At 37.8% G+C, this 133,656-nt stretch overlaps 3 protein-coding genes and 1 non-coding gene across 5 annotated transcripts; 2 read left to right on the top strand and 2 right to left on the bottom strand.

The window, feature by feature from the left end:
• Positions 1 to 24,954: 24,954 nt before the first annotated feature.
• Positions 24,955 to 25,117, top strand: LOC118574936. Its single transcript, XR_004943808.1, has one exon. It is a non-coding gene; the product is annotated as a U1 spliceosomal RNA (small nuclear RNA).
• Positions 25,118 to 25,768: 651 nt separating this feature from the next.
• Rab39b (RAB39B, member RAS oncogene family) lies at positions 25,769 to 33,955 on the top strand. Its single transcript, XM_036175160.1, has 2 exons — positions 25,769 to 26,211; positions 29,706 to 33,955. Exons 1-2 carry the CDS (start codon positions 25,997 to 25,999, stop codon positions 30,130 to 30,132), a joined length of 642 nt encoding a protein of 213 aa, XP_036031053.1. The 5' UTR covers positions 25,769 to 25,996; the 3' UTR covers positions 30,133 to 33,955.
• Positions 33,956 to 59,737: 25,782 nt separating this feature from the next.
• On the bottom strand, positions 59,738 to 75,595 carry Vbp1 (VHL binding protein 1). Its single transcript, XM_036175384.1, has 6 exons — positions 75,457 to 75,595; positions 72,374 to 72,498; positions 69,548 to 69,614; positions 67,069 to 67,167; positions 63,406 to 63,544; positions 59,738 to 60,794 (listed from the first exon to the last, which is right to left on the bottom strand). Exons 1-6 carry the CDS (start codon positions 75,544 to 75,546, stop codon positions 60,724 to 60,726), a joined length of 591 nt encoding a protein of 196 aa, XP_036031277.1. The 5' UTR covers positions 75,547 to 75,595; the 3' UTR covers positions 59,738 to 60,723.
• A 7,261-nt stretch (positions 75,596 to 82,856) lies between these two features.
• On the bottom strand, positions 82,857 to 126,956 carry LOC118574319 (phosphatidylinositol-binding clathrin assembly protein-like). Of its 2 annotated transcripts, XM_036175161.1 has the most exons (10): positions 126,808 to 126,956; positions 124,638 to 124,713; positions 123,453 to 123,555; positions 123,201 to 123,294; positions 122,987 to 123,098; positions 122,651 to 122,757; positions 121,984 to 122,025; positions 108,113 to 108,192; positions 95,003 to 95,124; positions 82,857 to 82,993 (listed from the first exon to the last, which is right to left on the bottom strand). In XM_036175161.1, exons 1-10 carry the CDS (start codon positions 126,919 to 126,921, stop codon positions 82,908 to 82,910), a joined length of 936 nt encoding a protein of 311 aa, XP_036031054.1. In that variant the 5' UTR covers positions 126,922 to 126,956; the 3' UTR covers positions 82,857 to 82,907. The 2 variants fall into 2 exon arrangements, with proteins under 2 accessions (XP_036031054.1, XP_036031055.1); XM_036175162.1 differs by lacking the exons at positions 82,857 to 82,993; positions 108,113 to 108,192 and having other exon boundaries at positions 95,048 to 95,124.
• Between the last annotated feature and the right edge of the window lie 6,700 nt (positions 126,957 to 133,656).

The raw sequence follows: 133,656 nt of genomic DNA, 5'->3' as shown, positions 1-133,656 counted from the left end.
GCCTCCAGATCTCTATGGTTGGTGCTGGGATTAAAGGTATGTGTCACCATGGTTGGCTCTGTTCCCTAGTGTGTCTTTGAACACACAGAGACCCTGCCTGTCAAGTGATCGGATTAAGGGCATGTACTACCTCTGCCTGACTTGTGTTAATGGCTTGCTATTTCCTCTGAACTCCAGGCAAACTTTATTTACTAACATACAAATAAATTTCAGCACAAATAAAATAACACATTTCCCCTTTTTTGCCTAATAAAAATAAAAAAGAATAAAAAAGTTATAACTAATACAAGAATAACTATATACAATGAGTACAATAACAATATACAATATATACAAGCAATAAATACATCAACAATGTCTAGTCCATTTGCATTTTACAAATTCAGAGAAAATATTCCATTATTTATCCTATTTTGGTGAGTCCAAAATGTACCTGATTCACTTTCTACCCTAAATTGTATTAGTAATAGAGAACTATCTTATGATTTCTTTCAAATTTATAAACTTTACACTTTCAGTTTCTTTTCTGAAATTTCTTAACAGAAAAACTGTAACTACAGCTATCTAATCTTCAACTTCCTCAGAGATCCAAGAAAAAAATTAATATTACCTAGTAAAACAGGAAGAGCAAACAAGCGGCTTCCAAAAAAAAAAAAATGTGAGTTGACAGAAACAACCAGCTGCCTGGACAGTCACCTGAGGTTTCTCCTCAGCATTGGGGCATCATCTTCAGCCTATAGGCTTAGCATATCTGACAGGCTCTTTTGTGAAGTAGGATGTACACCAGAAGCCATCAGTCCATTGCCTGTTCAGCTGCATTCAAAGAAAAGGAGCACTGTACCTTTTCCAGATTGCAAAGCCACTTCAGTGATGGTGTCATACTGTCCTGGTCTCACAGGATGCCTGTTGCTAAAGCTCCAACCACACTTGTCTTGGCAAGAATCAGTAGTCCTTTGTTTTGTTTCGGGTTTGTCCATTTTGGATAGCATACTGTCAGCAGTTGATGTGAGGGCACTTTGTTGTCTAGTAGCTAACTTTTGCCACAATGAGAGTTAACTCCATATTGAGTTTCTTCAATGCCCATATCTTCTCTGAAGTAGATTGGTGCTGCCAGGAGCCAACATGTCTCATAGTCATAAAAAAAGAAAAAATTCTAAGTTATTATAACGTTTTAAATGCCACATTCTGTAGGTCTCTGAAGGTTTTGGATATGACCTGTCTATCTAATATGTAGATGACTTTCTAAACAGTCTTATTAAATAAGTGACACAGAGCCAAATACAGAGGTGCAAGCTGTAGAGATCAGAGCAATAGCTGCCAAGTAACCTTAGCTTATGACCTTGCTGTAGCTTCCCAAGAGAGCTTCTTCCTGTCTACCCTGCACCTTTATTGCCTTCCTATTCTGCTTTCTTATTGACTCTAAGCCCAGCCACAACACTTCCTCATCACTGCCTGTCTATAGAGACCTCCAGATCTCTATGATGGGTACTGGGATTAAAGGCATGTGTCACCACCGTCTGACTTCTATTTAAGGCTTGCTATGACCTCTGATCTCCAGGCAAACTTTATTTATTAACATACAAATAAAATATCACATTTCAGCACAAATAAAATATCACCACATTTCCCCTTTTTTTCTAATGAAAATAAAAGAAAATTTTAAAAGTTGTAACTTTACTAGGTAGCCTCCCTGGAGTTGTGAGTTGCAGTCTGGCTATCCTTTGCTTTACATGTTCGTCTTTCTGAGTCTATGTTACCCCACTCAGGATGATATTTTCTCATTCCATCCATTTGCCTGCAAATTTCATGATGTCATTGTTTGTCTCTGCTGAGTAGTACTCCATTGTGTATATGTACCACATTTTATTTATCCATTCTTCAGTTGAAGGGCATCTAGTCTGTTTCCACGTTCTGGCTATGACAAATAATGCTGCTATGACCATAGTTGAGCATGTGTCCTTGTGATGTGATTGAGCATTCCTTGGGTATATGCCCAAGAGTGGTATAGCTGGGTCTTGAGGGAGGTTGATTCCCAATTTTCTAAGAAAGCACCATATTGATTTCCAAAGTGGCTGTTCATGTTTTCATTCCCACCAACAGTGTAGAAGTGTTCCCCTTGCTCCACATCCTTAAGAAAGACACTGGGATCACCCAGTGACAGAGAAATGGATGAGAGCTACATGAGCAAACTGAGGGTGGGGAGGGGGTAATGGAGGGCAAGGGTTGGGGGAAAGTGAGCTTAGGGGAGTGGGAGGTCCCAGCTGGATCAGGAACAGAGTGGGAGAACAAGGAAAGAGATACCATGATAAATGAAGACCCCATAGGAATAGGAAGAAGCAGATAGCTAGAGAAATCTCCAGAAATCCACAAAGATACCTCCACTATAGACTATTGGCAATGGCTGAGAGAGTGCCTGAGCTGATCTACTCTGGTGATTAGATGGCCAAACAGCATAACTGTCATGATAGAACTCTCATCCAGTGACTAGTGGAAGCAGATGCAGAGATCCATGGCCAATCCCAGGTGGAGCTCCAGGAGTCCAATTGGCAAGAGAGAGGAGGAATTATATGAGCAAGAGATATTGAGACCATGATTGGAAAAAGCACAGGGACAAATAGCCATACTAGTAGAAACACATGAACTGTGAACCATTAGCTGAGGAGCCCCCATGGAACTGGGCGAGGCCCTATGGATAAGTGAGACAGTTGATTAGCTTGAACAGTTTAGGAGGCCCCAGGCAGTGGGACCAGGGCCTGTCCTTGGTGCATTAGCTGGCTTTTTGGGATCTAGGGCCTATGCTGAGACACTTTGCTCAGCCTTGGTGCAGGGAGGAGGGGACTGGACCTGCCTCAACTGAATCTGCTAGGCTGAGCTGAATCCCCAGGGAAGACCTTGCCTTGGAGAAGGTGAGAATGGGGGGGGGGGGATTGGGAGGGAAGGCTGGGGGATGGAAGGAGGGAGGACAGGGGAATCTGTGGCTGCTATGTACAATTAAATTAATTATAAAATAAAAATATTTATTAAAAAGTTATAACTAATATAAGAAAAACTATATACAATAAGTACAATAACAATATACAATATATACAAGCAATAAATACCTCAACAATGTCTAGTCCATTTGCATTTGACAAACTCAGAGAAATATTCCACTATCTATCTTATTTTAGTAAGTCCAAAATGTACCTGATTCACTTTCTATCCTAATATCTATTATATTACTAAGTGTCTGTTGAGACTAGCAGAAACAAACATTTAGGAAGACTTATGAAATTTTATAGATAATATACCAATAGGCCAATTTACTCCTTTCTTGGGGAATTTTTTTCTAGATGATTTTTCCTTTTTCTTCAGAATTCACATTTGTCTAGTGTTCTTCAGATTCCTTAGCCTTCATTCTCCTGAAAGACATAAACAAAAACCCTTCCCCAAGCCTAACACTGGGAAGGTTCCCTATAGCTAGATTTTTCCTGGTCCTGCCTGGCCCATGGTCAGGACAAATCTCTCTCACCTGCCAGTCCTGCAATCTCTCAGACCCAACCAAGTAAACACAGAGAGACATATTATTTACAAACTGTATGACCATGGCAGGCTTCTTGCTAACTGTTTTTATATCTTAAATCAACACATTTCTATTCATCTATAAGTTGCCAAGTGGCTTGTGGCTTACCAGTACCTTAAAATCTCCTTCTCATTGTGGCAGCTAGCAGTGTCCCCTTGACTCAGCCTTTCTGTTACCAGAATTCTCTTCTCTGCTTGTCCCACCTATACATCCTGCCTGGCTACTGACAAATCAGCATTTTATTTATACAGAGCAATATCCACAACAGTTCCCTACTGGTGAAATTATTAAGGCCACTCCACGTAGTTAAAAGGGAGGTTTATTTTGTGGGGTAACTTACAAATGAAGGGATTGGTTGTAGGGTCTGGTAAAGGTATGGCGCAGTCTGGCGGTGTTCTCTGGAGAACTCTGCTTGGTCTACCTCCTGCATCCAGAGTCCCAGAACCAAGAGAGAGAGCCCTCCTCTCGATCCTGGGTCTTCCGCTTCCTCCTCCGCCCTGCCTTGTGGGCGTGACCATTACCGAAGCCTCAATGGGGGTTGGAACTTCCAGGCCAATGCTGGGATGGCTATCCACTACAGTTCCCCTTTGGCAAGTTATATCTGATTAAATGAAAAGCATTTGTTAGTGGTATAAGTTAGTTTAAATTGGATAGTCATACTGGTTGATGAACTATCACCTCTTCTAATTAAGAGGTCTCTCTTGTTCAAATCAAACCTTTATTAATTTTGATGGTATCCACAGCTTATCTTCTCTTGTATAAACAAAAGCAAAACCCCATTCTCAACATAACACATATCCTGGTTTCCATTCTGAGGTCAGCACATCTTTAAAATATACAGGCTGATTTAATTCTGTAGTTTTTTTTTCTATTATCCAACGTCTCTCTGCAGCTGTTGTTCCTTTCTCATTAGTAATGACAAAATTCAAAGTTAAAAGAGCATTATGTAATCTATTTCTGTTTATTTAGCATACCCTTTAGAGTTTGATTTAATCTTTCTATAACTGCTTGGCCTGTAGGATTAGGTGGTATACCTGTAATATGCTTTATATTGTAATAAGCAAAAAAACTGTTTCATTTTACCAGAGACATGTGCTGGAGCATTGTCAGTTTTAACTTGTGCAGATATACCTATAATGGCCATAACTTCTAGCAAATGCATGATTATTATAGAATCAGCTTTTTCAGAACACAAAGGAGTTGCCCATTGAAATCCTGAATAAGTATCAATGGTATGATGTACATATTTCAATTTTCCAAATTCTGCAAAGTGAATCACATCCATCTGCCAGATTTCATTCCTCTGAGTACCCTTTGGGTTACATCCTGCTGGTAATGGTGTCTGATTGTAGAAGGAACAAGTAGGACATTTCTTTACAATTTCCTTGGCTTGTTGCCAGGTTATGGAAAAATCCTTTTTTAAACCTTTACTATTGACATGATGTTTTTTTTAATGAAATTCTGAGGCCTCCAGCACATTTCCTATTAATAATTTATCAATCTCATCATTACCTTGTGCTAGAGGGCCTGGCAGACCAGTATGGGATAAGATGTGAGTTATATATAAGGGATGCTTCTTATTCCTGATTATATCTCTTTTTTTGAGCTAAGGATCGAACCTAGAGCCTTGTGCTTGCTAAGCAAGCACTCTACCACTGAGCTAAATCCCCAACCCCTGATTATATCTTGTAACTAAATAAAGAGTAAAGTCAATTCTGACTCATCAGGGTTAAATTCTACAGTCTCAATATGTAATACCACTCTTTCAGCATACTGAAAGTCAGTAACTATTTTGAGAGGTTCTGAAAAATCCACTAATACCAACAGAATAGCATACAATTCCGATTATTGAACTGAATTATGAGGATTTTGAACCACTTTATTAAATTTTCTGATTTGTAACCTCCCTTTACTTGTTTGTTTGCATCTGTATAAAATGTATGAGCTCTAAATATGGGTGTTTCCCATACAATATGAGGCAAAATCCAATCAGCTCTCTTTATAAGTTTGATTCTATCGCTTTTGGGATATTTGTTGTTAATTTCTCCCAAAAAATTACTTCAAGCTCTTTGCCAAGTTTCACTTTCTGCCCACAATTTTTCAATGTCCTCCCTAGTTAAAGGTATGACAATTTCTGCTGGGTCTATTCCTGCTAATTGATGAAGTCTCAATTTTCTCTTTAAAATCAAGTCAGATCTTTTCCAAATAATGTTTTAATTTTTTACTCTGTTTATTTGGTAGAAATATCCATTCTAATATAATATCTTCCCTCTGTATTAAAATTCCTGTAGGAGAATGCTGAGAGGATAAAATAACCAAAAAAACAAAAACAAAAACAAAAACAAAACAAAACGCAATCAAGCTTTGGATCCACACAATGTACGTGTCCTTCCTGTACTTTCTTTTCCACCAAGGCCAATTCTTTCTCCTTTCATTTAATTTTTCCATTTTCAGACTGCCTAATATGTTATCAAACAAAGACCAATTTCCCTTCCATTATAAAGATATTTCCCACTTTTTGTTTTGTTTTGTTTTGTTTTTGAGACAGGGTTTCTCTGTGTAGTTTTGCACCTTTCCTGGAACTTGCTTTAGAGACCAGGCTGGCCTGGAACTCACAGAGATCCGCCTGCCTCTGCCTCCCGAGTGCTGAGATTAAAGGCATGTGCCACCACTGCCCGGCATTATATTTCCCACTTTTTAATGTGGGAATTTTTTTTCTTTTTTAACTAGTTTCTCCCTTTAAAATATCTGATATCTTATTTGACTTACCGAGTCTACATAGAACAGAAGAAGTCCAAGGGAATTTCAAAGCAGCTACCTATTGTGGTTGAAGTCTGAGATGAGAATCCAGAGAGGGAGTGGGGAGGGAGGGAGCCTACTATCTACCAAGAGAAGAAAAAAAGCTAAAAGCTAAAGCCCAGCCATGTGCTCTGGCCTAAGCTGTTTTGGGCCTGAGCCAGGGGGTCTGTAAACCCACAAGCAGTCTAGCGGCTTGTAGCTCCAGCCCCTTTAAGTTTCAGCCATGTGAGTTGGAGATCTTGCCACAAATAGTTCCAGCTGCATGTAGCCAGACCACTTGGAGCTGCATGTAGTCCAGATCGCTTGTTGCTCCATCTGAGCCAGGGCCTTTAATCCCTGGCCTGTAAGGCCACCAATGTTTTGTTTTTGTTTTGTTTTGTTTTGTTTTTCAAAGAATTCTTGCCATGTTGGGAAATTGTAGATGAGTTTCTAAACAGTACTATTAAATAAGAAACACAGAGCCAAATACAAAGGTGCAAGCTGTAGAGATCAGAGCAATAGCCACCAACTAACCTTAGCTTACCACCTGACTGTAGCTTCCCAAGAGAGCCTCTTCCTGTCCAACATGTGCCTTTATTGCCTTCCTATTCTGCCTTCTCATTGGCTCTAAGCCCAGCCACATCACCTCCTTATCACTGCCTGTCTCTACATACCTCCATGTCTCTTTGTTTGGTACTAGGATTAAAGGCATATGTCACCATACTTGGCTGTGTCCTTGAACACACAGTGCCATGTGATAGGATTAAGGACATGTGCTACCACCACCTGACTTCTGTTTATGGCTGACTATGACCTCTTATCTCCAAGAAAACTTTATTTATTAACATACAAGTAAAATATTACCTTTCAACACAAATAAAATATCACCACTCTGCCTCTTATCTATATCCTTTTTTTCCCAAACAAGAACCTTAAATCTAATCTCCTTTGTTTAGCCCTTTTCCTGACCATTAACAACAACCACTTGTAACCAACCCTTCTAAACAATGACAACTAACTATCCCAAACCTGAAACTCATTGAAAGACCAAAAACCAGCTGCCCCACCCCACCTCTTGGGAATGTGGGCATCCTGTTCTTAAAATTACTTCCTGCTTTTTGGGGCAAAGACATCTTTAGGGGAAAAGAAAAATTTTGGGTTAATTGTCAAGTCCTGAGAAACTTAGTTGTATCATTTGTCCAGTATCTGCATAATGGGAAAGTACAGGGCTTGTCTCAAGTCCTTGCTCAAGTAGTCTGTGCATCTGGATCATCTCAGCTAGCCATCTCGAAATTGTTCTGAGTAGTTTGTAGTCCAAAGTAGATCTTTCTGTGGTGTTAATCAGCTTAATGGCTTTATCATAGTTCATGTGGAATCATCATTGTGGGATCCCATCATCTTTTTGAAGATTTTGAAGTTTCTCTTAGGCATGGTCATGGTTCCCTGCAGACTTTTATCATGCCTCCGCTGTAGTTTGGAGCAATCACAGTCTGATAAATGTCTGCCTCTCAGAAGCACAAATGGTCTTCCCTAGAATAGAATATCTTCATAGCAACTTCTTTTCCCCACCATTTGTCTTGTCAAACTTCTCCAAATTGATCTTTGCCAATGCTTTCTTGTAACATGATGGTACTGGCAATTGTTCTCTGAACAAACAGTGGTAAACCCTTCATCCTCAGTAGCAGCAGCACCACCACCACCAAAATAATTAGAAACAGCTGGCAACACAGAGCCACCTCCGTGGTCCCACTGCTACTGTTTGTGGTCCAGCCCAGCCCCTGCTGCAGCTTCTCCTCAACAAACCTCTTAAATTGGCCTCAAACTCAGGATCCTCCTGCCTCTAGCTCCTTCAGCAAATCCTACCTTGTGCGCCACCACAACTGGCCTCATGCAACTTGGGCCTGAGCTGGGAATGCAAGGCCACAGGCAAGTAGCTTTTTTGTGAATTCATACCCAACAAGTTGGGCATCAGATGTAACATGAATCTCTGAAGGTCTTATTAATATAAACAAACCCAGCGCTAGGTGTTGGGGAGAACACTAAAAGATCAGAGAAACAGAACAAGCCACAGCTAGCCTCACCTTGCCAACTTCTCAACCAAATTTTTCCTTTGGTGAGTATGTAATATCCTTCCCGATCTCTTTTGATTGATTTTGGTTTAAAGTCTATTTTGTTAGATATTAGAATATTTACACCAGTTTGCTTCTTAGGTCTATTTACTTGGAATATCTTTTTCCAATCCTTTACCCTGAGTTAATGTCTATCCTTGATGTTTAGGTGTGTTTCTTACATGTAGCAGAAGGATGGATCTTGTTTTCACATCCATTCTGTTAGTCTGTGTCTTTGTATTGGGTAATTGAAGCCATTGATATTGAGAGGCATCAGTGAGAAATGATTGTTAATTCCTGTTATTTTGTTGATGTTGGTGTTGTTGGTGATGTATTATAGTAGGACAGGCCCATAGGGTTCAGGAAATTGGCTCAAATCAGTTGCCAAGGAATGTACATAATGTACTTCCTTATGAGCCAACCTGCGATCTGCCTGAGGGCCTAGCAACAGGTGCTGTTAGAGTTCCTGGTCCCTGTCAGAGTTCCTGATCATGCCCAGCCAATGAGGGACAACTGTGCAATTCCACCAGATTATGTCACAGACTGGGGTGCTAGGAGGAGGGTATAAAAAGCCTTTTCCATTATTAAATAAATAAGTTTTCTGTTTGCCTTCAACTGACTCCCGGTGTCTGTGTCATTGATGCCTTCTCACCTTCTCCCCTGAGGGAGCCATTAGGATCTAGCAACAGTGTATGTGTGTGTGTTTCCCTTCTTATGGTTTTGCTGGTGTGAGATTATTATTTCCTGGGTGTAGTTAACCTCCTTGATTTGGAGTTTTTCTTCCAACACATTCTGTAGGACTGGATTTGTAGATAAACAAAATCAAAATATTGTTTAAATTTGACTTTATCATGAAATATCTTATTTTCTCCATCTATGGTGACTGAAAGTTTTGCTGGATATAGTAATCTGGGCTGGCATTTGTGGTCTCTTAGAGTCTACAGGACATCTGTCCAGGCCCTTCTGACTTTTAGAGTCTCCATTGAGAAGTCAGGTGAAATTCTAATAAGTCTGCCTTTATATGTTACTTGGTTTTTTTTCCCTTGTAGCTTGTAATATCCTTTCTTTGTTCTGCTTGTTTAATGTTTTGATTATTATATGGTGAAGGGACTTTCTTTTCTGGTCCAATCTATTTGGCATTCTGTATGCTTCTTGCACCTTTATAGGCATCTCCTTCTTTAGGTTTAGAAATTTTTCTTTTTTTATTTTGTTGAAAAGAAAAATCCCTTTGAGCCAAGATTCTTCTCCTTCCTTTATTCCTGTTATTCTTCCTGGATGTACTGTGTCAGGAATTTTTAGATTTAATATTTTCTTCAACTTGTGCATCCATTTCTTCTATTTATCTTCAATGTCTGAGATTCTCTCTTCTACCTCTTTTATTCTGTTGGTGAAGCTTGCCTCTGTATTTCCTGTTCAATTCTTAAATTTTTCATTTCCAGAGATACCTCAATTTGTGTTTTCTTTTTTGCTTCTATTTCTGCTTTCAGGTCTTAATCAGTTTTATTTGTTTCCTTCAACTGTTTGTTTTTGTTTGTGTTTTCTTGGCTTTCTTCAAGGGATTTATTCATTCCTTCCAAATGTTTACATTTTCCTAGCTTTATTTGAAAGTATTATTCATTTCCTCCAACTATTTCTTTGTGTTTTGCTGGATTTCTTTAAGGGATTTATTTATTCTATCTCTAAGAACCTCTATCATCTTTATATAGTTAGTTTTAAGGTCTTTTTCTTCTGATTCAGCTCTGTTGGAATATTCAGGGTTGTGGTAGGATAGCCAGACTCTGGTGGAGACATACTTTCCCAGCTGTTGTGGGTTGTGTTCTTAAGTGGCATCTAGGCATCTGGGTTTGGGTGAATATAGGTCTAGGTGCTTATTTATGGGGTTGTCTTTGTTAGGTAGGTGTTTTGTTCCTTGGTTTCTGTTTCCTATCTGGACCTACAGAGAGTGTGTTGGCTGTATGTTGCCTGTTTTTCTGGCCTGCTCAGCTGATTGTGTCCATGGGTGATACTTGCTGGTGTTGGAGTCTAGGGAAAGGGGAAGCCAGAGGGTGGTAGTCTGTTGTAGAACTGGGGGTGACCCTGAGTATTGGGGTCTATGGTAACAGAGAGAGTGGAGAAGGTCTGTAGGCAGCCTACCTGGTCTTCTGGTAGGTGAGGCCTTAGAAAAGCCTTTCTGAACAGGACCCTACAGGCATTAAAACCAACTAAAAAGCTTTTGTACAGCAAGAGATACCACAATTTGAGCAAAGGAGCAGCCTACAGAATGGGAAAAATCTTTATCAATTATACATCTAACAATTATATATCTAGAATATACCAAAAACTTAAAAAAAAACTGGACATCAAGAAAACAAAAGTAAAATTTAAAAATAGGATATAAAATTAAACAGAGAGTCCACAGAAGATGAAATAAAAATGTCTGAGAAGGAATTTTAAAATTGCTCAACATCCTTAGCCATCAGGAGAATGAAAATTAAAATTCCTTTGTAATTTCATGTTACCTCAATCAGAATGGCCATGATTAATAAAACAAATGACAGCAGATGTTGGTGAGATTTTGGGGGAAGGGGAATGCATATTCATTGCTTGTGGAAATGAAAACTGGTAAAGCCACTATGGACATCAGTGTGGAGGATTCTCAAAAAATCAAAATAGATCTACCACAAATTCAGCTATACAATTATTGGGCAGGTACCTAAAAGATTTTACAACTTCACACAAAAAAGCAAATCCACTAAAATCAGGAACAAGGCAAGGCTGTCCCCTCTCCCCATACTTATTCAATATAGTACTTGAAGTTCTAGCCAGAGACATAAGACAACATAAGGAGATTAAGGGGATACAAATTGGAAAGGAAGAAGTCAAGCTTTCCCATTTGCAGATGACATGATAGTATACATGAGTGACCCCAAAAATTCAACCAAGGAACTGATACAGCTTATAAACACTTTCAGCAATATAGCAGGATACAAGATCAACTCCAAAAAATCAGTAGCCCTCCTATATACAATAGACAAACAGGCTGAGAAGGAAATCAGAGATACATCACCCTTTACAATAGCCACGAATGATATAAAATACCTTGGGGTTACTCCAACTAAGCATGTGAAGGACATATATGACAAGAACTTTAAGTCCCTGAATAAAGAAATTGAAGAATATGTCATAAAATGGAAAGATCTCCCATGCTCATGGATAGGCAGGATTAACATAGTAAAAATGGCGATCTTACCAAAAGCAATCTACAGATTCAACACAATCCCCATCAAAACCCCAACACAATTCTTCACAGGCCTGGAAACAATAATACTCAACTTCATATGGAAAAACAAAAAACCCAGGATAGCCAAAAGAATCCTGTACAATAAAACAGCCTCTGGAGGCATCACAATCCCTGACCTCCAGCTCTACTACAGAGCTACAGTAATAAAAACAGCTTGGTACTGGCATAAAAACCGACATGTGGACAAATGGAATCAAATTGAAGACCCTGACATTAATCCACACACCTATGAACATATAATTTTTGACAAAGAAGCCAAAAATGTACAACGGAAAAAAGAAAGCATCTTCAACAAATGGTGCTGGCATAACTGGATATCAATGTGTAGAAGGCTGCAAATAGGTCCATATCTGTCACCATGCACAAAACTTAAGTCCAAGTGGATCAAAGAACTCAACATAAACCCAGTTACTCTGATCTTGATAGAAGAGGAAGTAGGAAGTAGTCTTGAACACATTGGCCTTGGAGAGCACTTTCTAAATATAACACCAGTAGCACAGATACTGAGAGAAACAATCAATCAATGGGATCTGTTGAAACTGAGAATCTTTTGTAGAGCAAAGGCCATGGTCAACAAGACAAAGCGACAGCCTACAGAATGGGAAAAGGTCTTCACCAACCCCACATCTGACAGAGGGCTGATATCCAGAAGATATAAAGAACTCAAGAAATTAGACATCAAAATGCCCAACAGTCCAATTAAGAAATGGGCTATAGGACTAAACAGAGAATTCTCAACAGAGGAAGTTCAAATGGCTGAAAGACATTTAAGGAATTGCTCAACATCCCTAATTATCTGGGAAATGCAAATCAAAATGACTCTGAGATACCACCTTACACCTGTCAGAATGGCTAAGATCAAAAACACTGAAGACAGCTTATGCTGGAGAGGATGTGGAGCAAAGGGAACTCTCCTCCACTGCTGGTGGGAATGCAAGCTTATACAGGCACTTTGGAAATCAATATGGCGCTTCCTTAGAAAATTGGGAATCCATCTCCCCCAAGCCCCAGCTGTAGCACTCTTGGGCAAATACCCAAGGAATGCTCAATCATACTACAAGGGCATTTGCTTAGCTATGTTCATATCTGCATTGTTTGTAATAGCCAGAACCTGCAAACAACCTAGATGCCCTTCAACTGAAGAATGGATAAAGAAAATATGGTACATATACACAATGGAGTACTACTCAGCAGAGAAAAACAATGACATCATGAGGTTTGCAGTCAAATGGATAGATCTAGAAAAAATCATCCAGAGCGAGGTAACCCAGACTCAGAAAGACAAACATGGTATGTACTCACTCATAGGAGGACACTAGATGTAAAATAAAGATGACTAGACTGCTACTCACAACTCCAGGGAGGCTACCTAGAAAACAGGACCCTAAGAAAGACACAGGGATTGCCCAATGACAGAGAAATGGATGAGATCTACATGAACAACTTGGATGTGAGTAGGGGTAATAAAGGGCAAGGTTCAAGGGAAAGAGAGCTTAGGGGAGCAGGAGATCCCAGCTGGATCAAGAACAGAAAGGGAGAACAAGGAATAATATACCATGATAAATGAAGACCACATGAGAATAGGAAGAAGCAAAGTGCTAGAGAGGTCCCTAGAAATCCACTGTAGACTACTGGCAATGGTCAAGAGAAAGCCCAAACTGACCAAGTCTGGTGATCTGATGGCCAAACACCCTAACTGCCGTGCTAGAACTCTCATCCAATAACTGATGGAAGTGGATGCATAGATCCTCAGCCAGGCCCCAGGTAGAAGTCCAGGAGTCCAATTGTCGAGAAAGAGGAGGGATTGCATGAGTGAGAATTGTTGAGACCAAGATTGGAAAAAGCACAGGGACAAATAGCCAAACAAATGGAAACACATGAATTATGAACCAAAAGCTGTGGAGCCCCCAACTGGAGCAGGCCCTCTGGATAAGTGAGACAATTGAATAGCTTTTAACTGTCTGGGAGGCACCCAGGCAGTGGGACAGGGACTTGTCCTTAGTGCATGAGCTGGCTGTTTGGAACCTGGGGCTTATCCAGGGACACTTTTCTCAGCCTGGAAGGAGGAGTCTGGACTTGCCTGTACTGAATCTACCAGGTTGAGCTGAATCCCCAGGGGAGTCTTTGCCCTGGAGGAGATGGGAATGGGGGGGGGGGAGACTGGGTTGAAGGTGGGGGTGGGGGCGGGAGGGGGGAGGACAGGGGAACCCATGGCTGATATGTAAAATTAAATTAAATTTAAAAAAAAAGAACTAAAGGAACTGACCATCATGAAAACAAATATCCCAATTAAAAATTGGATATAGAATTAAACAGAGAATTCTCAAAAGATGAAATATAAATGGCTGAGAAACACTTAAAAAGTGTTCAACATCCTCAGCCATCACAAAAATCAAAATTAAAACCACTTTAAAAATTTCATCTTACCCCTGTCAGATTGGCCAAGATCAGTAAAACCAATGACAACACATGATGGCAAGAGTATAGGGGAATGAGATACTTATTCTTTGCTAGTAGGAGTACAAATTGGTACAACCACTATAGAAATCAGTCAAGGGGTTCCTCACAAAGCAGAAAACCCATCTCCAGCAAGATACAGCTACACACTCTTGGGCATATATCGAAACGACTCTACATCTTACTCCAGAGATACTTGCTTACCCATGTTCATTTTTGCTCTATTCATAATAGCCAGAAATGGAAAGCGATATATATGTCACTCATCTTATGAATGGATAATGAAAATGTGGTACATTTACACAATGCAACATTGTGTAGCTGTTACGAACAATAAAACTTGCAGGTAAGTGTATGGGACTAGATACAATCATCCTGAGTGAGGTAACTCAGACCCCAAAAGACAAATATTACATATTTTTATTATATATGGATGTTAGCTTCTTATGATTTAGATATGAACATTTCAATCCAAATAACTGCAGAGGTTAGTCAGCCAGTAAGGGTCTGGGGGCAGTGGGGGAATCTTCCCAATTATGGAAAATAGAATCTAGTGTATATAGAGTTAAAGGGGAAACTACAATGTGAGGATTAAATGGGGAAGGGGTGGGAATGAAGAGTAAAAGAGGGAATATGCAGAGGGATAACTAACACTAAAGGCCTTTTGAAAAGCCATATGGAACTCTTAGAAGCTTCCTGAACTATATACATATATGAAATTAATTTAAATGGAATCAGAATATATGGAATGTAGAGGTCAAAAAGTTCTTGTGTACACAGATAAGCACTGGAGAAGCAAGGAATATTAAACTAGCAGGCATCCTTCAAAGGAAAGAGATATTTAACCTGTACTCCTCCTGGAATGCTGTGTCATGGTATATTGTACATCAAATAAAGCTTGCCTGAAGATCAGAGAACAGAACAAACCACTAGATTAAACATAGAAGCCGGCAGTAGTGGCACACACCTTTAATCCTAGCACTCGGTAGTTAGAGATCTGTCCGGATCTCTGTGAGTTCAAAGTCACCCTGGACTACACAAGATTGACTCAGTCTAGGAGAAAAACAGAGCCAGGCTGTAGTGGCACACACCTTTAATCCCAGCACTTGAGGTCTCATGCCTTTGCTTGGGAAGTACACAGGATTTAATCCCAGGAAGTGATGGCTGGGAAGAGAAAGGTATATAAGGCGTGAGGAGGCAGGAACTAGAGGCTTTTCAGGTTGAGGAGTCCTAGAGGTAAGAAGTGGCTTGTTCCTTTGTCCCTCTGATCTTTCAGCATTTACCCCAATATCAGGCTCCAGGTTTTTTATTAAAAGTCCATTTTAAGATTCATGTTACAATGTTGGGAATGGATGTAGATTACAACCTGGTGATCCCTTGTTGTCTGTTGAACTAGGCTCCACCTGTATCTTACAGAATTTGTTTTACTTCTTCAGACCCTTTCCCCCTAAAACCGTGAGCATTACCTCTAGTCCATAAAACTCATCCTTGTGAGAGATGTCATTTGTACTTTATATCAGCCTAAGTGACTTCTTTGTTATCTTAGGACCAGGCCAAATCCTGACTCCCACAGGGATTATGTTTACCTCAGTCATTCTCCCTACATCCTTATATTGAGCATTGTTTCTAAGTCAACAATAACCCATCTTATGGATGAATCCACATATACTTTGTAAAGAGCTTCAATGTAAACATGTCTTAAGCTTTGTTGTACTCATGGGACTGAGTTAGTTGTTATCTGAAAACTTTTCCTCCCCCAAACTGTGGTATGTTTAAATGTGGCAAAAATAAATGAGCTGATATCTGACTGCAAGAAGTCTTGCCCCACCACCAGTTACCTAAATCAGGTTGAACCAAGTTTCATTCTTCCCTCACTTGGATCATTTTCCCTGCCGGCTGTAAAGCCTGCAGGGACCTCTCACAATGGGGGAGACAATGTCCCAACTAATAAAACCTCCAGTGATATGAATGGGTTACATCTTGTTGAGTTGAGGTCAAAGGGGTCCCATAGGACCCCCAACTATTACAGGCTATGTCCAAGGGTGTTGGTTGCTCTTCCCAACTTGATGGTAATGCCCTATTGTTAAATATGACAACACTTATGTCATCAAACACAGAGAAGTTGAGCTGGCACCTAATTAGAAGCTTCACTTCTACTGATTGGAGTTCATGATGCTGGAATGTACTCTGCATGCTACTAGAGGAGAAAGGTAATCATCAGTATCAATGTTGCAACCTACAGCAGCAACCTGTCTGCAAGGTATACTGGTGTAACAGTGGCACAAATGTTATTTATGGGAGTAACTAACTACTTTTTATTGAATTTAAAGCCCATTCTATGAGATGGAACCCATCCCTAACACTTTTAAAGTGGCCAAGAACCTGAGACCAGATGAGTCATTGGACTAAGGGAAAACCTAGTACTATTAGTCTGATAATGGAATATAGCAATTATTGACCCCTAATGACATATTGCCATGCTCACAGATCTGTACCTCCTTCATTCCACATCAGAGAAGCGTCTTTATGGAGTAGATGGTAATTAATACAGAGCCCCACAACTGGACAATGTAAAGCAAATGAGAGACTTTGGAGTGGTCATTCTAAAATTGGATGCCTTTATCAAACCCTTCCCCTCCAGACTAAGGAATCTATACAGAAGAAAGTGGAAAGACTGTGACAACCAGAGGTGGTGAATGACTCCAAGGAAACACCATCATCCAGCCACAACAGAGCATATTATATGTATATGGTGTTGGCAATTGATACCTGCTGGGAAATAAAAACTAGTTGTCTCCAATGAAATGTCATTGGGTATATCAACCATACTCCAGGGCAGGATCCATGCCAAGGAGAATTTGGCCAAAACAAAATGCACTCCCTGGCTTTTGGTGTGTTTTTATTTTGCTTTGGTATTTTTTGTCTTATTGGGGTTTTTGTTTCTTAGTTTCTTTGTTTAGGGTTTTTGTTTGTTTTGAATTTTTATTTTGTTTTGGAGAGAAAGTGGGGGAGATGCTGAAGTTGGGTGGGTAGGGAAGTTAGGTGGGGAGGATCTGGAGAAGGAAAAAATATGACAAATATATATTGTATAAAATATTAAATAAAAAGTATATTAGGGGTTGGGGATTTAGCTCAATGGTAGAGCGCTTGCCTAGCAAGCACAAGGCCCTGGGTTCGGTCCTCAGCTCTGGCAAAAAAAAAAAAAAAGTATACAAATTTTTTAAAAATCTAGATTACCAGAAACCTTAAAAAAACAAGTGAACAAAAAATCCTGCCAGAATACTAAGAAGTCTAATGTAGAACAGACTCTCCTAAAATCGGCTGCATAAACATGAATAGAACAGTGATAATATCAATAGACATTCTAATTTGGGAAAAGGAAATTTTTGTGGCATCTCACCTTTAGACAAAGAACTATAGACAAGTAATGACTGCTGGAAATGGAAGAACTAGCTTCTCCCAGGACTGAGTCTTCTTGTTTACCCAACATAAAGTGGTTAGACCTGAAATCATAAACACAAACAACAAAAATGGACTAAGCAAGTTGTATTTGCATATATGTGTAATAATAACAAAAGAGGCTACAAATTTGAGAGTGGGGGAGCATGGAAGGAACTCAATGAAAGTATGATGCCTATTCTTGGTGTCAATTTGACTACATCTGGAATTAACTAAAATCTAACCATCTTGGAACACCTGTGAGGGATTTTTTTCTTAATTAAATAACTTGAAATAGGAAGACCCAACTTTAAACTGTATCTTTTGAGGTGGGAAGATCCACATTTAATCTGGGCCACACTTATATAAAGGATATAGAAGAAGGAAACACTTTGTTCTTTTCCTGCTTGCCCTCACTCTAGATGGCAAGTCCATTCATTTACTGGCATTGGAGCCTACTTCTTTAGGATTCTGGTATATACTGAAGGCCAGCTGAGACATCCAGCCTTGTGGACTGAATTTAAAGATTATTCAACATAACTAAATAGGATTCATCCAAGAATGCAAGGATGGTGTTGCAGTAGTGCCCGTGCTACCACCACCCATTCACCATGTCCAAGCAAGGGCTAAGAATTAAAAAACAGAGACAAGAAACAGTGGGTCATTTATGCCAGCAGAATGCTGAATGCCATTTATTGAAAGAGGTAGGAAACCTTAAATACAGACTTACAGCACAATGGGAGAACCCCTGGAGGGCAGATGTTTGCTACTGATGTTTACAATCTTACATCTAAGCTGTTAATGCCCAATATGCAGGATACACAAACAAGGAACTTCCCTTAAGCATTTAGGAGGGTGGAATCTGGCAGGAAATTAGCATAGGGATAATATCAAGGTCAAGACCAGCAAGCAAGGCAACAGTTACCCAAAACAGGGGCCAGGGACCTAGAAGGTCCCCCCTTTATACTAAAAAATGAGCTTCTGACTTAGGTTGTGTGGGATATCAGTAGGTTACCTTACCTGTCATGGAGACACCTGCCCATGCCACACAGGTGCTCTGCCTTAGGTTGGTGATTGCCCCCCAGGCATTACCCATCTCTGAATGCTCTTTATCATACAGGCTCAACAACGTGAGCTGTAGAGTTAACTGCTGCCAAAGATCTCAAAGTGGCACTGGGCTTGCAATCTGTGCAACACAGAAAAGACCAACAGAAGTCCTAACCCACCCATAAGCCAGTAAGGTAAAGGCAACTGAGCCATTCCCTTCCTTAACAAGCCTTATTGCAAATTGGAGTCCTTGTAAGACAGTATCCCAAAAGCAAGTGGAACTTGAGTTTTATAAATTTTATAATTCTCAAAGCCAATCAAGATGTATATAACTGCTGAATTAAATTTATTATGCCCAATAGAATGAAAGATTAATTAACCGTGGTAGCTACTTTTGCTGCCAGGGTCTCCATTGTGCTAGCTGTAGTAACCAATCAAGAAATAGTAGTCCCAGAAACAGTAGCAGCAGTGGCCACCACCGCTATAACAACAATAAGGCACCATTGATGTCAAATTCTCTTCTGGAGCATGTGAGTCATCATCTGTGTCTAACTGCCATGGTCCACTGGCATGGACAGAGCTCCATTTTTCTTGATCCCAGCATGACTTAAGCTGGCAGTTCTGCAAAAGAACAACTAAGAACCATAAAGAAAAACAGACAGCACACAAGGAGCAGAACTAATGGTCTCATAATGGCTACATTCAGGCTCACAAATTTTAAGGTATCTTCAAAGAGGGCTAAATGAGTTTCAGGAGGCCAATAAATGTTGCACAGAGCCACTCCTGAAAAGTAGGTACTACACCAGCTTGAAGAGGACTGCGAAAATGAAAAAGGCTTGGTGGTGGTAATAAATGAAGGTCAGTGACCTTCAAGGTTATCCTTAATCTCCAAGGTGTCTGGGTGACATGTTCTCAAACATACTTGAAAAAGCAGTTACCATACATTACCTTCTGGAGAATCCAACTGCACGGTTACAGTTCCTAGGCTTACATTAATGTTTGCCAAGGCTGGCCATATTGGGCTCTCAATCCCCATTGGCATCAGAAGGGGAGAGTTTTTCACGAAGGCCCAATAGGTCTCTGCCATGTTGGGATTCAGCAGCAGCCACAGGGCACACACAGCACTCAGGAACCCAATGAGGAATCTCATTGTCCTATGGAAAGACAGAAACAGAACCCTGGGCCCCCCACCAACACTGGATCAGGTCCCTTCTAAGTGCCAGTAGAAAGATCCTTCCATTGCACCAGAGGATAATTTGCAACAGGAGCCCTCCAGTGCTTATCTGCAGCAGATACTCCAGCAGAATCCACCAATAAAAAATTTAAAATATATAAAACAAGGGAAAGAATAGAATGTGGAAAGGAGAGATGAGCCCCTAGATCCCCCCTTTTTACTTTAGCAAAATGTGTTTTTAAGGTACGATGGCAGCGTTCTACTATAGCCTGTCCTTGAGGACAGTCTTATTAACAATAGAAAAGTCTTGGCAGAATTTTGAAAATCCCGTACTGCTGTAGGTGAGACCATTATCAGTCTTTATGCATTTTGGCACTCCCATATAAGCAAAAGCATGAAGACAATGATTCTTTACATCCTTAACCTTTTCACCTGAATGGGCAGAGGCAAAAATTAGAGCAGAATATGTATCAATAGACACATGGACATATTGTAATTTTCCAAAGAAAGGCATGTGTATGACGTCCATTTGCCACACATGATTAGGTAAAAGTCCTCGGTGATTAACTCCCAAATGAGGAACAGGCAAAAATTCAGCACAAAGAGGACATGATTTAACTATCTGGATGGCTTGTTCCTGGGTTATGACTGTATGATGATGAAGAGATCCAGCATCAAGATGATAAAGTTGATGCAACTGAGTAGCCTTTCATTCTCTTTACTATGTTACCAGAAACCACCACAGCAAAACCACGTGAAATGCTATTAGTAAGTACCACATGGGCCTGAGAAATAGGAGTCATCTGTACTATCTTGGGAAATATAACAGGGTGCAATTTAAAAAATTGACACACATCATTGGAGGGATAGTAAGTAGCAAACTGGCCCTGCATGGATCATGTCAATATAGTCCAATCATTATCATTAGCTTGCAACCATGCTATTTGAGACTGGGTGTATGGGGTCACCACAATATCTGGCTCCTTACCAAAAGTTTGAACACTGATCTTGATTCCCCTAAATATAATCTGAGCAACAGCCTGAGAACAAGGAGTAATGGTCTTCACTGGAGAAGCTGGGGAATGTACCCATAGAATAAGACCTGTTTGCCAAAACACTCCAGTGGTGAATGAGTAAAACAAAATATCAAATACAATAAGGGAGAAGAAAGATCTATATAATGCTCGTGAGCCTGTTGCACTCGTGGGGCTGTACGCCCTTCAGCTGTTAATTTACATGGAGATAAAGGGTCAAGGTCGCCCTTTAGATGGTCCAATATATACAGATCAAAGAACACAAAAACAACATCCACAGATTGAAATAAAAAACTACATGCTCGCCTCAATTGAAAAGTTACCCAATAAAATTCAACATCTTCTTTATAAAACTGTTGAACAAATTAGGTATACAAGTAATATATTTTAACATGATTAGGGCCATTTTAGAACAAGCCAACAGTTAATATTATATTGAATTGGAAAAAAGTTGAAAGCTTTCTTTATGAGACCTGGAACAAAACAAAAATACCTACTTTCATTTTTATTCAGCATAATACTTGAAGGCCTAGCCAGATCAATCAGGAATAAAGGGGTGTCATCCAAATTGGAAAACAAGTCAAACTGCCCCCTGTTTATAGATCAGCCAAAATTATAAGCAATAAATGAATTAATCAAAGTTGTATGTGGCGCCCGCGCTACCACCTGTTCACCATGTCCGAGCAAGGGGCTGAGGATTAAAAACAAGAGACAAGCCGGGCGGTGGTGGCACATGCCTTTAATCTCGGCACTCGGAAGGCAGAGCCAGGCGGATCTCTGTGAGTTCGAGGCCAGTCTGGGCTACAGAGCGAACGAGATCCAGGAAAGGCACAAAGCTACACAGAGAAACCCTGTCTCAGAAAAACAAACAAACAAAAATAAACCCAGAGACAAGACAGCAAGTCATTTGTCTCAGTAGAATGCCAAATGCCGTTTATTGAAGGAGAGAGGCTTAAATACAAGTTTACAGCACAGTGGGAGAACCCCTGGAGGGCAGAAGTTTGCTACAAATGTTTTACATTCTTGCATCCTAGCTATTTACACCAAAAGCAGGATACACAAACAAGGAACCTCCAGTAAGCTGTTTAGGAGGAAGGAAACCGCCAGGGAATTAGCCTAGGGAGGACATCCGATCAAAGTCAGCAAGCAAGGCAACAGCTACTCAAGGAACAGGTCAGGGTCCAACAGTTGTAGGATATAAAATCAGTATACAAAATGGTAGTTGTGTTATATAGTGTTAGTCACACTTTTCATTGCTTTAACAACTATCTGATAGAGGAAAAAGAGGAGGAAAGATTTAGTTACAGAAGTTTCTCCATTCCATTATGTTGGGGGTAGGGTGGCAGTGCAGAGCAGTTCACATCACATTGAGATGACCGGGAAAATAAGAAAGAAAAGAGATGAGAAGAGAAGAAGAGGAGAAGGGGGGTGGGAGGAGATGGAAGAAGAGATGAAATCTTCTTTCTTTCTTTTTTTTTTTTTAGTTATTTAATGCTTTATTCTAACATTTAACAGCATTCTTGACATGGGAGTGGAAAGTAGATGTAAGGATAAAGATAACAAAAATATAAAAATGGAAGAAAGTCTAAGAAAGGATGATATGAGAATAGTAGGAAAATTATTTTCTTAGTCACAATTGATAGCTTCTTCCAATGGTTTTAAAGGTCAAAATGTGCTAGGGTTGTAGGCTAGTGGTAGAGCGCCTAGGATATGTAAGTCCTTGTATTTGGTAAGTAGCACCACAATCAATAATAAAAATCTCAAGAGAATTAATTTATTTCACAGGGAGGTGATGCAAATATATGTGTTCATTTTTCAAGACCTGATCAAATGAACATTTTTAATTATATCATCTTTCTCAAGTGAAGGCAAATTGAAAGCAATCATTATACACTAGTTTAAATTCATTGATTTCAATATCAAAGTGATATATAATTTGTATGCAGCACTCTAAAACACTACAAAGCCAGCAGTAAAGAACTAATGAAGAAAAGCAAAATGATTCAATGATGGATGGAGCTCTTCAATCATCTCCATCACTCAGATGCTAAAATTCAGTACACAAGAAAAACATAACTTACAGAGGCACCTATAAACCCTGTGACACACAAAGATAGACTAGCCAGACGCTGCAGAAAACGGCTGAACTGAATGAGAGCCAATCAATACATTTGACATTGAGAAACAAGCACTTGAAGCCATCTCATTGAGCTTTCAAAATACTTTGAAAAGACTCAAAGAAGCATTTGGGTGAATTCTTCCCTCTAAAAGAAGGTACAAATTATTAGAGCTCATACTATGTGTGTTGATTCCTAAACAGGAAAAGCTGCAAGCTCTGAAATGCTTTTCTCCTAAACTTCCTCAGAACAGTTTCCATGGGAAACAATAAGGCACAAAGCCCACAAATCTTGAGGCTTCATGGCCCTTCTCTGACCCAGAAAGCTCCCTACCATGCCCTTTCTCTGTGACCTCCTCAGATTTAGCAATTGAGATGAAATTTTCTATTAGAAGACCTTCTGTTTATCAACAACTATTGAGTAGTACTGCCCACATTCAGGGCTGGTTTTTCTCCTAGTTAGCCCTTCCTGAAAATACCCTTCCAACTTACTCTAAAATATGTTTAATTAATCTCCTAGGCAATTCTCAACCCAATCAAATTGACAATCAAAATTAAACAGAAATCAAGAAAGAAATCCTATTTACAATATCTACACAAAGTAAAATACCTAATAACAAATTTAGGTGAAAGAGCTCTAAAGTGAAAACTATAAAACATTAGTGAAAAAGGTTGACACGGGACAAAAAATTGGAAATCCATCTTATCTTCCTGAATTGGAAGAATCAGTATTGTTAAAATGTTTACATTAACCAAAGAGATTTATAGATTGAATGTAATCTTCATCAAAATACTAATGACATTCTAAGTATCTGAAGAGATGACTCAGTGGTTAAGAGTACTAGCTGCAGCCGGGCAGTGGTGGAGCATGCCTTTAATCCCAGCACTCAGGAGGCAGAGCCAGGCGGATGTCTGTGAGTTTGAGGCCAGGCTGGTCTACAAAGCGAGTTCCAGGAAAGGTGCAAAACTACACGGAGAAATCCTGTCTCAACCCCCCCCCCAAAAAAAGAAAAAGAGTACTAGCTGCTCTTCCAAAGGACTTGAATTTCAGTCCCAAGAACCCACATTGGGTGCCTGCTACTCCAGCTCCTAAAGAGCTTCCAGACTCCTTGAGTACCTACACACATGTGCCATTAATTCTCAGAGATACACACATACACATAAAGAAAAAAATTAAAATACCAATGACATTCTTCACAAATTTCAAAAAAATATCTAAATTTTATATGGAACCACAAAAAGAAAAGGACAAACAACTTTTTGCAAAAGAAACAAAGCAGAAAGTGTAATGCTACCTGACTCTGAAAAGCTGTAATGATTAAAACACCATGGTATTGCCTTAAATACAAATACATACAGCAATAGAACAAAAGAAAGCTGAGATGTAAACCCATGCATCTTCCCAATAACTAGTGCTGAAATAGTAGATATTCAAATGCAAAAGAATGAAGCTAGTCTCCAGTTCTTCACACGTTACAGAGATGTATTAAATACTGACATGATGCACCTGAAATTATTAATCTCCTTGAAGAAAATACAAGGAAAATGTTTCAGAACATTGCAGTGAACAATGTTTTTCTTTAAAGCCTCCAAAAGAACAGAAAATAAAAATAAAAACAGACAAATCAGTTATGTAAAATTAAAAAGAGTGTTCATAAGAAAGGAAACATTCAACAGAATGCAAGGACAGCCTGTAAAATAGAAAAACTATTTATAATGCATACATCTGACAAAGAGTTGATATTCAAAACACAGGAGGAGTTTCAAAAACTCAATAGCAAAATAAAAAACTACTCAAAAATAAGCATTAAATCCAACAGATGTGTCTCAAAATTTATGCAAATGGTCATGAAAGGAATATGAAAAATATTCAATATCATTAATCACAAAGAAAATGCAAATCACAACAGAATATCACCTCATCAAGGTAGGAAGCACTATTATCAAAAAGATAAAAGAGATACTTACATGGCAGAGGAGATACCATGATCACTATGGGGGTCTACCCAGATGAGGCTTATCAATTGCACTCAGGATGTGCTGACCCCCTGTGATTTCCTCAAATGCCAGGGAAACTCAACTGCATAATTTGTGGTAATGATTTGCGGTGATGCAAGCACTGAGTTCAAGCTCTTCCTTGGTGGAGAGGGTGGGGGGAAGGTAGAACAAGACTAAAGATAACAAGTGCCTGTGCCAATGTAGAGAAAAGGGAATCCTTGCACACTGTTGGTTACAGTTTAAATTAGGAGAGCTATTAGGGAAAACTGTGGATGGTTTAAAAAAAAAAAAAAAATGAGTTGGAGCCGGGCGGTGGTGGTGCACGCCTTTAATCCCAGCACTCGCGAGGCAGAACCGGGCGGATCTTTGTGAGTTCAGGGCCAGCCTGGTCTACAGAGCGAGATCCAGGACAGGTGCAAAGCTACACAACGAAACCCTGTCTCAAAAAAACAAAACAAAAAAAGAGTTGGAAATGGAGAGATGTCTATGATACTTTGTTATTTGCACGAAAAGTATCAAATTAAAAGTAAATTTTTGTCTGTTTTTTAAGAAAGAAGTAACAATAAATGCACATAAATATGCATCAATTATAATATTTGCATGTTTGAGCATAGAAACATAAATATTTAAATTACGAGGAGAGTGTTTGATGTAATTAAGAAGGGAATACACTAGTCTCCTGTACGTTTTTGTATGCGCTCCTCTTACAAACAGTGTGGTGGAGATAGTGTCGCATCTACGCGAAGAATTACAGTAACCCGGTTTTTTGGTGATGAGTCAGAGTGCGTGGTGCTGATGCTGCTGCCATTTCATCACCTTTGCGAGCACAGCATCCATCCCTCCGCTCCCCTAGCGCCTGGGCCTACCTTGCTTCAGTCTACCAGGCCAGTGATGAGCTCACTCACAGCCTAGCCAGATAAGGGCTGATCGGAGCTAAGGCCTTGGTGGGGCGCCCCCTTCCGCCTCCCCAGGCCCAGGCCGAAGAGTCCTGCCAGGCCACGGCCATGGAGGCCATCTGGCTGTACCAGTTCCGGCTCATTGTCATCGGCGATTCCACGGTGGGCAAGTCCTGCCTGATCCGCCGCTTCACCGAGGGCCGCTTTGCTCAAGTTTCAGACCCCACCGTGGGGGTAGATTTTTTCTCCCGCTTGGTGGAGATCGAGCCAGGAAAACGCATCAAGCTCCAGATCTGGGATACAGCGGGTCAAGAGAGGTTCAGGTGGGAGTGCAGCATGGGCCCGCGCGAGCAGTGGGAGGGTCTTTGGGGCTTATCCAGCCCCTGGGGGAAAAAGGACTTCCTTGGTTCTTTTTCGTGATGCTACCACCGAGGTGACAAACAAGGGTCTGGGGCTTTTGCTCAAGCTCACTTTGAGCTAGCTAGGAGTTCAGTGCAGGAAAAGAATCGCCCAGACAGGGGAAGGCCATTCATTAACACATTGTTTGCACCACAACTCCATCAACTTGCTTTTTTGGTAGCCAATAAATCATCTGGAATTGACTACTATATAATTCCATAGTTTAAAAAAATATTTCCCAGTCATCTTAATGTAACTGGAAGTTATAGGTAGGTAGGTAAGTAGATAAACTAGATTGACTTCTTGCTATATCTCTGTTTATATTTGGAGAGAGAGAGAGAGAGAGAGAGAGAGAGAGAGAGAGAGAGAGGGAGAAATAGAAATATGCCCTAATATAAAGGAACTAGAGACTGATTAATTGATTCTCTCTTGGAACCACCATACATTCAGTTGCCAGAGAGTGGAATTGTTTCTGAGGAAATAGTGTGAGGTTACTCACAAAGAGAATGCCATATAATTTAAATATAAAGAGCCCCTGACCTCTTGGAACTTCAGTACTAGTATGGTCGGAAGAAACACATACAGAGGCAAAAGAGTGTTTTGTTGTTTGTATTTATATGCCACTCCCTACTGTACCACTGGGCACTTATTGGGTAATAAGTGAGTATGTTTATTTTTCTCTCACAAGCCTATGTTCTTCCTTTTAGTATGTATTTGTGATTTTATGTATGGATACAGAGGAGAGAAGTTTAACTGGAGAAGATGAAACTCAAGCAAAGATAGGAAATGCCCAGAGATGGGAAACAGCATGAATAAAAACAGAAGTGACAGAAACAAAATTACATAAAAACTTTGCAGAGAATAGTTTGAACTAAACTATGGTAGAGCAGCAGGAACCAGAACAAAAGGACTCTATATCCCATATTTATGATCTTTTATTCATTCTCCAGTGAACATTAGTTGAGCATAGAAGATACTGACTGGTTAGGTCGTTGAAGAAGGATACAGGTAATAAATACAGATTTAAGTTGCCTCTAATTTCCCACTTGTACAAAGCTTTGGCAAATACTTTATACAAGTTCTCATAAATAAAGAATAGTATCTTGTATGTTTGCTGGGGTCTTTGTTTGAACAGCTTGTTCATACTTACTACTCATTATATATTATGCAGTATTGATTTGTAGGACTTCTTTACATATTAAAAATAATAACCCCAACACCAACAGAAGTGGCACACATTTATAATTGCAGCTCTGAATACTGAAGCAAGAGGATGATGAGTAGTTGAAGGCCAGCCTGGACTTCTGTCTAATAAAAAAATAGCCCTTTTATGTCATATATGTTGTAAAATATTTCCCCAGTTTGTCATTAATCTTTTCATGTTATGATTTCTTTTTAGGCCGGGTGGTGGTAGCACACGCCTTTAATCTCAGCACTCGTGAGGCAGAGGCAGGAGGATCTCTATGAGTTCGAGGCCAGCCTGGTCTCCAAAGCGAGTTCCAGGACAGGCACAAAGCTACACAGAGAAACCCTGTATCAAAACAAAATAAAAAACAACAAAAACAAAAACAAAAAACAAAAAAAAGATTTCTTTTTATTTGGGGAAGGTGTCTAGTTCTATGTAGCTTTATGTTATGCTTAAAATATTTTGACACTTTCTGTGCTAAATACAAACCACTAATGCATAAATATATTCTAGAGGTTTGATAGATTTCTCTCATTAATTTCTCAAATCAACAGTTCCACAAAATAGAACATTTTCTGATATAACTATCATTCTCTTCCATGAATCTTCAAACATAAAGGACTTAGGAATATTTTCATTCCCCAGGGCTAATCTCCCTAGTTCTAGAGAACTTGAACTCATTTGTAAGGCCTACCCAAACCATCCTTTAGCTTGGGCTGCAACTCCCTAGATATTTCACCATTAACACTGGGCCATTTTCCCTTTAATTTTCATTATTTATCATACCCATCTGAGAAGACAGAAATCCTAAAAATAGACATATATTTCAAAAATTGCAGTAGTCTAAAGCAAGTGATTATATGGGCTAATTGTTCTACATCCCTTCATAAGCTCCTATATTCTTAAGCAAAGTACCATAATACATATTTATAATGAGGCTCATAAACTCAAGAAATTAAAATATATGATGTTTCTTCTGTTTGAGTACAATAAATGTACAAGTAGGCTTTAGAAATAACCTAATTACATGAATCAAATTAAATAATATAACTTGATGGGAATGCTTTGACTATCTTGGCAGATTCTCCCAGCTAGTGCTTCCTCAGCCACTCTCTGGATTTTGTCAATGAGTAGAGCTGATAGGCATTTTTCTCCAGAACATTTTAAAATTTACTATTTTATTTTATGTGTATGGGTATTTTGGCTGTATATGTGTCTGTGAATCATGTGAGTGCCTGGTGACCATGGAGGCCAGAAGAGGATGTCAAATCCCCTGGAACTGGAGTTAAAGACAGTTGTGAGCTACCATGTGGGTGATAGAAATCAAGTTCTAATCCTCTAGAAGAGCAGTCAGTGCTCTTAACTACTGAGCCATCTCTTCTGCATTCCTGGCCCAGAACATTGTACCATACCCATTTTCCCATTCCCATGTGGCTTAGGAAATACAAAACAAGATTGTGTTTTCTTTTCACAGAAGTGATTGATGGCCCCTGCTTGAAAAAAAATAGCAATAATAGAATCAAAGAAATGGTAAAATGAAATATTTTGCAAGATATTTTTCTGGGGTTGTCAATTATATTTATAATCTCTTTTTTTTTGGGGGGGGGGTTTCCAGACAGGGTTTCTTTGTAGCTTTGGAGCCTGTCCTGGACTAGCTTTGTAGACCATGCTGGCCTCGAACTCACAGAGATCCACCTGCCTCTGCCTCCCGAGTGCTGGGATTAAAGGCGTGCGCCACCACCGCCTGGCGCTAATCTGTTTTGATTATACTAAAATTATCTTATTCCTGAAAGTTCTTTTAAACTACTAGCACTTGCAATGGATTTGCCATGTCAAAAAAAAAAAAAAACACTTTATTGCCCATTGTTTTGTTTTGCTTTATAGTTACTCTGTAACTCAGATACCTTATTTTTCAGAAAAGGAATTGTATTTTAGTTATTCAGACTTAGAGTGGAAGAGTTAGCTGTGGTGGAAAATATAACTCAATCATCTCCTAGGGGTTCTTTCCATGGCTGGACCAAGGGAAAACACCTGAAAGTTCATGAGCATTCATTTCTAGGAAGGGCCATCTTAACATTTTAGCCAATTGAAAATTTATCATTATTGTTATAGAATGGCATTTATATTTACTGAAGGACTGTCAGTGATGAGGAACACTAGCATACACTGAGTTCGTTGGAGTGAAGGAGTTTGGGCACGAACTTTATTCTTTACTTCTCTCTTGTGTTTTAGATCCATCACTCGCGCCTACTACAGGAATTCAGTAGGTGGTCTTCTCTTATTTGACATTACCAACCGCAGGTCCTTCCAGAATGTCCATGAGTGGTTAGAAGAGACCAAAGTACACGTTCAGCCCTACCAAATTGTATTTGTTCTGGTGGGTCACAAGTGTGACCTGGATACACAGAGGCAAGTGACTCGCCACGAGGCCGAGAAACTGGCTGCTGCATACGGCATGAAGTACATTGAGACGTCAGCCCGAGATGCCATTAATGTGGAGAAAGCCTTCACAGACCTGACAAGAGACATATATGAGCTGGTTAAAAGGGGGGAGATTACAATCCAGGAGGGCTGGGAAGGGGTGAAGAGTGGATTTGTACCAAATGTGGTTCACTCTTCAGAAGAGGTTATCAAATCAGAGAGGAGATGTTTGTGCTAGTCAACCCTTCCATTTTCAAAACATACTCTCCCACTTGAACTTAAAAGTTATCAAAATAAATAGAATCCTTATGTGACTGAAGAGAACTCAACCTTTGGATAACAAGTGAGCCTTCTTCCTAGGGGTGGAGCTCTGACAGGCTCATATGTGGGTAGATAGGGAGCCTGGGTGCTGTGATTGAGGGACTAAATTGGTAACATGGGCTAGATCAGACATTGTTTTGTGTCCCAGGCTCGGCAATGATTGCTTTGTGTGCCCTTTGTGGATCACATATTAAGGGTTTGGGTTTTGGAGGTTAGGTTCCAGGAAAACATACCTACAGAGAAAAAAGTGTTCCTTGATATTTCAACTTTTCAGAAGTGATGACCATAAAGAACATGTAGAAGGAAATCAAGTATCAAATTGGGAATAATTAAGATAACTGAAAAAAAGAGTATGGTATCAATTTATTCAATGATAATACCATGCCAGATGTGTTCTGAGTTTGGTACAAACACACTAATTCACTTCTAACAGTTCAACTGTAAAATGAAAGGCCCATATGAATCAGCTATTTGGTAAGGCCCTTTCAAGGTCAAGCAGTCTAGTAAAAATGCTGTGAATATGAAAAGGGAAGTCATTCATACCTTGTTATTAATCATATTTGAGAAAGTGTACACTCTCATGATAGAGTTACCAACTGTGTGAAAGAAACTGTCCCATGTAAAATGACCATGTGAGGAGAAGAAAGAAACATTGTAACTCAAAGGCCACATTCTTTGTCCTCTAACCATACCTGGCTTTCACTGCATCAGCGAACCACATCTGGAAGTAAGCATACTGCCTGCTTCTTTAGGTACCTGATGGTGACAACATAGAGATTGTCTACAAAAAACCCTTAGTCAAGCCCTTGATCATTGGTTCTGTGCTGAATATTTGCTCAACATGTGGCCCTGGAACCCATAAAAATTTTGCATATTAATTTACCTATTTGATCATCATAATAGGCCTGTGAGATTTTTTTACCCTATTTTACAGAATAAGAAAACAAGAACCAAGTCTACCCGATTCCTAACTTTTTTCACTGGATCATAATGCTGTCACATGAACAAATATTAATTTGCTATTTGGAAGTCATGTGATTATAAATTAATGTTCTCTACATGATAGGATATGTTTTCCTTGTTGTTTTACAGCTCAGCTATAATCCTACAGGAATCTAGGAATGAATCAAAGGTAAAGCCCATTCAGTTATTATTGACAGGAGGGCATTAAATAAGGGATTAACTACACAACTGAAAACACATTAAAACTGTGTGGGTTTCTAAGTGTTTGTCTCATAAACACTATGAACATTTTATTGAAAGGAACCAAATACAACAATGGGGAGTGGGATAGGGATAAAGTACTCACACCACAATGACCTTGGCTACCTGTCTTCTATGTACCTACACTTGGCTCCTGTCTACCTGAGAGAGTCACCTCTTAATTCTCAGGTAAACAGACAGCTAACCACATCAGCAAATTAGAATGGCTGACATGAAAATTTCATTATCTTCTTGAAAAGAAGTGATGCTTTAAATTATTTTTTGGATTGTAGCCAGTTCAGCTAGGCAAAAGCCATACTTTTCACAGTAGGAAAACTATTCCGATTAGAGTCAAGATTCTCATATCCATTGTGGTAGAAAGATTGGCAAATTGTTTTTGCAATATCCTGTTCAAGTACAGTATGAATATGTGTGAATCAAAAAATCTGGGAATTTGTTTCAGATAAAATAAACCAAATAATAAAAATTATAGAAGATCCTTCTGCCACCTTTGCTCCAACTTGGATAAGCAAATCATCTTGGACCACTTCACATCATCACCTGCAGGTGAAGTGATTATTTATTCTATATTCATTTACCCAGTTTAAATTGTCAGCTTCTTAGTTATAGAAAACAAACAACCTTTTTTGTGGGTTAACACAAAATTTCAACAACTATACTCATGTCTAGATGGTTCCAAAGCCAAATTATCCCATGGATAAATAAGAGTTGACTAGATTCTTGTCAACTCAAAAGGGGGGCATAGAAATAAAACATGTCTACAGTTTTCTTGACTAAAATACATAATATACTTTCTCATTCCTGGCTTTTTAATGTGGGTTTCAAAATACCCAGCATAGATGCAGCAGAGGTGGCTGAATTTAAATGCTTAAATAAGTTCTAGAAAAATCTTAAAAATCATTTTAGTAGAATTCAGTGCTGTTGTCACTGCAATAAGTGGGTTTTAGAAAATAAGTGTGAAATAGAATACTGAGGATAAAGCATTAGAAGCTATTTTCCTACATAGGTAAAGAAAAGATTAACTTGTAACAATGATCACAACTGCATGTTGGATTAGATTGTCTTATATTCCAGAACAAAATGTACTGTATACTTTGCCTCACTTTGTTGTGCACTGTAATGAAATGTGAAAAATTCTTTATTTAGCTGTATGTGAATGAAAATGCTTGTATTTAGTAAAATGGTTGATTATGTGACTGTGAGATTCCACATGTGTGTTGTAGCTATTTCTAGAATGTGTCCTTTCATTGTAGCAAACAAGGATACCAGTAAGATACCAATCAGATACTGTAGTGTATACTAATATGATATGACATACTTTGTGTAAACAGAGTCATCAGTATCTGAAAGCCAGAGAGGACACAATTTCTTAAAAGTATATGATTCTCATGTTGAAAACCACAGAAATCTCATTACTTCATTTTCAGCCCAAACCACTATGTAAAAAGTTGAATCTGAAGCCTAAAACTTCAGCATTATGATTTTTAATCAAGAGCTATAATTCTTATACCAGGCAAGTGGTTAATTACAACTATTGTCTTCATTGGAAAGTCTTTTCCAAGCTAAATTTCCTTGTTTTTTTTCTTCAAACACTGTATCATGTGAGAAACATTGCAAGTGTACAGACCAGATTGGAACGTAGTCATATAGCACATTTTCTAAGGTGGATAGTGCATATGTGAGAGAAACACAAGAGAAATCTTTGAATCTACATCTAGGCATACACAGGCTAATCTCAGCACAGCTTTATCATTTTTGCAGTCAACTAAATTAAGTAGGGGAGTGAGAAAAGAAGAAATAAAAAATTAACAATGAAGCAGCATTTCATAGAGTTTTCCACTCTCTTAAAACTTTCTCTAGGCTTAGTCATCTTTTCTTCATTTATATCCCTTGGTAACATCAGCCATTCTGTGGTTTTAAGAACCATATGTGAGCCAGTAAGCCCTTGACTAATATGTCCAGCTCATTTATTACCCATGGACTCCAGACTTTAATAACCAACTAATTACCTGTTGTCTCCATTTGATTGTTCATTAGCACCACAAGTTTTAAATGTCCCAAATCAGGCTCCTGATCCTTCTACTTCAAACCATGACATAACCGTCTCCTGGGTAAATGGTAACTTTCTCCTATGTATTCCTGACAAAAGCTTAGTCATTCTTCTTTCCTTCTCTTTTACTCCACATTTGATCCATCTGAAAATTATGTTGGCATAAGAGTAAAAGAACAATCTGACAACTTTTCAACACTTTTAATGTTAACACACTGATGTCCAATGTTACTTATCGCCTGAGTTATTGTAATAAAACTTGTCTCCCTACAGCTATTCTTGCTACTCCTCCCCTACTACATGTATGTCTGTTATCCACACAGAAGCCCAAGGGAGCCTGATGAAGCATGAGTTGAAAACAGAGACCTACTCATAATTTTCCGGTGGTTATCAATTTCACTCAACTTAAAGCACAAAGTCCTTCCAATATTCTGCAGAAGAACCATTAAAAATGAATTCTATCCCATCATCTCTGCAACCTCATTTCTTACAACTGACCTCTTGTTCATCTCATACCAGTTATAGTTTCCTTTCTTGTTCTTTATTTTAAATTATTTTTTCATTCCTAATTATGTATATACATGTGAATCTATGTGTGGGTATGTGGTTTTTTCCTGAGAAGCCAGAAGAGGTGGATAGATTACTTGGAGCTGGAGTTATGGGCAGTTGTGATCCACATGATATGACGACTGAATTCAGTTCCTCTGCAAGAGCAGTATGTGCTGTTAATTGCTGAGCCCCTCTCCAGCCCCTCCTATTTTGCTCTCCAAACATTCCAAGAGCATTCCCACCTCAGGGCTTTTGTGCTTGCTCTACACTTGTTTATAATTCCTTTCTAAGAAAACTGCATGGATTGCTTTTCACGTCCATCAAGTTATAGGACAAGCAGCTTCCCAAATCTTTGAATAACTTATAGATACTAGGGAACACATCTATCCAGATATCATTGAAGACAGACAGCCCAGAGTCCTGCTCATTAGCCTTGCCTGTGGTACAACAAAGATTCTGTGATACTGAAAAGGAAGAAAAACCTAAAATAGCAGTGACCACTTTGGGAGTCAAACAACCCTTTCACAGGGGTTGCCTAAGATCATTGGAAAACATGTATATCTACATTATGATTCATAATAGCGAAATTACAGTATGACGTAGCAATGAAAATAGCTTTATGCTTGGGGGTCAACCACAGCATGAGGAACTGTATCAAAGAGTCACAGCATTAGGAGGGTTCAGAACCACTGACCTAAAAGGAGATCATGGAAATCCTAGAAAGTAGGTGGTAATGTCATAATGCAGCAGTGGATTTAGAAAAAAAAAAATTAAACAAATTGTACTCATAGGATTTGTGGGTAGAATGAATGGCTTCTGTATTCACTTTGCCTCTCAGGAAATTGTATGGAAAGACAATACACTTCCTTTGCTCTTCAAAATTTCTCCTTCCCGGACAGTCTAATCTGCTCCCATGACTTCAAATACTCTCTGTTTTGCAAAGTAATTTAGCCCATTCTTTTAAGCATCAAGCAAAGGCATAATTTCTTTTCACATTTTAACAAAATTGAAATAAATCTTAGATTTTGTAACATGGCTACAAGGCTCTCCATCATCTGGTATGTCCAGTTGTAAGTTCTATAAAAATAGTAATCTTACTTTCTTCACCAGAATTTCTCCAACCTATAGAGCAGATATATACTTGAATAATTAGTAAGAATTTAAATGGTTTTCTTATCCTATTTTAATCCAATAAGCTTAACTCTTCCAGAAAACACACACATGATCCTGCTCTATAGCCTCTGGAATTATCTGATTATAAGATCTGGTTGTCACTGTCTCCTACAAGGCCTGTTTTAAAATTCTGTTATGACTTTAAGCAATCAAACATAGTGAACTATTAGTGTATCAATATAGGCCTTTTTCTTCCCCCTTTTCTTGGCTGTTGTAGTCAACTGCATTTAATTATCAATTCCTAAAGAAAAATGTTTATTATTTTGTTTATTTCATTTGAGATTTTTTTTAAATTTACTCTTCCAAATGATGTTTAACAAAAGAATAAGAGTATGGAATTTTTTTATTGAGACAAACATAGGTTCAAATTCTGACTCTACCAGAAGTGTAATTCAGTCTCTGAGTCCCACTTTATACATATATAAAATCAAATGATGATATTTAACTCATAAGGTTGTGGTAAGTATGAAATGAGACATTCCATAAAGAAGCACTTGGTCATAATCGTCATTAGATGATAAGCATTATATTTGCACATAAATGATCTCTCACACAAGTGGTATCATGTAACACACTGTTCTGTTTTTTTTTGTTTGTTTGTTTGTTTTCTGGAACTACATGAGGGCAAAAACTATGTCCAGCTTTAATAATTACTATATAATTACAGTCAATCAGTGCAAGTATGTATTTATTGAATGTAATCAAAAGAAGAGGTAGTTAAAACATGGCAGAGCAGAGACTCAAGAAAACTGGGTCCTTGACAAAATAATTTAATCATAGATTTCCCTACACTGGAGCTACCCTGTATTAAGATTCTTTGAAACATTAGATAACAAATCTCTTTTTGGTTTATGCCTTTCACCCACTCTTATAGTTGAAAGTCTCCTAACTGGCACAATAACATTCCACTGCATGAACACATGATATTTTTTAATCAAATCTCATTAAATATATGCACATATATCTTTGTGCATTTGACTATGCCAAGTTAAAATTCCTAGAAATGAAATTTATGATGCTCACTTAAATTTTTTATAATTCATTAAATTATTTTCTAGAAATGTTTTACTTGAACATTCATGAACATTGTATGGTAATATCTATATTAAGTGTTACTATAATATTTAACTCTGAGAGGTTAATAATATATCAACATTTTAGTTTTTAGCGAGAGACATGTGACATAGAGTCTCTCTCTATAGCCCAAGCTGCCCTGAAACTCACTATATAATACAGGCTGACCTCAAACTATGGAAATTCTCCTGCCTCACACCAATATTTTTAAATGTGCATATCTTTGATTATTGGATTTCTGTGCTTGAAGTTAAAAGTAGTTCCAACTAATAAGAGTGCTGACCTTTTTCTTATCAGTAAAACTGCCTTATACACAGAAATTTCTTCTCTGCTTTACATATGTGGCAAAAATTTCTTAATTAAAAAAATCCGGTGTTTGGTAATACAGAAGTCTCTAATACTTATCAATAAAATCTATTATCTGTAAGAAACTGGAAACAACCTTTGTCTCAGAATTGATGAACCAAATAGCTGGAAGACATACTGGGAGTAAGAATTACTTTCCACTGGATAAGAGTTTATATCTTTTAATTTTAATGATTTTTGTAAAGATCTGTTTTTGTTTTTTTAATTGTGTATGTGTGTGTACATGTATGTACATACATACATGTTTGGGCCAGTGCCCATGTAAGCCAAAAAAGGGTGTTGCATACCCTGGAGCTGAAGCTATATGCTGTTGTGAATCACCTGATATGGGTTGGGGAAACTGAACTCCAGTCCTCTGAAAGTGGCAAGTGCTCTTAACCAGTTAGCCATTTCTCTAGCCCCCCTCCCCCACGTGCCTTGATTTTTGTATCATGTAATTTACATAATATTTCTTACACAGTATTTTGTCTTGATATTTTGTAGCAATAATGTTTGGTGCAGATAGGTCTTCTCTGCTTAAAACCTAGGAAACATCTCCATCCCTATAATGGATTTCGGATTTCTTTGGGAAACATCATGTCTGGCCATTGAACTATTTTTCTACTCCTAGGGGAATATTACATCCTTTTAGTTTGAGTAACTCAATCAGATTTTTCAAATTACTTTTTGTCTCCTCAAATTTGTCTTTCTTACTTTTATGCAGGATGTTAGAACTTGAGCATAAATGTGCCAACTTTTCCCTGAGACAGGGTTGGGATTTTTATTGAAACTAATTTCACTCAGTAACAGTGCTAGATGGTTAGGCACACTTATCTTTGAAAACTTTACATAATATGTCATCTAATGTTTTGTGTCTGTTAGTAACTGTTTATTCTTTTCTCATTTTTAGCCATTTTTTGTTTATTCCAAGGTTGTTTTTTTTTAAGTTCTAAATGGATTGTGTCATTATACTGGTTCCAATTGTTCTAACTGATCATTTATAGCATGTAGGAAATTTGTGGATTTGTTTATATTTATAGCTTATAACAAAATCCTTATTAAACTCTCTATTATTTAACTAATTTTTCAATGGTTTTCTTCTACTTTTTAGGCAGACATTATAATCCATACATGTTTTCTTTCTCTAATATCTACATTTCATTTTTTCTTATTTACACTGATTAAAATTGAACTAACATGGTAACAGCAGTGATGGTGGATGTTTTGTCTTTTTTTTCCTGCTTCAAGGATTTTAATCTTGAATTATATTATATATATATATATATATATATATATATATATATATATATATTACCATATTAATATTCTACTAAGTATTTGGAAGAAGACTTTATTTGAGGTTTTCAATTGTCTTTCTGGTATTCATTAAGAGAACCAAATGGCTTTCAACCATTAACCTGTCAATGTAATTATTTCAGTAAAGTTGTTCATATTAAAACACATTTCTTTGTTGGGAAGTGGTCCCAGCACTTGGGAGGCAGAGGCAGGAGGATCTCTGTGGCCAGGAGTTCTAGGCCAGCCTGGTCTACAGAGCAAGTTCCAGGACATCCAAGGCTACACATAGAAACCCTGTCTTGTAAAACCAAAAACCAAACCAAACCAAAACATTTCTTTACATTCTTAGACTAAACACTTCCTACAAAGTCATGATGCATTTTTAAAATACTGCCTGATTTTTATTCACTAATATTTATGATATTTACATTTGTAGTCATGTTTGTGACTGGTTCATAACAGTATTTCCAGTAATGTAGTTCATGGCAACTAAGAGAAATCTTAGGGGAGGCATGCACAAGTAAATAAATTTGGAAAACCATAGTTTAAACAGAGTGAATAGTATTCTGTAGGACCACACTATTTTAGATTGGAGCTCCCCATCTGTGGGCAATTTTATAGAGCATCTCTTCAACCTCTGTGGCAAAAGCTGTATTTTATAGAATATCAGTTTTCAATAATAAGGTAACATTTTGTTTTTCACAAATATTCATTGCTCTTCCCTGGAGTAGGATTACCTCTCCTATGAGGCAGGCTTCAATGTAGGCTTACAATTCCCCAGCTAACTGGTTTTCTAGCAGCAACATGGATTCTGAAGTTAACAAAAGCAAAGACTTGGAGTGGGCATGTGGATTGGGAATGACTACAAAAGCATATGTAGCCTGGCAATGCATATATTCTCATGAGTAAATTTTAGTAATATATATCTTCCTTGAAAACCATCTACTTCAGGTAAATTTTCAAATGTGGTGTACAGTTATACTTTGTGTAATTAAAATAAATTGTATGAGTAGATAGAAATTTCTCTCATTTTCATGTCATTCATTTGTTTTTTTTAATTCAGCATTGTTAAAAGTTTACTTATTTTTAATAATTTCAAAGAACCAGCTCTTGGTCTTAACAGTTTTGCTTTTCCTGAATTATAATTTGTTTTTATGTTACTTACATAAACTCATGTGAATAAGTATTTCTGTGGTTCTTCATATGCCAAGAACTTTTTATTATACTCCATACATTTAAATATATTGTATTCATATTATGTGATTATGATTCTTATTTAAGTCTTCTAGGTCCTTTGTGGGTTATGATTCCAATGCCAGTTAAGCTTTCAAAGCCACTTAGCTCTTCCCTGTGTTGGCTCACCATCAGGTGGCCAGTCTGGGAACTGGGCAGTAGTCTATCTTTTGGTTTAGTTCTTAGAGTCTAGAAATAGTTAAACTTTTATAGTGCAGACAGGAGCCCAAGAGTTCAAAATCAACACTATGGGGTTACTTCCAGACTTTCTCTCCATGTTCCCTTTCCTGGTAGTCTCCATTTTCCTTAGGCTTCCTTTGGGAACTCCAGGAAAAAAAATATCCAGAACTTTAGTTACCTGGTTGTGCCATGCCATGTCAGGTTGCCACATGATAGAAAGACCAAAAGAAAAAGTGGCAATCTCACAGCAAAGTTCCATAGTACTGGGGATTCTCTTGCTCTCTTGTGGTGCTTCACTGATATTTTCTTTTCAGTGTCTCAAATATTTACTCTGTAACAAATCTTTCTCTGTCCCCCTCTCCTAGCCAGCTCCCAAATAACAACACAGAGACTTATTAGTTATGAAAGCTTGGCTATTAGCTTAGGCTTGTCTCAAGAGCTCTTATTATAACTTAGCCCATATTTTTTATTAATCTATGTTCTACCACATGGCTCATGGTTGTTACCTCTTCTCCTGTATGTCTTGCTTGTTCTGTGTCTCCTGGTGTCTCTTCCATGTGCTTAGATTCATCCTACTCTTCCTCTCTTGTCCAGGAAATTCCACCTATATCTCCTGCCTAGCTATTGACAATTCAGATCTTTATAAAACGAATTAGAAAGCACCTTGGAAAAAACACATCTTTACAGTGTAAACAAATATTCTGCAACGTTGCTCCATATATTTTGTCTTCACTCAGTGAAAAAGACACAGTGAAATATCCTCTACATTAAATTTGAGTGACTCCACATTAAAATTGACTCAATTTTTGACAGAGATTAGCAGAAAGGATAGTATTTTTCATATTAAATGATTTATATTCTGAAACTTTTATATTTGTAGATCTAAGTGTAACATATATGAAAGAGAATTTTCATTATTGGAAATTTCACTGTACATTGAACACCAGAATTGCAAGTTGTTTTAATAAAAATGTTTGACTTAAATTTCCTAAAATATTTGATGGAACATTCAGCTATTACTGGAAGAAAATAATACTACATATTTTTATCAATTGTGGTGGTTTGAATAAGAATGGCCCCCATAGACTCATATTTGATTGCTGAAGGAGTGGCATTAGAAGGTATGGCCTTGTTGGAGGAAGTATTTCACTAGGGGTGGGCTTTCAGGTTTCAAATGCCCAAGCCAGGCTCAGTGGCTTGCTCTCTTCCTGCTGTGCACCTATGATCCAGATGTAGAGCTCTCGGCTTCTTCTCCAGCACCATTCCTGCCCACATGCCTCCATGCTTCCTGCCATGATGACAATGGACTAAACCTCTGAACCTGTAAGCCAGAACCAATTACATGTTTTCTTTATAAGGGTTATCAGGGTTATGGTGTCTCATCACAGCAATAGAAACCATAATAAGATAGCATCAAAACTCAAGATCTAAGATTCCAGCCCAAATTTATTCTTCTATCAACCCCATTTTTTGCTGATACATGTTTTATTTAAGAATAATATTTTTAATAAATGGTGCTGAAAGTTGGGTGTAGTGGTACATGCCTTTAATCCCAACACTCAAGAGGCAGAGACAGGTGGAATTTTATTAATTTGAGTCTAGCCTGGTCTAAGGAGAAAATTTCAGGACATCCAGGGCCAAACAGAGACTTTGTGTCACAAACAAACAAAAATAAAAAACAAAACCACAACAAAAATAATGCTGAAAGAATTGAGAATGCTTTTGCAAATAAATGAACTTTGACTTTTACTTCATAGCATACACAGAAATTGAATAAGAACTAAAGAGATAAGATCAAAACTTCTAAAAGAACCTAAATAGAAAGCTTGACATCTTGGGGCATGCCTACAATCTCAGCCCTTGACAGATGGAAGCAGGAAGATCTAGAGTTTAAGGTCAGTCTCAGCTACACAGTGAGTTTAAAGCCAGCCTAGAATATTTGACACTGTCTCAAAAACTGAGGAGTTGGTAGATAGAGGAGAGATAGTAAACCAAATAGGGATCTATAGAGACATTTAGTTTGTTTATTGTGGTTCTGAGAATGAAATCCAGGCCTCATATACACTAGGCAAACAATCTAGCACTAAACTACCTTTCCAGTGAAAAATAGAAATGTAAATAATGTAAATTTAAAAATAGTAATGTAAATGAAAAAAATAGAAATGTAAATAAAAAACATACTAGTTTTTAAAACACTAGTATAACTTAATCAAAATTGAGGGACTGGGATGTGGTTGATATATTGTGCACCCCAATAAACTTATCTGGGGGTCAGAGAACAGAACAGCCATAATATTAAACATTAGGCAGTGGTAGCACATACCTTTAATCCTAGCATTCCAGAGGCAGAGATCCATCCAGATCTCTGTGAGTTCAAAGCCACACTGGAAACAGCCAGGCATGGTGACTCACGTCTTTAATCTCAGGAAGTGATGGCAAGAAGCAGAAACATATATAAGGTGTGAGGATCACAAACTACTCTGGTTAAGCTTTTAGGCTTTGAGCAACAGTTCAGCTGAGATTCATTCTGGATGAGGACTCAGAGGCTTTCAGTCTGAGGAAACAGGATCAGCTGAGGAATTGGCAAGGTCAGGTGGCTGTGGCTTGTTCTGCTTCTCTGATCATTCAGCATTCACCCCAGTACCTGGCTCTGGGTTTGTTTATATTAATAAGAACTTTTAAGATTCATGCTACACTGGGGGAATGGTTTAGTTGATAAAATGCTTGTCTTGAAAGCACTAGAACCTGAGTTCAATCACTAGACCCCAAGGTACTGGGAATAAAAAGACAAACAGATCTCCATGACTCATTGCCCACTCAGCCTAGCCTAATTCATTAACTCTAGGCAATTGCAAGACTTTGTCTCAGAAAAAGCAAGGTTGATAACACCTGAGGAATGACACCTGAAGTTAATCTCCTGGCTTCCACTTGAATACCCACACACATGCATATACACCTGCACAAATGTGTATATATATGTATTACAGATATAAACACCTGCACACACAAAGACAGAAAAAAATGAAAACTGTTTTCAAATGATTATTTAGAAAATGGAAAGGCAAGTCATTGACCTGGAGGAAATATTTGCAATATCTGATTAAAAATTTATAACTAGAATATATAAATGGTTCTCAAAATACAATAATATGAATATAAATAGTCCAAACACTATACATGATAAACATTACTAGGAAAACACAGAAGAAAGATACATTCTTATTTCCTGAATTTCACTAAAAGTAAAATTATCTTTTACAGCTTGGAACTCAAGTGATTTTCTTCGACTAATTTTAAAGAAAAGTTCAATCTACTAGTGTACAACTCAAATATCACCTCTTAGAAAATTTCTCTACCTTATTTAAGATATCTTTGCATTGTGGAGATTGTATACAGGCCATAAACATATATTGTATCAAATGACATTTTATAACTCTATCTATTGTACATTTGATTTTCTTATAAAAACATGAGTTCTGCCAGATATTATGTTGAACATCTTTAATCCCAGCACTTAGGAGGCAGAGCAGGTGAATCTCTGTGAGTTCAAAGCTACAACACAAAGCAAATTCCAGGCTAGGCAGGGCTACATAGTGAGAACCTTTCTCAAAAACTATCAAAACAAACAAACAAACAAAAAACCATACCAAAAGTTCCTTGAAGGTAGAAACTTAGTCTTAATTGGAGGAGGAAACAGAACTGAAACCCTAAAAATGAATTTTATTTCAAGGAGGTACTGACAAAAAAGTGGCAAAATGGAAATAGTTAATTTTGAATTTAATAAAGCTTATTTTTTTTTCCTTAGGGCAGAATGAAGCATGTTTCAGAGAAACTTTCAAACTTCTACACTTAGATTTCTATAGCTTTCAACAGCAATTTCTTAAGTATTTTTTTTATACCCATAGCAACTTCAGTGGCATTTGTCCTCATATACTCTCCATGAGGCAGTCAGACTCACTCCTTTGTAAGTATTGGGGCACAATTTATTAGCGTTTTAATACAATATTTCATTCATGCAAGTAGTATTAGAATACTACTTGCCAAGCATTGTTCTAGGTACTTAGAGATAGGTGAAGAATAGCACAAAAATTTCTGCTCTTGGAACTTAACATTTTAGGGTGAACATATAATTAAAATGAAATGTACAGCATGCTAATATTAGTAAGTAAGCTAATCATGTAGTGTAAGCCAGCGTGGGATACCCAAAACCATGTTGTGGTTTGTTAAGTGATTCTAAAATATGATTGTGTATTATATCCTCTACAACAGCAATAAATCATGGCATACTATTACCCTAAAACTAAGTACTAAGGGGAAAATCAAGCAAAGGAAAGAGCCAATGATATATGTCTATGTTGGGAGAGGAATAGTCTGCCAGTTTACATCTGCTGACCATGTGAAGAATATAGAAGAAATTATATTTGAGAGCTGTAAGTTGAAGAGTAAGCCATGTAGATATCTATGAGTTCCTGTAGACAAACTTTTATGAATAGCAAATAGAAAAGTCCTGTGGTAGGAGGCATATTCCAAGAAAGCAGACTGGTATGTTAAAACCAAGTGATTACAATGTCAAGATATTTTCTCTTAGAGGAAGAAGAGGAATGAAGGTGACAATTTGAGAGAATTTCAGAAGAAAGAATTATTTTATGATATGAAGAATTCATTCACACCTGGGTGAGACTGTGGATGCCAATTCTTCACCAGCAGGCACGTTATAGTGTTATAAAAGCTAGCCAGTAGGAAGAAGCTTTCAAGTCAGTTCCAGATTCAGGTCTCCAATCCATCTTGGATTGGGGAGGAGCTCACAAAGTCTCATCCCCATTCAGGAGCAATTGCAGTTGATGACTCCCAGAGAAGGGAAAGTCAGTTTTCTTCAGAGATGCTGTCCCTCATGGGTTGACCACACTCCAGTGGATGGCCCGACACCTATGCATATATTGGAAGTATTAATTAAAGACTCAGTTTTTAAAAAGAAAAGTACATAAAATTGGGAGAGACACATGTCTCCTGGCTATCTTGGTCTGGAAGGAGTGGAATCAGAAGGAGTAAGGGTGGATTTGATCTAAATACATTGTACAAATATGTGGAATTATCATAGAATAATTTTTTTTATTTTTGAGACTATAATATAATTACATCATTTCCCCTTCCCTTTATTCCCTAAAAACTTTCCATGTACTCCCCTCTTTGCTATTTGTCAAATGTACACACACACACACACACACACACACACACACACACACATACACACACACAAATACAACCTACTCCCTCTGTATAATGTTACTTATATGTATATGTTTTTAGGGCTGACCATTTGGTATTGGATAACCAATTGGTGTGCTCTTCCCTGGAGAAGACTATTTCTCCCACTCTCGGAATTTCTTAGTTGCCTGTAGTTCTTTGGAGTTGAGGCCTCATGAGCTTTCCCCCAACCATGTTAGCATATCAATTGTCTTTGTTCAGGTCATGTTTAGGGAGCCACACATCAAAGACCAAAAAGTGAAACATGAAACACTGAAACTACTAGAAAAAAACATAAGTAGTACTCATATTGATATAGGAAAAGACTTTTTGAATAGGACACCTTTTGTCCAAAACTTAAGGCCAACAATTGACAAATGGTACTTCATAAAATTAAAAGGCTTCCACAGAGTTAAAGAAACAATCAGCTGGGTGAAGAAGTACACCACAGAATGGGAGAGAATCCTCTTTGCCAGCTATACATCTAACAATCAATATGTAGAATAAATGAAGAATCCAAAAAACAATAAAAAAAAAGTGACCCATTAAAAATATTGGCCTGTGATCTGAACAGGGAGTTCTCAAAAGAAAAAAAGGCTAAGAAATATCTCTAAAAAATGTTCAACATCCATAGCAATTAGGAAAATACAAATAAAAAACTGAGTAATCCTAGTACTTAGGAGGCAGGCAGATCCCTGTGACTTTGAGGCCAGCGTGGTCTACAGAGTGAGTTCCAGGACAGCCAGAGCTACATAATGGAGAGACCCTGTCTCAAACAAATAAACAATCATTAAAAACAAGCACAAAAATCTCTGAGATTTGATCTTATGCAGACAGAATGACAAAGATAAATAAAATAACCAATAACAAATGCTAGATTCAAAATGTGGGGAAAAGGGAGCTCTCATTCACTGTTGGTGGGGTTGCACTCTGGTCCAGCTACTTTGAAAATCAGTGTGGAGAATCCTCAAAAAGCTAAAAATAAATCTACCATATGACCTAGTATTAGGCAGGGCTGAGGGAGGAAGCTGCCCAGGCCTTTGGAATCTGCCCCACGTTGGGCGCCAGATATTGGTGAAATTATTAAGGCCACTCCACATAGTTAAAAGGGAGGTTTATTTTGTGGGGTAACTTACAAATGAAGGGATAGGTTGTAGGGTCTGGCAAAGGTATGGCACAGTCTGGCAGTGTTCTCTGGAGACTCCGCTCGGTCTACCTCCAGCATCCAGGGTTCCAGAACCAAGAGAGACCTCTCCTCTTGATCCTGGGTCTTCCGCTTCCTCCCTCAGCTCCGCCTTGTGGGCATGACCATTACTGAAGCCTCAATGGGGGTTGGAACTTCCAGGCCAATGCTGGGATGGCTACCCACTACAACCTAGCTATACCATGCCTTGGAATATGCACAAAGGATTCAACAAGATATTCTGGGGCTGGAGAGATAGCTCAGAGGATAAGAGCACTGGCTGCTCTTCCAGAGGTCCTGAGTTCAATTCCCAGCAACCACATGGTGGCTCACAACCATCTGTAATGAGATCTGGTGCCCTCTTCTGGCCTGCAGTCATATATGCTGTATACATAATAAATAAATAAATCTTAAAAGAAAAGATATTCCAGAGATACTTGTTCATTGCTGCTCTATACATAATAGTTAGGAAATTGAAACAACCTAAATGTCTTTAACCTGATGTTTGGATAATAAAGATGTGGAACATATACACTAGGGAATAACACCATCAGCTTTGAAGAAAAATAAAATTTTCAGGTAAGTGGATGGAACTAGAAAAGATCATGCTGGGGTTGGGGATTTAGCTCAGTGGTAGAGCACTTGCCTAGCAAGTGCAAGGCCCTGGGTTCGATCCTCAGTTCAAAAAAATAAAGATCATGCTGAGTGAAGTAACACCAACACAGAAAGGCAAATGTCATATGTTCTCTCTCATCTGCAGTTCCTAGCTCAAAATCTTCAGATGTAAGTGTAGTTACTACCCCCATTAAAGAAATTTCTGTTTGCAATAGATGAAAACCATAAGCAACCAATATGTGGAACTGTGAAACCCAGTCCCAACTAACACATCAACAACACAACTCTGGCATCTAAGGTCCAGAGATCATTAGAGAAGAAATAAAGATTTTAAGAGCCAGAACAGAAGTTTGCTGTGAGACTGTCTCCTAGAAATGTCAGAAGCTATACCCATGAAGTTTCAAGTAAAATATTTTTAAAGCTATGAAAAATTTAAAAAAGATTAAGAACACAGGGAAAAGACTAAAATTTCTTCTCTATGCTTTAAAACTTTTTGAGAATTTCATACATGAACACTGTATTTACATAATTTTCACTCCTCCCTCTTCCCCTCCAACTCTTCCTAAGTGTCCCTGCCAACTCCCTCAAATTCATGACTTCTTCTAAATTATTATTATACACACAACCCACTGAGTACATTTAGTGTTTTTCTTGCTTCTAGAGACTATCATCTAGATACAATAGGGATGCTGCACCCATGAAATCTCATTAAATGGTTACCTAGACAAAACCAGAACAGTGATACCAGTTGATATGCCAGTGGGGATAGGAGAAATTTCACAAGGCCTTACTTCTATAGTCAATCAATGGCTTCTGAGAAAGAGAGACAGCCTTCTTTGGGGATGAGTCCTGATGGGTTATCCATTTTCTCCCTGTTTTAAAATTTAAAATTACATTTATTTGTGTACACACAAACACACACACCATTTGTGGAGGTCAGATGACAATTTGCAAGAGTAAGTTCTCTCCTTCTACCAGGGTCCCAGAGATTGAACTCAGATTTTCAGGCCTGTCCACAAGTGCCTTTACCCACTGAGCCATCTTGCAGGCCCTCTGTCTATTTAAAACAAGGTTACACTATGTAGACTAGGATCACAGGCAGGTTCCACTATACCCAGATATCTTCTAAGATTGAAAAGACCCCCATCTAGAGAAATAAGAGGAGTACTGTTCTGCTATATAGTTGTATTAGTTGCTTTTCTTTTGCTGTGAAAAACTTCATAACAAAAAGCAAATTATGGAAGAGTTTATTTTGTCTGATGGTTCCAGAGGAGTGAGTCCATCATGAAGGTTGGCAGCATTTGGCTGGAGCAGGAAGTTGAGAGACATCTTCAAGCACAAGCACAAAGCAAAGAAAACAAATTTCGTGGGTTAAGACTTTGAACTCTCAGAGTTTACCTCAGTGATGTGCTTCCTCAAGCAAGGCTACAGGACCTAAAAGTTCTATAACCTACCCAAACAATGTCATCAAGGAACCAAGCAATCAAATATTTGAGCCATTAAGAGATATTTCTCATTCAAATCACCATAATACTACAATTTAACACATGTAAACAGTCTATAAATTATACATCAACTATTATGGGTTAAATTGTGTTGTCATATTATGTTGAAGTCCTAGTCCTTGTAATTATAAATATGATCTTATTGAAAATAATATACATATATGTCATTAGAAATAAGATCACTGCAGGTATAATTAGCTATAATGAGGTTATATGGGTACAAGGTGGGGACTCAGATCCAGTACAATTCAGACCTTCACAAAAAAGGCTAAATACACAAAGGATAAAAAAAATAACAAATTAATGAATACTGATCGAGATCACCTTATCTCTCTCTCTCCTCTCTCTCTCTCTCTCTCTCTCTCTCTCTCTCTCTCTCTCTCACACACACACACACACACACACACACATATACACACACACACACACACACACACACACACACACACACACACACAATGACAAGAGAAAGGGAGCGAGGAAAGGAAGAGACTATAAAACACCCAGAAAGCATTTAACAAAATAGTGGTGGGAGGTCCTTCCCTTTTAATAACTACACTGAATGTAAATGTAAATTACCAAACCAGAGGCCAGGGATGTAGTTCAGTATCTATTTAACATGTAGTTAAGTACCTGCTTAGCATGATGGCAGAAACCCTGGATTATATGGAACATACACACACATATGCATATATACACATACACATTCTCTAATCAAAGCAGTGGCTGAACAAATTTATAAAAAACAAGACCAGGACTGAAGATGAAGGTCAGTAGTAGAGCACTTGCCTAACATGCTTAAGGCCCTGGACTCAATCCCCAAGAACTGCAATAAAAACAACAATAAGATCCATAAATATAAAATATAAGATACTACCTCAAAAGACTCAAGTTTTGTAAATTAAAGCAAAGGTCATTATATAATGAAAAAAGATTGTGTCATCAAGAGATATAGCTGTAAGAGATATAGCTACATATATATGCACTCAAAATCAGAGCACATAAATATACAAAGCAAATATCAACATACAAAATGAGAAAGACTACATAATACATTAATATCAGAGTACTTTGATATCTCAACTTCAAAAATGGACATAATCCAGGCATAAAATTAATAAACATTGAACTTGAGTCATACCTTACATCAAATAATCCCAACAAACATTTACAGAATATCTTATCCAACAGCAACAGAACAGACATGCCTGTGAAGTTCATATGAAATATTCTCAGGCAGGGGGCATCGAGATCATGATGGAAAAACATGCAGAGATGACCAGCCACACTAGTGGAAACCCATAAACTGTGGACTAATAACTGTGGAGCCCCCATAGAACTGGACTAGGCCCTCTGGATACGGGGAACAGTTGTTGAGTTTGAACTGTTTTGGGGGAGGGGCAGGCAGGGGGATCAGGATCTGTCCCTGGTGCATGGGCGGGCTTTTTGGAGCCCAATGCCTAGGGTGTGACACCTTGCACAGCCTTGGTGTAGGCAGGGAGGGGCTTGGACCTGCCTCAGCTGTGTGTGCCAGACTCTCCTGACTCCCCATGGAAGACCTTGACTTGGAAAATGTGGGGATGGGGGATGGGTTGGGGGGAAGGTTGGGGATGGGAAGAAGGAAGAGGGGGGATCTGTGGTTAGTATGTAAAGTGAACAGAAAATTTCATAATTAAAAAAAGAAATATTCTCCAGACCTTATATTAGTCCTGAAACAAATCAACAAATGTAAACACACTGAAATTATATAAACTATCTTTTCTGGCTACAGAGTATTAAAGCTGAAAATGGTAAAAATGAAATTCAGAAAACTAACAAATATGTGTAAATAAACAATATGCTTATAAACAACCAACAAATAAATTAAAAGAGAAAAAATTAAAAGGGACACTTAAAATACCTTGAAATACAATATGCCAAATTTTACAGACTACAGGAAAAATCACGTCTAAGAGGAGGGAGGTTTATAGCAAAAACAAGTGTATTTAAAGACAAAAATGAAAAAAAAAATAAAGACAAAGGTGTCTAATAAATAACCTAATGTCATTATCTAAAGGAAGTTTAAAAAAAAAACAAGAACAAATTAAGCCCAACATTAATACAAAGAAAATATCACACCAGAAATGAATAGTTAGAAAGACACAAATAAATAAAATAAAATGAAAGACTTTACAAATGAAATCAAATAGAAACAACCATAAGATACTAATATGAATAATTACACACAGAGAAAAAGATAAAGAAACCCAGAAACATATGAAATCACAAGAAATAGAAAACATGAGCAGAGTGTGCTTATAGCTACTTGGGAACACTGAAGCAGGAGGATCAAAGGAGCCAAGGAGTTCCAAGACAGTATGTGTGAATATACAGATGGGATAAGGAAGGGGAAGGGACAAGAAAGAGGAGGGAAAGGAGAAAAGGGAAGAGAGAAGAGAAACTGCAAATGGGAAGAAAATAAGAAAGGGAAAGGGGAAAGAAAAACCATAACAGAACAAAAATAAGGAATATTTAATCAGTAAAAAGACATCTCCCACCAAAGACGTCCAGGACCTGAGAACTTCACTGCTGAAATAAAGCAAACATTTAAAAAGGAACTAATATCACCTCAAACTATTCAAAAAATTGACAAGAAATGGATAGTTATCAACTTATTTTTATTAAAAGGCCAGAATTACCCTGATTTTTAAAAGAAAAAATCCAGACAAGACACTGGGGAGACAGTTCAGTCAATAGAGTGCTTAATCAACAAACATGTGGAATTGAGTTCAATTCCCAGAACCCACTTTTGTGGAATATTAGTTAAAGATGTGTTACATTTGTTTATGCTATGGAATATTTGTTCAATGATACAAAGATGTGTTGCATTCTTTTCTATTGCATTTGTTTAACTCTGTAAAGCTGTGTTACTATGCCTGTCTAAAACACCTGATTGGTCTAATAAAGAATGAATGGCAAATGGCAAGGCAGGAGAAAGGATAGGTGGGGCTGGCATGCAGAGAGAATAAATAGAAGGAGAAATCTGGGAAGAAGAGATCAGGGAAGAAGAAAAGGAGAGAGAACACCAGGGGCCAGCCACAACTACACAGCAAGCCATGGAGTAAGAAATAAGAAAGGTATATAGAATGAGAAAGATAAAATCCCAGAAGCAAAATATAGATGAGATGATTTAAGAAAAGCTGGCTAGAAACAAGCTAAGCTACGCCCAGGCATTCATAAGAAAGAATAAGCCTCTGTGTGATTTGAGAGCTGAGTGGCAGGCCCTCAAGAGCCAAAAGAGTAAAAAAAAAAAAAAAAAAACCTGTGGTGGTATTGTGTTCCCAACAATATTGTGCACCCTAATAAACTTATCTGGGGTCAGAGAACAGCCAGCCACTAGAACAGAGCCAGAAATGGTGGCTAGAAAATGGGTCAGAGCAAGCCATAGCAGAAGTTGGGCAGTGGTGGTGCATGTCTTTAATCCCAGCACTTGGGAGGCAGAGCCAGGTGGATCTCTGTGTGTTCAAGACCACTTTAGAAACAGCTAAGCATGGTGACCCACACCTTTAATCCCAGAAACCCAGCCTTTAATCCCAGGGAGTGAGAGCAGAAAGCAGAAAGCAGAAAGGTATGTATATAAAGCGTGAGCACCAGGAACTAAGTTAGTTAAGCGTTTGGCTGGTTTAGTATTCAGGATGAGGACACAGAAGCTTGCAGTCTGAGAAAACAAGACCAGCTGAGGGACTGGTGAAGTGAGGAAACTGTGGCTTGTTCTGCTTCTCTGATCTTCCAGCATTCACCCTAATAACTGGCCTCAGGTTTGATTTTATTAATAAGAACTTTTAAGATTCGTGCTACAAACAACCAACAACCCACTTTAAAAACTGAGTGTAATGGCAAATGTTTGTAATCTTGTCACTGGAGAGGGAGAAACAGGAGGATTCCTCGAGCTCACTGCCTAGGCAGCTTAGTCAAATCAGCAGCCAATCTCCAAGCCAATGAGAAATCCTGTCTGAAAAAGTAAGATGGAAAGTAATTAAGGAACCATACTGGACGCTGACCTCTGGCCTCCACATTCATATGAGCACACATGTAGGAACACACAAAGAAAACATGTGTTACACAAGAAGAAAGTTACAGATCAATAACTTATTTTTTTAATTACAAGTTACAAAATCAATATATAAAAATCAGAGACAAACATGGTGATGATATGTCTATAGGTGAAGCACTTGAGAGGCTGAAGCAGGAAGACTGCCATGAGTTCAAGGCCAGCCTGGACTACCTGTCTCAGAAAAGCAAAACAAAACAACAATAACAAAAAAATTCACCAAAATCAGTACCATTTAGGGGCTGGAGAAGCAGCTCAATAGTTAAAGAATATATACTGTTATTCCAGGGGACTCAAATTCACTTCCCAGCACCCAAATTGGGCATCTCATAACCAACTGTAACTCCAGCTCTAGAGGGATTCAAAACCTCTGCTCTCTGGGGATATCTGCACTCATCATACTCACACCCACAAACATATATTTAATTAAAAATATCAAAAGTAACTTTAAAAAATCAGTACCATTTCCATATGCTAACAATGGATTATCTGAAGAAATCAAGAAAACATCCCATTTGTTACAAAAAAAAATATGAATGAACTTAAGCAAAGAAATGAAAGATAGTACACTTAAAATTATGAAAGAAAAATGCAATCAGTCAATCAATAAAAAGATACCCTGCATTCAAAGAATATGATAAAATATCTAGCCAGGTGGTGGTGGTGGACCCCTTTAATCCCAGTACAAGGCAGAGGCAAGTGGATTTCTGAGTTTGAGGCCAGCCTGGTCTACAGAGTGAGTTCCAAGATAGCCAGGGCTACACAGAGAAACTTTATCTAAAAAAAAATCTACATGATCTTGAGCAATCTACAGATTTAAGCTTGATTTCTATTAGAATTAGAAACAGAAATTCTAAACTTTGTAAAGCACACACACACAAAAACCCTTAAATAGCCTAAGTAATATTAAGCAAAAAACACAACCAGAGGCACTACACTATCTGATATTAAATCAAATACAAAGACACAGTAAACAAAACAGATACTGAATAAAAATAAACACATTGACCAATGGGACAGAATTGATAGTTAATATCCAAAAGACACAAAATCAATATGCCAAAGGGATGGATACCCAATCACCTAAATGAAGAAACACTCTATGCAATGGGAGGTAGATTCATAAACCATACTAATAATTTATAAACCATAATAGAATAATAACCAAAATATATTAAGAAATATAAACAACTTGACAGTTAAAAATTTTAGTTTAGGCAAAGAACCTGAATAGAGATTTCTCAATAGACACATAAATGAACAATAGCATATGATAAAATGATAAACATCTCTAATTAAGGAAATACAAATAAAAACCCTAAGTGTTATTGTCAGAGTAGCTAATTTTTTTTAAAATTTGAAAGATAAATGTTGTAGCATGAATCTTAAAGGTACTTATTAATAAAATCAAACCTGAGGCCAGTTATTGGGGTGAATGCTGGAAGATCAGACAAACAGAACAAGCCACAGCTACCTCACCTCACCAGTTCCTCAGCTGATCCTGTTTCCTCAGACTGGAAGCCTCTGAGTCCTTATCCAAATGAATCTCAGCTGAACTGTTTCTCAAAAGCCTGAATGCTTAACCAGCCAAATGCTTCTAGCTTCTGGTCTTCACGCCTTATATATCTTTCTGCTTCCTGCCATCACTTCCTGGGGTTAAAGGCATGAGTCACCATGCCTGGCTGTTTCCAATGTGGCCTTGAACTCACAGAGATCCAGAGGGATTTCTGCCTCTGGAATGCTGGGATTAAAGGCACGTGTGCCACCATTTTCTAGCCTCTGTATCTAGTGGCTGTTCTGTTCTCTGACCCCAGATAAGTTTATTAGGTGCACAATATTTTGGAGAACACAATACCACCACAAAATGTTCATAGGGATATGGGGAAAACCTCCTTGTGTACTCTTATTGGGAATGTAAATTAGACAACAGCATGGAAGTTTCTCAAACAACTGAAACCATCATATAATCTAGCAATCTTGCTATTGGGTACATTTTCAAAGGATACAAAAATCAGCATGTCAAAGAGATAACTATACTCCTATGTTCCCTGCTGAGAGTATAGTTATTCACAGGAGTGTAGCTCAGTAGAAGAACATTTGTCTGGCCTGCATTAGTCTCTGAATCCCATTCCCATCATCAAACAAAACAAAGAAAGAGGTGAGCCATGGTCCATTAGCACATGTATGAATAAGAAAACTTTAGTACATACGAACATTAGTATACAAGTTGGAGCCACCACCTGGGGCCATGGTGACATCCAAACCCAGGCTACTGCCAAGGACCATGTTTGGGTCTGTGGTCCTACCAGAGTCTGGATCTGTGTTGAAGTCTGTGGCTCATGTTGCCACGGAGGTCAGTGTGGATGCCTGGCATCAGGTAAATCTTCTGAATCCATGTTGGTGGCTGAGAGCCATGCTGCAACAGGGGCCATGCAGATCTCAGTGGTCTGTGCTGCTACCCATGCCATGGTGACATCTGGGCCAGACCTGCAGCTGAAGGCCATGTCTGTGTCTGTGTCCCTATTGCAGCCAGTCTGTGTATTTGTCCAGGGTTCCTGTTACCATCGAAGGCTATGTGGATATCCCAGATCTGGGGCCATACTACTGTCCAAGGGGGCCACGCCAATCTGACTGGCCTGCACTGCCACCTGGGGTAATGGTTATATCCAGACCCAGTTGCTGCTGAGGACCACGTCTGGGTCTGTGATACTACCATAGCCGGGGGCCCATGTTGCCACCAAAGGTTACATGGAAGCCCAGGGCCATGCTACCAGAGCCATCCTGATCTGAGCTGCCTGTGCTTACACCTGAAGCCAGGATGTCACCCTGGCCCAAGCTGCTGCCTAGGGCCATGTCCATGTCTATGGTCCTACTGCACCTGGGGTCTGTGGCCCATGTCAGGGGCCATAGGAACTATGTGTGATGAAATCAAGGGGCTATGCTGAGCCGGCGCTGCCCCTCACTGAACATAGAGCTGGCCCAAACCCTCATGGGAGAGCTACCCACCCTCCTGCATTTGGGAGATATGGCCCCACCCCTCATCATTGGCAAGGGAGAACTGACCCTGATGGCATGGGTGTAGAGAAGTGGGTTTTCGTCCCTCACCTGAGGGGAACAGCTTCAGTGGCCTGAACTGACCAACTCAACTACCACCACCCATGCCCACAGCTGGGCCTGGGGCTGGTCCACCCTCACATCTACTCCATCTAGGACCTGCTGGAGTTCATGAAGAGACTGGCTGGGATGGCCACAGGATATTCCAGTTTTGGTGAGGATCCAGTAATGATGGTGTACCAGAAATCAGAGGTCTTGAACCAGACCAATGATTCATTGCAACTAACATTTGCAAGTAAAGATGACTGGACAAAAGGATATACAAAGTGATACACGGGGCTCCCTATGCTACCAGGACAAATGTGTTGAAGAGGGTTTTTTGTTTTGTTTTTTCATTTTTCTTTTTGTTTGGATTTTTTAAATTTTCTTTTGGGGGGCACTGCATGCATGAAGGGAGGACATAGAGGGACTGGGAGATGGGCAGAACTAGGGTGCATGATGTGAAATTCCCAAAGATTAAATAAAGAAATTATGTCAAATTTAAAAAAAGAATACTAGTTGGTCATTAAAAGGATAAATTTTTGTTGTTTATGGCAACATGCATGGAACTAGAAGACATTCTGTTAAGTGAAATAAGTTAATCACAGAAAGACAAGGACCACATAATCACTCTCAAATGGAATCTTAAAAGGTCCAACTCATAGAAACAGTAAAATGGTGATTAACAGAGGCTAGAGAGTATGGGAATTGAGATGCTGTTGGTTAAAGGTCACACAATTCTAATTAGGAAGAATAAATTTAAGAGTGCCATTGGATAATGTGGTAACAATACTTAATAACACTGTGTGTACTTGAAAATTGTTGAGAACATTTTAAATGTTATTACCTCTAATAAGAAAATGGAAGCATAGGGCTAGTGAGATGGCTCAGTAGATAAAGTGCCACACAAGTCTGATGACCTGAGCTTGGAACCCAAGAACCCATGTAAAACCCAAAGCTGGGCAGAGCAGAACATGTCTGTAATCCCAGTGTACCTCTACTGGGAGATGGGAGGTAGAAACAGAATTTCTGGAAGCTTGGAGGATCAATTAGCCTGGCATAAGCAGTAATGAACAATAAGAGATCCTGTCTTAATGTAGGCAAAACTGACACCCAAATCTGATCTCCACATGCACACCCACATTCACTCAACATGAACAGACACATACTAACAAGAGAATGGGACAGTCAGCTTCTTACCATATGAAATAACCTGAGATGAGCTACATTATACAGGTTTTTCCCCCTTAGTTTTAGAGGCTGAAAGCTCAAATGGTATAATGGAGGCTTAGTAAAAGTCACTTCTGTTTCACTTCACAATGCAAACAGCAATAGCAGGAGCAAACAAGTGGTTACTTCTCAAACCAACAGCAGAGACAAGTAGGTGGGACCAGACATATTTCTTTTAAAACAAACCCCTCCTAAGAAATATCTTCTGAGGACATGCTTCAAGTTCCTCAAAGATCTTCCACTAGGTCTTATTTCACAAAGGTTCCCTGGCACGTTCCAACACTGCCATCTTTTAAGATCAAATCTTCAATCACAATAGAGACCTCATGGTAGAAACATTCAAAGCAAAGCTGTAATAATCACGAAACCTTAATTTGGTGATTCCACAAAGCATATTTTTGTTTCCAGTTGGCTTTGTTTTGAGATCCAGCTGACATTGAATTCATGATTCTCTTGCCTCTACTTCCTGAAACAGGAATGATAAGGCATGCCCAAAATATAGCTTTTTGTTCACTTGTTTGTAGCTCAGGCTGGACTTGTTCTGAGATTACAAGCAGGTACCACTACACCTGGCAGTAATTAATTTCACTTTTTCTTTGTTTTTGTTTTTCAAGACAGGGTTTCTCTGTGTAGCTTTGCGCCTTTCCTGGAACTCACTCTGTAGACCAGGCTGGCCTCGAACTCACAGAGATCTGCCAGCCTCTGCCTCCTGAGTGCTGGGATTAAAGGCATGCACCACCAACGTCGGATAAATTTCACTCTTAAGACATCTCTGAACCACTTCACTGAGAAATTATTGCCTGGCTAGACAGGGTGGAGCACATCTATTATAATTCCAACACTTGAAAAGTAGAGGCAGAGGATCAGAAGTTCAAGCTCATCCTCAGTTGTGTAGTAAGTTTGAAAGCCTGGGACTGTGAGACTCAGCCTAGGGAAAAAAATCATCACAAACAATAGAAAAGGGGGAGAGAGAAGAGAGAGGAGCAGGAGAGGAGAGAAGAGAGGAAGGAAGAAAGGAAAAAAGGAAGGAAGGGAAGGAAGGGAGGGTGGGAGGCAGACAGTCCACCCTCAATTTAGTCTAGCCATGCACCAAAGCTTTGAACTTAATAGAAGGAAAATCAAGAGATTGTTACTCATTGACCCTTGTGGTATTGTGTTCCCCCAAAATATTGTGTGTTCCCCGAAATAAACTTATCTGGGGTCAAAGAACAGCCAGCCACTAGAACAGAGCCAGAAATGGTGGCTAGAAAATGGGTCAGAGCAAGCCATAGCAGAAGTTGGGCAGTGGTGGTGCATGTCTTTAATCCCAGCACTTGGGAGGCAGAGCCAGGTGGATCTCTGTGTGTTCAAGACCACTTTAGAAACAGCTAAGCATGGTGACCCACACCTTTAATCCCAGAAACCCAGCCTTTAATCCCAGGGAGTGAGAGCAGAAAGCAGAAAGCAGAAAGGTATGTATATAAGGCGTGAGCACCAGGAACTAAGTTAAGCATTTGGCTGGTTTAGAGTTCAGGATGACACAGAAGCTTGCAGTCTGAGGAAATAAGACCAGATGAGGGACTGGTGAGGTGAGGAAACTGTGGCTTGTTCTGCTTCTCTGATCTTCCAGCATTCACCCCAATAACTGGCCTCAGGTTTGATTTTATTAATAAGAACCTTTAAGATTCATACTACAGACCCTCTTGCTTTTCTCTATTTTTGCTCTCTAGATTTCAGTTTTAATTTAGGAAATCCAAAATTATTCTAAGATGGTTTATTTAAGAAACTAAAAAATCTCTGTAATATAGTTCCATTTTGGTCACTGTCTACTTTTATCTAACTATCCTTGTGTCTTAGTCTATTTTGTACTATAACAAAAAATGAAGACTAGATGCTTTATAAAGGATAGAAGTTTCTTTAGTTCATAGTTATGTTATGGATGTTTAAAGACATGGTGTCAACTTCTCAGTTCTGTTAATTGGTCCTTTGTATCACAATATGAGCTCAGGCTTGTGTTTTTATGTACTCTTATAAAGCTCAACATAGTTTAGAGATAATCCAAATGTCTAATAATAGAAATGAACTTAGAAGTACTGTGAAACTAATAAAATAATATTAAAGTATTAAGTTGGTCTAGTGTTTCATGCCTATAATCTCAATTCTTGGTAGGTAGAAGAAGGACCTGAAAATTTGAGAACATTGAGACTATCTCAAAAAAAAAAAAAAAAGAGCATGATATAAGCAAATTCCATGTTAAATATAAATGCATTATAAACATACAATTACTTTGTTTTCTATAAATTTATGCATACAAGAAATAGAAGCTGGGCATAGGGATATTGATTAATACGGAAGTGGGTGGACATACCTGTAATCCTAGCTTTTAGGACACTGAGGTAGGAAAAATCATGAGTCTGAGGCCAACTTGGGATACACAGTGAGTTTCAGTCCAGCTTTGGCTACATAGTGATGCCTAATCATAGAAGGGAGATAGGAAGGGAAGATGAAAGGAAGGAGGTTGGTTGGGTAAGGACTGCAAGTGGAACTTAAGCATCTCCACCTCCACTATTTTTCAATGTTTCTCAAATGTTAACACTCATTTTATAATGGAAAATAGTTAAACTGAAGTTTCACATCGTTTCATAGTCAATCTTCTGCCCACATATTCTCACTGAGTATATTGTGATATCACGTTATATCTAGATGGTTATATTATTCTAAAAATGCATATCATTATGAAAGAAATGATTTTATAGAGGTAAGATTAAATATCTTTAATTTACTAGGGACTAACAGTGCTCATTTTTTTTCTTCACATTCTTTATATCAACTACAAATTCATATTTAATCTTTCTAGATATTTAAAACAAAATAGATGTTTACAGAAGAGAAATACCATTCCTGTATTAACAGGGACATCCTGTATCAATATACTTACTGCAGTGTGGGAAAATAGTACTTACAAACTTCAAATTCTAAAATTTAAAAAATTTGTAAATCAAGAAAGTTTGGGAAGAGCTGAGGGAAGGGAAAATTATTATCAAAATATATTATCCAAAAAATTTAATAAAAAACAAAAGTTTTGTATATTTCAAATTAAAATCTCATTTGTTTATCTGTATTCCTTCCAAAGAGATTTTCTATTGCTTCTATAAATACAAAAAGCTCTTAAAATATACTAGTTAGGTACAAGTAAATGAACCTCTTAAAAATGTGAAGAGACTCATATTAACTTTAGGTATCACCTAAACTGTTTTTCTCATGTTAAAACATAAGGTCCAATATCCCAATGTATTAGGATGAGTGTGGTGGGGGGTGGGGTAGAGAAATCAGTACATCATGAGGGCTCTGCCCTTACACTTCAATTGGACTCGCCAGTCTCCAGACCCATACAATATAAATGCCCATTTTACCTGATTTATGGTATTTGCCAGAAACCTATACAGATTAAGACAAAGATTAACATGAAAAAGGTGTCAAGCAACAGTTTTAATATCACTGTTTTAATAACATAAAATACAAGTACAAAACAGCGTACAAGTATACCTTTTCCTACATGGAGATGGAATAACATGCATGTGTTTTTACCAGAATCTGTATCACCAAGTACTTTTGCCACAGAACCAATGGCTTTCCAAAGTTATTATCATTCCTATGTAATTTTATCACAAATAAAAAAGCTTACAACTCTTTTCAAGCAATGCAGATTTCCACTTATGTTAATATTCCTGTTCAAGGTGCTTTGGAGAACTGTTACATAATATAAAATTACCTTAGCTTAAAGTTTTGAATGGGTAGTGCTCTCACATTGATCAAGTCTCCCTTATACTGACATTGCAAAGACACAGTGCACTTATTTGGGCTCAGTTTTATATATGTCAACAGTCCTTAAACTGTGTAGGAAAGTAAATAATCATTTTCTGAAAAGGTTAGAGTATCATAAAAGCTACTAGTTAAGCAGAAATGCATGAAACCCCATTTACAGAACACAACAGCAACAAAGGATGATGTCCTACAAGTACTAAAGAAAAACAAGTTTACAAATATTAAACTGTCTTTCTTGCCTTTACAAGGTTTACTACATCAAGTGAGAGTGACATCAATCAATAAAGAAAAAATTGTGTAAACTGTGCTGGTGCCCAGCGTTCAGCAGCCTCCATAGCATTCCTCACAGTTTTCGGCCGTTTTAGTTAAGAGTTGTCTTATAACAGATAAAATAAAACAAAAGCAGCATTACTTTGTAGGGAAAACATGAAAAAAATACTGTTAACTTCATAAAATATCTGAAAGTAATTTTTGTTTTCATAAATAAATAAAATGGTGTTTTTAAAATTTTAATTATTCTTGCTGTGGAAGAAAAAAACAAAGTTACATCAATCTTTAAGGATAAACACTGGCTTATTTAACATGTTTGGAAACCTGAACCACATTTTCAATTGCTGGTGTTATGATTTGTTCTTGGTAGAATCATCTTTGTTTCTTCTTTTTACATCCCAATTATAAACCCTAGCCATATCTGCAACAATTGTCAAAGAAAATACAAATATAATTCTAAAGATAACAAATCAAATTTCCATACAGTGGAACAGTACATACATAAGTCACACAAATAAAAATACTAGTGGCAACTACTCTTGACAGCCATGTTATTCTATCAATTGCTAAGAAAATTCTGGAATTAACTTCTACAAAAATCAAGACTCCCAATCAATAATTGCTTAGCATATCTAGTCAACTATGGTACTACACTTAATGAATGTGCTAGATACTCCCAACAATTTTTGAGACATCAATTTACAGTATTGTCCAGGTTGTCCTGAAACTCATGGGCTCAAATCAGACTCCAACCCCAAACTCCCATGTATCTAAAACTGTAGTATACACACCACTGTGCCTAACTCATTTTTTTCTATTATTTTCATATCTGTCAAGTTTTAAAACTAATCCTTCATTCACAAAATTTCAAAAATCTGATTCTATATCAAAATGTTAAAATGAGTACAATTACCTAAAATTTTATCTCTTACAGTTCTCTGGGTTTACTAAGTATCTACTGTGTGAACAGGTACTCTACAAAGCCTTGAATAAGCTAGGTGAAGTCCCTTTCCCTAGTGGAGCTTAGATTCATTAATGTCTGTCTACTATTCTAACTTTTCCAGTTTATATAGTATTATATCAATGATAAATAGCACTTCTCTAAGTTTCTAAGATTAAACTTAGATGACTTTCATTACATCTCATTTTCTCTCACAATTAACAGCTTTTCTTTTCCAAAAGGTCTAGCTCTCCTAGGTCCTCAGCATTTCATAGTTGAATCAAGTATTTATATCACTAGCCACATGATGATCCTGGCACCATACCAGAAAAAAAATCTTTGCCTTACCCAAGAACTTACCTACTACATACTACATGTTGGGGGAGACTCAGCTCAGGGTTAAGTCAGGAAAACAAAGTACTATGTACAAAGTGGAAGGAAAAAAAACACTCTGACAGCATTAGAAAATGTTGAGGAATGCTTTGATGCTTAGACTGAAATATGAAGGATAAAGGAATATCTCCAAATTAAAATCATTCCAGGTAGGAGGAACAGATAGATGAAGGAAAGAACAAAAGGAAACACAAAAGGCATGGGACATTTTAGGGGTGAGTAAAACAACTATTTGAAATCTGCACCGTTCTAGAGAAGAAACTGTTAATGGAAGTCATAGCATGTGATGACACTGGCTGAGATATAAAATCAAACTAGTGAGAGACACTTGAGACTGCATAATGTATATATTATACACAACAGCTAATAATTGAAATGTCATAACTAGAGGACTAAAAGACAGATGTGTGACTTGGTAAATTCATGCTGGAGATGTTGTAAAGAACATGCACATTCTGGAGCACCAAAACTACGTAGCATCATAATATGGAAAGCTTCATGGGGAAAAACACTTCCATATAAGCAAGAAAAACTGACATGACTGAATTCCTCCTGGTTGTTAGGAAATAAGTTTGAAGGACAACACTCAGGTATTTTTCTTGAGTGAGTGTGTCAGGAACAGGAAGAAGAGATAAAGCAGCGCGTCCCAGTTAGCTTTAGCTTTAGCTGTCATCTTGATACAGCCTAGAGTCATTGATCAGAATGGCCTGTGACATGTCTGTGTGGGATAGTCTTAATTATCAGTTGATGAAAGAGGATCTAGCCTACTGTAGGTGGCACCATTCCACGGGCATTATAAGAAAGCTAGCTGAGCATGAGTGTTGGAGAGCCAACAAGCAGTGATCCTACATGATTTCTGCTTCAAATTCTTGCTGACTTCCCTCAGTGATGAACTGTGACCTGGAAGTACATACCAAATAAATCCTTTCTTCCCCTAAGTTGCTTTTGGTCAGATTGTTTTATCACAGCAACAGAAAGGAAATGACAAGAGAAGAGAAAAGAACATGTTGCAAGCATTCCTTCCCCTCCAAATTTCCCCTATAAATGCCGTATTGCATCTCAAAATAGCTTAAGTTTACCTCCTAAAAAAGCATTCCCTGACCTAACTTCAGGACACATCTATCATTCCCAAACTTTCAGTTACCTTGAAGCTGAATATACAGACTTATTTACAATTGCTATGTAGTTATCATGAACCTATTTTACATGTACAGTTTTAATAGGGAAAGACTTTGGCACATTTTGCCCCTCCACTGATTTTCATGATTCACAGGGCTTAGCCCTATGAATTGGAGAAATTGCTGACACTTTTTAAAGTCAGTCTTATCTAGTAGCCCAAGATGGCCTCAAATTCATAATTAATATTCTTACCTCTGAAGTGCTGAGATTACAAACATAGATCACTGCACCTAACTTACAGAAGACTTTTAAATATTTGTGAAATTAAACTATTTAACTATAAAGGTATAATAAAATATTTGAAAAGAACTTATTGACCAGTGTGAATCTGTTGTCCACATCTCTGCATTTCAAATTTATTAATTTATCTCTAAACTTTTTGATTCAAATAAGATAGTCATTATCTTATGCAATCCCAACTTCACATTTATTTAGGAATAGTCATTCTTCCCATGAAAGTAATATAGGAATTTTTAAAAATCTTTCTTCTTCTCCCCTTTTTTATTTGTTAAAAGGATACTGACTTCAGTAGTAGTAAATTGATCTCGAAGAAAGTCAAGGTCTTCCTCAAGAGAATCCAGATTCTTTGTGGCAGTTGATAAGTTCTTTTCCAACAATGCCTGAGCTTCATCAATATCATATTCAAGCATTACATTAGCCTGAAGAGAAAAAGTCATGACAATTACTTAATCTCCACATTAGAGCAAGTGTGTGCAAACTGCAGCCCTTGGACCAAACCAGTCCATTGTCTTATACTTTGCTACAGCAGAGCATAAGACAAAGACCAGATAGCCTGAAAAATAGAAAATATTACTATTTGACCCTTTACAGAAAACTTGCTGACCCTTGAGTAGAAATGTAGAAAATGAAGTATCAATACACAAAATCACAACACACATTATGAAATGAAATGGGCAAAAAGTAGTACAGTATGTGTTACCATTTCTGTAAAACGGCAGATGGATATGGTCTTTACCTATGTATGTATAAAATTTTTCTTGAAGGATACCAAGAAATAGACTGTTGATTACTTTAAAGGCAGGTACAGTGTGCTAAGGAGAAGTAGGCTTTTCACAGGAGGTCTTTGCTATAGATTTAATGTTTGTCTCCCAGAATGAAAAGTACCAAATTCATATACTTTGGGGTCTTTGGGAAGCAATCAAATTTAGATGACATCATGAGGGAGGAATTTTCACGATGGCATTAGTAAGCTAGTATACCTTACTGCTTTACTACATGATCTCTTCTACCATATTATGATACAGCCTGTGGCCCTCACCAGATGCATCCTCTTGGACTTCCCAGTTTCCAGATGCATCAAATAGACCTAATTCTGTACAAATTACCCAGACTGTGATAACTGAGTTATAGCAAGAGAAAATAACTAAGATAGTGCTTTTTTACCTTTTAAATTGCATGTAAATATGTTATCTGTCAAACAAGTATTAAAGCTTAGCATAGAAACTCATAATTCTGGAATGCAGGAGACTAAGGAAGAAAGATTCCAAGTACAAGGCCAACCTGTGCTATATAAGAGTTTGTCTCAGGAAAAAAAAAAACAGAAAAATTCACACCTATAATTCTAGTACTCAGGAGGCAGAGGCAAAAAGGGTCAGGAGTTCACGGTTATTCTCAGCTACACAGTTTGTTGCAAGCCTGGGGTACATAACAATCAGTCAAAAAACAAAAACAAAGAAGCAAAAAGCCATAGGCAGAAGTTTCCCTCCTACCTGCCTATTCCCAAATATTTAGCAGCCACTTCCCAAATAACTGACTTGGAGGCTTAATATTACTTATAACTGCTTGGCCAGTAGCTCAGGCTTATTACTGACTAGCTCTTACACTTAAATTAACCCATAATTCTTATCTATGTTTAGCCATGTGGCTTAGTACCTTTTCTCAGTGAGGCATTCTCACCTTGCTTCCTCTGCATCTGGCTGGCAATTCCTGACTCCGCCCTTCCTCTTCCCAGCATTCTTAGTTTGGTTGCCCTTTCTATACTTCCTGCCTGGCTACTGGCCAGCAAGCATTTTATTAAACCAGTTCAAGTGACAAATCTTTACAGTGTACAAGAACATTATCCCACAACAAAAAGCATTAACCCAGCACTTGAGACTCTGAGGTGGGAAGAATAGGACGCCAAGGTTATCCTGGGCCACATAGGAAGACCTTATCTTTAAAAAAACCAACCAACCAACCAAACAACAACAAATAAAATATAGGGACTAGGGATGTAGTTCATTGGTAGAACACTTGCCTAGCTTATGCAAGGCTCTGTATTCTGTAAGAAGATGGGTAGCTGTCATGTACTTATTGAACCTCAAATAACTAAAAAACAGTAAAACAAACAAAAAACCCACAAAAATAACATGAATAGCTGGATGTAATGGTTCATGTCTTTAATATCATTTTAGAGGAAGAGGATGGAGGATCTCTGTGAATTTGAGGTCAGCCTGGTCTATATAGCAAGTTCTAGGACAGTAAGGGCTACAATAGAAAGACCTTTTATAAAAAAACAAAGACATAAAGGAAGCAAACAAGCAAACATTAAAAGCCAGGACACATACATAACTCAAGAACACTGAAAATATAAGTTGGCACAAAAATGTATTCACAATAGCCGAAACAGAGATAAACCAAATATCTATTAGTTGATAATGAATAAAGATGTGGTTTATATACACATACCAGGGTATTTTGGACTATGAAGGAATGAAGCTGATACACAGAGAAAGGAAGTAAATTAGTAGTTGCTACTGTTTCTCAGGCATCTGGTAAAGGTCAAGTGCAGTAGATGCCAGAGGAAAGGAAGTAGCAAAAGGAATATAGAATAAATGTTAATAGAAATGGGTTCTATCCTAGTAAAACTATTTAAGCATGCCTCTTTTGAGACCATGTCTTGGAGATACTGTCCTTTCCTTAAGCATCTTCTCTCTCCAAACACTCCCACTTAGATTTGAAGCATCTCATAAGATGCTTATACTTCATAAACTCTAACTTTGCTTCATGCTGACTTATCCCTGAAGTTATTATATGCAGCATAGTCAAAGATCCACTTTTATCTAGTAGCAGTCACTAAAGGGGAAGAAAGATCCTCAGGCTACTAGCAGCAGTGCTGCAATGTATCTCCCTACCACCACTGACACTAGGACTGAAGAGTTTACTGAGGAATGTAGCACAATAGTATCTTGGAATATCTTTCACTGAAATATGAATGACAGTTGTATACACACCTCTTCTCTACTGTACATTCCAGGACATCACATCAGGAATAATCGGAGCATTATATCATAGAAATCAGCAAATGTTACAAATAAAGGCCTTTCTTCCCTAACTGTTCATCACTTTGTCCCTAAATTGATTGCCATTTGCCAGCATACCAATGAATATAAATATACTTTGAAAACAGGAAAAAGAAATTTGATTGTATTAAAACTACTGTTAATTCCCTGAGGACTCTGTCTCTTAGTATAGGCCTAAGGTCTCCCTAGTTCTTTGCCACCACCCCCTTTAGCTTTTCCTTCTAGGCCACCTCCATTTTATTGTGAGACTCACTGACCACTGACTTCCAAGTCTTCCATGTCTTGCCTTTTTTATGTAAGATCTGGGTATTAAACTCAGGTTTTCATGCTTGTAAAGCAAGTACTTTACCAAATGAGCCATATCTGCTCCCTACTCTCTTCCTTCTGTTGCATTTTGAAAAGACGAAAGACATTAACTAGAGAAGTAGTTGGGCATGGTGGCATGCCTGCAATCTCAGTAGTTGGTAAGCAAAGGCAGGAGGATTTTGAGTCGAAAGACAGTCTGGGCTACATATGAGATCTTGTCTTAAAAAAAACAAAAAAAAACAAAGGTCTGAGGAATGTGGGATCTATGGTAGAGTACTTTCCCATCATACTCAAAGCCCTAAGTTTACCACCCCCCCCCCCCACACACAGAGCAAGAAGAGTAGGTTTGATCAATTTTGTCTTGACTGGAAAAAAAACTTAAAATGTGTGCAATCTTTTAAAAAGACAATCCTAATTCCAGTCAGTTTCTAATAAGGATTATTTGAACTCTACACCTTCATTCTTTCTAAAACCAAAGGGAGATAAAGACATTACACATTAAGAAAAAAATAGTTTTGTTGGTCAGAAAACATTATTTTACAAATATAGTAGCTGTGGCTATAACATTTACTTACCCCCAACCACAGGCACACTTTATCAGTAGGGGGAACCAAAGCTTTGCAGTACAGGTTATCTGCCAGTAAGAATCTGGTCTCCATTGAATTGGTGGACTCCTTTAAAAAAATGACAGTACCACAAACAGGCCAAGTTGATATCAAGGTTATAAAGGAGGGAATCCCAAGACATTTAAAACAGTACCATCATGAAGACTTAGTTGTAAAACAAACAAACAAAAAAAAAAACAAAAAAAATGGCAATAATATAATGAATGGCTAAAATGACTTGACATGGATTCTGATTCAGCTACTTGCTAGCTGTATAGATTTGGCATGTCACTATTTATGTCTCAAGTTCCTCATCCATAAAATAAGGACACAAAAATCCCTGCAGCTATGAAGGTTATGGTAAACCTTCAAGAAACACATCTTAGTTTTAAAGTTAGGCAAGGCCTTAGAGTAAAAAGATGAACAAATGTACTCCAATCAAATGGGATATGGAAGCAAGCAAGTGTCACTATCCTAATATCTGACAAAATAGACTTCAAACTAAAATTAATTAGAAGAGATAAAGAGGACACATCACTCTAATCAAGGGAATAGTTAACCAAGAAGATATTACTATCCTAAACATATGTGCACCACTCTAGGGTGCCCAATTTCACTTTTTAAAAAATCTACTACTGGATTTAAAGATACAGATTAATATCGATCTATTAATAGTAGGTGATCACAATACCCCACTTTCTCCAAAAGACAGGTCATCTGGACAAAAAAAATAAAAAACAGAAACATCAGAATTAATTGACATCATATATCAAATGGACCTAAGAGATATCTACAGAATATTCTACCCAAAGACCAAAGAATATACATTCTACTCAGCAGCATATGGAACCTTTTCTAAAACAGACCACATCTCTGAGACACATTGAAAACAGTTCCATGAGGAACATTTATAGCTCTAAGTGCCTACATTAAAAAAGGGAGCTCATGAAAGTTGGATCAATGGCTATGGAGCCTACATGGGACTGGACTAGGAACTTTGCATGGTGAGACAGTTGTATAGCTTGATCTGCTTGGGAGGCCCCCTGGCGATAGGATCAGAATCCATCTCTGGTGCATGACTGGGCTTTGTGGAGCCCACTACCTCGTGCAGCCTTGAGGAACGGGGCTTGGATGTGCCTCTACTGAATGTACCTCCACATGGGAGACTTTGCCTTCTTGTGGGAGGGAGTAGGGGATGGGTTGGGAGGGGAGGCTGGAGGGACAGGAGGAGGTAAGAGGAGGATCTTTGATTGGTGTGTAAAATGAATGAAAAATTTTTCTTAATAAAAAAAAATCAGAAAAAGCACAAATAAATGGCTTAAGGATGCCAACTTAATAAGTTGGGAAAAGAACAAACCAAATCCAAACCCAACCAACATCAAAAAAATAATGAAAATCAGAGCAGAAATCAACTAAATAGAAACAAAGAAAAAAATAGTTAAAAAAAAAAAATCAACAAATCTAAGATCTGGTTCTTTGAGAAGATAAACATAACTTAGATACTCTTGGCCCAATTAAACAAAAGAGGGATCCAAAATACAGAATCAGAAATGAACAGGGAAACATAACAACAGACACCAAAGAAATGTAGAATATAAAGGAATATTTTAAAAACCTGTACTCCATTAAGCTGGAAAATCTAAAAGAAATGGATGAATAGATTCAGCCAAACCACAAAAATTAAACCAAAAAAAAAATCAATGACATAAACAGACCCCTAAAAAATGAAAAGATGAGCCAGGCGGTGGTGGTGCATGCCTTCAATCCCAGCACTTGGGAGGCAGAGGCAGGCGGATCTCTGTGATTTCAAGGCCAGCCTGGTCTCCAAAGTGAGTTCCAGGAAAGGCACAAAGCTACACAGAGAAACCCTGTCTTGAAAAACCAAAAAGAAAAAAAAAAAGAAAAAGAAAAAAAGAAATGAAAGGATGAAATAAAAGCCTTCCAGCAAAAAAAAGAAGTCCAGGACCAGATGGATTCAAAGAAGACTTATATGAGCCATACAAAGCAAAGAGCTACAGCCAATCCTTCTTAAATTAAATCTTTCTTAAATTAAAGCAAAACAGAAACAGAATGATCACTCCCAAACTCCTTTTATGAAGCCAATATACCAGGATCACACCCATAAAAATAAATAAGTAAATAAAATAAAAGCACCCTTAAATTTTGCTACCTCAGAATAAGACATTTTAAAAGTACCTAACATCATTTCTAATTAAATTTTTATACACAAAAGTAATTTAAGTGAGGAGCTTAGAATTAAACTTGATTTTAGGGGAAGGCTACATCTTTTTGACATAAGTATACTATTTTTAATGTTACTGCATATGCTAAAGAAGGTAGGGTGAATCCTACTGCATAAATTAAGTACCAATAATCAAAGAGTCAAGGAAGTCAGGTCTCTGTCAAAGAATTCTGATTCACTTATACTTGCAAAGAAAAATACACTTACTTTTTTCTTCTGCATGTATTTTAGAATTTCCAAAGTCTGTTTAATTTCAGGAATCTGACCTTTCAGCCTGTGAGGAGGGATAAAAAGGTTAACATAGTATTTTACAGGCAAACATCAGGACCATCTTACTGGCCTTGCAATTTTCAACTGATATGTCCTTTAAAGACTATTTACAAATATAAATTAGATATTTCATAAATTTTATTTAAATATTTTAATATAAGAAAATATTTATGATAAATATTACAAAGTATATTTATAAACCATATAGAGAACTATAGGTAGAAGTTTCTCCAGTCCTGCCTGGGCCCTGCAGTCCTGTGGCCTACTTATAAAACAATCACACAGAGGCTACCAGCCCGCCATCCAGGGAGCAGCATGTAATGACACACAGATAAAGCCACAGAACACATGGCAACGTATAAATTAACAGAAATGGGCTGAGTTTAAGTGTAAGAGCTAGTCAATGGTAAGCCTGAGCTAATGGCCGAGCAGTTTTAATTACTACTAAGCCTCTGTGTGATTATTTTATAAGCAGGCCTAGGCAGGACCAGAGAAACCAGCTACAGAGAACACTAAGAACATAAACATTTGATTAAAATATTTAAGGGACTAAAGAGATTACTCAGTGGTTTAGAACACTGTTCTTTCAGAGGACTCAAGTTCAATCCCCAGCACCCATGTGGTGGCTCACAATCGCATTACAGATCTGATGTCAGTTCTGACCTCCAAAAGCACCAGTCAAATGCAAACCAGATTTATTGATTCTTCATATTATTTTCTTTGTTACTATTTAGTTGATTTCTGCTCTGAAAATTATCATTATTATTTTTGATGTTGATTGGGTTTGGTTTTGGTTTGTTCTTTTTTTCAACTTTTTGAGTTGCAACATTAAGCAACTCTTTCTGATTTTTTTTTAATGTAGATGCACAGACAAGGCAAAACATTCATATGCATAAAATATTTTTAAGTTAAAAAGGTAAGATGTAACACTATGGATATACGTACATAGTGTAAAATCCTTACTTTATATGTCTAGCTCTCTGTTGTTAACATTTCTAGAACAGGCCACATTCTGTAGAAGTTATTCACAGGCTCTGCATTTGATTATAAACTTTAATTTAAAGACTGATTTTATAATTTTTAAAAAAACATGTATCCAAACATATTTAATCCCAATCTGAAAACATCAATCACCTATGTAGTATTATATGGGGCTGTTCCAGGTATACATACTCAGCACAAGTACATTATAATAAGCTAAACATCAGGCAAAGCACAGTGATGTTTTCTCAGTGTATACATTTGTCACACTGGTTTTTAAAATGTACAAAATCATCTAGATGCCCTCTGAATCACCCAGTATGAATTACTACCTATCTTCTCATAGATACAAAGTAGAAAAGGGTGTGGACATATATATGATCTCCAGAGGTAGGAAAGGGCCAAGCTGTGAAGCTGAGACATACAAATACTGATCCCCACTTCATGCAAAGATGAAATGCAATTAAAACTACAGAGATTCCATCTCACCAGAGTCAAAACAGCTATCATCAAAAACAGGCCTGTCATCCCAGCTACTTGGAAGGCAGAGGCAGTAAGACTGAAAGTTCAAGACTTATCAAGACAACTTAAGAACCTTTCAAAATAAAAAAGAAGAAGGGCTAGCAATATAACTCAAGGGTAGAGCACCTGCCTAGTACACATGATGCCTCAGGTTCAATTACCCACTATGGCAGGAAAATAAAGCCAGACCTTATGGTACACACCTGTAACTCCAACACTTGGAAGGTGAAGGCAGAAGGATCATCCTTTGCTCAAGGTCATCCTTTGCTACATAGCACACTTAAGACCAGCCTGTGCTATATGAGATTCTGTCTCAAAACTAATTAATTAATTAGCAGTACTTGCAAGGATATACAGGGAAAAAAAGGTACCTTATAGACTGCTGATAGGAATGTAAATTATAATACCTTTTATCTAAAACAATATGAATGCTCCTCAGAAATATAAAGATGAGGCCAGAGAAAAGGCTCAGCAGGTAGAAGCCCTTGCTGATGAGCAAGCCTAACAACCTAAGTTCAATCCCTAAAACTCACAGAAAAACAGGATACAGTGGCTGGCATCTGTAATCTAAGGATGGCAAAATGAGAACTGCCCAGGAGACAGGAGAACTGCCCAGAAGCTCACACATCGGCTAGCCTGGAGTATACAAATTGGCAGAAATAGCAAGAGACCCTGCCTCAACAAGGTGGCAGAAGAGAACTGACTCTAGAAAGTTGTTCTCTGACCTTCACAAATGCACTATGGCACATGAGAACCTATACTTGCACAACGGCATGTATGAACTTGAACATATACATGTGCACACACAATTGAAAAAAAAAATGGAAATACTACCTGATTCAGCTATATTATTCCTAAGTACATACCCAAAAAGAAATAAAGTAACCATGCAAAAGTTGTGTGCATACTAATATTCACTATGGCACTATTCACAATAACCAAGACTAACAGATGAATGGATAAACAGGTATGTGTGCATGGCACATACATTTATGTGGAAATGGAACATTACACAACAATTAGTAAGAATGAAAAAAATGTCATTTGCAACATCATTAACAGAACTATATAGGTCATCATGTTAAACAAAATATAACAGACTAAAGTAAAAGGAAAGAGTAGTTGGCATCAGGGAAGGTGAATATGACCTAAGCACAGTATTTGCATGTATGAGTATATCAGAATAAAATTCATTAGCTTGTACAACTTATATAATTAATAATTATAATGGTTTTTAAATGTAGAAATTGTTTTGATTACCTCCTTTTTTTTTGAGCAAGGTTGAGTTCCATAAACTTATACTTCTGATATTGTTCATCAAGCTTCTTTAACACTGTATCTGCAGTCTCATTCCCAGGCTGCTTCATGAAAGAATCTACATCTTCCTTTAGTATGAAAAATAATACATATAAAATTTTAAATTCATATCACAAATCTGATTTTCACTTGGTTTATAAAATGAAAAAGAACAAGTTTTTTTCTTCAAAGGCTTGTTTTATTTAATTTTTTGAAAATTTTTTTCATAAAATATATTCTGATAATTTCCCCTCCCCAAGATCCTCCCAATACCCCAACTCCATACCTTTTCTCTCTCTTTAAAATACAGGCGAATACAAAAAAAACAAAAAACAAAAAACAAAAACACCCACAACATAATTTTAAAAACAGAAAAAATACAAGAAACACACACACACACACACAAATCCATAAAAACACAAAATCTGAAATAACATCCAAGCAAAAGGCCAGTAAGAAAAAAAAATGCTCAAACAAAGCAATATAAGACAAGTCTACAAAAATATCATTGAATTCATTTTATGTTGGCCACCTACTGCTGGGCATGGAGCCTACCCTTAAGTGTGTCTAATAAACCCAATGAGACTCCATTAGTGAGAACTAATTTTTCCAAAGACTTGTTTTTAATTAAAAACATAATTATAAAACATTAAAGACAGGTACAGCTAGAGCTCAGTGGTATACCACTTGCCTACCAGACATGAAGCCCTAGGTCATCCCTAGTACTGCCAGAAGAAAAGTTATAGATAAGCTAGATATGATGGTACAGGCCTATAATCCCAGAACTCAGGAAGTAGAAGCACAAAGATCCTAAATTCAAGGACAGCCTCAGACATACAACAAATTTGGGTTATCTTGGGCTATATACTGCCTGTGTCAAAAGAAGACAAAAAATAAGACCATTTGGGGCAGTTTACATATATTACATAGCTAACTTATCTTCTCTTTTTAATTCTGATTTATATATAGGTTGAGATATATGACCTTGCCTGTTTTATACATTTTTCCTGTGCCCCTAGTAGTAAATATGAAAATTACTAGCAATGAAACACACTGCCTATTCATGTGCCCTAGTCACTAAAGAAGTGAGCAAATTGTGTGCCAAATTTGTCATTTTTTCTTACTGCTTTAATTCAATTGAACACGTTTTACTATTCATTATAACTCTGTAAACATTATCATCCCTATATACTCAATGCTAAGCAGTAAATGGGAAGCTGGGGCAGGATTCAAATACTCTGTAATGTAGAATTTCATGTTGTTAAAATATCATACCACTACCATTAGTTTTGGAACATCAAAATAATTATGTATAGATTGGGCTGCTTATTATATCTTATTGGTATATTTAACCATATTTAATCATTTTACTTAACTATAAAATTTCAGAACCAGGTATCACTGTGTCTGTCTTTAATCTCAACTCTTGGAAAGTATGACAAGAGGGTTGTTATGAATTTGAGGCCAGCCTAGTCCACACAGTGAGTTCTAGGCCAACCTGGGCTACAGTGTGGAGCTCTGTCTCAAAAAATAAAGTATATTTTAGGATAAGACTATATAACCCTCAGATAAGGTCTGTATTTATTAATTCAACTTCTGAAGTTACCTCTGATTACTATGTTATATTTAAGACACATGGGAATGTGTGTGTGCACACACAATCTTACGTATAAGGCATTGTGGCAGTATTAGGAGAAATAGCACAAAATAACTACCTCACCTCTAGGTAACAGAGCATGACCAAAGAGGTTCTGAAGCCCACCTGTCTACTCAAATGCAAAATCTGGATACCTCATTTATATCCTGTGTGATCTGGGACAAATTATTCAGGGACTCTGTTTCTTGGTTTCTTCACCTACATCTACAAAATAGGAACAACAGCAACTCTCTCCTAAATTTTGCAAAATCTCTTTTAATTTCTGAACCTTAGAAAATATTCATGTAAAAATCACTTGAAAGATTTTGTTTTGCTTTGTTTTTTGAGAAAGGGTTTCTCCGTGTAGTTTTGGTGCCTGTCCTGTATCTCACTCTGTAGGGCAGGCTGGCCTCGAACTCACAGAGCTGGGATTAAAGGCATGTACCACCACCGCCCAGTGAAAGATATTTTTAAAAGTACAGCACACTGAGAATACCCAAAACAAGTATTACACCAGCAAATTAAAATATACAATATAAAATGTGATTTAAGTTTAAAAAAAAAAAACGGGTCTTTTGAGGAATGTTAGACATAAAACAGAGTATATACTTTTGGTGCAAACCAAAAGGTCAAGGAAAATTCCACTAAGATTTTATAGCAGTGCTTCAACACAAATAAATAAGAAATTATATACAACTTCTACCTTCTCTTTGAATTTGTGTTGGTCTCCCTGTTACATGAAACCTTCCAATTGCATTCCCCACAATTCTCACAACTGCATACAATTTGTTGTTTACCCAAACGGCTTGAATGGTGTAAGTAAAACCAAATGGTTTCAGACACCTAATCACAGCCGGTTACCCACTGCATAAGGTTTCAATTCCTAAAAGCAAGACACACAAGAATTTCACATTCGTGCTAACTTTCTTGGCAGTCTGGTTCCATTCCCATGGAAATGGCCCATTACCCTGCTCGAACTGACTGGGTGCCACTCAGCTGTTCTGACTACTCACTGTACTAAGTGTCCTCCTGCATCATAGTTGTCTTGTGCTCCTTTTTCTTTTTTTCTTTTCCTTTTTTTTTTTTTTTTTTTTTTTTTTGGTAACAATAGATGACAACTGGCAACAACTGGACAGTACCAAAGGACGCCCGCCTAGCATCCGGGTCCTACTCCGCAGTACTCCTCCCAGCTCCCTCTTCTGGGCCCTGGTAGGGTTACCACTCTTCCAAGCCATCCCCCCCGACAGGGTCTGAAAAATCAAGAAGCGGGTTGGGACAACAGGCCGGGCATTCCTTTCCGGGACCTTTTAGCTCAGTCCCCCTCCTCCCCCCACAAACAACCCAGGCCTCTGTGGTGACTGGAAAGCAATCTTCAACTGAGAGCAAGTCGCCAAGGAATAGGGTCTCTTACCACAAACACCGCTTCAGGAATACCTAGGTGGAGCCGCCGCCCGTTTCCAGCAGCAGCTTCTAAGCCACATCCGTCCTTAGCCGCGGCCATCTTAAGAAAGCCCGAGCGCAAATAACTGCCTTCTGAGGCGGCTGCCGTTGGCGTCCGTGATTGGATCGTTTGCACCTTCAGGACCGCCTCTCTTCCTATGAATCTGTGTATTCATTGGTGCTTATGTCTAGATGGTGATTGGCTACACGCGTATGAGTGACAAGTTTGGAAGGGATGTGTGGCTGTGTGGAAAAGCCGGAACTGCTCGAGGACCAATTCCTACTCCTGGGAAAAGGAATGTCAGAGACTTAGGGAATGGGCAAGGCTAAAAGCCCTGGGAATCCAGACAAAGCCAGACCGCACCTCTACCTGCACCTCAAAATGGAGCACAGTCTCCAGAGTGGCTTCCGGGGCGATCCCAATTCCCTTTCGCAGACGATGGACCTGACTCTGAGTATATCCCCTATAATCATAAAAAATACCCCACATTTTACACCAGTCTTTCTCAAAAGACACCTTCATTGAGAATTTCATCACTCTCTGGGTCAAAAGCTTTCAAATGCTTATAATTTACGTGCAAAATCCCAAGAGCTGTGATTAATTTCATAGATCCAAGGACTTCCCCCAGCATTGTCCTCCACAACAATCCCTTAAAAGCAAATGTATTGATAGACCGGGTGTGGTGGCATAAGCACTGCCTGAGACACTATTTGCAAATAAAAGCAAATGTAGCATATAGAAACAAGTAATTATAAATTGGTATTTTTTTAAGGAGTGTGTGTGTATGTGTGTGTGTGTGTGTAAAGTTAGTGCTCTAGACATCCTTAGGGAATGGGTGGGGTTAGAAGTTAGAAGAAGACTGAGGGACAAGTGGTTGAGTTGCTGTGAAGAAATAAAGCAAGACTGAAGAACTTAAGAAAGGTGGTTTTCAAGGTACCGATGGAGTGGTTTTTGTTTGTTATTGCATTGTAAGTATGTACATTCAACACACATGAAATCAGAACAAATAAAGAAAAATTTAGAAGAATGTTTATAGCAGATTGTATATGCATATAAATTTAGTTTAATTTTAAAAATGCTTATAAGGACCAGCAAGATGAATCAATGGATAAAGGCTCATTGTTAAGTTAGAAATCTGAGTTCAATTTCCAGGATCTAAATGGTGGAAGAAGAAAATCTACACTAGCAAGTTGTCTTCAGACCTCCATATCTACTTTCTGGTATGTACCCCTTCTCATGCACCCACCCCCACACAAATATTAAGAGGTAAAATTAACCATCATCTCTATCATTGGCATGTAATTATAGCCATCTGATATTTGACAAAGAAAGATGCCAAAAATACACACTGGAGGAAAGACAGCATCTTCAACAACTGGGAAAACGGGATGTTCACATGTATGTAGCATGAATTGTTAGAAGGTCTTATTAATAAAAACAAACGCAGAGTCAGATATTGGGGCGAATGCTGGAAGAACAGAGAGACAGAACAAGCCACGGCCACCTCACCTTGCCAGTTCCTCAGCTGATCCTGTTTCCTCAAACTGGAAGCCTCTGAGTCCTCATCCAAATAGATCTCAGCTGAACTGCTGCTAAAAGCCAAAAGCATAACGGATTCTAGTTTTTGGCTTTCATGCCTTAAATACCTTTCTGCTTCCTGCCATCACTTCCTGCAGTTAAAGGCATGAGTCACCATGCCTGGCTGTTTCCAGTGTGGCCTTGAACTCACAGAGATCCAGAGGGATTTCTGCCTCTAGAATGCTAGGATTAAAGGTATGTGTGCCACCATTTTCTGGCCTCTAGTCTATCTAGTGGCTGTTCTGTTCTCTGACCCCAGATATGTTTATTAAGGTGCACAATATATAGGGGGACACAATATCACCATATTTCCCCTTTTTTGTCTAAAATTTTAAAAAGTTTATAACTAATACAATAAAAACTATATACACTATATACAATATATACAGTCAAGAATTACATTAACAATGTCTAGTCCATTAACATTTGACAGATTCAGACAAAAACTTCATTAATATATAACAATATCCAGTCCATTAACATTTGACAAATTCAGATAAAAAATATTCATTACTTATCATATTTGAAACAAGTAGTTCCTTTTTAAAAGTAGATTCAATAATCTCCCTTTTTATCTTATCATATCCAAATTCTTTTTTTTTTCTGAGTGGATCAAAAAATCTACTGTTTATCTTATCATTTCTATGTCTTCCCTTTTTTCAGAGTAGATTCAATGATCTACCCTTTTCTATATCTTTTTTTTTCTTTTTTCTTTTTTTAAACAAGAACCCTGTATCTAATCTCCTTTGTTTAGCTTTTTTTGACCATTAACAATTAACAACTTCTAACCAACCATCATAAATAATAACAATTATCCATAAGTCATTGAATGACCAAAAATCACGCACTGTACCTCTTGGGAATGTGGGTGTCATTTTCTTAAAATTACTTCCTGATTTCTGGGAATGAAGACATCTTTAGGGATCCTGAAAACGAATTTTTTGGTTAATTGTTAAGTCCTGGGAGAGGTAGCTGTATCATTTGTTGTCCAGTCTCTGCATAATGGGAAAATGCAGGGCTTGTCTAAAGTCCTTGCTCAAGTTGTCTGTGAATCTGGATCATCTCAGCTGGCAATCTTGAAATTGTCCTGAGCAGTTTGTAGTCCAAAGCTAATCTTCCCATGGTGTTAATCAGCTTAATGGTTTTACCATAGTCCATGTGGAATCATCTTTGTGGGGTCCCATCATCCTTTTGAAGATTTCAAAGTTGCTGTTAGGTGTCATGGTTCCCTGCAGATGTGTGTGTGTGTGTGTGTGTGTGTGTGTGTGTGTGTGTGTGCGCGCGCGCGCGCCCCTTCTCTGTGGTTTGGAGCAATCACAGTCTGATAAATATCTGTCTCTCAGAACCATGAATGTTCTTCCCTAGAAGAGAAAATCTTCACAACAATTTCTCCTCGCCATTTGTCTTGCCAAACTTTTCCAAACTGACCTTTGCCAATGCTTTCCTATAACATGATGGTCCTGGCAATTCTTCTCTGAACAAACCCTTTATTCCAGGTAGCAGCATCACTGCAGTCACCAACACGAAGAGAAGCAGCCAGCAACTTGGAGCAGTAGCCGCTGCCTCCATGGTCCCACCGCCACCATTTGTAGCTCGGCTCCAGCCGAAGCTTGTCCTTAGCAAGGCTCCTAGGCTGGCCTCAAACTTGGGATCCTCCTGTCTTTGTCTCCTTCAGTAAATCCAACCAAGTGTGCTACCACAACCAGCAATGTATAGCTCTGTCTGAGCTGGAGCCTGCAAGGACATAGACAAGTAGCTTTTTCTCAAATTCATACCACAATAATTGGGAGCCAGATGTAGCACGAATTGTTAGAAGGTCTATATTAATAAAAACAAACCTGGAGCCAGGTATTGGAGTGAATGCTGAAAGATCAGAGAAACAGAACAAGCTACAGCCAACCTCGCATGTAGAAGAACGAAACTGGGCTTATAACTATTACCATCCACAAAAATCAGCTTAAAATAGACCAGAGACCTCAATGTGAAACTTAAAACCCTGAAGCTGCTAGAAGAAAACATAGGCACCCCTGCAAGATTTAGGTGTGGAAAGGACATTCTGAATAGGGGTCCATTCATTCAGGAAGTAAGGCCAATAACTGACAAATGGAACCTCATAATTCTAAGAGGCTTCTATATAGCTAAGGAAATAATCAACCTAGTGAAAAGGAAACCCACTGAGTAGGAGAGATTCTTTGCAAGATAGATATTTGATAAAGATTAATATCCAGAATCTATAAGGAACTCAAGAAACCAGGAGTCAAGAAAAAAATTGACCCAATAAATTGGAAGAAATAAAAATAAGATTGTGTTCAGCTTCCTTAGCAATTAGAGAAGGTCCAGCCTCTGATGAACTGAACCTCAAACAGCATTACAAAAGCATATTTATTGATTGTTACACAGTTGTTTTTTGGGGTAAAGTATTTCTTCATACCAAGGTCCTATATAATCTATATGTCTCTCTGAAGGAAAACATCACATGCCCACATGACTTTAGTCCTTTATTGTGTATCATTTGCAGTACACAATAATCCAAAAGCCTCAGGTGTACCAGAGGTGTCTTGTGACCAAAGTCATGTAAAGTCTGCAATGCCACTTCAGAAAAATAATTCTACAAATCACAGAAAACAATCACTGTTTTCCACAATGATTCTTCAAGGTCAAAGTACTTCTAGAAAACAACTATTCACTCTAATGTTTTCCCTGGATAAAGTGAAAACTTAATTCTTACAACAAAAGGAGAACTTTTCATTTACTGTTGATAAGATTGCAAACTGGTGTAGCTGCAGCCACTATGGAAATCAGTATAGAGAATTTTCTAAAAGCTAAAAGTAGATCTACCATATGACCCAGTTATACCATTCCTTGGCACATACCCAAAGGATTTAGGCATCCTCCTCCACAAACACTTGTTCAGACATGTTCATTGCAGACCCATTCACAGTGGATAGGAAATAGAAGCAATCTAAATGTTCATCAGTTGATAAATGAATGAGGTAACCCAGACTCAGAAAGACAAATGTTGAATGTTGTCTTTTATTTGTGAGTCCTAGCTCTGGATCCTTAGATTTGATTATATAACCTGGAATAACAGCAGAAGCCAGGAAAGTAGAGACTATGGAGGAATGAAGAGCTCTAGAGAGAGGAATAGTAGGATACAGGTGCTATAAAGGAGAAGGAAAAAGTAGGGAGGATAACAACTGTAGAAGGGGAGGGAGAATAATACAGAAGAAGAGGGAAGAAGGAGAGCTAAATAACCCTAAAAATGTTGAAAAAAGTCATAGGGAAGCATTGCTTTATAAGTTTACTTTAAAATGAATATAATATAATAAATATAATGTGTGTATACATATACACATGTGTATATGGTTTAAATGAAATTAAGCCACATGGGGTGATAATGCTCCCCCTAGGAGCCATAGACTATCTAACAAATACCCCAGTACCAAATAAGGGAAACATTCTTTCAAGTTATTGGTCTGGGAATCTAAGAGACCCACACAGCAATATAAACCATTGCTAATGCCCTTGGTTGCCTTCCAGAAGTTGAAGGTTAAAACCCTATTGCTGAAGACACCATACACTTCAGACACAGGATGGAGGAATCAAGCTGATACTGACCTGAAACCCCTCCTCCCCAAGCTAGTTCTCATTGTATAAGAAGGTCCTATGCAAATTGCCAAGGGAGAAAAGTAATCAGTAGTTCTACCCAGCTGTTAAGCCTGAAAACCACAATGACTAGTCCAACAAGATATCCCAATGGTGTGATATTGACACGTATATCTTGGGAGTAACCAACAGCTGTCAAATTGGATTTAAGGCCTGCTCAGTACAAGAGTACTATAAACCTACTCAACTACCAATGGCTGGAGAAATCATAGGCCTTGGAGGAGAAATTATTACTACCACTTTCCTAAATCATATGTCCACAAATAAGGGTTAAAAACAATTTCTTCTTCCTTCTCCTTCTCCTTTTCTTGTTCCCTCTCTCCTCCTCCTCCTCCTCCTCCTCCTCCTCCTCCTCCTCCTCCTCCTCCTTCTCCTCCTTCTTCAGCAGAGAGAGATCCACAGCTGATCAATATGCAGAGAATAGGTGATGTGGGTGCATAGCTTCAATTAGTACATCTACAACACAATTCCTGCACTTAAGACTCAGGGAACATAGTAGAAGAGAGAGACAGAAAGACTGTAAGAACAGAGGATCAGAACACCTGCTGCAAGATAGTGAGTTCTAGACATGACAGGGATATGATATCCAAGAAATCTCAATAATGTGGGTGCCTAAACAAGACCTGCATAATGACCACACCAGAGGACATGCCAATGGGAATGAAAGAAATTTCATATGGCCCTGCTACTCAATGTCTGCTGAGGGAGGGAGAATCATCTTTTTCCAGAGCAAGTCCCCTGATAGGATGCCCAATCCTAATTGGTCAGCCCTAAATACATGTAAATATGAACCACATTAAATGGACTCAGTAAGTTATATATGTTTATATAAAATACAGTAATAATTATACAAGAAGAGGCCATGAATTCAAGAGGGAGTGGGAGAAGGAAAGAGTTGGGAGGGAAGAAGGGAGGGGTGGGAAAATAGCAAAAATGAAAATACATGATAAAGTTGAGATGAGATTCGTACAATTTGGGAATCCTTAGTATTTAGTTTATATACGATTTTGATAACTAAAAACAAAACAATGAAAATTAAAACTTTCTCTACCACTAAAAAAAATTTAAATGAGTGTTAACTGAACATAGTGGTATATAGCATCTTATCCCAGAAACTATGGAGAGGCAGGAGAATTCTAAGGAGGCCAGCTTGGATCATAAAGTTCAAAACCAACCTAGACCACAAAGCAAGACACTTTCTCAAAAAAAAAAAAAGAATGTGATTTTATTTTCAGATAAAAAACCGAGTTTATCACCAACATGACTACATTAAATGCACATCTAAGAGTTCTTTCAATTAAGAGATATGATCCTAATACAAAAAGAATGGTTAATAAAGAATTTATAAATGTGTAACTGAATCTAAATAAAAACTACTATTATTAATATTAACACTTACAGTTTTAATTTGCAGGGGCTAAACAAGGAGACATCAGATCATACTATGAAGCACTTAAATATATATCAGGAGTGTGTACTGGAGTAAGTATTCTAAGATTTTTGTATTACTTGGAAGGGAAATTAATATATTACCTTTCTTTTTTGTTGTCAGCCTGTCTTATCAGACCTTTTTGGGGGGGAGTAGGACACTGCCAGATCCCCACAGTAATGACATGGAGACATTTTATTTATTATTAAAGCTTGGCCTTTAGCTTAGGCTTGTTCCCAACCTGCTCTTACAATTTAAATTTACCTGTTTCTATTAATCTACATTTTGCCACATGGCTTTCTACCTGTCCTTCATTCTGTATGTCCAATTTCGTCCATGTCTCCCTGGTAAAATCTCCTGTGCCAGTTTATAACCCAGAGTTCCTATCTCTTCCTGGAAGTCCCACCTAACCTCTCCTGACTAGCTATTGGCCATTCAGCTCTTTATTAAACCAATCAGAATAAAACAGTATCACATTTTCACACAGTGTGATCAAATATCCCACAACATTTTTATAGTATTTCAAAGGCAAATTTTAAAGAAATTATCCAAACAAAAATTACAAGAACTTTTGTATAATTTTACTTGTGCTAAAATACATGCTGCATAGAAAACTATTTTAATAGAAAAAATCAGGATAATTACTGAAACAAAATAGAGTACATAATCTCCAAAATATTGAATTGAATAGCCTCAATATTATTGAATGCCAGGGTTGTGTTTATTGAATTTAGAAGATGAGGATGATTCAGTTCAGTTCAGCCTGTTGAAAGATCATAATTTTTCCACCTGAATCTGAGTTGTTCTGCTTTGTTGCCTCTATTTGAACTGCATCTAAGTAAAAGAAAGCAAAAAAAAATAATCACTTATACCTATATCCTTGGTTATAAAAATAAATTAAGAATATTTTATTTTTCTCATTATCTAATACCTGAAGCTTTGTTAGGCAGATACTCAAGAATCAAAGCTAAAGATTGAAGAAAAACTTTGTTTTCTAGAAAACAGCACTCTGAACCAATATACACTGACTGTGATGTTGAGTTTTTATCCCTTACACATTGATTAGTTGAAATTGTCCTCATCATTCACTACTCACTGTCATGGAACCTGCCATCTTTGAACTGATTATCCCTTCTGAGTTCCTATATATGACTATTGCCTGGCTGTCTATTTTCTAAATCTTACCATTCATCTTTTATCAGTTCTCTGGAAAGGTATCTCTGAAATGTTCATTCTAAATTACCTCCATCACTAATCACAGAATTGTTGAATGAATAAATGAATGGATGAATAAAAGGACCATTGAAAATAGAAGAATCCAGATGAAGTTTAATAACACAAGCTTATAAAGTTCTGGGCTAGGTAAGGACAGTTTTGTAACTTTTTATGATACAGGAAATGATAACATTAGTTTTTTATTTTACAAAAGAGTAATAATACAGAGAAATGTCTACTTTGTAAAAATCCCATTATAACACTAGGTCCTGCGTCCAATGATTTCTCATTTCTATCAAGGCTCTAAGCAACAACAGTTCAAATATACCTGGTAACCTGGGCAGCAAATGGGAAGATTGCTGGTCTTTAAATCATATTTAGTATAAATAATGGATCTAGATGACATTATGGGAGGAGATTCCATGGGAGTTGGAACCTATTAGTAAAAAATAAAAGTGAAAACCTTGTTTTAATTGATTTTCTAATGCCATAGTACCAAGAGGACAGACAAGTGGCTGTTCTAGTGTAAATATTACATATAACTAATGCCAAGGGAAAGAAATGCCAAACACAAGGAAAACAATAAATCTGTAAAGGTACTACTAATGAAAGAGTGTGGGGGGGGGATGACTTAATGAATCATTCTCATAAGCAATAATGAATTAATTACGAAGTAAGGTATATAAAGAATTCGTCACAATAACAAAACTGCCATCTCTAGACTTAAAATATTCATAGAAAAAGAACAGAAATCTATATATTGGTACACATATATCTTTGATGAAATATTTTAGTGTGAGTATAGGACCACTTTTGTAGGGTTAATGTGAAGGTTTGTAAGGTTTATTGATCTAAGTAGTAAGGTAAGGACAGGACAGGCACATCAGGTCAAAGACATTCAAAGCTAAGGTATTTCTTCAATTTTCTGTCATTTTCCCCATGGCTTATTGTGTTCAAGGTTTCAAACATATCCAAAAGATTTAAAAAAGGACATTTAAAGAAGAACAAATATGAAATAGCTATAAAGACCTCTCTCTTTTTCGGTCAGAGGAGGTGAGATAGGTTCTTTCTCCATAATCCAGACTAATCTCAAATTCTTGATTTTCCTGCCTTGGCTTTAAGTGCTGGCATTACAGGCCTGGCATTGTTCTTCATCTTCATCAATAACAATGTTGTAAAGTGTAAGTTCAATAAGCATATGACTAATGAATACATTCCAAATTATAATATATTAAAACAATTGGAAATATTAGTGTTCTGACAGGCTAGAGATAGATAGGGCTCTAATTCAATAAGATGAAGATTGATAATGTTTTTTGCTTTGAAAAAACACACACCTACAATTGGGGCTGAAATGATGGCTCGGCTGTTAAGAGCACTTGCTGCTCTTGAAGAGGACTCACAGTTTGGTTCTCTGTACTCACATGGCTGCTCACAACCACCTATAACTTCAATTCCAGAGAATCTGATGTCCTCTTTTGGCCTTTACAGGCTCCAGGCACACACATGGTGCACATTCATACATGCCGGTAAAATACTCATATACAAAAATAAATCCAATTTTTTTAATTTAAATATTGCTCAGCTTGGCGGTAGTGGTGGACACCTTTAATCCTAGCACTCAGGAAACAGAGGCAGGCAGATGTCTATGAGTTCAAGTCAAGTCTTGTGTACAGAGCAAGTTCCAGGACAGCCAAGGCTACACAGAGAAACCCTGTCTCAAAAAACCTAAATAAGAAAAAAGAAAGGAAGAAAAAAAGGAAGAGAAAAATTAAAAAAACAAAAATAAAAATGCCTACAATATATAAAATATGGTAGAGGTGGTGCAATTAGGTAGTACACTCTGAAATACTACCTGTGGTAACTAGCCTAGTCATATTGGAAGAACCTTTAGTCATTTAGAAGAATAGATAGATAGATAGATAGATAGATAGATAGATAGATAGATAGATAGATAGATAGATAGATAGATGATAGATAGATATGGATCTGAAGCTATCTGTATTTAAAGATGAGATTCTCATTCTGTAGTCTGGCCAATGCTGGAGCTACTTTGTACATGGTTCCCATCAACTTTATTTCCTGCTCACCCTTCTGTGAAATAACTTGGCTTTTTATGTGTCCTTTACAGTTTTCAGTCTGCAAACCATACTTCTGGCCTCAAGTTCTTTTATCCTAACTGATGCCCTTTTTAGTTAATGAAGCCTAATCTTGCATTTCCCACAATCCTTTTGGGATTTTTTTGCCCTGATCAATCATCCTTTCCTGTCAGTGACTTACAAAAGTTTACATCATATTTATCATTTTTGGTATCTTGGAGTATTTCTTCTTCCCCAATATTCTGTACATAGGTACCTGCTGTGAAGTCAGTGCATAAGTGCCTGGAGATTTTACCTTGAAGAAAAGTTCTAATTACTATACATTTTCTACTAATATTTAATAAAAAATATACAGATTGTACTGCAGAACAACATCTCATCCAGTAATTGAGTGTATACACAACATTGGCCTGTAGCAGAATCTTAAAGGGTCTTATGAATAAAAACAAACTCAGAGCCAGTTATGGGGTGAATACTGGAAGATCAGAGAAGCAGAACAAACCACAGCCACCTCACCTGGCCAGTTCCTCAGCTGATCCTGTTTCCTCAGACTGGAAGCCTCTGAGTCCTTATCCAAATGAATTTCTGCTGAACTGCTGCTAAAAGCCTAAAAGCTTAACCAGCCTATAGTTCCTTATCCTAACGCCTTAAATACCTTTCTGCCTCCTGCCATTACTTCCTGGGATTAAAGGCATGGGTCACCATGCTTGGCTGTTTCCAGTGTGGCCTTGAACTCACAGAGATCCAGGCAGATCTCTGCCTCTGGAATGCTAGGATTAAAGGCATGTGCTTCCACTGTCTAACCTCTATGTTTAATATTGTAACTGTTCTGTTCTCTGACCCCAGATAAGTTTATTAGAGTGCACAATATGTTGGGGAACACAATATCACCACAGTGGCCCCACAAGATTATCTCAGTAATGTTAACATAATTCTCTAATTTTGTGTGAGCACACTATGATATTTGCATGACAAAACTGCCTAATGATACATTTCTCAAAATAAATTCCCCACTGTTATGTAAGACATGATTATATTATAAGATACAGAAAATAGTATGCTGCATATTTAGTATTGAGAACAGATTCATACTGAGTTTTTTTACAGTTAGGATAATGATCTTTCCTTGCACATGGCAGATGTAGAATGTTTAAAGGCATCCAATTATTATTAGTACTATCTTGGAAGCCAAAGAAGAGTTCAAAGTAGCTCAAATTTACTGAGGAGTAGGAATTCACTTGGAAAACAAATGAAATATGCAGTTAGCTAAGAAGGAAGAAGCTATGACTCTTCTTTTGGCATCATATGAATAATATAACAAAATTACAGAAATAAAATTTTCAGCCACACCACCTCCAATAAATAAAAATTTTTCAGTGTCCTCTTAAAGTCTTTAGTTATACTATCTTTAGATGCATAATACAATGTAAAAATAAAGATAATATGACTTGCATCACAGCAGATGAAAAGCAAAATAATATGAGCACAACAAGATGCATGGTTCTCAACCTTAACTTAATTAGAATTAACTTTAAAAGAACTAATTAATTCTAGACAATTGCAGTAAAAAGTCTCAATATTTTTCTTAGCTTTTGTCTATTCCTATGTAATATAACATGTGTGTAATGACTTTTTAGCTTTGACATACTCCAGAGTGCCAGGGATTATCCAGATGGTCTTAAATAGGAAGGCAGAAGTATCATTTCTCTGATCCTTCCCAAAGTACTCTTATTCCATGGCTTCTAATTTCACTACTTAAAATTCCTTCATACCAGAAATTTGTTGTGGAATAGAGTATTTTTTTAACTAAGTAAAGCTGTGTTACATTTGTTTGTGTTGCAGAATAATTGTTTAACTATGTAAAGATGAATTGCATTTGTTTAACTATGTAAAGACATGTTGCTTTTGTTTATACTGCATTTTAAACTATGTAAATATGTGTTCCTGTTTTATCCTTCCTGCCTAAGGCACTTGATTGATGTGAATGGTCAATAGGTAGGCAGAGGAGGAATAGGTGGGGCTGGCAGGCAGAGATAAAAGCAGCCAGCCAGGCATAGAGGAAGCAGGAAAGCAGGATGGACAGTATGTAAATGAGATAAATGAGCCTCGGGGCAGCACATGGATTATTTAAGTTAAAAAGAACTAGCTAGAAACAAATATAAGCTAAGGTTGAGCATTCATAATTAATAAATCTCCCTGCCATTATTTGGGGGCTGGTGGTCCAAGAAAGCCTGCTACAGAAATTGTGTGTGTGTGTGTGTGTGTGTGTGTGTGAGTGTGTGTGTGTGTATACCAAACTAAAATTAATGAATAATTTTCATTATTATTGCTAATATTCTATAACTATGACAAGGCATTCATCATTAGGCCTTGCTATTCAAACTGTAACTCATGGGCCATAAGCATCAACATCAGCTTGGCATAAATTTAGAGTCTCAATCTCCATTCCAGATCTACTGCATTTTCACAAGACCTCTAGGTGAATCATATGTAAATAAAAGCTTGACAATAATAAAGAGAGGTAGACAAGAGCCTAAATATTCTTTCAAGGGAGAACTATTTCCATAATATTCCTAGATAATCTTCATTATTATTGTTAGAAAATTCTCATTATCTTTGCTTTTTTTTATTGCTTCCTATGTATATAATCTTCCCTGGGGGCTAAGGTGATAAAATGTAATTTTTAGCAGTGGTGGCGCATGCCTTTAATCCCAGCACTCAGGAGGCAGAGGCAGGCATATCTCTGTGAGTTCGAGGCCAGCCTAGGCTACCAAGTGAGTTCCAGGAAAGGCACAAAGCTACATAGGAAAACCCTGTCTCAAAAAACCAAAAAAAATGTAATTTTTATGCTTCATTTCATAATGGCAGGGAGGACTGTACCACAAAATATCATCTATCATCATCACCACCACTACCACTACCATCCATTGCACTGCTAGCTAATGTTTTTGAGTAGTTATTATAACCTATGTACCATTCTGAGTATCTTACATGTATTACCTATTTAAATGTAGTAGTTTATTTTTGCCAACTTATTTTAAATCATTTTAACAATTATATAAGGTAGGTGATGTTTTAATCTCTATTTTACAGGTAAGAAAACTGAGGCATGGAAAGACCTTATCAAGATCACATACATTAAGAAAGCTTTGTGGGGCTGCAGAGATGGCTCAGAGGTTAAGAGCACTGACTGCTCTTCCCAAGGTCCTGAGTTCAATTCCCAGCAACCACATGGTGGCTCACAACCATCTATAATGAGATCTGGTGCCCTCTTCTGGTGTGCAGACATACATACAAACAGAACACTGTATACATAATAAATAAATAAATAAATCTTTTTTTTTAAAAGAAAGCTTTGTCTTTTTTCAGACTTAGAAAGTCTGAAACCATAGCCTCTCTGACATAAATTCTTTCTGATCTATAGCTTGACAGAAAATACACTAAAATTACTTCCTTTTTAACTTTATGAAAGAATTAATTTTAAACATTCTCACATCAAAAAGAGTATGGTGGTTTGAAAGAAAAGGCCCCCAAAGGGAGTGGCACTATTAGGAGGTGTGGATTTGTTGGAGTAGGTGTGTCTTTATTGGAGGAAGTGTGTTACTGTAGGGGTGAGCTTTGAGGTCTTCTATGCTGAAGCTACTCCCAGTGATACAGTCAACTTCCTGTTGTCTTCTGATCAAGATGTAGGCAGCATCATGCCTGACTACATGCCACCATGCTCCCCACCGTAATAATAGACTTAACCTCTGAAATATAAGTGAACCACCTCAATTAAATGTTTCCTTTATAAGAGTTGCTGTGGTTATGCTGTCTCTTTATAGCAAACTTAGAAACCCTAACTAAGACGAAGAGTAATATGGCTAGGGATGTAGTAGTGATAGAGCATTTGCCTAGCAGGATGAGGTCTTAGGTTCAATTCCCTGTACAAGAAAAATCTGTGGTAAGGTGAAGGGTATGTAAGTTATTTTGATTTATCCTTTCTATAGCATATACATATGTGAAAACCTCACATTGTACTACATAAAATGTGCAATTATGATTTGTCAATTAAATAAATAACTTTGAAAGGATGAAATTTTGACCAATACTACAATATGGGTAAACCTAAAGACATTATGTTGAGTGAAATAAGGCAGAGATAATACATAAACATCATTTTGCAAGACCCAAATATCTGAGAAAGAAAAGATTTCTTTCCCATGATGGGGAGCTATAGCTCTATGAGGGCAAGGACACCAAAATTGTTTTTTTTAAATTCTCCATTTTATTAACACTTGAGACAATTGATATGACTCAATCATACAAGTGGGCAGTAATCTACCTACTAGAGAAGTTAGCTGTTCATGAACTCAGATCAGCAACAACTACTACTTGTGTATGGGTGGGTCTAACCCTAAGCGCAGAAAAAACTCTGATTACTAAACATTCTCCATAACATCTATCAAAAGATATATCAGAAAGTAACAGTCAAATATACATAACACAATTCAAACTTATTTGGCACATAAAGAGCTAAAAAAACTTAATTTGCACAGAAATAGACATTCAACATAGACTAATCATAAAATGGCACACATCATAGAAAGACCTGACAAAGAGAAGAAAGTAACTATCATTAAATTTTTGGGGTTTTTTCAGATAGGTGCTGTAGATATCGCGCTGTATAAATAAAATGCTGATTGGCCAGTAGCCAGGCAGGAAGTATAGGCAGGATAATCAGAGAAGAGAATTCTGGGAACAGGAAGGCTGAGTCAGGAGCCGCTGCCAGCCGCTGCCATGAGTACCAACATGTAAGATACTACTGGTAAGCCATGAGCCATGTGGCAAGGTATAGACTTATAGAAATGGGTTAATTTAAGATGTAAGAACTAGATAGCTAGAAGCCTGCCTGTAGTGGGTAGCCATCCCAGCACTGGCCTGGAAGTACCATTATCAAAGCCTCAATGGGGGTTGGAACTTCCAGGCCAATACTGGGATGACTACCCACTACACCTGCCACAGCCATACAGGTTATAAGTAATATAAGTCTCTGTGTGTTTACTTGGTTGGGTCTGAGCAGCTATGGGACTGGTGGGTGAGAGAGATTTGTCCTGACCGTGGGCCAAGCAGGACCAGGAAAATTATAGCTACAGATAGGGTCTTTTTCTAAAACCCTGGTCTAAAACTCATGTAGTTCTTAGCCTACTTAGTGCTGGAATTACAGGAAGAATCCCCCACACTGACTCATAAGAAGTATTTACTAAGTAATCATGAACACTCATGAATTAAAACATAAACCATCAACAAAGAAATACAAGATACAGAGGAAAAACCAAATGGAAACTAAAGGTGAAAATGAAAATTAACAAAAAAAAACCTCAATGAGGCCATATTCAGCCTCTAGGGATAGCCTGGATCACATAGCATATGATTTGGTTCAGTCTGGTGAGTTCCCTGTACTCTAGCCTGCGTGTATCCTTCTCAATCTCCAGACCTACTCTGGGTGGCACATCATGTATACAGTTTGAGTTTGAGTTTGCCTGACCCTAGCTTGCCAGAATGCCATATCCAACCTCAAGGCTTAACCCAAGCTATACATCCTGTATGTCAGCCCAGTCTAGGGAGTCCACCTAAACCTAGCCAACCTGTGCCATAACCAACCTCCAGGCCTAACCCAGGTCACACATCCTATATACTGGCCCAGCCTCAAGAGTCTATGAACTCTTGAATGTTCATACCATCCCAAAACTTCAGGCATTGTCTTGGTTGCACAGCCCGTACATGAGCCTAACCTGGTGAGTGCTCAAGGCCCCAGCCCACCCACATCATTCTCACTCCCAGGCATAGCTCAGGTAGCATAGCCTGTACACTAGGCCAAGAAGAGCCAGCTGTTTATCCCACTCACATGCTAGGTTTCAAAACACAGTTGTCATTAAGATTTAAAACAAAGGATTGTAGACTTGTGCAGTTCTGATATGGAAAAAGCTCTAGAAAACAAGTTTGTTATATTTGTGACAAACCCTTTTTGCTGCCAAATGTTACCTGAACCATATAAGCATAGTTCAAAAATTCATACTATCATGTTTGTATTTTTGCTTCAGTAATATTAACTTATTTGATTGATATATGCAATTCCATTCCTCCTAAGGTATGATATACCTTGTGTATTTTCTAAAATGTAAAAACATTCTGCCAGTTGTTAACCCATGACTTTTAACTCACCTCATTTCTTTTTATCTCCTACTCAATTCTTTTATGAAATCAATCTACATGCCTTGTATAGTATCACACATTTGTAAATTATCTATTTCAATAAAAATGTTTGGTGATATGTCTAGCCATATGCAGAGCTCCTAGAAAATAGATTCAAATTCCTAATTTATTTTATATTTCTACTATTCAGCACAGTGCCTGAACCTAACAGTTGATTAATAAACAGGGGAAAATAGTGGAAAACTCTGTGATGGGAAGAAATACCCTAAATTTGAATTTTCATGTTTTCACTTATGAAAGTTGAATATGTTTGAAATAAATATGAATGAAATACATAAGAGCTGATTAAAAATAAATTTTCTTTCTATATTACTTCCTTGATATAAGTTTATATCTTTTACATATATATCAAAATTTAAAAGAAATGATATAGCACAAATGTTACCATGCCGGGAACAAGTGTAATGGGCTTAGAATTCTGGATAGTTGATATACATGTATAAGTATTTAACTCCCATTTTATTTCACCACTCATATTCACCTCTGAAGGCTGAGGCTCCTTCGTGTCAATTCTAATGATAAAACAATATCTTTAATAAATTAGATATTCTTGTACTTTGCAAGGTCTAATGGGGGTTTTGGTGGAAGAACCTGCCTGCAGGAGGGTTCCCTGCTGGCTGGAAACTCGGGCAGAGATGGGTGGGGGTTCCCAGACCTGGTTATGTCCCAAGGCCTGGGTCCTAGAGGCAGGACTCTATCTAATTAATTTTATAATTTTCCACCTTCTTAAGGAAAAAGTTAAACAATTTTAAGTGAAAACATAAAAAATAGTTTCTTTTTTTTTCTTTTCAGTTTTAGTTCTCATTAGCTTTGGTATGATGATTTCTTCTTTCATTATCATTAAAAAGCTGGGCATGACATACTCCTATAATCCCAACACATTGGAGGTAAAGACAGGAGAATCAGTTTAAGGTCAGTTTCAGCTACTTGATGAGTTCAAAGCCAGTGCACACTACATAAAATCTTGTCTTTAAAAATCGAAATAAGAGGACTGGATAGATGGCTCAGAGGTTAAGAGCACTGGCTGTTCTTCCAGAGGTTCTGAGTTCAATTTCCAGCACAACCATTTATAATGGAATCTGATGCCCTCTTTTCACATAAAGTTGTATATTCAGTGCGCTTATTCATGAAATAAGTAAATCTAAAAAACACAGGCTAAAACACTGCCTTTAGATTGTTAATAATTTTCCTTTGATTTCCTCATCAAGATAACTCTATTTTTTGAGGTTTTTAAATAACTAAGTGAGTTACTATTTCACAGTGAGTTACTATTATTTAGTTCTAATTTTAGGATGATGAAAGAATGCATCCTGTAAAACTCTTTATTTAAATTTTTTTGTTTTTTATTTTATAATGTAATTTAATTTTACATATCAGCCATGAATTCCCGTCCTCCCCCTCCTGTGGGGGGGGGGCGCCACCTTCCTCCCAGTTCCCCCTCCCCCATTCCCATCTCCTCCAGGGCAATGACTCCCCTGGGGATTCAGTTCAACCTCGTAGATTCAGTACAGGCAGGTCCAGTCCCCTCATCCCAGGCTGAGCAAAGTGTCCCTGGATAAGCCCCAGGTTCCAAACAGCCAGCTCATGCACTAAGGACAGGTCCAGGTTCCACTGCCTGGGTGCCTCCCAGACAGTTCAAGCTAATCAACTGTCTCGTTTATCCAGAGGGCCTGATCCAGTTGGGGGCTCCTCAGCCATTTGGTTCATAGTTTATGTGTTTCCATTAGTTTGGCTATTTGTCCCTGTGCTTTTTCCAATCTTGGTCTCAACAATTCTTGCTCATGCAATCCCTCCTCTTTCTCGACAATTGGACTTCTGGAGCTCCACCAGGGGCCTGGCCTTGGATCTTTGCATCTACTTCCTTAAGTCATTGGATGAGATTTCTAGCAGGACAGTTAGGGTGTTTGGCCATTGATCACCAGAGTAGGTCAGTTCGGGCTTTCTCTTGACCATTGCCAGTAGTCTGCAGTGGAGGTATCATTGTGAATTTCTGAGGACCTCTCTAGCACTTTGCTTCTTCCTATTCTCATGTGGTCTTCATTTATCATAGTCTCTTATTCCTTGTTCTCCCTCTCTTTTCTTGATCCAGCTGGGATCTCCCGCTCCCCTAAGCTCTTTTTCCCTCGAAACTTGCCCTTCATTACCCCCAATCATGTCTCCTAAGAAAGACACAGGGATCGCCCAATGACAGAGAAATTGATTAGATCTATATTTAAATATTTTAAGGCAGAAAATATAGCATTGCTTTAAAGAAAATGAAGATTCATATATGTGCATTAAAATTTGTTACTAATATTTATTATATTTTATTGAAATCCCTGTCTTTGCTTATCATCTCTTTTAGAGCTGCTCAATAATGAAAAGAAGTTTGAAATTGCCCATCATGGTCTTATTTTTCTCAAGCTCTCCACATATTTTTAATAATTTTGCTGTACATATATAGCTCATTAAATATGGTATTAATATTTTTCTACCTTCAGGAATACTGTCTTTTACTATTATGTGATAGTCCTCTCCATCCTGTTTAGTCTCCTTAGCTTGTCTTCAATCTTACATCTCATATTATTAGTTGTTAATTATCTCCCTTACTTCAGTTCCATTCACTGAAATTTTAGGTGTTTACATTTGAAGTAACATTGCTTCTCTTATGATCTTTAGGAGTTCCAGCTAATAATGTTATTGTCTTTGCTTGAAAATAAGCATCATTAATTTACTTTATGTTGCAAAAGAAAATAATTAAGGATACAAAGAACAATGAAGAGTGTCAATATTTATGACACACATTGAAAAATTAGAATATTTAAATGAACTGGAAGTGCTTGTGAGAGAGTAGGAAGAAATTCTACAAAGAATTTTATTTACAGAAGTTGATTGTACATAACAAATAATGTTTTCATTCTAATCACTTAAGAACTCTGTATGTTACCGCTTTCTGACAAATTTGTACCTAACTTGAAAATTATTTTCTAGTTGTTAGTCTTGTCTCTTTCTACTATACATATGTTTTTGAATAATAAAAACTTACTCATTAATGGGGCTTTCTCCAAAGGTATGACTTGTTTCATGAAACAAACACAAATTTTTACATCATTTCATATGCATATTCTTTAAATTCATTAAAATAATCATTGTAAAAATCGATGATTACAGCTGGGTGTGGTGGCCCACACATTTAATCTCAGCACTCAGAGAAGGGAGGCAGATCAGGTTGGTCTCTAAATTCTAGACCAGTCAAGAATACACAGTAAGACTTTGTCTCAAAAAATATTCTTACTTCCTACAAGTAAGCCATCCATGTTGTTTGCTGTGAGATTTTCACCTTGCTGTTCATCTCCAACAGTTTTGCAAGTTTGTGAAAATAATGGTAGTTGTAACAAATTATGTGGACAAAATAACCTGAAAATAAGAGAAAGAATATAAGCATAAACTAAAAATGCATCAGTACGATAATGCCATTTATGTGTGTACCCATTACAAATAAATAAGACTAAATTAAAGGTAAATGAGTATAAGTAAAGGGATATTTAGTTATTCATTAAATAAATTTGATCGAGTATTTCTTACATAACAAAAACTGTACTTGATGCTGAAGGCATGACAGTGAACAAAATAAATGTTAGAATAAAAAGCTTCCTTCCCATAGTTTTATTGTATTTGAGACAGAAAAAAAAACAAGAAAAGGATTTTTGTGATGCTAGTGATAAGTGGTATGGAAATGGAATATCAGGGAATGGGATATGGTATGCTTTTCAAAATTACACATTCATTTATTTTGTGGGGAGAATATATGCATGTGTGCCATGGCACATGTGAAGGTCAAAGGACAACTTGCAGGGAGTCAGGTCTCCCCTTCTACCATGTGGACTCTGGAAATTGAACTCAGGTTTTCTGACTTGGTAGCAAGTACCTATAGCCACTGAAACATCTCACCACAGGCTTAGGATAAAATTTGTTTATGGAAATCTGTCCAATAATGAGAGGTGTGGTTTGGAATAACTCATTATAGTGGTAATTTATCAAGTTATCTGTGTATTTCTAAGCTTTTTTTAAATATGTTTAGGTTAATGCATGACATAAGTGAATTTTGTATAGGAAAAGCTGGGAGTGATACTTGTAAGTTAAGGACAAAAAATGAGACAGTGAACAGCAAAAGGATGATGGGTCATGAGTAAAGCCTCAAGGAAAGAATATGTATGGTATGAGGAACAAAGAGGAAAACACTGTGCCTGGAATTGCAATGATCAAAAAGATCATAAAGGCAACTGTAGAGTGGGTATGGCTAGATCATTGAGGGACTTTTTATTCTGAGACAATCATCTCAGCCAACTTCATTAAGATGGAGAAGCCATTGGATGGATTTGAATAGAGAATAGATATAATGTAACCTATATTAATAAAGTCATTATGCTGTATAAAGAGTGGCCTGCAGTAAGTGTGGGAGAAGCCATATGTCAATAGAATAACCAAAAGAATATTAGAAGTCTTCTATACAGAGCCAAAAATATGGTTAGTAACACAAATTTAGTGTCTCCTGCCAATAGGACCTAAGCCCTGGGAAATAGTCAGGCCCTGGTGACCACCAACCATCACTGCTATAGTGGATAGGCATCCCAGCATTGGCCTGGAAGTTCCAACCCCCACTGAGGCTTCGGTAATGGTCACACCCACAAGGCGGGGCAGAGGAGGGAGCGGAAGAAGAAGGATCGGGAAGGACTCACTCTCTGGGTTCCGGGACGCGGGACGCGAGAGGTGGACCGAGCAGAGTTCTCCAGTGAACGCCGCCGGACTACCCTATACCTTTGCCAGACTCTGCGACCTACCCCTTCATTTGTAAGTTACCCCACAAAATAAACTTCCCTTTTAACTACGTGGAGTGGCCTTAATAATTTCACCAATATCTGGCGCCCAACGTGGGGCAAATTCCAAAGGCCCAGGCGGCTCGCACCCTCAGCCTCCTCTTGGCTGGCGGCTGGCGGGCACCTAAAAACGCCTACAAAGTTCCATTTAACCAGGGGACGCCTACACGGTCCCATTCCCAAAAAAGGGAACAGCAAGTCGGGTGTCAGTTTCCTGGCTTAGCCCCCAGACCAACGAAAACCGCTGTGAGTGAGGCATTCCCACTCCTCCCTGAGTGCCGGCTCCCTGCCACCTTGGCTCCGGTGGCTCCTGCCTTCAGCTGCCACCAGCCAAGGTCACTAGCAGGCCTTGCTTTGGAGCTATACCAACGCCTCCTACTGGCTGAAAAGTGCTAATGCACCCCCCAAAACCACAGAAAGGTCGTTTTCTTAGAATTGCTTCCTGCTGTTTAGGGAGCAATGGTATCTCAGTTGGATCCAGAACTTAAATGTATTCTTGTCATATTCCCCTCCAGACATTCCCCCACAGGTATTTTGATGCAGAGGGAAGATATTATATTGGAATGGATATTCTTACCACGTAAACCAAATAAGAAATTAAAGACTTATATAGAAAAGATCTCTGATTTGATTCAAAAAGGTAAATTAAGACTTTGTCAGTTGACAGGAATGGACCCATCAGAAATTGTACTACCTTTAACTAATGAGGAAATTTCGTCACTATGGAAAGATAATGAATACAGACAGAGAGCCTGCAGTAACTTTTTGGGAGAGATTAACAACCATTATCCCAAAAGCAAGAGGATAGAATTCATAAAGAAGACTGAATGGGTCCTTCCTCACATTGTACGACACAAGCCAATTTCTGGAGTCCTCACATTCTATACAGATGCAAATAAATCAGGGAAAGCAGGATACAAATCAGGAGACTTAAGTAAACTGGTACAAAGTCCATACAGCTCTGTACAAAAGGCAGAACTGTATGCCGTTCTTATGGTACTGATGGACTTCACAGAACCCCTCAATATAGTCACTGACTCTCAATATGCAGAGAGAGTTGTTTTACACATTGAAACTGCTGAATTTATTCCTGATAACACAGAATTAACTTCATTATTCATACAATTGCAGGAAATCATCAGAAAAAGGGAACATCCTATATATATAACACATATCAGATCCCATACAGGTCTGCCAGGACCTCTAGCACAAGGTAATGATGAGATTGATCAGTTACTAATAGGTAATGTGCTAGAAGCCTCAGAATTTCATAAGAAACACCATGTAAATAACAAAGGTTTGAAGAAGGATTTCTCCATTACTTGGCAACAAGCTAAGGATATTGTGAAAAAATGTCCTACTTGTTCCTTCTATAACCAAACTCCATTACCTGCAGGAAGCAATCCAAAGGGTATACAAAGAAATGAAATTTGGCAGATGGATGTGTTTCATTTTTCAGAATTTGGAAGATTAAAGTATGTACACCATACCATTGACACCTATTCAGGATTTCAGTGGGCAACTCCCATGAGTTCTTAAAAGGCTGATTCTGTGATTACACACCTATTAGAAGTTATGGCCATCATGGGAATACCTATACAAATTAAGACAGACAATGCCCCAGCATATGTCTCCAATAAAATGAGACAGTTCTTTGCTTATTACAATATAAAACATGTTACAGGTATACCACACAATCCCACAGGTCAAACAGTCATAGAAAGATCCAATCGAACTTTAAAGGATATGCTAAATAAACAGCAACAGGTAACAATGACTCCTCGAAATAGATTGCATAGTGCTTTATTAACCTTGAATTTTCTCAATGCTGATGAGAAAGGAACAACAGCTGCGGAGAGACATTGGACAACAGACAAAACTCCTGAGCTAAACCAACCGGTTTATTTCAAAGATGTGTTGACCTCAGAATGGAAACCTGGATATGTCCTACGTTGGAGAAGGGGTTTTGCTTTTGTTTCCACAGGAGAAGAAAAGCTATGGATACCAACAAAATTAATAAAAATTCGATTCGAACAGGAGAAACCCCTTGAGGAGGAGAAATAAAAGATCATCCACCAATATGACATCTCTTCAGGTTCTAAGAAAAATTTAACAATCAAAGGTTGGGGTAGGGTTCTGTTTTTGTCTTTCCAGGATAATGGAAATACCCATCTTCCAGAAATCATAAGGCCTTGGATATCCGGATGTTTACAGCACAAAAAAGAATCTATTGGTACCAATCTACACAGGGTAAGATATCACTGTCTAACATCTATATCTCTATCAATCTACAATAGTTGTGGTTCCAATTTAATCATAAACCAAGCTGGCTTTGGAGATGGAACTGGCTCACTCCTTCTCTAAACCCAACCATATTGATAAAAGAAAAGGTTGAGAGATTCTTCAGTCCCATATCAGAAGAGCCCTCTGATGTGAGACAGAAGGAAACCAATTATAAGGGACCATTATCTTCAAGATTCTAATTCTCTCCATGCTTACTCTTGATTTCTTGGAATCCTTTCTTACATGTCATGACATCTTTAAATCCAAACCTTCCATTCTGATAAAAAATAAGTTTTTTCCAATAGCAATCTCTAAAAGTCTCCAGAAGGAAGATGGGGCCCCAACAACAACAACAACTCTACCCAATCCAGAATGATGCCATGGTAATCATCATCATACTACACTTCTTGCCAAAATTTCAGACAGTCTTACCCATTACTCTGAGAGTTGCTGCAGAATCTACAGTTAGTCTAACTGAGATTTAACTATCTGAGCTTTCTCACAATACCCAACAGAGATACCATCGCTCCCTAAACAGCAGGAAGCAATTCTAAGAAAACGACGCCCCTTCTCCCTAAGGTTCATATTTCTCAGGGTTATGGTTCTAGGGTTGGGGGTGGAAGAAACTGTTAAACTCAGTACTCTCCTTAAGGAAAGAAAATATGTCTCAAAAAAAAAAAAACATGGGAAAAGAAGAAATTGAATGAATAGGTATAAGATATTATGGTAGACTGTCATATACATTAGTAAACAAATTTAGTAATATAGCAGCCTTTGCACTGTTATGAATTCTTATATGTTGATAAAATTATAAACTTTTTACATTCCTATTTAAGATAATTTGTATATTGATACAAATACAGAACTATGTTTGTTATATTGTACACATATTTTTACTCTCATGTGAAATATTTGTATATTGATACAAATGTGAATTTATATCTGTCATACTGTATGTATGTTCTACTTCTGTTTAAGATATTCTATTTACTGATATATATTTAGGATTTGCACTATACATTCCTACCTCTGTTAAAGTTATTTTGTGTATTGTCACAATTTAAAGTCATTGTCCTTTTACTGTACATTTGCTTACAGACTGTTTGCCTTATTTATAGGAAGCTTAGTCCTTAGGTTGTTTAGGTAGATAAGACTTACATAGTTATTGTCACCTATGCTTGTCATCTCTATAATTATGTTAGTTAGGTTATCCAGATTTATAAATACATAGGTCAGATGGACAGGTAATCTTCAAACACTTCATGAACCTAGAGAACATGGCATTTAAATAACTTAGAATTCTGTTGACGTGAGACATAATTGCTCCTGGCAGCACCAATTTGATACCGAGAGAATGTTGGGCTTCTAAGACATTTCCATTTGGAAGTTTGTCTTCTTGGCACAAAATGGCCTACTGGGCAAAGAACTGCCCTCGCCTCAACTGCTGACAGTACAAATGCTGTCCTTTCTGGACAAGCGGGACACAAGGAAAGCGACCACTATACTTTGCCAAGACAGGGTAAGATGGTCTTTCAGAATTCCTGCTTCTAAAAATGGTCTGTCAGATACTCTAGGCCTGTAGCCAATTTAAATGCACCAACGATACTGAGAAACGTTAGGTGACTGTCCAGGCTGCTAGCTGTCTCTGTCTACTCTTGCAAGACTCCCGAAAGTTGCTTGCGTCCTTCTCTCATTTCTCAGATATTATTATATTCCTTCTCAGGTCTTTGATGAGGTTGGAGATTAGCAGTTATAGTTACAACTTAGTATATATACATATATAATATCTTAGATAGGATATATTATGTATTAGACTCAGGTTCTTTAGGATAGGACACCTTTTGGAATGATCTTTGTAACACGCCACCTACCCATGCCCTAGACTTCCCTGGATTTTACTATGTGTTTTTTGCTTGATATTGTTTGTACTTATTGTAATTCCAACTTATCTAGGTCATTATCCCTCATTACTCCTGGACAATATTTGATAACCATCTCTTTATATATAGTCTTGTATTAGGTTAGAACTTTCTTATTTAGACAAAAGGGGGAGATGTCGTGGATAGGCATCCCAGCATTGGCCTGGAAGTTCCAACCCCCACTGAGGCTTCGGTAATGGTCACACCCACAAGGCGGGGCAGAGGAGGGAGCGGAAGAAGAAGGATCGGGAAGGACTCACTCTCTGGGTTCCGGGACGCGGGACGCGAGAGGTGGACCGAGCAGAGTTCTCCAGTGAACGCCGCCGGACTACCCTATACCTTTGCCAGACTCTGCGACCTACCCCTTCATTTGTAAGTTACCCCACAAAATAAACTTCCCTTTTAACTACGTGGAGTGGCCTTAATAATTTCACCAATACACTGCCCCAGTTGCTGGCCAGCAGGGAAGACTCCTGATGGCAGGCTCCCCCACCAATACCCACCATCAGACCTTGCAATCTACAAGACCCACGCCCTACTCCAAACAAACCCATCACCCTACAACCGGTCTTCCTGAGACACGGAATCTGCCATCTCTCATTTGACCAGGAGAGGCTTCCTGAGAAACAGAATCTGCCAGCTCTGACTGGACCAAGAGCCCTGATAGGACTGAGAGCAGCACCCTGAGACACAATCAGCCAAGTTGGATTGGACCAGGAGCAGCTCCATGAGACACAGAATCTGCCAACTCTATTTTAGACCAAGAGCTAAGATTGGACCTAGAGTGGCACCTTGAGACACAGACACAGCAAGCACAGACTGAACCAATAGCAGCTCGCTCAGACACAGGCACCTCTTACACCTATTGGAGGAAGAGATGGAAAGACACCGTGCAAAAATACATACAACAACATGAAGAGCAATATGGCATCACCAGAACCTAGCAGTTCTACAACATCAAGACCTGAACATCACAATGTAGAAGAAGCAGAAGAAAGTGCCCTTAAAAATAACTTCATGAGGATGCTAGAGGTCTTTAAAGAGGAAATGAAAATTCCCTTAAAGAAATTGAGGAAAATACAAACAAAAATTGGAAGAAATCAATAAGTCCCTTAAAGAAAGCCAAGAAAACCATGAAAAAGCAATTACACATGTGAAGGAAACAGTTCAAGACCTGAAAATTGAAACAGAAACAATGAAGAAGACACAAACAGAGGGAATGCTGGAAATAGAAAATCTGAGTAAATGAACAGGAAATACAGATGCGAGCATAACCAACAGAATACAAGAGATGGAAGAGAGAATCTCTGGTGTAGAGGATACAATAGAGGAAATAGATTTGTCAGACAAAGGAAACACCAAAGCCAAAAAAGTCATAACACAAAATGTCCAGGAAATCTGGAACACCATAAGAATAATAGGGATAGAAGTAGGAGAAGAATACCAACTTAAAGGCACGGAAAATATATTCAGCAAAATCGTAGAAGAAAACTTTCCCAACTTAAAGAAGGAAATACCTAAGTAGATACAAGAAACATAGAATACCAAATAGACAACCCCCCTCAAAAGTCCTCTCACCACATAATAATTAAACCACTAAACATACAGAATAAAGAAAGAATATTAAAAGCAGCAAAGGAACAAGGCCAAGTGATTTGTAAAGGCAGACCCATTAGAATAACACTTGACTTCTCAATGGATACTCTGAAAGCCAGAAGGTCATGAACAGATGTGATATAGACATTAAGAAACCTCAGGCCGGGTGGTGGTGGAGCACGCCTGTAATCCCAGCACTTGGGAGGCAGAGACAGGAGGATCTCTGTGAGTTCGAGGCCAGCCTGGACAGAGCTAGTCCAGGACAGGCTCCAAAGCTACGGAGAAACCCTGTCTCGAAAAACAAAAACAAAAAACAAAACAACAACAACAACAAAAAAAAAGAAACCTCAGATGCCAGCCTAGACCAATATACTCAGCAAAACCTTTAATCTCCATAGATGGTGTGAACAAGACATTCCAGGACAAAACCAGATTTAAATAATATCTACCAACAAATCCAGCCCTATAGAAAGCACTAGAAGGAAAATTCCAACCTTAGGAAATCAGATACACCTATGAAAACACAGGCAATTTGCCTATAAAAAGACACAGGATAACAATGGATATGAAATAAGGACCCATCCTTCTGCTGCATACAAGAAACATACCTCAGCTTCAAAGACAGACACTACCTCAGAGTAAAAGGCTGGGGAAAGACTTTCCAATCAAATGGACTTAAAAAGCAAGCTGGTGTAGATATCCTAATATCTATCAAAATAGACTTCAAATTAAAATCAATCAAAAGAGATCAGGAAGGACATTACATACTCATCACAGGAAACATCCACCAAGATGAAGTTTCAATTCTGAACAATTATGCTCCAAATACAAGGGCATCCACATATGTAAAAGAAACATTACTAAAGTTTAAATCACTCATCAAACCCCACACATTAATACTGGGAGACTTCAACACCCCACTCTCACCAATGGACTGATCTGCCCAATACAAACTTAACAGAGGGACCTAACAGATGTTATGACTCAAATGGACTTAATAGATATCTACATAATATTCCACCCTAACACAAAAGAATATAGCTTCTTCTCAGTAGCCCATGGAACCTTCTCTAAAACCACATACTTATTCACAAAGCAAATCTCAAAAAAATTAGAATAACCTAACGTATTTTATTGGACCACCATGGCTTAAAGTTGGATTTCAACAACGTAAATTACAGAAAGCCTATAAAATCATGGAAACTGAAGACTGCTCAACTGAATCACCACTCTGTCAAGCAAGAAATAAAGAAATAAAAGACTTCCTAGAATTCAATGAAAATGAAGTACAATATACCCAAACTTATGGGACACAATGAAAGCAGTGCTAAGAGGAAAATTCATAGCACTAAATGCCCACATAAAGAAGATGGAGAAATCTCACAATAGTGACTTAATGGCACAACTGAAAGCGCTAGAACAAAAAGAAGCAAACTTACCCAGGAGGAATAAACACCAAGAAATAATCAAATGGAGGGCTGAAATCAATAAAATAGAAACAGAGAACAATACAAAGAATCAGTGAAACAAAGAGTTGGTTCTTTGAGAAAATCAACAAGATAGACAAGCCCTTATCCAAACTAACCAAAAAGCAGAGAGAGAGTGTGGTGATATTTTATTTGTACTGAAATGCGATTTTATTTGTATATTAATAAAGTTGCCTTGGGGTCAGAGCAAGCCATAGCTGGGCGGTGGTGGTGCACGCCTTTAATCCCAGCACTTGGGAGGCAGAGCTAGGCGGATCTCTGTGTGTTCAAGGACACAGCCAGCATGGAGACACACACCTTTAATCTCAATACCAACCATAGAAGACCTGGAGGTCTGTACAGACAGGCAGTGATGAGGAGGTCATGTGGTTGGGTTTACAAACCAATGAGAAGGCAGAACAGAAAGTCTATATAAAAGACAGGACACAGGAAGTAGCTCTCTTGCAGAGAGGAAAGACAGAGCAGCAGTGAAGGGTAAGGTTTTCAGCTCTCAGCTATTGCTCTGACCTCTTGGCTTTTAACTCTGCAATTGGCTCTGTGTTTCTTATTTAACAAGACAGTTACATCTACAAAAGAGCATCCAATTAACAAAATCAGAAATGAAAAGAGAAACATAACAACAGACAATGAGGAAATCCAGAGAATCCTCAGGTCATACTTCAAAAACCAGTACTCGACAAAATTGGAAAATCTAAAAGAAATGGACAATTTTCTGGATAGGTACCACATACCAAAGTTAAATCAAGACCAGATAAACTAATTAAATAGACCAATAACCCCCAAGAAAATAGAAACAGTCACTAATAGTCTCCCAACTCAAAAAATCCCAGGACCAGATGGTTTCAGCACAGAATTCTACCAGATTTTCAAAGAAGAACTAATACCAATACTCTTCAAATTGTTCCACACAATAGAAACAGAAGGAATGCTACCAAACTCCTTTTATGAGGCTACAGTTACACTGATACCCAAACCACACAACGATGAAACAAAGAAAGAGAATTACAGACCAATCTCCCTCATAAACATTGATGCAAAAATGCTCAATAAAACATTGGCAAACTGAATCCAAGAACACATCAAAAAAAATTATCCACCATGACCAAGTAGACTTCATCCCAGGGATGCAAGGAAGGTTCAATATACAAAAATCTGTCAATGTAATACACCATATAAACAAACTGAAAAGAAAAAAAAAATGATCATCTCATTAAATGCCGAAAAAATCTTTGACAAAATCCAACACCCTTTCATCATAAATGTCCTGGAGAGATCAGGAATACAAGGAACATACCTAAACATAATAAAGGCAATCTACAGCAAGCCAACAGCCAACATCAAATTAAATGGAGAGAAACTCAAAAAATTCAAGTAAAATCAGGAACAAGACAAAGCTGCCTGCTCTTTCCATATTTATTCAATAAAGTACTTGAAGTTCTAGCTAGAGCAATAAGAAAACAAAAAGATATCAAGGTGATGAAAATTGGAAAGAAAGAAGTCAAACTTTCCCTATTTGCAGATGATATGCTAGTATACATAAGTGACCCCAAAAATTCTACCAGGGAACATCTACAGCTTATAAACACCTTCAGTAATGTGGCAAGATACTAGGTTAACTCACAAAAATCAGTAGCCCTCCTATACACAAATGATAGACGGGATGAGAAAGAAATCAGAGAAACATCAACCTTTACAATAGCCTCAAGTAATAGAAAATTCATTGTGGTAGCTCTAAGCAAGTGAAGGACGTGTATGACAAGAACTTTAAGTCTCTGAAGAAAGAAATCCAAGAAGATATCAGGAAATGGAAAGATCTCCCATGATCATGGATAGGTAGGATTAACATAGTAAAAATGGCAATCTTACCAAAAGCAATCTATAGATTCAATGCAATCCCCATCAAAATCCCAACACAATTCTTCACAGACCTGGAAAGATCAATACTCAACTTGATTTGGAAAAACAAAAAACTCAGAATAGCTAAAAGAATCATGTACTATAAAGCAACTTCTGGAGACATCATCATCCTTGGCCTCGAGCTCTACTATAGAGCTATAGTAATAAAAACAGCTTGTCATTGGCATAAAAACCAACATGTGGACCAATGGAATTGAATTGAAGACCCTGACATTAACCCACACACCTATGAACACCTGATTTTTGACCAAGAAGCCAAAACTGTACAATGGAAAAAAGAAAGCATCTTCAACAAATGGTGCTGCCATAACTGGATGTCAACTGTAAAACGAATCTTAAATGTTCTTATTAATAAGAACAAACATGGGGCCAGGTATTGTGGTATATTTAGAAAGATCAGAGAGACAGAAAAAGCCACAGCTAACCTCACCTCACCAACTTCTCATCTAATCCTGTTTCCTCAGACTGAAAGCCTCTGAGTCCTTATCTGAATGGATCTCAGCTGAACTGCTATTAAAAGCCTAAAAGCGGGCTGGAGAGATGGCTCCGAGGTTAAGAGCACTGACTGCTCTTCCAGAGGTCCTGAGTTCAATTCCCAGCAGCCACATGGTGGCTCACAACCATCTGTTATGAGATCTGGTGCCCTCTTCTGTATACAAAAGAAATAATTTATTTATTTTTTATTTTTATTTTTTTTTTAGTGCTTAGAAGTCTAAAAGCCTCTTCTTCCTTTTCCTCACACCTTATATACTTTTCCAATTCCTGTCATCACTTCTTGGATTAAAGGTGTGTGTCACTGTGCCTGGCTGTTTCCAGTGTGGCCTTGAACTTGGATTGGATCTCTGCCTCCCAAGTGATAGGAGTAATGGTGTGTGTGCCACCATTTTCTAGCCTCTATGTCTGTCTAGTGGCTGTTCTGTCCTCTGAACCCTGATAAGTTTATTAGGGAACACAATATATTGGGGGACCAACTATCACCACAGTCAACACATAAAAGATTGCAAATAGATCCATATCTATCACCATGCCCAAAACTCATGTCCAAGTGGATGAAAGACCTCAACATAAATCCTGTTACACTTGCTCAACTATGTTCATAACAGCATTATTTGTAATAGCCAGAACCTGGACAACCTAGATAGATGGCCCTCAACCAAAGAATGGATAAATAAAATGTGGTACATATACACAATGGAGTACTACTCAGCAGTGGAAAACAATGATATCATGAAATTTGCAGGCAAATGGATGGAATGAGAAAATATCATCCTGAGTGATGTAACCCAGCCTCAGAAGGACAAACATGGTATATACTCACTTATAAGTGGGTACTAGATATAAATCAAAGGATAACCAGACTATAACCCACAGCTCCAGAGAAGCTACCAAATAAGAAGGACCCTAAGAAGGATGCATGGATTGCCCTGGGAAGGGGAAATAGATGAGATCTCCATGAGTAAACTGGGCCTGAGGAGTGAGAAATGGAGGATAGAGGATGTGGGATGAGAACATAAAGGAATGGGATAGTTGAGCTAGAACAGGAAAGTAGTGGGAGAGCAATGAAAGAGATATCTTGATAGATAGAGGAGCCATTATGGGGTCAGGAAGAATTCTGTTACTAGGGAAATTCCCAGAAATTCACAAGGATGACCCCAGCCTAGACTACTAGCGATAGTGGAGAGAGTGCCTGAACTGGCCTACCCCATTAATCAGATTGGTGAATATCCTGTCATCATAGTGCCTTCATCCAGTATCTGATGGAAGCAGATGCAGAGATCCAGAGCCAAGCACCAGGTTGAGCTCCAGGAGTCCATTAAGGGAAGAGAGGGAAGAGGGATTATATGAGCAATGGGGGGTCAAGATCATGATGGGGAAATCTACAGAGACAAGCTACTGAACCAAGCTCAAAGGAACTCATGAACTTTAGAGTGACAGCTATAGAACCTGCCATGTACTGGACTTGGCCATCTGCATACAGGAGACGGTTGTGTAGCTTGATCTGTTTGAGTGACCCCTGGCAGTGGGATCAGAATTTATCCCTGGTTCATGAGCTGGCTTTTGGGAGCCCATTACCTATGGTTGAACGCCTTGCTCATACTAGATTCAGAAAGGAGGGGCTTGGTCCTGCCTCAACTAAATATTCCAGGCTTTGCTGACTCCTCATGAGAACCTTTACCCTTTTGGAGGAGGGGATGGTGGGAGTAAGGCTGGAGGGTAGCAGGAGGAGTGATGAGTGGAGGATCTGTGGGTGGTATGTAAAATGAATAAAAACAATTTCTTAAATTAAAAAAAAACAATTGACATAAAAAGATATTTATTATCTTACCTATAAGGAGATAGTATGTCATTTTTCAATTCCAAAGAAGCTAAATGCTGTTTTAGTGCTTCAATTAAACTGTGTGGTACCTAAAATATTATTATAAAATATTATTATAAAATATTTGTTCTTTCATATACTTAATGAATTTATAATCTATCTTATAAAATTATTAATAAGACAATTCTATAAATATTATTGCTACATGTAAGTTCATTATTAAAAGTATGTTATAAAATCAGAATTTATTTTTAAAAATAATTTATTTTATGTACATTGGTGTTTTGCCTGCAGGTATGTCTGTATGAGGGCATAGGATCTCCTAAAAGAGGAGTTACAGCCAGTTATGAGCTGCCATGTGGGTGCTGGGAATTGAACCCTGGTCCTCTGGAAGAGAAACAGTGCTCTTAAAGACTGAGCCCTCTCTCCTGACCCATAATATCTGATTTTCAAATCAGGCTTTGAAATACTTTTTTAGGGCTGTGTCTCAGACCCCAACATGGGTGGAGATCCCCCTGCTCATAGCTAATAGACATATCAGAGGTGTAGCAGTTGGCAATTAATATTCAGGTGTCAGCCCACTAGAAGTTCAACTCTCTAATAGGAATGTCTTGGTCCAGTAAGGTTTATGAGATTTACTCCAGAGTGTCTTTTGCTTCTGCTGTACCTTTGGTATCTGATATTATGTATATAGTTTGCGGAATTCTCCACTACCTGTATTGTAATGTGTCTATCTCAATCTTATGGGCATTTATATCTATGGATTATCTAGAAGATGACTCCTTCTTAAGTTGTATTGTCCATTTGATATCTATAATGTTAGCTTACACAGATTTTGATCAATAAATAGGAATACAAAGAAATACTGCACAAGTCAGGAATTATAAGTACCTGAGAACTGCTTTGTATCATAGCTCAGGCTGGCTTAGGAAATAGTCATATTTTCAGCTACTAAAACAGCTTTTCTACCATTAGCTGATTTAAAGCCTCAAAGTAAGTTCAGATTAGACCAGGTTCCCTGTTAATGGGTTTTAAGATAGACATTCCCCAGGGAAAAACAGTCCAATTCACTAGGACATACTGAGCTATCTGGCTAGTACATAAATACAAAAAAAGCCCAGTTGTTGTTAGCTGACAAATGAGTAAGTCCTTACTCCCATTCCTGACCTCAAATTGTGAAAAACATATTCTGACTAACCAAGGCTACAGAAAAACTTGACTCTGTAGCACCTAATGGGGGATGCAGGTGCTCTCAGATCATTAAATGTTACATACAGGACAAAAAGTACATTTTAAGATTTAAGCATGATGTTGCCATAGTATCTTGAAGAATACAGACTCAAACTAAAAGACAAATAGTTTCTCAGGAATGCTGGCTTGAGCCTTACTTAGAATTATGGGCTCATTGCCTGGAGACTCAACATTGACCAGTTACCCACTAATTGCTGGGAGTTAGTACAAATGTTTACATAGTCAGTTTCTTGTCATTTACTTAAGAAATAGAATATAACACTCAAATGTAACTCCTGCATTTGCCTGAAAGTTTCTGTTGGATATTTGTACCTGTAAAGAACAAAAAGATAAGGACAGTAAGAAAGAACATCATGAATGCTACAGGATTATGAGATTCAACATGAGAGAATAAAGACAGTAACCTTCAAAATGTGTGTGAGTTTTTACCCTGTTACCCCAAAAGCCCTCAGATGAAATAGTCTTAGCTTCACAATGCCATGGATTCCTTGCAAGCCCTGTAGGCAGCCTTGGAGATGGTTAACTAAGACTGTAATACCCCCCCCATTCAATCAGAGGCCACACAGGCCACCAGAAGTGCAGTGTCTAAGTCAAGTGGAGACCCTCTGCTCAGCACAGGCCACACCAAATAAAGGATAAGAAAGGAAACAGAAAGCAAGGAACAAAATACATATCCAACACAGACAAAACTAGAAATCAGCACCTAGACCTATAATCACCCCAAATTGAGATTTCTAGATGAAAGCTTAAAAACAAAAGCAATAGTCAAGGCAATGTGTTACCACCACCAAAGCTTAACTATCCTGCAACTTCAAGACCTGAATATTCCAGCACAGCTGAAGCACAAGAAAAAGACCTTAAAACCAACTTTATGAAGATAATAGAAGCCCTCAAAGAGGAAATGAATAAATCCCTTCAAGAAAGGCAAGAACAAACAAACAAATATTTGAAGGAAACAAATAAAACTGCTCAAGACTCAGAGATGCAGAAAGGGTTAAACATACGAAAATCTGTCAATGTAATCATATAAACAAACTGAAAGAAAAAAACACATGATCATTTCATTAGATGCTGAAAATCCTTTGACAAAATCCAACATCCCTTCATTATAAAGGTCTTGGAGATCAGGAATACAAGGAATATATCTAAACATAATAAAGGCAATTTACAGCAAACCAACAGCCAACATCAAATTAAATGGAGAGTAATTCAAAGTGATTCCACTAACATCAGGAACATGACAAGGCTGTCCACTCTCCCCATATTTATTCAATATAGTACTTGAAGTTCTAGCTAAAGCAATAAGACAACAAAAGGAGATCAAGGGGATACAAAATGGAAAGAAAGAAGTCAAACTTTCCCTATTTGCAGATGATGTGATAGTATACATAAGTGACCCCAAAAATTTGACCAAGAAACTCCTACAATTGATAAAAATCCTTCAGTAATTTGGCAGGATACAAGATTAACTCAATCAGTAGCCCTCCTATATACAAATGATAAATGGACTGAGAAAGAAATCAGAGAAACATCACCCTTTACAATAGCCTCAAATAATAGAAAATACCTTGGGTAACTCTAACCAAACAAGTAAAGACCTGTATGACAAGAACTTTCAGTCTTTGAAGAAAGAAACTGAAGAAGATATCAGAAAATAGAAATATATCCCATGCTCATGGATAGGCAGAACCAACATAATAAAACAGCAATCTTACCAAAAGCAATCCACAGATTCAATACAATCCCCATCAAAATCCCAACACAATTCTTCACAGACCTGGAAAGAACAATACTCAACTTCATATCAAAAAACAAAACAAAACAAAAAAACAGGATAGCCAAAAGAATTCTGTACAATAAAACAACCTCTGGAGGCATCATAATCCCTGACTTCAAGCTCTACTATAGAGCTATAGTAATAAAAACAGCTTGGTACTGGCATTAAAAACTTACATGTGGACCATGGAATTGAATTGAAGGTCCTGACATTAATCCATACACCTACGAATACCTGATTTTTGACCAAAAAAAAGGCCAAAACTGTACAATGGAAAACAGAAAGCATCTTCAACAAATGAAGCTGGAATAACTGGATGTCAACATGCAAAATATTGCAAATAGATTCATATCAATCACCATGCATAAGGCTCAAATCCAAGTGGATCAAAGACCTCAACATAAATCTAGTTACATTGAACTTGATAGAAGAGAAAGTAGGAAGTAGCCTAGAATGCATTGGCAATGGAGACCACATCCTAAATATATCATCAGTAGCACAGACACTGAGAGCAACAATTAATAAATAGGACCTCCTGAAAATGAGAAGCTTCAGTAAGGCAAAGGACACACAGTAAATAAGAAAAAATGACAGCCTACAAAATGGGAAAATATCTTCACCAACCCCGCATCTGACAGAGGGCTGATCTCCAAAATATATAAAGAACTGAAGAAACTAGACATAAAAACAGCAAACAATGCAATTTAAAAATTGGGCTACAGAGCTAAATATAAAAATCTCAACAGAAGAATCTGAAATGGCTGAAAGACATTTAAGGAATTTCTCAGGATCGTTAGTCATCAGGGAAATGCAAATCAAAATGACTCTGAGATACCTCTTACACCTGTCAGAATGGCTATGATCAAAAACACTGAAGACATCTTATGTTGGAGAGGATGTGAAGCAAGAACACTCCACTGTTGGTGGGAGTGCAAACTTACACAGCCACTTTGGAAATCAGTATGGAAGTTTCTAAGAAAATTAGGAATCAATCTACCTCAAGACCTAATGATACCACTCTTGGGCATATACCCAAGGGATGCTCAATCATACCATAAGGACACTTGCTCAACTATATTCATACCAGCATTATTTGTAATAGCCAGAACCTGGAAGCAACCTAGATGGCCCTCAACTGAAGAATGGATAAAGAAAATGTGGTACATATACACAATGGAGTATTACTCAGCTGTAATAAAACAATGATGTCATGAAATTTGCAGACAAATGGGTAGAACTAGAAAATATTATCCTGAGTGAGGTAATCCAGACTCAGAAAGATAAACATGGTATGTACTTACTCATAAGTGGATAGTAGATGTAAAGCAAAAGATAATCAGACTATAACCTACAGCTCCAGAGAAGCTAGGAAACAAGGAGGACCCAAAAAGGAATGTACAGATTGCCTTGGGAAGGGAAAACAAAGGAGACCCTGATGAGCAAACTGGGGATGAGGGAGGGCAATAGAGGGTAGGAATTGGGGAATGAGAATATGAGAGAACTGGATGGTTGAGCTGGGGAAGAGACAGAGTGGGAGAGCAATGAAAGAGATATCTTGATAAAGGGAGACATTATGGGTTAAGGGAGAAACATGATGCTAGGGAAATTCCCAGAAATCCTCAAGGATGACCCCAGATTAGACTACTAGCCACAGTGGTGAGGGTGCCTAAAATGGCACATCCTGGTAATCAGATTGATGAATACCCTAACTGTCATCATAGAGCCTTCATCCAGTATCTGATGGAAGCAGATTCAGAGATCCATAGCCAAGCACCAGGCTGAGCTCCAGAAGTCCGGTGGAAGAGAGGGAAGAGGAATTATATTAGCAAGGTGTGTGTGGGGGTCAAGATCATGATGGGGAAATCTACAGAGACAACTGAACCAAGCTCAAAGGAACTCATGAACTTCAGAGTGACAGCTGTGGAATCTGCATTGGACTGAATTAGATCCTCTGCATACAGGAGACAGTTGTGTACCTGCATCAGTCTGAGGAGTCCCTGGCAGTGGGATCAGTATCTATCCCTGGTGCATGAGCTGGCTTTCTGGATCCTGTTTACCTATGGTCGAACACCTTGCTCACTCCTGATAAATTGGGGAGGGGCTTGGTCCTGCCTCAACTGAATGTACTAGGCTTAACTGCCCCCCCATGGGAGAACTTACCCTGTTGGAGGAGGGAATAAGGGGAGGGGAAAGGCAGAGGGGGGAAGCGGGAGGAGGGATGAGAGAAGGATCTGTGGTTTGTATGTAAAATGAATTAAAAAAAGAAACTTCTCAGGACCTGAAAATGGAAATAGAAGCAATAAAGAAAACACAAATTGGAAATTCTAGAAGTGAAAAAAATCTGTGTAAGCAAATAGGAACTACAGAGACAAGTTTCACCATCAGAATACAAGAGACAGAAGAAAGAATCTCAGGCATTGAAGATACAATAGAACGAATAAATATACGAGTCAAAGAAAATGTTAAATCTAAAAAAAATTCCTAGCACAAAACATTCAGGAAATCTGGGACAATATAAAAAGACAAAACCTAAGAATAATCGGAATAGAGGAAAGAGAAGAATCCAAATTCAAAGGGATTTTTCTTTTCAACAAAATCATAGAGGAAAAATTTTCTAATCTTAAGGAGAAGCCTATAAAGATACAAGAAGAATACAGAACAACAAATAGATTGGACCAGAGAAGAAAGTCCCCTCACCACATAATAATCAAAACACTAAACATGCAGAACAAAGAAATAATATTAAAAGCTGCAAGGGAAAAGGCCAAATAACATATAAAGGCAGACCTAGAATTATACCTGACTTCTTAATGAAGACTTTAAAAGCCAGAAGTGCCTGGACAGATGTTTTTTAGACTCTAAAAGACCACAGATGCCAACCCAGTTTACTATGCTCAGCAAAATTTTCAGTCACTATAGACAGAGAAAACAAGATATTCCAATGTAAAGTCAAATTTAAACAATATCTATGTACGAATCCAGCCCTACTGAAGGTGCTAAAAAGAAAACTACAATGCAAGAAGATTAACTATCCCATGAAAACGTGGGAAATAAATAATCTCACACCAGCAAAACAAAAAGAAGGGAAACACACACACACACACACACACACACACACCACCACCACCACCACCACCACCAACAACAACAACAACAACAACAACAATGAAGTAACAGAAGTTAACAATCAATTGTAATGATATTTTATTTGTGCTCTAACAAATAAAATTTTTCAGGTGGTGGTGCATGCCTTTAATCCCAGCACTCGGGAGGCAGAGGCAGGCGGATCTCTGTGAGTTCAAGGCCAGCCTGGGCTACCAAGTGAGTTCCAGGAAAGGTGCAAAGCTACACAGGGAAACCCTGTCTCGAAAAACAAAAACAAAACAAACAAACAAACAAAAAAAACAAATAAAATTTATCTGGGGATCAGAGGACAGAGCCAGCCACTAGATTAAACATCAAGGCAAGACAGTGATCATACCCTTAATCCTATCACTTGGGAAGCAGAGATCCATCTGGATCTCTGTGAGTTCAAGGCTACACTGGAACAGAGCCAGGTATGGTGGGACACACCTTTAATCCCAGCACTTGAGGTTTCATGTCTTTGCTTGGGAAGCACACATGCCTTTAATCCCAGGAAATGACATGGCTGGGTGGAGAATGGTATACAAGGCCAGAGGAGACAGGAACAAAGCAGCAGCTCAACTGAGACCCTCACGGGTGAGGACTCAGAGGCTTTCAGTCTGAGAATTTGTGGAGACAGGATTGGCTGAGGAGTTGGCAAGATGAGGCTGGCTGTGGCTTGTTTTGTTTCTCTGATCTTTCAGCTTTCATTCCAATATCTGGCTCTGGGTTTTCTATTAATAAGACCGTTTAGCAATTTGTGTTACAATCAATGGTCATTGATATGCCTCAGTATGAATGGACTCAATTCCCCAATAAAAAGGTACAAACTAACAGAATGGATATAAAAACAGGGTCCATTCTTACACTGTGTACAAGAAACACACCTCAACATCAAAAATAGATATTACCTCAGAGTAAAGGGTTGGAAAAAGATTTTCCAAGCAAATGGACCTAAGAAGCAAGCTGGTGTAGCCATTCTAATATCTAACAAAGTAGACTTCAAACCAAAATTAATCAAAAGAGACAGGGAAGGACACTTCATACTCAACAAAGGAAAATCCACCAAAATGATGTTTCAATTCTTCAAATCTATTCCCCAAATACAAGGGCACACATGTATGTAAAAGAAACATTACTAAAGTTTAAAGCACACATCAACCTTCACACATTGGTAGTAGGAGACTTCAATACCCAAATCTAACCAATGGACAGGTTATCCAGACAAAAACTAAACAAAGAAACACTGGAGCTAGCAAACATTATAAACCAAATGGACCTAACAGATATCTATAGAACATTTCACCCAAACATGAAAGAATATATCTTCTCAGCACCTCATAGAACTTTCTCCAAAATTGACCACATACTTGGCCACAAAGCAAGTTTCAACAGATACAAGAATATTGGAATAAGCCCCTGCATCCTATCAGACCACCACAAGTTAAAGCTGAATTTCAACAACAGAAACAAAAGAAAGCTTACAAACTCATGGAAACTGAACAACTCTCTACTGAATAAAAACTGTGTCAAGACAGAAATAAAGAAATAAAAGACTTTCTAGAATTCAATGAAAATAAATACATAACATATCCAAACTTATGGGACACAATGAAAGCAGTGCTAAGAGGAAAGTTCATAGCACTAAGTGCCTTCATAAAATAATTGTAGAGATTTAATACTAGCAACTTAACAGCACACTTGAAAAGCTCTAGGATGAAAAGAAGTAAGCACACCAAAGAGGAGTAGATGTCAGAAAATATCAAAGTCAGGGCTGAAATCAAGAAATAGAAACAAAGAGAACAATACAAAGAATCAATGAAACAAAGTTGGTTCTTTGAGAAAATCAACAAGATAGACAAACCCTTATCCAAGCTAACTGAAAGACACAGAGAATATCTAAATTAACAAAATCAGAAATTTAAAAGGGGATTATAATAACAGATACCAAGGAAATCCAAAGAATCATTAGGTTCTAATGCTTCTTAATTACTAATACTTAAAAACCCTTATTCCACAAAGTTGGAAAATCTAAAAGAAATGGATAATTTTCTCAACAGAAACCAAAGTTTAATCAAGATCAGATAAGCAATTTAAAAAGTCCTATAATCCCTAAGGAAACAGAAGCAGTCTTTAAAAGTCTCCCCACTAAAATAATACTAAGGTCAAATTGTTTTAGCAAAGATTTCCACCAGACTTTCAAAGAACTAAAACCAATACCCCTCAAATTATTCCACAAAATAGAAACAGAAGGAACCCAACCACACAAAAATTCAATAAAGAAAGAGAATTAGAGACCATTTTTCCTATGAAAATAAATAGAAAAATACTCAATAAAATACTAGCAAGCAGAATCCAAGAAGACATCAAAAAGATCATCTACCATGACCAAGTAGGTTTCGTTGCAAACAAGCAAGGATGGTTCAACATAGGAAAATCAGTCAATGTAATTCATCACTTAAAAAAAAAAACCTGAAAAATACATAATAATCTCATTAGATGCTGAATAAGCCTTTAACGAAATCCAACATCCCTTTATGATAAAAGTCTTGTTGAGATCAGGGATATAAGTTGTACACTGTGAAGATATTTTTGCCAAGCGCCTTCTTATTGGTTTAGTAAGTAGCTGATTATCCAATAGCTAAGCAGGAAGAGGTTAGGTGGGACTTCAGGGCAGAGAGAAAAGAAGAGGAGATTCATCTAGGTAGGTGAGAGATGCCAGAGAAGATAGAGAGAAAGAAGGACATGCAGGAGAAGAGGTAAAAGCTATGAGCCACGTGGCAGCATGTATATTAATAGAAATGGGTTGATTTAAGTTATAAGAGCTAGTTAGAAATAAGCCTAAGCGCAGACTGAGCTTTCATAGTTAATAATGAGTCTCTATGTCATGATTTGGGGGCTATCAGTCCAAGAAAGCCTGCTACAAACATATCTAAACTACTTTGAGATTCCATCTTACACCTGTCAGAATGGCTAAGATCAATAAATCAAGTGACAACTCATGCTGGTGAGGATGTGGAGCAAGGGAACACCCCTCCATTGCTGGTGGGAGTGCAAACATGTACAGTCACTATGGAAATGAATCTACTTCAAGACCCAGCTATACCACTCTTAGGCAAACACCCAAAGGATGCTCCATCCTACCACAAGGACACTTGTTCAACTGTGTTTGTTGCAGAACTATTCACAATAGCCAGAACCTGGAAACAACCTAGATGTCCCTCTACTGAAGAATGGATAAAGAAAATGTGGTACATTTACACAATGGAATATCACTCAGCAGTTAGAAAATACCATCATGAAATTTGGAGGCAAATGGATTGAACCAGAAAAAAAAAATCATACTGAGTGAGGTAACCCAGACTCAGAAAGACAAACATGGTATGTACTCACTTATAAGTGGATTTTAGCTGCTAAGTAAATTATAATCAAGGTACAGTCCACAGACTGAGAGAGGTTAAGTAACAATGAGGTCTCTGAGGGGGGGTCAGGGAGGAAGACACACAGATCTTTCTGGGAATGGGAAATAGAATAGATTTTGCAGGTGGACTGGGGGAGAGTGGGGATAGGGATTGGAGGGATCAAGTATGGGGGAGTGGAGGGAGAGAGTACTGGGAGAGATGACTGGGATTGGAGGGCATTTGAGGGATGATGTGGAAACCTAGTGCAGTGGAAATTCCCTGAAAGCTACAAGGGTGATCCTACTAATGGAGGATACAGAGCCTGAACTCTCTATCTTCTGTAACCAGACAAAGCTTCCAGTGGAGGATCTGGGACACCAACTTGTAGCATGAATCTTAAAAGGTCTTATTAATTAACTCAAACTTGAGGCCAGTTATTGGGGTGAATGCTGGAAGATCAGAGAAGCTGTATCCACAAAACCTTCAGCCTATAATTTTCCTGCCTGAAAAAATATGCTGGGGCAATGGTAGCACAGAACTTGTGGTAGTAATCAACCAATTACTGGTCTAATATGAGGCCCATACCATGAAAGGGAGCCCATGTCTGACACTACCAGGATGACCAGGCACCAGAAAGTGGATAGCCTGGAGACCTAGGGTAGAACCAAACATGACTGTCCAAAAAAAAAAAAAATCAATGAAATGATTCCTAATGATGTTCTCCTGCACTCACAGATCAGTGCCTAGTCCAGTCATCATCAGAAAGCCAGCTCCCTGCAGCTGAAGGGAATGGATGTAGAGACACACAGGTGGAGAGAGAGCACATGTTGGAGGTCTCCATCAGGTCCCACCCCTTGGAGCTTGGGGAACCCCATGGAAGAGGGGAAAGAGGAATTGTGGGAGCCAGAGTAGTAGAGGACACAGGGAGAGCATGGCCAATAGAATCAACAAACCCAGGGCTCATGGGACTCACAGAGACTGAAGTGGCAATCACAGAGCCTGCATGGGTCTTCTATGTCCTCTACATATATTTTATAGTTATTGACTTGGTGTTTGAGGAGGACTTCTAACAGTGGGAATGGGTCTGGTGTGTATGACTTCTTTGCCTGCTCTTGGGACTCTTTTTCTCCTATTGTATTGCTTCATCCAGCCTTGATGTGAGAGTTTGTTATGGTTTGTTAGGTAGTGTTCAGTTGATGTCCTTGGGAGGGCTGCTCTTTCCTGGGCGTAGATGATGGGGGGTGGGGAGTTGAATCTAGGGAAGAGGTTAAGTGTGGGGAACTGGGAGTAATGGATGGAGGGGAAGCTCCAGTTGGGATGTATTGCATAAGAGAAGAATAATTTAGATTTTTAAAAGAAATACTATTTTAGAAACAACAGCAAATATAGAGTTTTTCTCTGTTTTGTTCAATGTTAAATTTTAAGTATTTGGCACACAGTCATGCTTAACTAATATTTGCTGAATAAATGTAGATGTAGCTTTATCTATTTCCATTAACAATGGAAAGTGAAGACTTCCTCTCATAGAAGATAAATTCCCCACCTATGTCCTATATTATATAGATAAAATTGGCTCACTGGAAGAGAAGAGATTTGAGAGTAAAGATAAATGATACAAACTGCTGGGCTGGCTGGAAGATTTAGCAAAAGAACTGGTTACAGTGGTACAGATATGACTCAAGGACAATTCCCAAAGAATAAATTCAAAACTTTTCAGTGTTGAACATGTTGGTTGGAAATGTTTTTGGTTTGATTTGGTTTGGACAGTTCACTGCCAGCTGTAAATCCAATGGAACAATGCCATCTAAGCTTAATAGACACAATTGTCAGAAGGTGCTTAGAAATCCAAAAAGTTAAAAGCAGCAAGTGTTTTGCTTGCAATGGGTGAGAGTGACACTCTAAGACCTCCTTCATTAGACATGTGGTCACTCAAACCATGGAGACATTGTAATGACTGGTAAAACTCACTTGGGCAAACACCATGGCAGAGCCAGCCACTAGTTTGTACCCTGGAACTGTGACAGGCAATGTGGACCAGATTCATGATATCTGAACTATTTTAGCAAAAGATAAAAAAAAAAGTGTGTCTGATTGCAGACTGAGCAGATCCTTTGTAAAATTAAATGCAAGAAGTAGTAGCTGAATTTTCCTCCTCAGAAAAATAACATCTGAAGGGATCTCTCAAGTGGTGACCAGCTTAACTTCCATCCACTCTGAGCAAAACCTGTTAGAAGTACAGTCTAGTCAGAAAGGAAGACTTTAACAGTCTGAACTAGTACTTTGTTTTTCAGAGACCTCTGTCAAGGACACTGACCAAGGAGCACAAGGTAGAGCTGACCTCACTCTTGCAGTCTTCTGGTCCATTCTTCCACCTAGCCCAGAATTTTATTCCATTTCAGGGTTTCCAGAATAGCTGAGACAGCCAGTTGACTGGAGAGTAGTTCAGCCAGCTGAAGGCCTTGACAGAAGATTTTTCTGTACTGGCTGGGAGCCAAGGGCCAGGGGTCTGATAAGGAAGCTCTTACAGTAAACAGGGCTCCTTTGCATAGAAATGCCTGCCTGTGGATCTGCATGAGCTTTTGCCAACAAGACCCTCATCTGCTTCTTGGGAATTTTCAATGCATGTACTCCACTTTTCTAACAAGTATCCTAGGGACCAGCACTGAAGTAAGAAGATAAGAGATGGGTAGCCTAATGGGAGATGGGGCCCTCCACTTGGGTATTCTTCCTGGCAGATGTAGCCTTAGAATTAAGGTTGCACATACTGGTCAGTTTGTGTGTGGTGCAACAATAGTTAAGGTTGTAGTTTTCAGGAAAGGTCCTCCTTGCTGCCCGTAGGACCTCCACAGAACAAGGAATGCCAATGTGAATAAAAACCAGGGCAGTAAAATCAAGTGTGTAGACATCAGCCATGATTCTAGCCTTTGTTTCACTTTTCTCAGGAACTAGGAGGCTTGGATCATGTCTCTTTTTTGTCTTTTCCTGTACTAACCTAAACATTCTTATTTAATCTTTGTCTCCCTGCTAATGGGATCATCTGACTGCTCATTAAGGAAGCCTGGTATTATTTCAACCAACAGTGGTTCTCACTGTGAACCTTTCGGGTAAGAATGCCTGAAGGGATGGCTGTGAATGTTCTAAGTAACCAAATTTTCCCAGAAACTTGTCAGCTTCCTTTGCTGGAGATGATACAGATGCCTCTACTTCACAAATTCCATTCCCCATCAGGATCTGTATTACCTTCTACCCTGGCTTCTAGACATATAACTGTAGCTAAATCTCATTAAAGATTAGTTGAAAAGTTAGACATAGTAGCACAGGCCTGTGATGCCTTCACTCAGAAAGGCTGATGCAGGAGGGTCATGACTTGGAAGACTGTCTGAGCTATATAGTGAGTTCCAGACCAGTATGGGCAACTTAGTAAGACTGTCTCAAAAAAGAAAAATTGAAAATTGACTAGATTTAAAGTTTTATATAAGTGTAAAGATAGGTGATAGATTCATATGTAGATGCACGTGTGTATGTGTGTGTGTGTGTGCGCGTGCGTGTGTGTAATAATACTAGGAAGAAGACCCTCAGAGGAGAAAGAAGTCTTCCCAGAGGGAGGGAACAAAAAAGAAAAGAGCAATAGGATATGTGCGACATAAAAGCAGAAGAGTAGCTACTGGAGGGAGGAAGGAGACCAGCAGGAGGGAGGCAGGATGATGGGGGAGTAAAGTGAAGGAATTTCAACAAAAACAAAACGTATACGAAAAGGCCATAATGAAACCCATTACTTTGTATGCTAATTTTAAAAGAACACTTTAAGAATGTCATGGACAGACAGGCAGATAGAAGGGTTATTGATATAGCTTAGTGGTACAAAACTTGACTAACATGTGAGAGGCCTTGAGTTCAATCTCAAAACAGCCTACCACACGAAAGTAAAACAGTATTGCAAAAATAATGGCTTCTCAAAGAACATTATAAATTAGTGCTAAACTGATTTTTAAAGACACAAAGGATGTAAGGGCGATTATTCCCATCTCCATCAAAACTGCTTAGCCTCAGTTTCTAGGGAAGGAAAAAGCCTGAGCTCATTTGATCTTACTGTTATGGGACAGTCACTAACATTCTAACCCTTTGCAGTTGTAAAAAATAACCATCTTTGTCCACTCAAAAAGCATGGTCCTACTATTATACCAGGAGACACTATGTGTGTGTACATGTAACTTCTAGATGAATCAAAATATACACACATTATTTTATGACAAAAGAGACTCTGATGATGACTAATACAGTGGACATGCAAATACAAAAAGTCACTTTAAATACAATATGCCACTGACCTGAGAAAGATATGGAATGTCTTTCCGCTCAACTCCAAATTCCTGAATTCACAAAAAGAAGGGGAAAGCATACATATAATTGTAGGGAGTAGTGATAAAAAATTTAACAGATAGGCTATTGTGTATACATAAAAGAGAAAGTACCTCAAGAATATATCTTTCTGGATTAAAAAAATTACCAGGCAAACATATGTCATATACATTTGAGCACAAAATTATACTTAACCTAAGGATAGATTCTAAAAGAAAAGGACTACCTGTATTGAGTCTTTGATACTTGGGGAAGAGCTAAGTTGCATGTTAGCTAACATGCAAATGTGTTATTTCAAGTAGAAGTCAGCCACTATTCACACTGTGTTCTCCTTATTGATAATTTATGTTTATTCTTATTGATTTTTAGACATTTTCCTGTCAGTTATCTAGGATTGATTCAACTTGTTTGGCTTGGATTACTCTGAGCATGAGGGAAAACACAGGCTTACCTTTGCTATTATTTCTTTCTGTCACTCACCACAGACCTGTTTTGTCTATTGCCCAGTGCCTGGAAAGATTTATGTCATATATATTTTGATCAAGTTTTGAAATTACTTCTGATAGTAGAATAAAGGTGATACTAAACTAATACAGAAAGCAACAGAAAATCCTTGGATATAAATGAATTTCTAACCTCTGCAACCTTTAGGAATTCTGTCAGTTTGGCTGTTCTTCCAAGAAATTTGATGTAAATATCCAAACTTTCCTTGCATTGGTTCTTCCTCATGTTAAAATAATTGTCTAAAAATAGAAATAACAGATAACATGAGAGAAAAGTGAGAACTGCACTAATTTATCTTAATGTATAATGTACTGGTATTTTATTATTTTAAAATACATAGCCTTCAACAATCTCCTATTTTGGATCTACAACCAATATAAATTTAAATATAGAAATTTACAAATAAATTATACTTGACCAAAATTAAAAAAAAATAATTTAACTTAAAAAAAAGAAGTTTTAACTTGCCTAAAAGATTAAGGATCCCTTCATTATAAGCTGAAAAAAGACGAAGAGAATCTTTAAAGAGTAGTATAAAAGCAGACTGTATGATCCCATTAGTTAGTTGGTCAGGATTTGCCTAAAAAAGAAAGAATTATCTAATTACCACAACAATTTAAGATGATTCTTCCTCCTGGATATAGTTAACTATGTCACTTATTCATTTTCTTAAAACTCTTACATTAAAATTAAGAAGAGCATCAAATTGGGTTTGAATGACTGGAAGTGTGTTTAGAAGCTCATTGGTATTCATAGTTCTCATCACACCATGTGCCCTACAAAAGATAAAGGAATATCACAAATATGAGCAATTAAGAGTTTAAGAAGCACTATGACATATGTATTTTAAAATAGAGATGTGTTGTTTTGTGAAAATTTCAAAGTCAACTACACGTGTTCAGTGTTTACTTACAAATTAATGATATTTACTGACCCTCTCTTGATTTTTGTGATGTCAGATGAGATCATTCTGTATGCGAGCGACTTTTCATTCAGGTACCTGCTATATCGTCTGATGAATGTTGACATAGTATAGCCTAAAAATGAGGTATGTTATTTCCAAATCAATGATATTATTTGCAATATGTTAACAAATGTGAAAACTTCAGTCCACTTCAATTGTATACTTCAATAGCCTTGAAGTATAAAAGCTAGACATTATTTCATTAATCTGACAATTCTCAAACATTCTGTTAAAGATTTTTTTCTTCTTTAAATCCTTGATATCACCATTTATGATGTGTTGATGGTGACATTGTTGAACAGAAGAAACAATTTAATGTATGAGCTTCTTTCATATGTTCAATTAAAACTATTGTAAATTCTTACCATTTCTTTACTGTCCCAGTCTGCTCCTACCACCTCTCCTCAACTTTCATGCCCTCAGCAAATAATCCTACCCCATACTTCACAGAGAAACCAGGAAAAGACCTTAGTAGAATGTCAACTTCTAGCTTCTCAGCCTTCAAATGTACCTTGATTTATTTTTTCATCCAATTTATTAATTCACTGAACAGTCAGTTGTTGAGTACCTACTACAAGTCAGGTCTTGTTCTAGGTGCTGGAAGTTAAAAAAGTTCATTTCTTATGCACTTCTGATGTGAACTGACAAAAGGTAATGATCCCAAAACAAAACAAAATAGCACAGCTAGTGAGAAGTGGACTAAAAGAAAATCAAACAGGGAAGCAACATAAAGAAAAGGATGTGGGACAATTTTTGGTAGACTGGATATAAGGCTTCATTGAGCAAAGACCTAGAGGTCCATTAATAAACTAGTAAGTGCTCAAATTTGTGTCAATGAATTAAGGGATTATTTACCTCCAAAAATTCTCACCACATCACATCCTTAATAATTTAGAAGCATTTTCTTAACAAGGAATAGTTTTCAGATCTTTTCCTTCTTTGTCAAGTAGAAATATTTCCATCAAAGACTCTTCTCGCAGGTCATGGTGGTGCTCACCTTTAATCCCAGAACCCAGGAGGCTGAGGCAGGTGGATCTCTGTGAGTTCAAGGCCAGCCTGGTCTACAGAGTGAGTTCCAGAATGGCCAGGGCTGTTACACAGAGAAACCTTGTCTCGAAAAAACAAAAACAAAAAACAAACAAAGACTCATCTCACCTTCTATGACACTTTTATCCAGGAAGTTGTGTAAAGTAAACAAAGAACTTCGAGAGGCAAGATGTTGAATAAAACGCTGTCAAACATAATGTACCAAATTTAGTTTTTGTATCCAGATGAAGTTCATTAATGATTTTAATTAAATGTTTTTCCCTCAAGACTTTCTGTCTAACCACCTATCTCTTTTGGTTTATTGATTCATTCTAAATTGCAGAACAATACAATAATAATGATATATCTGTGTATCTCACTAACTAGAAATGCCAGATGTTTTTTGTTTGTTTTTTTCTGTATCCACCTCAAGGTTAATTTTATAAGAGAAATGAAACAACTGACTGTGGTGATGCACACCTTTAATTCTAGCATTTGAGAGGTGCTGGATTTAAAGGTGCAGGTGGATCTCTATGAATTAAAGGCCAGCCTATTTACATAGTGAGTTCCAGGCCAGCCAAGGGCTTCATAGTGAAGACTCTGTAAGTCAGCTCAGTGGGTAAAGGAATTTGGCATCAATCCTGATGACCTGAGTTTGATTCCTTGAACCCACATGGTGAAAATAGAAACAATTCCTAAAAGCTGTCTTCTCACCTCCATCTGTGCACTGTTTGTATTATACATACTATAATATATATATATATATTATAATGTAAATATATATTTATATATAAAATATTTGTCTAAATGGTATTTCTCATTAAATATCATTCTAAAATTTGTTTTCAGGCAAGCAAGATATCTCTGTGGGTAGAGACACTTATTGCCAAGCCTGATCATGCACACACAAAAAAAATAATAAATGTAAACAAATTAAAATTGTTTTCTATATTAGAATTGTTTTTGAAATCCAGCCTTCTTAGTAAACATCACATTTGATTTAATACTAAATATGTTGCAATGTGCTCATTATATTGCCTTTTTCTATAATTATATGGTTTTGTTTTTGGTTTTTTTTTGTTGTTGTTTTTTGTTTTTTGAGACAGGGTTTCTCTGTGTAGCTTTGCACCTTTCCTGGATCTTGCTCTGTAGACCAAGCTGGCCTTGAACTCACAGAGATCCTCCTGGCTCTGCTTCCCAAGTGCTGGGATTAAAGGTGTGCGCCACTACTGCCCAGCAATTATATGTTCTTATGATTAGCTTTATGATGTCTGTCCTATCAAAATGCTATAAAACTTACATTTTATTTAGCTTTAAATTTAATGCTGAATATTTCATCTTTGAGGAAATGATTTTATATATATAGATAAGGATGTCATTCTATTTTTTAGTATTCACTTGAGTTCATAGACTTTATTTAAAATTGACCTCTCCATAATTTCCTCACATTTTTAGTGCTAATAATCTCTTTTGTAAGTATGGTTCTTGTTCTGAGATATCGGTTATGATACATATGTATGTTTTACTTTAGAGATACTATTCTGTGTAGTTACCATTACTTTATACTAAATATTAAATTACAACCAATTTCTAAATATTAATTTTAATCCAAGACTTACTGAAATTAAAGGTTTATGAATTTGAAGTAGAAAACATAATTTAATGTTATGGACTATTTCAGCTGTTCCATGGAGTTAAAATATGTATATGGAAAGAAATAGGCATGTGAGCATATAATACCATCAGGTGCCCAGTCTTTCTTAAAAAAATAAAGCAGTCATGCAGTAATACATTTGTGGGAAGGGGGTCCCAGTCTAAATTATCTGAAGAGGGCTGGAGAGATGGCTAAGTGGCTAAGCACACTGGCTGCTCTTGAGGACTCAGGTTCAATTCCCAGCACCCACATGGTGGTTTACAACCATATGTGACTCCAGTTCCAGGGAATCCAACACCCTCTTCTGGCTTCTGTGGGCACTATATGCATGTGGTATAGAGACATACATTCAGGCCAAACACTTACACATAAAGAATGAAAACTGAATAATCTGAAGAGTAATCTAAATATTCAATGTTAACTCTATTATGTACCTTATTACCAGTGGTTATTTTAGCAGTAAATAAGTGGTATATTTCCAAGAATACTGATTTCAAAGGTACAATCAAAATGTGATTAACTTATTTTACCTTCCAGTAATAGAAGTAAAAGGTAGTGAGACCTTTTACAAAAACATTTTGCAGTTGTCTGTTTATGGTTCTTCGTAATAGAAGGAAAGAAACACTGCACATGAATGACACTAACCTCATTTCCATTAACCATGAGGTGATGTATTGTGACCAGGGCTTTGAAGACCACCACCCAGCTGCTGCTCCTAGCTTTGGCAGAAAGGACATTAGCCAGATGTTCAACACTCATATTTGTTTGGTTTATGTACTGTAGTAGACCTAAATCAGAGATAATAAAGCATTAAAATACAGGCTGAAAAATAATTTTCAATTCACTTCATATTGCTAAACTTTTTATTTTAGTATTTGATGCACTCATATTCATTTTCTCTGTCTCTCTGTCTCTCCATCTCTCTCTCTCTCTCTCTCTCTCTCTCTCTCTCTCTCTCTCTCTCTCTCTCTCTGTGTGTGTGTGTGTGTGTGTGTGTGTGTGTCTGTCTGTCTGTCTGTCTGTCTCTGTTTCTGTCTCTATCTATCTCTCATTTGGAGTGGGTTAATATATATTTCCCTAGAATTCATTATCTGACCTGCCCATAGTAATGCATACACATTAATACATGTATATTTTTTGTTAATGTCATCACAAGCAAAAATAGGAAATGAGACCCTTCCAAGAAGCTAGAGGTTTTGGTGTTTTGTTTTAATATTGAGACAGCGTCTCATGTATATGATAGACTAGTTTCAAATTCACTATGCACCTAATAATGGCCTTGTACTCCTGATCCTTCTGCCTCTACCTCTGAGTTCTGGAATTACAACTGTGCTCCACCATGCCGGATTTATGCCAGTATATGCTGGGGATAAGATACTGAGAATCAAACCTGGGGTATCATAACACTAGAAAAGCACTCTACCAACTGAGATATACCCTCAGTCAGAAGTTGACATTCTAATTCTATCATCTAATGTCACTAGTCTAAGTTATTTAAATACTTTTTAGTACTCTAGAATTTTGTATTAAAAAGGTCATTGGTGCTGGACCTTCTGGCACGTCTGTGATCCTAATACTAAAGAGGCCGAGTCAGGAGAGTTAGAACAAGTTGGAGGATAGATGGGGCTACAAACAAGATTCTGCCTCAAAATATCAAAACCCAAACCTGCCGGGCAGTGGTGGCACACACCTTTAATCCCAGCGCTCGGGAGGCAGAGCCAGGCAGATCTCTGTGAGTTCGAGGCCAGCCTGGGCTACTAAGTGAGTTCCGGGGAAAAAAAAAAAAAAAAAAAAACCCAAGCCCAAAACAAAACAGAAACAAACCCTCAAGTGGTTCTTCCCTGCTTAGTGGAAGGTATGAGCAGTGATCTGGAGCTCTCCCCTCATGGGGTGTTTAGGGGCTGGGGAAAGAGGGAAAGGGTCTCTGGTAAAGGTGGCAGCCTCCTACTCACTGGCCAGATGCTTTGGCTCTGGTTCTATGGGCTCATCGGTGGTCGCCCCAAGGGCAGCCTTGGACACAGATGATCCCATGTTCTAGTTGGAGTCTCCGAAAGACTGTTACCCCAAGAATGACTGCACAACAGAGATGGCTGTGGTGTCTGTTCCCTTTTCTTCCCGACCAGCGGGGACCAGCACCCTGGGCAAAGGACCAGCAGTCCCTGCAGGTGACTGTTACTAGATGACGGTTCCTTTGTGTCACATGACAGAGTTCCAGCATTATGAGGTAGATTTTGAACTTAAACTTGTAAAGTACAAGGATTCTGGAAGAATGCCAGGAAAGATGGCTACTAGGCCTGAAAGGATAGTATGGGGGTATTTGTTTGGGCTCTGAGGATAGGCTCTGGACTTGTAGTGAGCATCTCAATAGAAGTGGAGAGTTAATGACAAAGTAAGCAGACAGAATTTAACTGCTGCTAACAATAATTTTTCTTCTGTATGCTCAAATCTAGTTACTCCCATCCAGAATATGTTGCATATCTAATACACTGTCTTTTAAATCTTTCATTACTCTTCATGTTGTGGTTATATTTTTCCATTAAACCTTTGAGGATATTCACAGTAATTACAATAACTGCTTTAAAAATGTTTGTGGGGCTAGCGAGATGGCTCAGCCATTCAGAGCACAGATTGCTCTTCCAGAGGACCTGTGCTCAATTCCCAGTCATGGTGGCTCTCAACTGTAAAGTACCAGGGTATCCATTATGAATTTCTGGCTTCATTGGGCACAACAGGTGCATGATGCACAGACATACATTTAGGCAAACACACACATGAAATAAAGATAAATGAAATCTCAAAAAAATTAAATGTTCATTTGCTAATTCTATCATCTTTGATATTTTTGTATGTTTTGATTAATGTAATTTTTTTCCTTATGTATAATCACATTTTTCTGCTTCTTCCTGTACCTACTAGTCTTTGCTTTTTAGAAGCAAAATGTGCTGTTCTGGACAGTTCATAGGTGTAGAATCATAAAATATATGGCCCTTTGTGACCAGCATTTTCACTGAGAAAAATATATTTAATGATCATTTGCATTGTAGCAGGTAGTGCTTCATTTAAATTTTTAATATTTAGTTTAATATTTCACTTCCTGCATAGATCATAAAATTTATGTTTCATTCATCTACTAATGGGCATTTGGTCTGTTTTGCCTTTGAACTCTTGATTAATGTGCATGTATATGTTTGACTACTCACTTTCAGTCCCTTTGTCTATTTTAAATTTAATTAATTTATATTTTTGAGGTGCTGGGGATACAAGCCAGGACCTAGCACATAGTAGACAATTGTTCTATGTTAAGCTACCCTAACCCCCAGACTATGTGTTGATTTTTGTTTCTTTATTCACAAGTTATAAGATGCCTGTATATTATGGATTCATGGCTCCTGAGATATATAATTTTCATTTCCTTTTTTGATTGTTTTTTCACTTTATTGATAGTGATTATTAAAATAAGATTTTATTTGATAAAATCCAATTTATCCATTTTTCCTTGTTACTTATGCTTTTAGTGCTGTATCTAATGATTCTTTGCCTAATTCAATGTTATGAACATACATTCTTATTTTTTCAGGAGTTTTACAGTTTTAACACATATATGTAAGTCTATGATACATCTAAAATTTTACATTTATTTATTATGTACACAGACACACACATGCATACCATGGTGCACTTGTGGAGCTCAAAAGATAATTTATAGGAGAGTTATCTATGTCATATATATCTTAATATTCTACATCCAAAGCGGTGCCTAAGCAATTTTTCATTTTACCATAGATGCAGTTTTATTTTCAGATTAATCACTATTAGTATATAGACACACTGCTGATTTTTGTGTCTTAGTTTTATATCCTGGTCTTTATTTTTTTATTTAATATAGTGTGTGTGTGTGTGTGTGTGTGTGTGTGTGTGTGTGTGTGTGCAGGCACAAGAGTGCTGTAGTATCTATATGGAGCTCAGAAGAAAACTTATGGAAGCCAGTTTTCTTTTTCTGTCATGTTTTTTCCTAGGCTTTAACTTCGGGCATCAGGCTTGGTTGGTGGCAGGCACCTTCATTCATTGAACCAAGCTTCTGACTTGTGCAACTTTAAAGAGCTCATTTATTAACTCCAATAGTTTGGTGTGGTAGAACACAGCTATAATCCCAGCACTCAAGAGGCAAAGGTGGAAGGAGGATGAGTTTGAGGACAACCTGGGCTACAAACTGAGTTATAGGCCAGCCTAGGCTATGTATCAAGACATAAATAATATATAAACAAAGGACATGGTTTTGCACCTTTTCCAGTTTTGAGAAGTTCTTATCTATCTTTCTTTTTCCCAATTTCCATGGTTAGAATCTCCAATATAATGTTGGTAGAAGTGGCAGGAATAGACAGCTCTATCTTGATATTGATTTTATGCAGAAAGCATTCAGCTTTATTTTTTTAACCATGGAGTATGTTATCAGTTGTGGGTTATTCATATATAACCTTTGTCTGTTTGAGGAAATTCCTTCTCTTTTTAGTATGTCTAATGTTTTCTTTATAATAATTTGTTGCCTTTGGTTAAATGCACTTATATCATGTGACATTTTTTTCCTGGAGAAATGTGAGTAAATATCTACTCACTTCAGATAGCAATGACGACTCAAAGGCAGATGCATCACCAAAAGCCCACTGCAGCATGCATGGTGACTTGTGAAAGTTGGAAACCTAGAACTCACTGCACAACTTGAAGCCAGCTCAAAAGGCTGGAGAGGGTCTCTTTTGGGCACACCAATTTGTCTAAATGTATTTTCTCATCAGTACTTACTGTTTATATATGCTTGAGTTCAGAGGGGCCTGGTGAATCTGATCAGTTTTAGAGACTTCCTGAAAGTGCTGAGTTATTTACTTCATGTGTCTTAATGTCTTTTCCTGCAGGATTAAATGTCTCACCTCACTTTAGAACATCCTAAGTTTTAAGCTTCCCTCTAAGGTGAAAGATTTTATCTAAGAGGAAATTGCTATACATCATTTTATCCTGCATGTCTTGAATTAATCCTGTAATTTTGTTCTTTTTCCTTCCTCCTTGTCATTACTCTGCAGCCCAGACTTGCCTGAAACTAGTGATAAACTACTTGCTTCAGCATCCTAAATACTGGGATTGTAGATGTGAGCCACCCCACCTGGCTCTACACACACACAGACACACACAGACACACAGACACACAGACACACACACGCACACGCGCACGCGCACGCGCGCGCGCGCACGCGCACACGCACACACACACACACACACACACACACACACACACACACACACACACACTTGTTGAACTAGCTACACATGCTTAGGAATAGTCCACTTTGATCATGTGATACAATTATTTTTGTACTCTAACAAGTTAGTTAACAAGTAGTTTGTTAAGAACTTTTGCATCTATATTCATGAAAAATATTGGCATTTGGCTTTTTGGTTTTGGTGTCAGAGTAGAACTGATGAGTTGAGTAGTTGAGGATTGTTTATATTCCTGATTTGGAAGAGTTTGTGAAGGATTGGTATTAGTTCAAATATTTGGAAAAATTTACCAATTAAACTGTGTGGTCCTGGGCTTTCCATGGTGTGTGGGAAATTTTTCAATTGCCAAATTGAGCTGTTTACTTCCTGAAGGTCTTATTTAGATTTTTCATTTCTTGTTGGGTAAGTTTCAGTGTTTTGTGTTTTTCTAAAGATTTATTTCATCTGTTATCTAATTTAGTAGAATACAGAGGTTCATAATTTGTTTTAATCCTTTCCATTTTTTGCAAGCTTGACAGTTTACCATTTCATTCTCAATTTTAGGAATTTGAATCTCTTTTTTTAAATGGTCAGAATGACTTAAAAATTGTTAGCTTTGTGGGTGTTTTAAGAGAATGGACTTTAGTTAGTTTTTTTAATTGTTTTCCCTATTTTTTCTATGTCATTTATTATCACTCTAACCCTTATTGTAACCTTTCCTCTTCTCACACTGAGTTTAATTTGATCTTTATTTTCCAATTCTTTAAGATAGAAACTTAGATGGTTGATTTCAAATCATGTCTCTTTTTAATTACACTTTTAGAACTATAAATTTTCCCCTGGGACATCACTTATGCTGCATTTCATAAGTTAATTATAGAATAGTATGCTTATTTTAATTTTTCTCAAAATATTTTGCTACTTCCCATTGTGATTTTTCTTTGACCCAATAGGTATTACTAATGTTTATAATTTTCATAAATTTGTGAACTTATAAATTTCCTTAATTATTTCTTTTTCAGTTGTAGTTAGAGAACATACATTTTATTACTTCAGTTATTTCAATTGATTGAGGTTTATCTTATGGTCTAACATATGATCTAACCTGAAAGTGCTCCATAACATTTGAGAAGAATGTGTATTTTGCTGTTGGATCATCTTACAATTTGTCTGTTAGGTTAAATTATTCCACTTCTTTACTGATCTTCTACCTATTCATATGTACTATTGAAAGCAGAATTTTGAAGTTCAGAAGTAGTTATTTTTTTAATTGTCTCCTTCTCCTTTGATTGAGTCAAGATTTTTTGCTCCATAGACTTTGGGCTCTTTCATTAGGCATTTATATTGCTTACATCCTCCTGACAAACTAGCCAGTTTAACTTTATGAAATGCTCTCATTTTCTCTACTTTTAAAAAATATACATTGTGTATAACATTAGTTTGGTCATTCCAACTCTCATGACTGCTGTTTGTATTTTATTTTTCCAGTCTTTTACTCAGACTATTTAAATGTGTCTACCCAGGGAACAGCATAGAGTTGGATCATGCTTTTTAAGCCATTTTTTAACAATCTCTTCATTTTGACTGGATTAATTTATTTTTATTTAATGCAGTCCCCAATAACTTAGGATTTAGTTCCAATATTTTGGTCTGTTTTTTATATCTGTTGACCTTTGCTCCTTCATTACTGCTTTCTTTTGTGCTATATAGGTATTGTGTTCTGTATCATTTTAGCTCTGTTTCTTGACTATACTTTCAAAATAGTTCCTTTTTTTCACCTGGGAACTATAATTAACAACTTAGAATAACTTATTTATGTGCATATATGTGTATGTATGTGTGTGGTATATGCACATGTGAGGAAAGGTTTCACATGCTTGACACATGATATCAGGTGTCCTGCTCTATTAGTCTATGCCTTATTTATTCTGTAGAGAAGTTTTCTCAATGAACCTGAAGCCAGGCTAGTGACCAATAAGGCTGAGTGATCCTCCTGGGTCTGCTTACCTCAGTACTGGGGTTATAGGTTTGTGTAGGACCACTCCCAGCTTGGTACTGAAATCTGAACTTTATGATTGCACACTAAGTACTCTTTTTTTGTTTTTATTTATTTATTTATTTGTTTGTTTGTTTGTTTGTTTGTTTGTTTTTGAGACAAGGTTTCTTTGTAGCCCTGGGTGTCTTGGAACTTGCCCTGTTAGACCTCAAACTCACAGAGATCTGCCTACCTGACTCCTGAGTGCTGGG

The sequence above is a fragment of the Onychomys torridus genome, chromosome X, assembly GCF_903995425.1.
Source record: "Onychomys torridus chromosome X, mOncTor1.1, whole genome shotgun sequence".
Lineage (NCBI taxonomy): Eukaryota > Metazoa > Chordata > Mammalia > Rodentia > Cricetidae > Onychomys > Onychomys torridus.
Note: the sequence above shows the minus strand (reverse complement) of the source record. Positions and strands in the feature narration are given on the sequence as shown.

Excerpts from the sequence above, each read along its gene's own strand:
- Rab39b (XM_036175160.1), top strand. The coding sequence starts at position 25,997 with ATGGAGGCCATCTGGCTGTACCAGTTCCGGCTCATTGTCATCGGCGAT. Across the intron at positions 26,212-29,705 it reads GCGGGTCAAGAGAGGTTCAG|ATCCATCACTCGCGCCTACT; the intron begins GTGGGAGTGCAG and ends CTTGTGTTTTAG.
- Vbp1 (XM_036175384.1), bottom strand. The coding sequence starts at position 75,546 with ATGGCCGCGGCTAAGGACGGATGTGGCTTAGAAGCTGCTGCTGGAAAC. Across the intron at positions 72,499-75,456 it reads TTCCTGAAGCGGTGTTTGTG|GAAGATGTAGATTCTTTCAT; the intron begins GTAAGAGACCCT and ends TTCATACTAAAG. Across the intron at positions 67,168-69,547 it reads AATACATGCAGAAGAAAAAA|GAGTCCACCAATTCAATGGA; the intron begins GTAAGTGTATTT and ends ATTTTTTTAAAG.
- LOC118574319 (XM_036175161.1), bottom strand. The coding sequence starts at position 126,921 with ATGAGTGTTGAACATCTGGCTAATGTCCTTTCTGCCAAAGCTAGGAGC. Across the intron at positions 123,295-123,452 it reads ATCACAAAAATCAAGAGAGG|GGCACATGGTGTGATGAGAA; the intron begins GTCAGTAAATAT and ends TATCTTTTGTAG. Across the intron at positions 122,758-122,986 it reads AGGGATCCTTAATCTTTTAG|ACAATTATTTTAACATGAGG; the intron begins GCAAGTTAAAAC and ends TTCTATTTTTAG.